Genomic DNA, 117,004 nt, shown 5'->3' with positions numbered 1-117,004 from the left:
CGTGTGAGGGCCCCGGAGCTACAGGTGCAAACTCGTGGGTGCGGGAGCCCTGGCGCACTCTTGGAACCCCGAGGAGTTCTGGATGGCTTAAGGCTGCTGATGTGTGCAAAGAGCCAGACAGAGGTGGGCAGGAAGGGGCCACATCGTGACAACGGTGGAGCCCGTGCGGAAAAGCCGGGATCCCATCGGAGGGCCTCGGGAACCGAGGGAAGGTCTTCAGCAGGAAGTCGGTGTGGAGTGATCTGTCCCTAAGGAAGACCCCTCAGGCAGAGATGAGGCAGGGAAGCGTCTGGGAAGCCAGCTGATCTAGGTTCATCTAGGTAGGAGGTAGTAGAGGGCAGTGGGCCTGTGGGGAAGAGACGGACTCCAGAGAAGTTCAGGGGGGTGACAGGAAAATGGTGGCTGCTGCTGCAGCAGGGTAGGGAACAGAGAGTCCAGAGAAGTCAGCGGCTGCAGAGCCTGGTGGGATGAAGGTGGGGAGACGTCAGGCTGGGAACGGAGCTTGGTGCCTGGTGACTGCTTCAGAAAAGAGAGTGGGAGCAGCCGGAGCCTGCCATCCTCACGTGTGACAAGAGAGAGGAGGGACAGCCAGAGCTGAAGGCCTGTTTCTAAGACATGTAAACACGTTTTATGTGCTAGTGGGAAGGAGCCAGCGAAGAAGGAAAGGTGGCAGATACTGCAAAGACCTAACAATCGCTGGAGCAGGTTCCTGAAGGAGCGGAAAAGATGGGATCCAGGGCCCAGGAGGTGGGTGGAGATGCTCTGAGCTTCCAGACCGTTCTTCCTGCACCCAGCCTCGCGGCCAGCTGAGTGGAGTCAGCCGGGAGCCTTTGTGTGACACCATCTGACCCTGTCCCACCTGGATCTCTTGACCACTCTCCACAGCCTCCCGCATGAAACCGAAACTTCTGAAGAGGACCTCGCAGCGTCTCTCACAAGGCCCGCTTCTAGCCTTTCTGGAACGCCTTCGCCCTGCCCGTCGTCCCCCGGGCCGAGAACCGCTCTCCTCCAGCCCTTGGGGCCCTGCTCAGACGGCTCCTCCTCCCGGCAGCCCGCCCCGCCCTCCTCGCCGGGCTCGGGGGCGCTGCCTCCGCCGGGAGTGACCGCGCGCGGCGCCCCCGTGTGGCCGGGGCTCGTGACGGCGGCGGCGGCGGCGGCGGGGGACCTGGCGGAGGGCCCGGGCACCGCCCCTTCCGCCCGCCGGGCGACGCACGAGGCCGGCTTAAAGGGGAAGTGAGTCAGTGTCCGCGGACTCGGCCGGCCGAGGCTCGCGCCCGCCGCGGCCCCGAGAGGCCCCGGCGGCGCGGCGGCGGCGGCGGCGGCGGCGGCGGCGGCGGCGGCCATGGCCGGGGGGCCGGGCCCGGGAGACCCCGCGGTCCCCGGCGCGCAGCACTTCCTGTACGAGGTGCCGCCCTGGGTCATGTGCCGCTTCTACAAAGTGATGGACGCCCTGGAGCCCGCCGACTGGTGCCAGTTCGGTGGGTGGTGGCGGGCTGGCGGGGTCGGGGCGGGGCGGGGCGGGGCGGGGGGCGCGCGGGGCCCGGGCGCCCCGGCCTGACGCACCCCCGCCCCGCAGCCGCCCTGATCGTACGCGACCAGACCGAGCTGCGGCTGTGCGAGCGCTCCGGGCAGCGCACGGCCAGCGTCCTGTGGCCCTGGATCAACCGCAACGCCCGCGTGGCCGACCTCGTGCGCATCCTCACGCACCTGCAGCTGCTCCGCGCGCGGGACATCATCACGGCATGTGAGCGCGCGGCCCCGGAGCCCCCGGGACCCCCAGAACCCCCAGGACCTCGGGAGGGGGCCGCCCAGGGCCTCCCCTGGAGCTCCTCCCCCCCCCCCCCCCCCCGCCTGGGCCTAACAGCCCTTTCCTTCCTCTGCTTCCCAGGGCACCCTCCCGCCCCCCTTCTGCCCCCCAGCGCCACCGCCCCGAGGCCTACCAGCATCTCTGCGCCTTCTGAGGCCGCGGCCCCCAGCCCCCAGAAGTTGCACTCGTCGGCCTCCACCCTCCTCTCACCAGGTAAGGCGGCTCCCGGGGGTTGGCCTGATGAACCTGAGGAAAGGAGCCCCTTGACACTGGCCACAGCTGTAGATCCGGCCACTGGTCTCTGCCTGCCTCTCACTGGTGTCTTTATGAAGCTTTTCCAGGCTCCCAGGCTCATTCTGACCCCGAGCTCGGCCCTGCCCCAAGCCCTGCTGCCCTCCAGCCACCACTGCCGTCGCCAGCCCCTTCCTGTATCAAGGTAGGTGGGTCCTGCCCCCACCCAGAGGTTTGAGACAAGCAGTGAGAAGGCAGCCTTTGGTACACTGGGGAGCCCCAGCCAGCCCAGCAGGGGTGGGCTAGGCAGAGGGGAGGAGGCGGGACCTCACCTGATCTGGGGTCTCTTCCCACAGCGGAGCCCGGAGAGCCCAGTGTCCCTCCTGCAGGGGGCCCACTCCTCTTCGTTCTGCTGGCCCCTCCATGAGATTTGCCAGGGCACCCATGACTTCTCAGAGGAGCTGAAGATCGGGGAGGGCGGCTTTGGGTGTGTGTACCGGGCCGTGATGAGGAACACGGTATATGCTGTGAAGAGACTGAAGGAGGTGTGTGTAGCGTCCAGGCAAAGGCTCTGGAAGGCTGTTAGCCGACCCTCACTTTTCTGGCCCTCCCCCCACTACCCCACACGGCTCCTTCAGCCCTCTGATTTCCCAGTCCAAGGCCCCCGCCCCTTGCTTGTTCTGGGCCCAAAACAGGAGGCAGACCTGGAGTGGACCACGGTGAAGCAGAGCTTTCGGACCGAAGTGGAGCAGCTGTCGCGGTGAGCCTGTGGCGTCCCTCGTGGTGCGGGCAGCGGGAGAGGCCCACCGGGACCGTGTGTCTCCCAAAGGCTGCCGGGCTCAGGCTAGCTGAGGAACCGGCAGGGACTGTCCCCACGATGGCCAGATGGAAGGCGTGGTAGATGCTGGGGGCCAAAGTGCTCAGACCCCACTTTTTCAAGCAGGTTTCGTCACCCAAACATCGTGGACTTTGCTGGCTACTGTGCTCAGAGTGGCTTCTACTGCCTTGTCTATGGCTTCCTGCCCAACGGCTCCCTGGAAGACCGCCTCCACGTCCAGGTAGCCTTACCTGGCCTGGCACGTTGCATCACACTTGGCACCCGGGCAGAGCGGGACACGGGGCCTGGGCTCTCTGCCTCTGTGACCGGGGCCCCTCCCTGCTGCTCCCGCATGCCCAGAGGCCTGGCTCGTGGTGCCTCTGAAAGGGGGTTCTGGACTCGGAGTAGCTTGACTCGGGCTTCTCCCCTTTGCAAGCAGGGTAGCGGAAGGGTCGCGTCAGCATTGCCCTGAGGGAAGGAGGCGATGGACAGCACCGGGGCCCCATCTAGGGAGGCACCCACAAGACGCAAGGGCTAACCGAACACAGGGCAGGAGCATCTCTAACCTCACGCTGAAGGGCTCAGGATAAGCGTGCTGTGTGTGGGGAGGCGGGGAGAGAGCCTCCGATGACATCCTGATCACCCCAGAGCCAGGACTGCCAGAGTCTGTGAGGGGTCCCCAGGGCATGATCCCGGCCCTGTGCGCTGTGCAGAGAGAGCACCGCAGGAGCTTAGTCTCCACTCTCTTCTGAAGTAGCTCCTGGAGACTTTGCTCCTCATTTTCCAGAAGGGGAAACTGAGGCCCAGAGAGTCAACTGCTCGTCCAGACCCCTTGGTGACAGGTGGAGGGAAGGATGGGGGTCAAAGAACAGTGGCCCGCAGCCTCCCCTCTGCCCCTTTGCTCCTTCTGCACTTCCAGACCCAGGCCTGGTCCCCTCTCTCCTGGCCTCAGCGACTGGACATCCTTCTGGGCACGGCCCGGGCAATTCAGTTTTTACATCAAGACAGCCCCAGCCTCATCCACGGAGATGTCAAGAGGTGAGGAGGGGACACAGCCAGGCCCCCGGGGCCTCTCATAGTAGCAGGAACATAGTCTACGGCAAGGGGTGTTGCTCCCAAACCTTCCGCCAGCAGGGAGCCGTGGTGCCTGCTCGCCACGGCCCGCTGTCTGGGCCCAAGAAGCCTTGCCCTGAGCGCCCCCCATGAGAGTAGGCCTACCCTCTCCCGCTCGAGACTCAGGTGGGGGACGTCAGGGCTGGGGGCTCTGAGTACCCGGCGTGGGACAGGTGTGGAAGCAGAGGCCAAGGACGGGCCCCACTGATGAACAGGGGCTGAGCTGTGTGAGCGTGCTCTGGGGGCCACGTGCTCGGAGCCCCAGGTGGCTGGAACGCGCAGGCGCACCAGCCACTGTCTGTGGGCGAGGTGCAAGTCGGCAGTCTGATTTTGTCACGACCAGGCAGGTGGGGGGGGTCACGGAGTGGGCCAGGGCCAAGGCCAGGCCGACACCACTCCCTTCCCTCCCCAAGTTCCAACGTCCTTCTGGATGAGAGACTGATGCCCAAGCTGGGAGACTTTGGCCTGGCCCGTCTCAGCCGGTTTGCAGGCGCCAACCCCAGCCGGAGCAGCGCTGTGGCCCAGACTCGGACTGTGCGCGGCACCCTGGCGTACCTGCCCGAGGAGTACGTCAAGACGGGGAGGCTGGCCGTGGAGACCGACACCTTCAGTTTCGGCGTGGTGAGCCACTGGGCCCTCTGATGGAGCTTCAGCTCCAGGGCCCCGCCCTCCCCGGTGCGGGCCACTTCCTCAGTCCCGCACCTCGTTTCATGTTTGTAGTTTTGAATCCTTTTGTTTCAAGTGGGCCCTCCAAACCGCCAGAGCTTTAGTCCCACGGCTGCGGCTCTGTCCCTGCTGGGAGTCGGTCATCGTGTGCCTGTCTGAGGGATGTGCTCCTGTCAGCCCCGGTCCGCGCCCAGCAGCCTCTTTGGGGTGGGCACCCCCGTCCACTGTGCACCCCTCGCCACCCAGTGGCCCTGCCTGCCCCGCCCTCCAGCCTGTCCTCTCTCCAGGTGGTGCTGGAGACCCTGGCTGGCCAGAGGGCTGTGAGGATGCACGGTGCCCAGACCAAGTACCTGGTGAGCCTCCCGAGGCAGGGCAGGGAGAGAGGCAGGCGGGGAGGGAGAGAGGGAGGCCGGGAGGTGCTGCTCCTGGCGACAGACAGGTGTAGAGCCGGAGGGCGGAATGATCTGGAACGCAGTGCCCCATGGGAGCCAGCCTCTGCCGCTGCTGACTCAGCCTTGAAAATAGGCAGGACCCCAGACGGCTTCATTTACCTTGCCGAGGAGAAACCTGTCTGTCCTCTTGGATGCAGTGGGCCTTTCCAGACCCTGCCTGGGCTGGGGGTGGGCGAGGAGGGCCCCAGCCACAGTGGAAAACAGAACAGGGCGGGCGCGTGGGGACGGGGGAAGCTGTGGCAGAGAATGGGGCCGCCTCTGAGAAGCCCTCCCGGGTGCTGTGGAGCAGGTCCAAGCTGCCCGGGGCCTGACCAGCTCCTCGCCAGGCCCGTCTCCGCTCGCTCTCCGCTCAGTCGGCGCGTGTGCTTCACGCTTTACAAGCTGGTGTGTTTCCTGGCCTTCTGCTCCGGGCTTGGGGCTATTTCTGTCCGTTGCCGGGTCTTGGTGGGTCTGTGCCAGAGCCGGGCAGCCAAACAGGAGACGTCCTCCACGTGGGCCGCTCCGCCCGGTGTCAGCACCGCCTCGAGCAGCGCACCACACTCCTCGGGCCTGACCGCTGGTTCTCTGTGCCACAGCCAGAGTGATCTTTCGTAACCGTGAGGAGACTGTGGAAGCCCCTTTACCTGCCCGCCACCAGCCCCCTCTCTGTCCTCCAGACTCGGGCCGGCTCCCCGATGCCTGCCCCAGGGCCTTTGTAAGAGCCTTTCCCTCTGCCTGAAAGGCCACCCCCACCCCCAACCCCAGTCTTTCCTCCCAGTCCTTCCCCTGTCAGAACTCAAGGTGGCCTCTGGTCCTGTTCCCACCCCTCTCGGCTCCGCCCTCTCCGGCTAGTTCATCCCTTTAGATCCCCGCTGAAGCGTCTCTTGCTTGGGCCCCAGTTGAAACCCCCGTGGGCCTCCGTGCCGCAGTTTCCATTGGTTAAGAGGCATGTCGGCGCCTCTCCCCTCCCAGGAAGTCAGCTCTGTGAAAGCGGGCCCGGGTGCCGTGTGTGTGGCTGGATCCCTGGGGCCTGGGGCACCACTGGGCACCGGCAACGAGGGTCTGGGGGCCGCAGCAGAAGGCATGGCCCCCGGTGACCACACTCACGTTACGTGTCCCGCAGAAAGACCTGGTCGAAGAGGAAGCCGAGGAGGCTGGGCTGGCCCTGAAAAGCACCCAGACCACACTCCAAGCAGGTCTGGCTGCAGATGCCTGGGCCGCCCCGATCGCCACCCAGATCTACAAGAAGCACCTGGACCCCAGGCCCGGGCCGTGCCCACCAGAGCTGGGCCTGGCCCTGGGCCAGCTGGCTTGCTGCTGCCTGCACCGCCGGGCCAAGAGGAGACCCCCCATGACCCAGGTAGTCCTGTGAGGCAGGGGGAAGGGAAGCAGCTGAGATGCCAGCCACCTGTGGGGGACCGTGGCCTGCTGGAAATGCCACATTCCTGGCACTGCTGTGTAGGGAGCCAAACACAGCAACTCGCAGACCTCTTTCTTGAGGAAGTCTCCAAATGTTCCTTGCCTGCCTGTGCTTCTGCTAGGAGTGGCTGGAGCTCCACTGAACCCTGCCTGGTACACAGAGGGAGGCGAGAGGCTTTACTGCGCCCCCTTCTGGGTGTGCCGCGCCACTGCATCTACCTTTTTGAGTCCCCTCCCCATCACCCACCTCTTTCTCTCTGAGAAGAGGAAGAAGCCCCATTTGAGGGCATCAGGGCAGCGAGGTTCGCTTCCTAGAAGACAGAGAGAAGCCATTCTAAGTCCTTAGCTTTGGTGGCTACAGCTCTCTTCTTCGTCCACGACCCAGAGCCGCTGTGCGGTTTAACTACCTTCTGTGAGGACCGTGACTGGTCTCCGCGGCCAAGCCTGGGCCGCTCGCCCTGAGAGCCCCTCTCCCTCCTCGCAGGTGTACCAGAGGCTGGAGAAGCTGCAGGCGGCAGTGGCAGGGCCGTCTCTGGAGCCAGAGGCCGCCAGCCGCAGCCCCCCTTCCCCTCAGGAGAACTCCTATGTGTCCACCTCTGGCAGTGCCCTGAGCGGTGCCAGCCCATGGCAGCCCCTGGCAGCGCCCTCGGGAGCCCTGGCCCAGGCTACGGAGCGGCTGCAGAAAGGCGCCAACCAGCCCGTGGAGAGCGACGAGAGCATGTCCGGCCTATCTGCTGCCCTGCATTCCTGGCACCTGACCCCGAGCTGCCCCCCGGGCCCGGCCCAGCCAGGCAGCCCTGGCCCAGGGGCCGCCGTGTGGGCGCCAGCACCCCTCGGGCAGCCTGGCTGTACTCAAGGGGATGCCACCCGAGAGTCGAGCTGGGGGAGCGGCCCGGGGCTCCAGCCCACAGCTATGGAAGGTACCTGGGGACACGTGCCCAGAAGAGGGACCAGCGGCCTCCTTTGGTGGCAGTCCCCATCTTCCCCACCCCCGGCCTTCTGGGAGGAGAGAACTGGGGCCTACCGTTAAGCTCCCTGTGTCCTTAGCAAGTTCCAGGCCACTGTCTTGGGGAGGCCCCCCACCTGGCCTTGGAAAGGCCCACCGAGGACGGTCCCGTGCCGTCTCATCTCCCCGGACCGCGGCCCCAGCTGGCTGAGGAGAGGCCAGGAACTTGCTCCCCGGAAGCCGGGGGCAAGGAAGGCCGAGTCCAGGACCAGGCTCCAGGCCCAGCAGCTAGCCAGGGCCCTGGCACGGCCCCTTCCAGGCCCCGCTCTCAGAGAGAGCACTGAGGACCTCTGTCCTTCCGAAGGGCAGGGAGCTGGGCTGGGGACCGGGAAGGCTCATGGGGCCAGAAGTGTCGGCAGGGAATTCCAGGGCCATCGGCCCCTGTGGCTCAGGGGGCCCTCTCTCCACCCCAGGACCGCTCCTGGGCAGCTCCTCGTCGTCACCGCCCCCCCAGATTGTCATCAACCCGGCGCGACAGAAGATGGTGCAGAAGCTGGCCTTGTACGAGGATGGGGTCCTAGACAGCCTGCAGCTGCTGTCGTCTAGCTCCCTCCCAGGTACCCCCAGGACCGTGCTCTGCAGCCGGGCAGCTGGCCTCTGGGCCACTGGGAGCCTTCGTTCTGATGGGGCCCAGGTGGGGCCCCCGCTCCCCGAGCCTGTCACCCCCTCGAACGGCAGCCGGGAGCCCGGCCGGCCCCCACGCCTCCTTTGGGAAGTCGTGTATCCTGGGTACAGCCCTGTCCCAGCTCCCTCTCCTCCTCCTGACGACACGCACCTTCCCTTAGCCTGGGGGTGCCAGCAGCCCCCGCAGCCACGGTCCATTCCAGGTGCTGCTTAGGAACAGAAATCGCTAATTCCAGAGAGCGCCCCGGGACAAGGGGAAAGTGCAGCCCAGCCCTCGAGCGCCTCCTCCTGTTTGCTAACCGACTGGCGTTTCTTCCCCCTCCTCTGCAGACTTGGGCCTGGGGCACCAGAACAGGCAGGGGCCCGAAGAGAGTGATGAGTTTCAGAGCTGAACTGTCCGCCTGGTCAGATCCCTAAACCCGGAAGTCAAAGTTCTCATGCTTGGAAGTTCTCACAGCTCGCGAACCCTCGGCAGCCTTGGGGGCTCCGTCCTCACGGAGGAGGGCAGGTGGTGGCCCTGCTGCTCTTGGGGCATGGGCACAGGCAGGGCTCAGGGCCCCCCGGGCCGGCTGCTGCTGGCTGTCAGTAGGGCAGGACATCTCAACAGCCTGCCTTCAGGCCAGCATTCGCGGGAGAGGAAAGCCGATGTCGTTGGAGGGGCCGGTGGCGGGGAGGAGGGCAGGTCTGAAGGCTGCTGGCTACACAGGCCAAGGAGGAGAGGTGAGTGGTCCAGTGGGACTAGCGGGGCGCCAGCTCCCCTGAGAGTTGGGCGGAGCTTCTGCAGCCCAGGCCTACAGCAGCAGCCCTTAGCCCTTCTTTTCAGACCCTGCTGAAGCCCTGGGAAAAAGCAGCCACTCTGATGACAGGGGCCGATGAGGCCAGGGGCCCTCCCAGCTGCTTGTAATTGGGAAGGGGAAAGTGAGGTGCGGCTGTCCTGTGGTTCAGTCCACTAACTAGAAGCGGGCATCCTGGGAGGCCCCAGCGAGTGCAGCAGCGCCTCCCAGCAGGCCGGCGTCCGCAGGCTTCCCCAGGGAGCCGGGAGCCAGCCTAACGGGCCACCGCGCCAGGTCGGGCTCCAGAGGCCACAGGCTCAGCCTCAGGCCCGGGCACTGCTTGTGACAGAGGGGCCACTACCCCAGGTTTGGCTAGGCCCAAGCCTTGTGTTACCCGGACAGTGAGAAGCCCCGAGACAGCAGGAAGTTGGGAGCAAGACAGAGAGGAAGGAAAATGAAAATGGGACTCATATTTTTAGAAGCAAGTCAGCGTTCGTGTAACTGAATGTCTTTGAAAGTAGCCCAGGGCTGTAGCACAGGCTTCGAATGATTTTGTGTCTGCAATCATGAGTCACACTACATGCCCCACGAAGCTAGGCATTGGTGAAGTCCAAGTTGTCCTGGAGTAATAAAAACTTACACTTTGATCTCTGGCTGTACTTGTAGGCTTTGTGGCACTGAAAGCCTTGAGCTTTTCCAGAGCTTTTCATCCAAGTGTTCTTGACTGTCCAAACCCAGAGCCCAGCCTCCCACCCGCACACCCTCTGGAGGTTCTTGTTTCCACTCCCATTAAGCCACCATGCTGGTGGCAGATCCACAACACTACTACCCAGCAGTACTTTCACAGGTTGTTAAATTTTCCCTATTTTATGGATTTTGACGCTATTGTAAATGGTATTTTAATTTCGTTTCCTAGTTGATCATTAACAGTGTATAGAAACACAACTGAGTTTTGTATATTGGCTTTGCATTCTGTGGCCTTGGCTTCAATTCACACCTTAGCTCTAGTCGTTTTTTGGTGAATACCTTGGGATAGTTTATGCGTACAGTCATCTCATCTGCAAATAAAGACAGTTTCACCTCTTCCTTTCCGTTCTGTATGCCTTTCAGTTCTTTTTCTTTTCTAATTAATTAATTAATTAATTTGGCTGCACCGCGCAGCTTGCGGGACCATGGTTCCCTGACCAGGGATTGAACCCAGGCCCATGGCAGTGAAAGCGTGGAGTCCTAACCACTGGACTGCCAGGGAATTCCCTCATTTCTTTTTCTTGCCTTGTTACACTTGCTAGGGCCTCTGGTCAAATGTTGAATAGAAGCGGTGAAAGTGGACATCCTTGCTTTGTTCTCAACGTTAGGGTGCAAAGTGTTGGCTTTCACCATTAAGTATGATGCTACCTATGGGATTGTCATACATGTACTTTGTCAACGTGGTAAGCCCCATAAATTGATTTTCCAATATTAAACCAACTTTGTATTCCTTAGATAAAAACAGCACTTGGTCATGATGTGTTATCCTTTTATATATTGCTGAATTCCATTTGCTAATATCTCTTGAGAATTTTTGCATCTGTGTTCATGAGGGGTATTGATCTGTAGTTGTCTGGTAATATCTTTATCTGGTTTTGGTGTCAGGGCCTCATAAAATAAGTTGGAAAGTGTCTCCTTCTCCTGTGTTCTTTTTTTTTAAACGTGATGATTCATTTATTTATTTATTTATTTTTGGCTGTGTTGGGTCTTCGTTTCTGTGCTAGGGCTCTCTCTAGTTGCGGCAAGTGGGGGCCACTCTTCATCACGGTGCGCGGGCCTCTCACTATCGCGGCCTCTCTTGTTGCGGAGCACAGGCTCCAGACGCGCAGGCTCAGTAGCTGTGGCTCACGGGCCCAGTTGCTCCACGGCATGTGGGATCTTCCCGGACCAGGGCTCGAACCCGTGTCCCCTGCACTGGCAGGCAGACTCTCAACCACTGCGCCACCAGGGAAGCCCTCCTCCTGTGTTCTTAAAGGGCTTGTGTATCCTTCGTGTTACTTTTTTTTTTTTCAATATTTATTTATTTGGTTGCACCAAGTCTCAGTTGCAGCAGGCAGGCTCCTTAGTTGCGGCATGCAGGTGGGATCTAGTTCCCTGACCAGAGATCGAATCTGGGCCCCCTGCATTGGGAGTTCAGAGTCTTAGCCACTGCGCCACCAGGGAAGTCCCCAGTGCTACTTCTTTAAATGTTTGATGGATTCACCAGTGAAGTCATCTGCACCTGGAGTTTTCTTTGTGGGAAGGTTTTTCATTATAAGTTCAATTTCTTTAACTAGATATGAGGCCCTTCAGATTTTGTTTCTTCATGGGTCAGTTTTTGTAACTTGTGTGTTTCAAGGAATTTGCCCATTTCATCTAAGTTGGTATAAACTTAATAATCCCCCCTTACCCTTTTATGTCTGTGGGATCTATAGCAATAGCCCCTCTTTCATCCCCAATATTGGTAATTTTTGTCTTTCCTTTTTTTTGATCAGCCTAAATAGAGGCTTATCAATTTTATTGATCATTTCAAAGAAGCAAGTTTGGTTTCACTGATTTTTCTCCATTGTTTGCCCATTTTCTGTTTTATTGATTTTCCACTCTTTATCATTTCCTTTCTTTTACTTGTTTTGGAGTAATAAATCTTATTTTGCTCATCTTTTTTCAGCTTCTTAAAGCATAACCTTGAATCACTGATTTTAAACCTTTCTTTTTCTAACATAAGCATTTAAAGCTATAAATTCCCTTTGAGAACACCTTTAGCTGCAGTCTACTCATTTGGATAAGTTCTGTTTTCATTATCATTCAGTTCATAATGTTTTCTAATTTTCCTTGTGATTATTTCTTTAACCAATATCTTACTTAGAAGTGTATTTAGTTTCCAAATATTTGAGAATTTTGCAGATATCTTTTTCTTATGTGTTTTTAATTCTGTTGTGGTCAGAGAATTTACTCCGTATAGTTGCATTTCTTTTACGATTATTGAGACTTGTTTTATGGCTTAATGTATGGTTTAGCTTGGTGAATGTTCCATGTGTATTTGAAAAGAGTATATGTTCAGCAGTCGGGTGGAGTGTTCTGTAAATGTCAGTTAGGTCAAGGTGGTTGATAGTGTTCGAGTCTCTGGCAGACTGAGAGAAAAGGATCGCAACCTCCAACTGTAATTGTGAATTTGTCTTTCTCCTTTCAGTTCTGTCAGATATTGCTGCATGTATTTTGAAGCTATCATTGGGTGCATACACATTTAGGATTGTTGTGTTCTTGATAAATTGGCCCTTTTATTATCATTTAATGCCCCTCTTTATCTCTGGTAATGTGCTTTCTTTTGACGCCTGCTTTATCTGGTATGAATATGAGTGGCTACTCCCAACTTCCTTATGCCTGATTTGTTCCGTGGTATAACTTTTTCGGTTCTGTTCTTTTAACCTATCTGTGTCTTCGTATTTAAAGTGCAGTTATAGATGCATATGGTTTGGTGTTACTTTTTGTTTTGTTTTGGTTTTTGTCTGTTTCTTTTTCAGTCTTACTTTTTTTTTTTTTTTAGAATCAATTTTATTTATTTATTTGTTTTTGGTTGTGTTGGGTCTTCGTTGCTGCATGCAGGCTTTCTCTAGTTGCGGCGAGCAGGGGCTACTCTTCTTTGTGGTGCGTGGGCTTCTCATTGAGGTGGCTTCTCTTGTTGCAGAGCACCGACTCTAGGTGTGCGGGCTTCAGTAGTTGTGGCATGCGGGCTTCAGTAGTTGTGGCATGCGGGCTCAGTAGTTGTGGCTCACGGGCTCTAGAGCACAGGCTCAGTAGTTGTGGCCAACAGGCTTAGTTGCTCCGCAGCATGTGAGATCTTCCCGGACCAGGGCTCGAACCGGTGTCCCCTGCATAGGTAAGTGGATTCTTAACCACTGCGCCACCAGGGAAGTCCCTCAGTCTTACTTTTTTAACCACTCTCATAATCTCTGCCTTTTAATTGGTCTGTTTAATCCATTTACATGTGATGGTTAGGTTTAAGTCTATCATCTTGCTATTTATTTTCTATTTGTCCCATCTGTTCTTTGTTCCTTTTCTCCTCTATTCCTGATTTCTTTTGATTAATCAAATATTTCTGGTATCCTATTTTTTCTCTGCTGTTGGCTTGTGAGCTCTAATAACTGAGACCACTCGTTCTGCTCAGGAGCCCCCTCCTCCTGCACCGTATTCTGGAAAGTACCTCCAGGCGGAAGTGCAGGCTGCACGTAGCGGTCGCCACACGTGTTTGCCTTCTGATCACAGTCTTGCGCTGCCTGTTGGCCGATATCTGAAAATAGTTGTTTCAAATATTTTGACTGGTTTCCTAGTTGTTCACACGACAGGGCTATTCTGGCCAGAATCGGAACTTTCCCCTCTTTTCTGAGGAATTCTTCAGTCCTAAGATCACCCCATCTTTCTCCTGCAGGATCTATTTCTTCCTCCCTCCTGGATCTACTTTCATCAGCTCACTGACTTTGTATAGCTGTAAACAGCCAGGTGACAGCCACTGCTGAGATCTAAGTCGGTACCAGTTATCTGTTGTTCCAAACCACCTCAAAGTTGAGGGGCTGAAACGATAACATTACCTTTGCCTGTGAACTTGCAACCTGGGCAGGGCTCCGATGGGACAGCTCAGTGTCAGCTGCAGTGACCAGAAGGCTGGTTGCTGGCACCATCCGGAGGCTCCCACACGTGTCTGGTGGTTGATGCTGGTGGTTAGGCAGGGACCCTGCTGGGACTAGGACACCTACACATACCTCTTCCTTGTGGCCGTGTGGCTTCTTCCCAGCATGGGGCTGGCTTCTAAGACTGAACCTCTTGAGACAGCCTGCTGGAGGCTGTGTCACCTTTCATGGTCTGCTTTGTGCTGCACCCTCGAGGGGAAAGGAATTACAGTCCAGCTTTTGATGGGAGGAGTGTCAAGATTCATGGACGGGTTGAAAACCAGCCCAAGGGCATTTCCGTCCCCCTGCCAAGGTTCCTCATGCGAGAGGGGCACTAGGCTGGCTGCAAACACATAGATGAGTCCGCTGTGTTCTTGAACTTCCCATAAATGGAACCGTGTAGCACGGGCCCTGTCGTGCCCAGCTGCTTTCGCTCAGCACATAGTTTTGAGATGCAGCCGTGCTATTGCGAGCAGCCGTAGCTGATGGGCTTTCATGCCCAAGGGGTGTTCTGTTGTAGAAACAGACCGATTTCGTCCCTTCTCCCTTTCACGGACATCTGGGTTTTCAGTTTGGTGCTGGTATAAGTAAAGGTTCCCTGGACATTTTCATGCATGTCTTGGTTATGGATGCCCCCCTTCCTCTTGGATGTTACATCCGTTAGGGTTTAGGCCGAGAGGCAGAGCGACTATTGGTAAGAGAATAATCGTTACAGATACGGTTAGACCTGCAAATCTACATGAGGCTGTGGCTTCTGCCTCTGGTGTTGGGCCTCAGGTCAGCAGCCCTGGCCTCTGGAAGGGAGAAACAGCCGTTCGTGGGAGAGCAAACCCGAATGGAGCCTGCATCTTTCTCGCTGTATCCAAATGCTGGCGATGCAGGTGGCCTACAGACAAGCGGGCACCCCACGGCACAAAGTCAGGCGCGCAGCTGGCCTGGAATTTGGACCCATGGGAAATGCTGCTGGGGGTTGCTGCCCCCCACCTGCCAGATCCCAAGCAGATTTCTCCTGTGGCCAACCCTGACCTGGGACCACACAGGGAGTGGGACTCTGGGAAACATCATTTCAGTTTAGCTAGAGTGACGCAGTACCAGAGTAGCCCAAGCATACGTACTGGGAGCAGGACGGCTGGGTCACGCGGGATGCGTGCGGTCAGTTTTAGCAGATTGCTGACAGACGTTTTCCCGCATGGCTGTACCAGTTTACCCCCCTTCCCCAGCAGTTTGTGAGAGTTCCAGTTGCTCCACATCCTCGCCAGCACTTGGTGTTCTCAGCACGTTTTCATTGTAATCATTCTAACAGGGTTTAGACCCGTTGTGGTTTGAGTTTGCATTTCCCCGATGACTAATGATGAACGTCAGAGGCGGATAGGTGGCTGCCTGGGGGGGCGGGGAGGGAGGGGCGGGAGGGAAGGGTCACCAGGGGCGAGAGGAAACTTTTGGAGGTCATGGATATGGCCATTCTCTCAATTGTGGTGACGGTTTCACAGATAGAACTTTCAAAGACTAGGCTTTAAACTACGTGCAGTTGATTTTATGTCAATTTTCCCTCAATATAGCTGTTTTTTCAAAATACAACGTGACTCTTTTAAGCAACGTATTGTCGGGGGTTTTTTTCCATTTAATGCAGCCTGACAATGCCTTCATTGGCATTTTAATGTAATTGCCCATATGGTTGTGTGTGTGTTTGTTGTGGTAAAATACACATGACATAGTATTTATCATGTGAACCATTTGGATCCGATTCAGTAGCACTAGATACATTCACACTGTTGTGTAACCATCACCACTAGCAAAACCCCCAAACTTTTTCATCATCTCCAACATAAACCCTGTGCCCACTAACCAGTGACGCCCCATTCTCCCTCCTGAGATGGCCGTGTTGTCCCATCTGCTCTTTGTTCCTTCCTTTTTCCTTTCTCACCTTCTTTCAGTGTCACTGGTGTCATCCTTCTTGGGTTACCCTGCGGATCGGGTGTGCAGCCCTGCATTTACCCCTCCCCCTTGCCCTGGTGCTGCTGTCTTCACGTTGGCGTGGTTTGACTTCTGCTGTGTTTACCTCATAGAGTCCCCTTCTAACGCTCTGCATGCCTTCCCGCAGCTCTGGTCTTCCACCCTGGATCCCTCCTTCCCTCCCTTGCTCTCTTTCTCAGATGATTTCATTTCTTGACCGAAAATAAGGTCAAGAAAATAATCAGAGGATAACATCACCATAGGGGCCATTAACGAGCATGATCCATCCTCAGATGTTTTCTGACCTTGACTACTGCAAACCACCAAAACCCCTCTATGGGGCCCATGGCCTAGACGTCAGTACTTTTGGAATAACGCTTCATTTTTTAATTTTTTATAAATTTATTTTATTTATTTTTGGCTGCATTGGGTCTTCGTTGCTGCGCGTGGGCTTTCTCTAGTTGCGGCGAGCCGGAGCTACTCTTCGTTGTAGTGCGCGGGCTTCTCGTTACGGTGGCTTCTCCTGTTGCGGAGCACGGGCTGTAGGCACGCAGGCTTCAGTAGTTGTGGCTTGCGGGCTCTAGAGCGCAGGCTCAGTAGTTGTGGCGCACGGGCTTAGTGGCTCTGCGGCATGTGGGATCTTCCCAGACCAGGACTCGAACCCGTGTCCCCTGCGCTGGCAGGCAGATTCTTAACCACTGCACCACCAGTGAAGTCCCAAGACTACATTTTGTTTATCCATTCTTCCATAGATGGAAATGTGGGTTGTTTCCACTTTGGGGCTGCTATGAATAGTGCCGCTATGAACATTTGTGTATAAGTTTTCCTGTGGCTGTGTTTCATTCCTCTGGGAGTGGAGTTGCTAGGTGATGTGGTAACGTATGTGTAACATTTTGAGGACCTGTCTATTTCCACAAGGGCTGCGCCATTTTACAGCCACACCAGCAACCTGTGAGGGCTCTAATTTGTCCATGTCCTCACCAACCCCACGTTACTGTCTGTCCTTTCAATGATAGCCATTCTAGTAGGTGTGAAGGACTAGCTTATTGAAGTTTGGGTTTCTACTTCCTTAGTGACTAATGACGTTGAACATCCTTGCACGTGCAGGGTCATTTTCCTTCAGCCTGAAGAACTACCTGCAATACTTCTTACAGGACAGGTAGGCCGGCGTTGAGTTGCCCCAACGTTTGCCTGAAATGTATTTATTTTGCCTTCATCTTTAAAGGCTATTTTGCTCGGTATAGAACTCCACGTTGGCAGTTTTTCTCTTTCAGCACTTTTAAATATATTATCCCATCACCTTTCATTACTTCTGTTGAAAAGCCATCATCAGTCTTATTACATTGCTTCTGCAGTCAATGTTTTGTTTCCCTCTAGGTGCTTTCAGTAGTTCTTCTCTGTCTTGGATTTTCAACGGTCTGACTGTGTGACGCACTTCGTGCCTAGCTGTGATTTTCTTGGTGTCTCTGTTGCTTAATGTTTGTAACCTCCTTGAACCTGGGGTTTGATGTCTTTCTGTCACTTGTGGAAAATTCCCGACCACTATCTCTGCAAATATTGCTTCTGTCCTCTTTCCTCTGCTGCTTGAGAACCAGCCAGGGTGACTCTTGCCTGCACCCTCATCTCAAGGATTGTAGCCCCTCAAGTCAGGCCTTTGCTGCTTGCTTGTTCTCTGGTGCCTTCAAATGGTTCTTCAAAAATATACATTTTGTCCAGCTTCTCTAGCAGTTTTCAGTGAGAGTTAGTCTGATATACTCTATCAGTCGTGGCCAGAATCAGAAGGTCGCCAGAAGTTTTTCTTGACGCCTCCCATTCCTTCGCTCACACCAGCTAACCAACACATCTTATCTTCTTCCACATTGTAGATTTCTCCCCTCTGCCTCGTTCCATCTCCATGGCCCTGCCTTGGCCAAACCGTCGTCAGCTCTGTCACGGCTGGCTGCAGCTGCCTGCATCGTGCTGTGGGGACCCTGCCCCTGCCTGGCCCTCCAGCCTTCTCTCCTACCAGTCGGGTCTCTTCACAAAACTCAGAGGTTAAACTGTGCTGTCAGTCAAGACAGATCTGTGCCCAGGCAAGCCAGAGCGAAGTCCAAGCAAACCTATGTCCGTTCACTTTTCTCTCCGTTGAAGGTACGAACCGTACTAAGTTCCACCGCTAATGCTAATGCTGGGTGGTTTTTTTGGGTTGCAAATGTGACATCAGAAATACTCCCTCGCTGTTGTTTTTCTAGAAGAGAATGAAAGTCAGCAGGCACAAACAGTGAATGGAGACCTCCCTCCTGGGTTGGGTTTTCTGCTGAGTCACTGCCTTAATGGCTCCCCAAGATAACTGGCTCCCCCTCTCTTAGCCTGTTTCTAAGGCAACCAGTGAGCAGGCTGGGAGCAAAGCCAACCTGGGGTCAGGAGCCCCATTCCCGGCCGCCATGTGGTCATTTTTTCCTAGCCAGAACATTTTTAGAGTCCATTTTTTAAAAAAACAAACACTGCCTTTTAAAAATACCTGCTCTTTGTGAAGAATCCCAAACAGTACATGAGTGTAGTTACAAAGGAAGACAAACCCCTTCTCACTTTCCCCACCTGCGTCTCCTCCCCGAGAGCAGAGGGCAGCCACGCAAGCCTCAGTGGTCCACCTCCTGAGACCCAGACCACGCTCGCCCCCCTGCACCCAGCTGGGCCCCCGAAGGCTGTGCCCCGGTGCGCACACTGTCTGAATATACTATCAAGTGACGTAAGTGGTCCTCTGCGGAGAGTCAGGTTGTTTCCAGTTCTTTCTTCTGTTTGTGCTTTTGCCACCATAAACAATCCTGCATCCTCACATGTGTATTTTTACACACTTAGGCAAGGGTATTTTTTTAGGCAAGGGTATGTTTTTTAGGCAAGGGTATTTTTTAGGTGAGACCCTTGGGAGCTGGATCACTAGGTCATTTTGGTACATGTAGCCCACGTGGCCTCCAAAGCACCAGGTATTGGCAAAAGTTTCACCTTTGCAATCTTTTTGGTTTTTTTAATATTTATTTATTTATTTAGCCTGTGCCAGGTCTTAGTTGTGGCACGCGGGGTCTTCCCTGCCGCGTACAGGATCTTCGTTGCTGTAAGCGGACTCTTAGTTGCGGCATGTGGGCTTCTTAGTTGTGGCATGCGTGTGGGATCTAGTTCCCCGACCAGGGATCGAACCCGGGCCCCCTGCATTGGGAGTGGGGAGTCTTACCCACTGGACCACCAGGGAACTCCCCACCTTTGCAAATCTAACCGGTAGGAAGGCATATCTTGCTTTTTATTTTCATTTCAGTATGAGTGAGGTTGGACGTTCTTCACTGGTTTGCCTGCATTGGCCTTTTGAATTTCTTTTCACGTGAGCTTTCTCGTCATACTCATGGTTAAATTCCACTGGGCTATGGGTCTTTTATTGGTACGGAGAGTTCTTTCCATAATCGGGATCATATGTGTTACAAGTATTCTATCCTCATTTGTGATGTGTCTTTAACTTTGTTCCTGGTACTTTCCATTCAAAAATGTACTAATGTTCACCTGCCAGAATGGCTATTATCAAAAAGACCACAAATAACAAATGTTGGCGAGGATGTGGAGAAAAGGGAACCCTCGTACACTGTTGGTGGGAATGTAAATTGGTGCAGCCACTACGGGAAACAATATGGAGGCTTCTCAAAAAACTAAAAATAGAACTACCATGTGATCCAGCAATCCCACTCCTGGGTTTATATCCAAAGAAAACGAAAACCCTAATTTGAAAGGATTCATACAGCCCAATGTTCGTAGCAGCCAAGATAAGGAAGCTACCTAAGTGTCCACCAGGTGAATGGATAAAAAAAGATGCGGTGTATGTATACAGTGGAATACTACTCATGGACTAAGGAGGAAATTTAAATCTTTTAAAATACTAAATACCAAATGTAACCTTATGCCAGTACATTTGAATAATAGCTTATTTTTTTAACATTTATGTATTTATTTATTTTGGCTGCGCTGGGTCTTAGTTGCGGCACACGGCTCTTCGTTGCGGCATATGGGATCTTTAGCTGCAGCATGCAAACTCTTAGTTGCGGCTTGTGGGATCCAGTTCCCCAAGCAGGGATCAAACCTGGGCCCCCTGCATTGGGAGCACGGAGTCTTACCCACTGGACCACCAGGGAAGTCCCTATGCCGGCGGTACGTTTGAAATTCTAGATTAAATGAATGATTTTCTTTGAAAAATAAAAATCTCCAAAATTGTCTCAGAAAGTAGAAAAACTGAATACAGCAAAAATCACATATGATATGGAATCATATGCAAAGGGCCCGTGTTCAGCAAGTTGTTCTCACCTTTCACAGAGGCATTCCCGCAGTGGGACAAGCCCAGGGACCCCCGAGTGTAAGCAGAAATGGGACTCGGGGACCCTCCCCAGCTGAGGCCTGTTGGGGGCTGAGGCCGCGTCTGCACCCCCTCCCCACACCCCATGTGGCCATCTGGCTTCGGACCATTCTGCATCTTCGGCTAATTAACCCGGGAGCCTACGCTGAGGATGTGTGTGTGGCCACCATTGTTCGTCGTGGGGATAGGGTGGCCTGTTTGTTCCCAGCGCAGCTTCACACAGGACCAGGAAAGGGTACTGGTGTCACATTTCACAAGTAACACCCCCTCGGCCACTGTTGGCTCCCACTCATTCCCCTGTGAGGCCACCAAGATGACTTGTTGGTCAAAAAAGGCCAAGATCATTGCAGCCTGCAGTAAGAGAGACCACGACCTTGACAGAGCCTTAGAGGCTTCTTGGAGGGGCGAGGTCAAGGGTGAGGTGTTTTTAATTAGGTTTTTCCAGTCTGGTGTAAGGCAGGTCTTTCAACCAGGGGTTCTGATTGGGATGGAGCAAACCCAGCTCAGGATTGGCGGATCCTGCCAAGCGGAGGCTTTGCAGGTAACTGGAAGAATAAAGGGCCCTCTGAAAAGCCCCCTGAGCCTGCTGTGGTTCTTGGCTGGAGGCTGTTACCCTGATGAGGGCCGGTTGAATAATCTAATGTTTGGATAAATGGATTTGGAGGAAGCTTCTGAAATCAACAATAGAGTTATTTGCAACTTCCACGTGCTAGACAAGAATGTCCTGGCATAGTACAGGCACCGGGAGCTAAGGGCTGAGCGATCGTGGTTTCAGTTCTCACCTGAGCAGGTCAGGAACTACCCTGGTGGTGGGGGAAGCCACCTCTCCCTGGGGCTGGCTGAGAGGCACCTTCCAGCACAACCGGCCCTCCCACGACCAGGCAACGAGGGGCACCGGTGGCGGCGCTGTAACATTGGAGGGGAACGCGTGGGCAGCTTGCCCTCTGCAAAGCCCAGAGAGGGGTGCCCCCAGAGAACCAACCCTGGAGACCAGAGGCGCTCGAGTCATCCCCATCTCATCTGGAAGTGGCGGAGCTCCTGGTGCTGGGGGACCCGAGTGAGCCAGGGCGGCCTGGCCGCGGGCGGCCTGCCCCGCCACCGTCTGGCATAGCGAGGAGATGGTGCGTTTCAAGTGGGCTGTCTCGCTGACTTCTACCCACAAGGATGTCCTACTGAGGGACCCCCCCAGCAGCAAGAGCCGTGGGGTGGGGAGGGTTGAGAGGCGAGGGAGAAGGCGAGCCCGAGGCGGATGGGCTCCTGGGCAGGGGAGAGACTTGAATCGGGTACAAGGGGGATGTTTGCAAATGAACACCATTGGATTTAAGACCCAGAATGAGACTGACTACAGTGAAAAGTGACGGACTCGGCCTCCCATTTCTTAAGGGGGACTTACTACAACCCAATGGTGGGGGCAATTGCTGGTAAAAATAAAACCATTTTCATGCATATGCTTCCAAGGAGTTGAGACTACCTGCGAAGGCTGGTTAAAGGCATGAAGCCCGATCCTAAAACCAGACAAGCCCAAAGAGAAAACCATGCCCGGTCTCAGATCAGACCCAGCACAGAATGCCAGAATCCGGGCTGGCGAGGCCTGCCTCACATGCCATCTCAGCAGCCCGGACCAGAAACACACCTCCCTGACAGATGCGGGGCCCAGTTGCTGAGAGGAGCAGTGACCCCCAGCAAAGGAGACTCGAGACTGTCAAGTTTTCTCGTTCTTGGTGTGGCTTCAGGAAATGGGGATGGAACGGGATACCCCGCAACGTTTCCTAACTTGTTTTTTCATAGAAACCTGCCCCCTTTTTGGTGTGGTGTTAATTTTGTAACCAGCCAACTGACTGCATTTGCTTATGTTTTAGAATTCTTTTTTCAGTTGATTATCTTGGACCTTTCAGTTGTACAATCATCTTATTTACAAATAATGAGAACTTTGCTTTGTCGTTTCCAACACATATTCCTTGTATCTTTTCCAGTGTGAAATAATAATGGTGATCGATCGTGGGATGTTGTCTTTCACCATGAAGCACAGCAGGGCCTTTTGGCTTGAGAGATAGATATATCAGCTCTGAAGCTACTAGCATCTGTTTACAGATTTCACTGTCCAAAAATGGGTGGAGTAATATTTCCCATCCCACTTGTTCTTCCAGAACGTTTCCACTCCCCCATCAAGAAGTAGAGTCCCCTTGACCATGGAGTCTGGCAGAAGGGACTAGGGACATCCAAGGCTAGGTCTGTCTCTTGAGAGGCTCACCACCCTTGGAACCAGGCGTCGAGCGGTGAGGAAGGTGACCCGGAGGTCACGTGTGCAAAGGAATCAGTGCCCTCTGTCACCCCAGCTGAGCGCCCAGCTACCATCCAGCACCCACTTGCCCTTGGTGGGCTGGCCCCGGCCGACACCACATAGAGCAGAGATGAGCCCTGCCCACGCTGCAGACCCACCAGCAAAACGGACACTTGGCATTGTTTCAAGCCACCGGTTTTTTTGTTTTGTTCTGCTTTTTAATTTTTGGGCCGCACCGCGCGGCATGTGGGATCCTAGTTCCCCGACCAGGGATCTGACCCGCGCCCCCTGCACTGGAAGCGCGGTGTCCTAACCACTGGACCACAGGGAAGTCCCTTAAGCCACCATTTTGGGGTAGTTTGTTGTGCAGCCGTAGTGAACTGGAATGTCATCTATTCCAATTCCTCTCTTATTAAGCGAATTGAATTTTACCAAATACCTTTTTCCCTTCATTTTTTTATTGTGGTAAAAATATGTATCAAATTAACCCTTTTGACCACTTTTAACTGTGAGTTCAGTGGCATTCAAGTTCAGGTGATTCACACTGGTGTGCAGCCGTCACCACCATCCATCCGCAGAACTCTTTTCATCTTCCCAACTGAAACTCTGTCCCCGTTAAACAATAATTCCCCCTCCCATCCCTCAGGCCCTGGCACCCACCATCCTACTTTCTGTCTCTACGAGCTGGGCTACTCTAGGCACCTGATAGAATGGAATCATACACTCTGTGCAATTGTGTCTTGGTTTATTTCACTCAGCACAATGTTTTCAAGGTTTGTCCATGTTGAAACATGTATCAGAATTTCCTTCCTTTTTAAGGCTGAATGACATTCCACTGTGTGTCTCTACCACGCTTTGTCCATTCATCAGTTGATGGACAGTTGGGTTGCTTCCACCTTTTGGCTATTGTAATGCTGCTGTGAACAATGGTGTACAAATATCTGTCCCAGTGCCTGCTTTCAATTCTTTTGGGTGGATACCCACAAGTGGGATTGCTTCAAATACCTTTTGACAACTACTGATGTCATGCTTTCCTCCTTGGACGTATTAATATTACTAATTATAGTAACATCATTCCTAATTGAATCATCTCTGCGCTCTTGGAATGAACTCCACTTGGGTATGGTATATTCATTTCTTAATCTGCTTTTGGATTGTCTGAGCTAATTTTTAATTTTTGAAATATGCATCAGCATTTCAGTGAAAAGGATCTGCAGTTTTCTTTGTGCTGTGTGTGCTGTGTGTGTGTGTTATCTTTGTCAAGTCTGGAAACCAGATCATACAGTTACTCAGGCCAGAAGTGCCCACGGAGCACCAGACACTGGCCTGGACTTGCGGAATGGAGCCGGGACAGACAGCCACAGGGAGTCTGCCTGTGTGCTCCTCTCGTTCTTCTGGGAGAAGGTCCCTTCGGTTTCATTAAACACACTTGGAAGCTTGTCTTTACTTTCTGGGGTCAAGGTCGGCGACGTCGGTTTCCCCGCCTCCCAGCTGCCAAGCCGCAGAGAGAAGCTGGGCGAGGCCGCAGCTCAGAACCAGAAGGCAGCTGGCCTCGGGGTCTAGCGGTTCAGGAATGAGGAGCTGGCCCTGCGGGGCCCCGAGCTCCTCCCTGTGGGGCCCTCCCCCCTCCTCCAACAGCCCCGCCCCGCCTCCTGCTAAGCCTCGTCAGTCGCGGGGAAACGCAAGTGTCGTCAACGGAGTGGAGCCGCGGTGCGAAGTGGGCCAGCCACTTCCGATGACCACTAGCCGGCTTCTTATGAACTTGAACTTCACCTACCCCCAGGAAGCCATTCCGCTCTAGGTGTGTACCAAAAAGAAATGAATGAGCACGTCCATACAAAGGCTTGTACCTGCGTGTCCACAGCAGCTTTCTTTATATGAGCCCCCAACTAAATGCCCATCAACAGACTAACAGATCAATAGAGCTGTCAGATATCCATATCGCACACTACTACTCAGTAATAAAAAGGAATCAATGTGCTGATACGTGTATGAATGTCACACGCTGTAAGCTTCCATTTGTATGAAGTTCTAGAATGTGCAAAACCAATCGGGAATGATAGAGGTCACAGTAACGTTTAGTTTGGGGCTTGGTTTGATGGCGCCTCCGCTGTGTGTATGGAAAGTCCTAGTGATTACACTTAATATGTTTTGGGTCAATAAAAATAATGCGGATACGTGAGCCCCTAAAGCTGTAAATTTTACTTTAAATAACATTTTCAGTATCACCCACCACTTTTATCATTTCGTTCTTTTTATTACTGTAGTTCTAAGTATTTTTAAATTCTCGTTACGATTTTTTTTAAACTTTGCAATGTGTGGCAATTGTGCGTCCGTGTGTGTGCACATGCGTGCACCGACTTCTAACCTAATCACACTGTCTTCAAATACAGTGGTCTGACACCAAGCTTCCAGCTTGCCATCGTCTTCAGACACCGATTGCGGCCATGGGGGCAGAGGGAAGGTGCTCTGACCGAGGAAGCCTCAGTCACGGTGCCCTTAGTTACTGGCTCCTTCACGTTTTCTGAATCTTCACAGAACTGTTGTCTGCTTGACCTAAATACCTTCGAGGAAAGCCCGTGGAAACCTCCCTCTACGGTGCTAGATTTGTCTATTTCTCCCTGGAGTTCTGTCAATTTTTGCTTTATATATTTTGAACCTATTTTAACATTATTCCTAAAATGTTCTTGTTTTGTCTGATATTAATATAGCCACGCCAGCTCCCTCTTGGTTAGTAGGTGCCGAGTATATCTTTTTTTCTCCCTCTTTCACATGTGATCTTTCCGCAGACATATGTTTTAGGTGAGTGTCTAGTAAACAGCATATGCCTGGAGGTTGTGGTTTTGATGCAGCGTGACAATCTCTGTAATCTCTGACAGTTCCCTGATCTGAAGTCCTCTCAGAGGTGACATCTGTTGTTTGTTGTGTCGGCCACCCCAGAAGCCCCACCAGTGGGACTGTCTCAGCTCGTTGTGGGTGTCACAGGCTCAGCTCCACCACCTGTTTGTGTTGTACACTATAAAGCCCATCTGAATGGCAAGGACAAATAGCTTCAAATGGAAAACATTCCCGAATGGCTGCCCGGCAAGGACAGGGCGCTCTCTGGGGAAGCTGAGATGCCCCGTGACACAGCCAGGTGTGTGTGCCAGTGCAGTGCCTATGAGAGGGTTTTGAAAATTAAGAATGTATTTTCAAAGCGTAATGAGATCCCACGTCACGCCCTCTAGGATGCTTATAATCAAAACTCAGTAACAAGGGCTGGTGAGGATGTCAAGAAATCAAAAGCTTTGTGTGCTGCGGTGGGAACGGTGCGGCCGCTCCTTGAACAATTCCGCATGGAATCAGCCCCCGTCCCAGCATGGCCACTCCCAGCTACCGACCCAAGAGAAAGGAAGACACCCTGTCCGCACAGAATCTTAGGCACAAATGTGCAGAGCAGCATTACTCATAAGAGCCAAAGGTACAAACAACCCAAATGTCCATCTGATGACTGGGTAAGCAAAAGGTGGTCTAACCACACCGTGGAGAACTATACGGCCATCAAAGGGAATGCAGTACTGATAGATGCTACGACATGGATGAACCTCGGAAACACGATGCTGGGTGAAAGCAGCCAGACGCAGAAGGCCACATGGTGTATCAGTCCATTTATACGAAAGGCTCAGAAGAGGCAAATCCAGAGCGGCAGAAAGCAGATGAGTGGGTGCCAGGACTGGGTGGCAGTATGGGAAGCGGCTGCTAACAGGCCTGGGGTTTCTTCTGGGGTGATAACAATGTCCTGGAATTCATGGTGACAGTTGCACAGAATATACTGAAAAACACTGGAATGTACACTTTAGAAGCGTGAATTGTATGGTATGTGATTCCTATCGCAATTATTTATTTATTTATTTATTTATTTATTTATTTATTTATTTAGCCTGCACCAAGTCTTAGCTGCGGCATGCGGGATCATTTAGTTGCAGCTTGCATGCGGGATCTAGTTCCCTGACCAGGGATCGAACCCAGGCCCCCTGCATTGGGAGCGCAGAGTCTTACTCACTGGACCACCAGGGAAGTCCCTCAATTTTTAAACATATTTTCAAAATGAAATTTGGCTCCCAAGCCACGGTGGCAAGGGCTCTAATTACAAATCACAACGTAGCAGCCGAGAGCAGGGAGGGAATTCTGAAGCCCCAGGGCCAACCCCACCTTGGCCACTTCCTACCTCCACAAACCTGAAGGTTATTCAACTTCTCTAAACTTACTTTCCTCGACAGTAAGCCCTCAGTAACCGTTAGCTACTCCCAGTATGATTCGTGTTTCCTCATCTACGGTGCAGCCCGAGAGATGCAGCTCCGGGCTGGGAAGAGCGGCCAGGACCCACAGCTGGTTCTGTGCAGACACTTTCCTGAACTGCTTTTATGGGTCACCTCGACCAGTGCTCACAACCAGCCATGCCATATGAGAGGGGAAACTGAGGCACAGAGGGCTGACAAAACGTATTCAAGGTGTCTCAGCTAGTGAACTGCAGAGATCAATGTCGATTTTTAAAGTATAGTTAAATACAGATAACATCGTTTACCACGTTAACCATTTTTCAGCGCCCAGTTGGGCGGCATTAAGTACACTCAGGTTGCTGTGCAGCCATCCCCACCATCCATCTCTAGAACTGTCCATCTTCCCCAAGGGAAACTCTGTCCCCGTTAGACACTAGCCCCCCTCCCCCTCCCCCAGCCCGTCCTCCCTCCCCTTCCCCCAGCCCGTGCCCCCTCGCCCTCCCCCAGCCCGTGCCCTCCCTCCCCCTCCCCCAGCCCATGCCCCCCTACCCCTCCCCCAGCCCGTGCCCCCTAACCCTCCCCCAGCCCGTGCCCCCCCATCCTACTTTCCGTCTCTAGGAATCTGACGACTCTAAGTGGCTCATACAAGTGGAGTCATACAGTATCCGTCCTTTGTGCCTGGCTGATTTCCCTGACCATGATGCCTTGTAGGTCCAGCCATGTTGTAGCAGGTGTGAGAACGACCTTCCTTTTTTTTTTTTTTTTAATGAGGATCTTGAATCAGATGCGTATGTTTGATTGATTGATTGATTGATTGATTTTGGCTGTGTTGGGTCTTCGTTTCTGTGCGAGGGCTTTCTCCAGTTGTGGCAAGCGGGGGCCACTCTTCATCGCGATGCGCGGGCCTCTCTCGTTGCGGAGCACAGGCTCCAGACGCGCAGGCTCAGCAGTTGTGGCTCACGGGCCCAGCCGCTCTGCGGCATGTGGGATCTTCCCAGGCCAGGGCTCGAACCCGTGTCCCCTGCATTAGCAGGCAGATTCTCAACCACTGCGCCACCAGGGAAGCCCGCGACCTTCCTTTTTAAGGCTGAATAACATTCCACTGATTGGATGGACCACATCTTGTTCGTCCATTCATCCACTGATGGACACTTGGGTTGCTTTCATGTTTTAGTTATTGTGAATAACGCTGCTGTGAACACAGGTGTACAAGTATCTCTTCAAGACCCTGCTTTCCCTTCCTTTTTTTTTGAATTTTTGAATTTTATTTTATCTTTTTTATACAGCAAGTTCTTATTAGTTATCCATTTTATACATATTAGTGTACATATGTCAATCCCAATCTCCCAATTCATCACAGCACCACCCCCCCCCCGCCCCCGCCGCTTTCCCCCCTTGGTGTCCATACATTTGTTCTCTACGTCTGTGTCTCTATTTCTGCCCTGCAAACCGGTTCATCTGTACCATTTTTCTAGGTTCCACACATATGCGTTAATAAACGATATTTGTTCTCCTCTTTCTGACTTACTTCACTCCGTATGACAGTCTCTAGATTCATCCACGTCTCTACACATGACCCAATTTCGTTCCTTTTTATGGCTGAGTAATATTCCATTGTGTATATGTAGCACATCTTTTTTTTTCTTTTCTCACATCTTCTTTATCCATTCGTCTGTCGGTCGACGGGCATTTAGGTTACTTCCATGACCTGGCTTTTGTAAATAGTGCTGCATTGAACATTGTGGTATGTGACTCTTTTTGAATTATGGTTTTCTCAGGGCATATGCCCAGTAATGGGATTGCTGGGTCATATGGTTGTTCTATTTTTAGTTTTTTAAGGACCTTCCATACTGTTTTCCATAGTGGCTGTATCAATTTACACTCCCACCAACAGTGCAAGAGGGTTCCCTTTTCTCCACATCCTCTCCAGCATTTGTTGTTTGTAGATTTTCTGCTGATGCCCACTCTAACTGGTGTGAGGTGATACCTCACTGTAGTTTTGATTTGCGTTTCTCTAATAATTAGTGATGTTGGGCAGCTTTTCATGTGCTTCTTAGCCATCTGTATGTCTTCTTTGGTGAAATGTCTATTTAGGTCTTCTGCCCACTTTTGGGTTGGGTTGTTTGTTTTTTTAATATTGAGCTGCATGAGCTGTTTATATATTTGGGAGATTAATCCTTTGTCTGTTGATTCGTTTGCAAATATTTTCTCCCATTCTGAGGGTTGTCTTTTCGTCTTGTTTGTAGTTTCCTTTGCTTTGCAAAAGCTTTTAAATTTCATTAGGTCCCACTTGTTTATTTTTGTTTTTATTTCCATTACTCTAGGAGGTGGGTCAAAAAGGATCTTGCTGTGATTTATGTCATAGAGTGTTCTGCCTATGTTTTCCTCTAAGAGTTTTATCGTGTCCGGTCTTACATTTAGGTCTCTAATCCATTTTGAGTTTATTTTTGTGTATGCTGTTAGGGAGTGTTCTACTTTCATTCTTTTACATGTAGCTGTCCAGTTTTCCCAGCACCAGTTATTGAAGAGACTGTCTTTTCTCCACTGTATATCCTTGCCTCCTTTGTCATAGGTTAGTTGACCATAGGTGCGTGGGTTTATCTCTGGGGTTTCTATCCTGTTCCATTGATCCATATTTCTGTTTTTCTGCTTTCCCTTCTGTTGGGGAGATACCCAGAAGTGGAATTGCTGGATCCTATGTTTGATTTTTCCAGGCAACCTCAGTTTTAAGCTGGGAAAGGCAAACCATAAGGAAATGAAATTCTAGTTCACTGCCATCAGAGCAGCAGACAGTAACTCCTCTCCCAGTACTACGTGCTGGTGAGGCCATGGAGCAACGGGAACTCTGCTGGGCAGTCATTTCAGCAACCACCGTGGCGAGGGATTTGGCAACTTCTAGTTCAGCTGAAGTGCAGATGTGCTGTGCACAGGCAGATCCCCTAGCGACGTGCTCACACTTAGGCAGAGAGGCCCAGACAGCAGCACCAAAGGAGGTACTACCCTGATGGGAAGCCAGGAGACCTGGGGGAAAACACCCACAGATCCAGTCCTGAAGCTGGTGGGAGATGGATCAGGGCCACGTGGTGCATCTAGGGAAGGTTACAGCACGTGCAAGACGGCAGTGCACATTGCTGGTCATCTCCCCCCGCTCCCCTGTAGGAAAGGTCTCAGAACGTGTTGGGGAGTGGGCTACACCCAACTCCGGACGGTGGTTGCCTCTGGGGCGGGAGAGTAGGGTCAGGCCCCCGTGTGATCTGTTAGGCTGCATGAGAAAGAAGAGGCAGAAGTAAAACCAGAAGTCAGCGGTTCTGAAGATCCAAGTGAAAGGCAGGAAACGGAAGAAAAGACTAGAAACACATGAAAATGGTTAGAAGGACCTGCTGGGCAAGCAGGCTTGGGGAGCTTTTCCGGCCCCGGAATTCAGCACTTAGCAGAGAGGCAGCCAGGGCTCGAGGGGCACCTGGCAGCTGAAAACACCGGGAACCCAAGACCCACTTAGGAGGGGAAGAGGCGCTCTCCAATTTCATGGCTATTTGGGGGCTCGCTCGGGAACAGAAATTGCCTAGTTTATATTTACCCAAAGATTTCTACTCATGGAGGCTTTCGGAGGTGAGAGGGAAATGTTTACCTGTGGGACGTGCCCAACTTTAAGTGCCGAGAAACAAAATCTCCTTCGTCCCCCAGGCTGCGATGAGACGTGCTCCACGGGGTTTGGGCATTTCCATAGAACATGATTGTGAAGGGCTCCGGTCAAGAACAGTTCGGTGAACTGTCCTGTTAACAGTGACGACAGCTGCACTGTTTTGTTTCTGAATGTAACTTTCAACTATTTTATGAGTATTAGTCTTAATAATTTTATAATTAACTTTTTATAATGAAAACTACCTGAAGCAGCTATAGGAGATGTTAAGATTTGACAAAGCTACCTGATGTATAGACAAGAAACCCAAAAGCTACAAAGAAAAAGACAGACATTTAGACATCCATGACCGGGGAAACCTTCAACCACGTTCCCTTAAGATGCCCACAAAGGCAAGACAAATGAGATTAAGAAAACGTATGTATCATCTGTATGACAGATGAATGGTTAATGTTTATAATGTAAAACAAGCTCCTGCAAACTTTCGGAAGAAAAAGTCCAATAATGAGGAAAGGATATAAACCAACAACCTACAGAAGAATAAATCCTGACTTCCAACAGACAAGTGCACAAGCACCAGTTGTGCACAAGTGTGCATGCGTGTGTGTGGAGGGGCACGAGTTAAAGTCACAACGAGGTCTTGCTTTGCCCCCATCAGATTGGCACAAAATGGAAAAGCCCCCTGACGCCTTGCCCGGCCTCTCTCATCGCCGTTAGAAACTGAACCATAATGTCAGTGGGAAAGGCAACCCGGGTGCCCTTGAGTCGCCTCCTGACCCTGACCTAGAGGAAGGCAAGCTTCAGGGCGAAGGGGCAGGCACAGGAGGTTGGGGTGAGGGCGGCCGGTATAGATGCCACTGCAGCGGCGCGGGGCCAGGGGCGGCATCGGGGCCCAGCACCGTGAGCGGGAAAGACAGGTGCAGGGGGGGGTGTCCCACGCTGGGGCCACCGCAACCCCGATGGCGCTCTCGGCTGGCTCGTCGTCCCCACCGTGAGCCTGTATACCTGCACAATCAGAGCAAAACCAATACCACTGCTTTCAGGGGGAGCAGATCCCCAGGCCTCGTGTGGGGAAGTGAGAAGAGGCCAGGTGGTGCCGCCACTGTCACTGCTCCCCGGGGAAAGTGGGGCATCACGGCAGAAGGGCCTGGAGGCCGGCCGCCTGCCTTTCGGATGCTCAGCGTTGAAACCTTCAGCAAAGTCGCACATCTATAGTTTCAGTTTCTGCGGAACGAGGGGGCTGCGCAGACGGTTTCTGAGATCCCTCCCAGCTTCGGAGCCTCGAAACCGTTAGGCCAGACGCGGGGGCAGGGCCCATCTGGTCACCATCGGCTTCGCTGCTTTCCGGGGGCAGGTTGCAGAGGAAAGAGCAGAGCCCAGAGGGGGCCCGGCCGCCAGCCTCCGTCCTCTGGCGCCTGACACCGCGGGCGCCCTCGCAGCCTGGGGCAGGGCTGAGGCTGGTTGAGGCCCCGGCCCCGGAAGTCGGGACTCACCAGGGCTGGAGGGGACGCAGGAAGCTGCGTGGCTGAGGCTGGCCACACTTTGAGAAACACTGATCAAAAACGGGGCAGAGAGAGAAGGTTCCAGGCCTCTGGCTTTGGTTGGATGGGTTCAATATAGGGCCGTCTGATTTAGCAAATAAAGACAGAACACGCAGTGAAATCTGAATTTCAGATAAACAATGAACATTTTTTTAGTATAAGCACATCTCATGAGACATTGGGGACACACTGGTACTAAAACATTATTTGATGTCCTGCATTTCATCTGACCACCTTGGGCTTCTGGAGGTTTCTGCCCCATCCGAGGTGTCCCTTCCACACGAGTCTCTCCTTTGGGTGGAGTCCACCCCGCCCAGGGTCTCCCCAGGCCCCAGAGTGGAAAAGACCCCCTGCGGTTCCCCCCCTTTCCCTCCCCCCCCCCCGGCACAGTGGTGTTCGTAGTTCTTCATGAAACAGTCCTGAATCACCCTGATCTCAGCGTGACACCTGTTTCCTGTGGGGACCCAGCCTGACACAGGAGTGGAATGAAACCCAGAAGGTTCCCAGGGTTATTTATTAAATAGGTATTGGTAAAAATAAAATAAAATAAAAACAACAAAATAAGTTATGGGTGCTTGCGGCTCAAAGGTATGGAATGAACGAGGCTATGCAAAGCCCCAATTCTCAGGGGATCCACTCTGTCAAGGAAGGAAACAGCGACTAAGAGAGAGGTAGCCAAGCAGGGGGGGATCAGAGCCCACCCCACATCAGACCCTGGTCCTCCCCCATTCCTCCACACTGCCACCTCCGTCTCTAATTGAGACACCCGAGAAATCACGTCTTTCCCCTCCCTCCCTCTGGCCTCCTCGAGGAGATGCCCATAGGCTTTTTCCTCTTCTAGGACATACAAAGCCTTCGAGATAACTAGTGGAACAAAGCTGCTTCCCGAAGCAAATGCTGGCCCTGCTCTTCAAAGCCGGCAGGCCCCGCCTCGGGCCCCAGTCCTCAGGGGAGGGGCAGAGGCAATGTTCACCGACAGGATTCTTCAGGTAACAACTTGGTTGAGACCCGCCACCCACTGGAGATGTGCCCAGAACAGAACATCCTGCCCAGGTACCCGGTTTCAAAATCACCTTGGTAGTCATGGCAACGGTCCACAGGCCAACCCTCGAGGCTCCAGGGAGAGGGGCCTCAGGGGACACTGAACAGATGCATGTGGGCTGCCCATCCCGAGACGCCATTCGGCAGGGACAGGACATCCTCTCCCTTCTGCCCTCACCTTTGTCTTTAAAGACCAGATGCCTTTCAGGTGACGGGGAGTGAAACAGGTGTCTAAAGAACACGTTACCAAGTGGGAGAAAGAATGCATAGGGAGATGGTCTCTAAAGGGCAACCCAAAGGCAGACCCCTCAGCATCTCTTGGGCCTCAGTGTCCCCCCCCCGAGGGGGGCCCTCTGGTTCAAGCATTAGCATCTGCATGAGAAGCACGCTTTGGGGTTGAAAGATGCCAAGTCCATGGCCCTACGCTGAGACGCCATCAGGGGATCACGGTTCCTAAGGACCTGGGCTTCTCCATGGGTGACAGACACCTGACACTTCAGTAACCCTAGCTGCTGAGGACATCTAAGCTATACCCTGGCTCTGAGGGAAGACCCAGCAAGCAACATTCTGGTGAGGATTCAACTTTTGACATTTCTGGGTGTTTCTTCATCTAGACGCACCCTGCCTTGTTCCACAAAGGATCTGAGGTGACGTGACTTCCATGTGACCTGCTGTCAGCTTGGCAGTCGCAGATGTCACAGTGAGTTAGTGCTCTGGACTTCGGATTTCCCCACCAGTCTGCTAGGCGCATGTGTTTACTATGACTCAGTCTCCCTGAAGCCAGATACCTCTGGGGACGCTCACTGGTAACCCCAGCGCCTGGCCTGGCACACCAGCCAGAAGCTACCCTGCCCCACTGTTGCCAGCCCATGCTTGTAGCCTACATCCTGAAGCAGACAACCATTCTTTGTCCAACCATGAGTCTGATGGATTTCTTGGGGTCATTTCCCCCCAGCATTTTATTTTGAAAAATTTCAAACTACAGAAAAATTACAAGAATACTAAAATGGAACCCCACATCCCGGCCCTTAGATATTTGCTTTAACCCTTTGAAAGTAAGTTGCAGAGAGCATAACATTTCATAATGTTGAATATTCATACTCAGAGTATTGAAGCCCATAAGTTTGAAGGAAGGGGCAGTCTTCTGTCATCATCCTATCTTGTTGCACCCAGGACACTGAACACTGACGACAGGATGCCAGTGGAGAGCGCATTTTGATGTTAGGGTGGGTCAGCGGCCGGAAGCACCTTCCTTCCACACTTCAACGCACCTTCTCCGCAGGAGGGCGTCTTCGGCAGGTGTTTAAGTTGGTCAGGAACAAGAAGGCAAAGTGGAACTGGAGCACATCGCAGACTTTGGACCAGAAGTGGCCCGTGAGCCGCTGGAAGAGGTGCCACTGCGAGAGCTCGTGGTCACACAGCTTGAGGACCACAAAACCCAGGCAGGAGAGCACGCCCAGAGCCAAGTACGTTCCCGAGGAAGCGCTGCCGTGGCGCCCCTGAGTGCGCAGGGCCTGCCCCACAGCTGCTGCGACGTGTACGCCCAGCGCCACCTCAAACCCACAGGGGTGCAGCAGGGCCAGGCTGTAACTGCACAGGGAGAGGCCCTCGACGGCCAGGAGCCGCCAGGGCTTCCAGCCCCCGTCCAGGCAGAGGCACCAGGCCACCGGCCACGCAAAGATGGGCAAGGTGAGCCACTGGTCCAGCACGGCGGTGGGGCGCGTCTGCATCGCAATGCGCAGCCACTGAACCGGGCCATAGACCAGGGCCATGCCCGCAAAGACGTCCTTCAGGTAGCAAGCCTTCCGTGCCTCTGTGGGGCCCCCCGGGGCGCTGGCCTTGCTCTGCAGCCAGTACATCCCCAGGAGCACGTAGGCCACGTTAACGAGCGAGTTGAAGGGCATGGCCAGGAAGGCAGGGAGGCTGGCGACCGGCGCTTCGGCGTAGTGCTCATAGCCCACTTGGACAGAGACACCTGCGAAAACACCGGTGTGGACGGTGGCCGCGCAGAGGCAGCTGACCAGGGCCACGTGGAAGAGGGCCTGCCCCGACTCGGGCTTCATCTGGAGCCCTATGTGTGACCCGGGTCGGAGAGCTTAAGAGAGCAGCCGTCTCCAGTGTTATTTCAGAATTCAGATAAACAGTTTTTTTGCAAAACACTCCTCGGCCTCCCAGCTGAGCCAGCAGGAAGAAGTCCCCGTGATTCCCGACGCAGATGCTGCGACCTTGCCCCGAGTGGAGGCGGTGGCCCAGAGGAAGGCAAGGGTTCCGCTGATTGGTTGGCACCAGTGGAGGATCGTTCTGCCTTTTTCCTCTGTGGTTACAAAAAGAGTGTAGTTAAAGAGTGTGGGTAGAAAGAAAACCATCCAAAACAGAGCCTCCATCTTCCCGATTCTCAGCCTCAGGATCCACCAACAGTTTTCATCAGAAAAAAAAAACACACAGAAATAAAAGTGCAGGAATACCCACAGTCCATTCACCTTCTTATATGTGGCCTCTAGAAGCCTCTAGAACCCTCTTTCACCTAGAGGTTTTGTGCCCCTCTCTCCTGATACCTATGCTGTTTTTCTTTCATCTGTGTACTATAAAAATCCCGCTCCTTGCCCTAGTTCCCTTCGAGCCACTGCATTTAGAGACTTAAATCTTTCCTAGGTCTGCTGTTAAAACTCAGAATGGGCTTTTCCACCTCAGTGGCATTACAAATGTGGATGTTTCCAAGCCAGTCCCAAAGCCCTTTGAACCAAATACCCAGTTAAATGAGAAACCATTAGCTGTGGTCCGAGTTCTGGAATCTAAGGCAAGGATGGTGGGGGTGGGTAGGGGTGGGGGGAGGACTCCCTTCTGCTTCTTAGGTGTGAGGCCAGGTGGCACAGGGAGCCGTCCCCCAGGCCTGCCACCCTGGTTCACCCTCCTGCCTGCCCCTGAAGTGCCGCGCCTTTCAAATTCACCTTCTGTCCTTGGCTCACAAGAAAACCTTCCACTTCCTGCAGTCACAGAAGCAGTCCGATAATTTAAAAACAATGTGGACTTTTCATGGACCATCAACTGCTCTGGGGCCTGCTGCGGTGTGAGTTGGCCTGGTAGCAAGAGATATATTAATATCAACAAGAGAAGAGGTTCAATGCCCTGAAAGTGACTCAAAGCGAAGACAGCAATCAGGCAGGCAAGCATGGGGACGAGAGGGACTGTCCCTGTTCAAACCCCAGCTCCCCCACCTACTAACCGTGTGATCTTGGGCCTTAACCCTTCCGGGCCTCAGTTTGCATACCTGCAGAATGGGGATGCTACCAGTACCTCCCTGCAGAGTCGTGGTGTGAATTAAATGAGTTCTTAGAGATGTAGACCACAGCTCATTTCTGAGGCCCAGTGTCCACCTGCCCTCCTGCAGTTCAGGCCCTGAAAGGGCGGGGCAGGGTCTGATTCTGTGCTCTCCCTCCGCTGCTCAGTTTCTGTTCAAGCACAAAACCAGCACCCCTGCTCTTTTTCCTCGTCCTGTTTGCCATTTCACTTCTCAGACTGGCCCTGGGGCCCACCTGTAAGATCCGGGAAGGGGCCCGCTGGGTCTCTTAGTGAGCCTTCTCGCTCCCATCCTGCCTTGGGGGCCTGTTGTTAAGGGGACCAGCATTTCCACGAAGGAACTGAAGGCCTTGTCCCGACCCTCATCTCAGCATGCAGCACTGTCTCGCACCTCCTCGCTGCAGCTTCCGGTTAAGGAGCCTCTAGGCTGGGGGGCTGGGGGGCTGCCCCTGCCCCGGGGTCCCCACTTCCAGGCTGGCACACAGCAGCCCCCAGCGTCTCCCTCAAGGACCGCCCCTGCTTAGCACCCTTCAGTGGCCGGCTCTCCACTCGCACACAATCACGCCCCGACCTCTTGGCCAGGCACCAAAGTGCCATGCTCACGTAGCCCCGCGGGTGCCCCCTGGCCTGGCCTGCTGACACCGTCAGCTCGGCTGTGGCTTCCGCTCTGGCACCGGCGCTTCCCCATTCCGCTCCCGAGTCTGGCTGGGGCACCAGCTGAGGCCCGGCCTCGTATCTCCAGGTCCTTCCCCGACGCCACCTGGGGCCCGACTCCCTGGTGTGAAGAGCCAGGCCTCCCGGGCCCCACGCAGCCAGCGCTAGCCTGACCCTCTTGTCTGCCAGCCAGCATGGAGGAGAGCTGGGGACCGGATCCCAACACTGTCAGCTTGATAGACAAGGAGGCCCAGGAAGGGCGTGGAAAGTGACTCCTCTCCAGCTGCTGGCCAGAGGCTACCGAGCCCTTGCGCAAGCTGAAAGCGACGTGTAATCAGACGAACTTCCCAAGTCCACCAGGAAGACCAGGCTGGGTACCTTACGGCCTAGCTCCTCCGCACCCCTGAGGTGCTGTGACACTTGTTACGTGACTCTCAAAGTTCTTCCCAGCTTCCCCCGGCACATGAAGGGCCGAGGGCTCCCCAGCAACACCCTCTCGCCTGGTCTGGTGCTGGGCTCTTTGCGGGAAGTCCTGCAAAACGTGACAATCTCCTGGCTAAGGGGTTAAGACGTGTTCCTTAAACTCTCCTGCTTCCTCAGTCTGGATGCATTGAAGCAGGAGCCACTGTCACGTGTCACAGTGGCGGTTTCTTTGGCCTGTATCGTTTATGACAACTGTTTATTGTGCCCGTGACTACCCTGACCACCTTTGTTCCCTTTCTGCAGGTAAGGGGACGCCAGTCTGAGGGCTGTACCATGGGCCGCCAGCAGCAGGAGAGCTCAATCTGGGCCACTTGGATGCCCAAGGAGCCTGGAACTACCGTAGTGATTCTTGAACTCTGAGGACAGAATCACTGAATGTGGCTAAGGCGCCTGGGAACCAGCAGCTTGGCTTCCTTATTTTACAGGGGAAGGAGATGGGGCCAGAGAGGTGACGTGAACGGACAAGGTCACTTAGAGCAGTTGGTGGCACAGAAACACAGGTGAGGGCTCTTGTCCTTTGGCTGTGTCACAGGACTCTTTGGCCTTTTCTCAAACAAATGCTTCCAAATGCATAAACTAAAACAGAGAATTACAACAGAAACTTAATATGTCGAAAGACAGTTATTAAAGTATTTTTGAAAATGCATGATATATGGGCTTCCCTGGTGGTGCAGTGGTTAACAATCCACCCGCCAATGCAGGGGACACGGGTTCGAGCCCTGGTCCGGGAGGATCCCACATGCCGCAGAGCAATTAAGCCCGTGTGCCACAACTACTGAGCCTGCACTCTAAAACCCGCATGCCACAACTACTGAGCCCACGTGCCTAGAGCCCGTGCTCCGCAACAGGAGAAGCCACTGCAATGAGAGGCCCACGCACTGCAACGAAGAGTAGCCCCCGCTCACCACAACTAGAGAAAGCCCATGCGCAGCAACGAAGACCCAACGCAGACAAAAATAAATAACTAAAATAAATAAATTTAAAATGGATTTCTATTTATAAAAAAAAAAAGAAAATGTATGATATAGTAATATACGTGCTTCTTAACTAATAGGTTAAATTACAGGATCTATGGGCAGGTTGAATAACTACAGTAATTTCTTTTTTAAAAATAAATTTATTTATTTTAGTTATTTATTTTTGGCTGCGTTGGGTCCTATTGCTGCGAGCGGGCTCTCTCCAGCTGCGGTGCGTGGGCCTCCCACCGCAGTGGCCCCTCCCGCCACGGAGCACAGGCTCCAGGCGCACGGGCTTCAGTAGTTGTGGCACGCGGGCTCAGTAGTTGTGGCTCACGGGCTCTAGAGCACAGGCTCAGTAGCTGTGGTGCACGGGCTTAGCTGCTCCGCGGCATGTGGGATCTTCCTGGACCAGGGCGCGAACCCGTGTCCCCTGCACTGGCAGGCGGATTCCCAACCACACTGCACCACCAGGGAAGCCCAACTACAGTAATTTCAAAGCAGTTATTCTGTAATAACTTGTAATTTAGTTAATTTCAGGATATCTACAAGAAAAGTTATATGATCTCAAATGATCTGTCATTTCCTTTGGTGACACAGTCACCAGGCTTAACGCTCTGTGCTTTGCTGCCTACACTTGTAATTGCGGGAAAGGCCAAATTTCGGCTGGAGGTTGGTGAATGTGAAGATCAAATAAAGATGAGAGAAACAGGAAAAATCATCTGTTGTCATTCCAAGAGCCCGGACAGCAGCGCATTACACCCTGCGTCTGGCAGTGAGCATGACAGTGCAGCGACCAGACGGTCTCCTGCAAGATTTGGAACATCGGGGTGGTGACAGTACCCACCTCTCAAGATTGTTGTGAGAACTTACAGGATTGGCGCGAAAAGGCCAGCGATCACCATCCGGGTATTTTGCCTCTCTCGCTTTGCTGGGGGAAATTCAAATCTCGAAAAAGGGCGGACCCGAAAGGCGACCGTGCGCCTGCGCGCGGGGCGGGACGCGGGGCCCTGGGAAGCAGGCGGGGCGGGGTGACGCGAGGTGACGCGGGGCGATGCGGACCGCTCCCGCGCCCGCCCGCTCGCCTCAGGCGCCGCCAGCCTGGCTGCCCGCCCGACAGCCGGAGGGGCGGCGGGCGGCTCGGCGCGCGGCAGCCCCGCTCTTTTTCTTGGGGCGCCGGCGGTCGCGGCGGCGCCCCCGCGTGGGGGCGGGACAGCAGGCCTGGGAGCCTGGGAGGGCTCCGCCCCCGGCGTGGCGCGCCAGGCCGCGTTACCGCCCACTCTCACCCCGCCTCCGGCTCCCCTGGAGGCGGGCTTCGGGCCACCTTTCCGGAGGCAGCTGGGCGTGCGGAGCAGGAAAACGTCCGCTCCCCGGTCCGAGGCCTGACTCTAATGTCTCCGTCAGCCACCCTCAGCAACCTGTGTGCCCTGTCCCCACTGCTAGTTAAAGCGATTCCTCTGGCGTGTGTCCCTTCAGCGACCCGGGGGGCAGTTCCCAAGGGGGCGGGGCCAACGGCTTCTGAGGCATTCTCATCCGGGCATTCCCCAGATGCCGCAGCCGCCATCTTTGTTTTGTGCTGAAAGTCGCTAGTGACGCCCGCGGACGGCCGGGCGAGGGGAAGTGGCAAGATGGCGGCTCCCAGGGCGGAGGCGTGGAGGCGCGCTTCGGCGGCCACAGGGCTGGGGACGCCTGTGCCTGACCCGAGCGCGGCCTGACCCCAAGCCAAGCGCGCAGCGGCACCAGTCCCTCGCCGCGAGGCAGCGCGAGGTTCTTTTAAGAGGCCTCGGCCAGGAGGAGAAGCCTGCGAGGGCGGGGTATGGGGGGAAACAGTGACGTCGCCCAACTCCGCCCCCTCGCCCGACCGCCGCCGCCGCCATGTTTAGTTGTTACTTCTTCACACAAGATGGCGGCTCCCAGGGAGGAGGCATGAGCGCCCTGCCGTTACCGCTCCTCCTGCCGTACAGTTGCCACTTCGGGGCCTAACTCTGCCTCTTTGAAGCGGCTCCTGTGGGAAGGAGTCATAAGGAGGGAAGCGAGGATCGGACGCTGCCTTGCGTTTGGTTTGCAGTGGAAGAACTGACCCAAGAGGAAGAGAATAGGGGGGAAGGGGGAGCTAGTCTCAAGATGGCGGCTCCCAGGGCGGCAGGCGCAGCCTGAGCAGCAGAGGCGGACTAAGGGGAGACGCTCGAGACCTCACGAGCCGTACGGCGCGAGCCTCCGAGCAGCCCTCGAGAACTCAAGCTCGTTTCACTGGCCTCCGGCGCGCCTCTATTCTTCACAAGTGTCGAGGCTGTTTAGGGAGCGGCCTCTGCACTAAGCGCTGGGCGGGGAAGCGGGACGGTCTCAAGATGGCGGCTCCCACAATTGTGGTCTGAGCTCCGGCGGGGCTGGGACAACCGCGGCGCTTGTGGCTCATTTCCACCCGCCCCGGAAGCCGGCCAGTGCAGGAGACTTGGGGGGTGTGGGAACCGGGCCGGGGCTCCGCCATTTCCGGCGGGGGAGGGCTACGATTGAGGAAGGGAGGAGAGAGAGGCGGCTCAAGATGGCGGCTCCCACGGCCTCCCGCTCGAGCTTATAAGTGGGAGCTCCCAGGCAAGTAGTCAGGGCGGCGGGACTCGGCGGCCTCCAGCTTCTCGGGTCTAGGCGCTCGACAGCTTCAGGAGGCTCTTAAGGAGACGTGGTGAGCGAGAAGAAGGGGAAGAGTAGAAGAGAAGGAGAATAGTTAAGATGGCGGCCTCCATGGAGCCGTTCACCGCTGTGTGAGGAACCGCTTCTCTGTGAGAGACGCCTTAGACGAAAGGGGGGTGTGTGTGAGTGGAATTGGGGGCCTCCCTTCTCGCTTGGTTACTTTTTTCCACCGCGCCCTTTCCCGGAACTATGGCTTCGGCCGTGTCACCCGCCAACTCGCCAGCAGTGCTCCTGCAGCCCCGCTGGAAGCGAGTGGTGGGCTGGTCGGGTCCAGTGCCCCGGCCCCGCCACGGCCACCGCGCCGTGGCCATCAAGGAGCTCATCGTGGTGTTTGGCGGCGGCAACGAGGGGATAGTGGACGAACTGCACGTGTACAACACGGGTGAGTGCAAAGCCCGCTGGGTTCTCGGATCTTTCCCTCCTCCCTCCATCTCCTCCCTCTCCCTCCTTTTCCCTCCCTCTCTGTCCCCTTCCTTCCCTCGTTCCCTCCTCCCTCTCTCTCCTTCCTCCCTCTCCCGCCTTCTCCTCCCCTCGCCTGCAGCCCTCTCCCCCGCCTCCTATTCCCCCTCTCCGTCCGCACCGGTCTGCTACTTCTCCCCTCCGAGAGCGTTTGCTCTGCCCGGCATCTCTGCTTTCCCCTGCTCCTTTTCCCGTTCTTACACCCCTGATTCCCATGTGTTTGAGAGGCGCTTTTCATTATTGGAGAGGAACCCTGTACCCCGGCTGGTGAGGGAGCGGGGGCGGCGCCCGCGGTGGTGACTTCAGACAGACACCGTTACCCCCGCCAGGCGGGCGGATGCGTCCCTTTGGCGCAGAGTCCCACCCCCTCCCTCCCTCCTCCTGCGCCTGGTCCGCTCTTCCTCATCTCTGGTGCTCTTTCGGGAGAAATGACAACTTGTAGATTACAGATTAGGTCGCCGTCTCGGGAAAAGGGGCCGAGTTGAGCAGCCTAATCCCGGCCTGGGGGAGGGGGGCGGGTTGTGTGCTGCGCTGAGTAACCGTCTCCTGGGGACCCACAGGTCAGACGACATTGCTGCTTCCCTCTTGCAGCGTTGACTTCTCCAGTGTTTCTCTACAGATTTCCTGTTGTCTCGATCTGGGATCCTTTGATGTAAGAGGTGAATTAATTCCAGTGGCCCTGCAGCAGGCTGAGGAGGTGCCCCTGCCCATTCTCACGCCTCCGCCAGACCCCGGGCCTGGGTGGTTGGGAGGAGCAAGGTTTGGTCATAGCTGAAGAGTGCCGTACGCCTCTGTCTCCGGTGTTGCTGCCGTGCCGGCTCGCCTTCGGCCTGTTGCCTGGTGTCCCCGCTAGGTCTCTAGGGCTTAGCCGCATCCTCCTGCGGCCCCCTCCCCCGTGGTGGCCACTTGGCCCGCTTGGCACACCTGGCGCCTCCTTGGGCCCGAGCTGCCTGTTGAATGGACGCTGGCCCGCAGGCCTGCCTGGCCCGGAGGGAGGGGCTCGGCGGGCGTTCTCGCCGGGAGCGGTGGGCCTGCGTGCCTTCCGCTCCGGTCCACAGCCTGAGAGATGAGGCGGGCCTGCGGAAAACCCCCTCCCGGCTCAGACGGCGTGCTGTCAGGAAGCTGCCCTCCGCGGCTCGGGCTCGCGTTCGGGCCAGCCGCGGCCGGGGGCCGCCTTCCAGCTCTCTCCCCCTCGCCATCTCATCTGGCGAGCTCCTTTGGCCCCAGAGCCATCCTGCCCCAGGGTTCTGGCGGTACGGTGTCCTCGGGTCTGGGCACCTCCTTCCAGCTTTAAGGTTGCTCTGGGATAAGGTGTTGGTTGGAGTGCCGAGGGTTGGAGCTGGGCTCTCGGTTGGGTGCTCCCCACCCCCGCCTCCCCCGAGGCACAGAGTTTAGTTTTCTCTGCATCTTGTAGGTTGTTGACGCTACAAAGTTGACTCTCAGAGGCTGGTGGGTTGCCGGTGACCCTTCACATTCTGGGTCTGAGCACCTGTTGCCTCCAGTGAGGCTGGGCTGGCTGGTGGTGCTCTGTGCCAGATCAGACAGCTGCAGCGGCAGCGATTAGCCCAGTAAGGTAAGGTTGAGGGGCAGGGCTGTTTTTAGAGAGGCCGTTGGCCTGAGCAGAACCTCCTAAACTCCTTGGACCAACTTCATTCTCGTAAGGCCTGGAGCAGGCTCCTTGGCAAGGAAAGACAATTTTAGAAAGTAGGGCAGGGGCCTAATTACCATCAGCTCCAAAGTCCACTGCTTCCTGGGGCCTCTGCGTATTCATTAGTTTATTAAAATGAATTGAGCCGTTTGGCGTTAATTCATTCCCCGTCTGCAAGGGCGTGTTGTATAGTAGAGGATAGCCAGCCTACCGAAGGGCTGCAGCCCTGGATTCCTCCAGGGTAGCAGTTTGGAAAGTGCCCGATGAACTCCCTCGGTGACTTGTCAGGAGAGCCGCTAGCTGACCCAGCTCCCTGGTCCTCACCAAGTGTTTGCTATTTGACAGAGCCTCGAGCTCCTGCTGTTCTCAGAGAGACAGGCTTGGTGTTGCCTCTCTCCCACCAGCCGTGGCGCAGTTGCGCAGCATCCTTAGCTGCTGTCTTGACAGCCAGCCTCCCGCTTACCTTGGTTTTGGTTTGTTTATAAATTTATTTATTTATTTTATCTTTGGCTGCGTTGGGTCTTCGTTGCTGCGCGCGGGCTTTCTCTAGTTGCGGTGAGCGGGGGCTACCCTTCGCTGTGGTGCGTGGGCTTCTCATTGTGGTGGCTTCTCGTTGTGGAGCACGGGCTCTAGGCGCGCGGGCTTCAGTAGTTGTGGCTAGTGGGCTCTAGAGCGCAGGCTCAGTAGTTGTGGCGCACGGGCTTAGTTGCTCCGCGGCATGTGGGATCTTCCCACACCAGGGCTCGAACCCGTGTCCCCTGCATTGGTAGGCGGATTCTTAACCACTGCGCCACCAGGGAAGTCCCTTGGTTTTGTTTTAAATGAGGTCAGAGCATACTCTCTAGTGCTTTTCCTTTTGCAAGATGAGTGCTCAGAGTGACTCGCCCTTCGGAGAGAGTTCCCCGTTGCTAAGACAAAGGGCTTCAGGGGGCATGTGCTTGCCACGCTGTCTTGGTCAGCTCAGAGATCGGGGTGGGGGGGGTGACGGGGCTGGGGGTGGCAGGTGTGCACTTGAAGGGTGTGTGTGAGAAAGTGTGTGTCTTTCCTCTTTGGTGGCTGTGGAACACTTCACAGGCCTTTGGGAGATCTTAGGGTAACAACTGTCCTTGACCTTGGGGAATTTTATTTCAACAGCAAAGCGGATTACCCAGAGGACCCGGCCCTGACACAGTGGGGTGCGCCCTGGTGAGGGGAGGGTGTGGCTGGTTGCCAAACCAGTGGCCCAAGGCTTGTCTGCCTCAGTGGTTCTCGAATGTCTGCAACTGATACCGCCGGAAGGAGCCTTGGAAAACATCTAGTGGAACTTCCTTGTTTTTGCACATGAGGAAATTGGGGTCTGAGAGGGGAAGTGACAGGTCCAGGGTCACCCTGCCGGCTGGCAGTGGAGTCAGGCAGAGTACAGGCCGTCACCGAGACTGTCGGGCTGTCTCGCCCTTCAATTAAGGGGTGCGGGCCACCACCTTGGAGACACCTCCCTGTTCCTCTGTCCCTGGAGCTAATTGGTCGCTAAATTGAGCTTATCTCAAACCCGTTTCCCCTCCGTTCCGGGTCCTTCTTGCTCTCACAGTCACTTCCTGCTCGGCCCGGCTGGTTTCACTTGTCGGGAAGTCCTGTTCAACCTTCAAGGCCCCACTCCCATGTCACCTCTTCTGAGAAGCCCCCCCCCCACCCCCGCTTCGAGCCTCAGCCAAGCAGGAAGGCAGCTGCGGGGGGGGGGGGGGCTCGGCCACCTCCCGCCTCCTGGGTACAGGCCTCCCTTCCTCGGCCCCCCTCCCAGCCGAGAGTGGCGACAAGCCCAAGCCTAGGGAGAAGGAGGGACCCGGAGGTCGGGTCATGCGCCGCCCGCCCCGCTAGATGAGCGAGAGATGATATGATTGGGGGCAGCTGCCATCTCAGGGTAGAACTGGGACTGTAGGTGACATGAAGAGCGGCAGGTTCTGGCTTCAGACCAGAAACTGCGCCGCCTGACAGACTGCTCCTGATGGCGGTGCAGAGGGCCCCTGCCCAGCCTGGAGTGTTCTAGAATGAGATCAGCCCCTCTTGGGTGCTGTAGAGTGAGCTGTCAGGACATCACAGGTCCCTCTAGCCCAGCCCGCTGAGTCAGTGGTGGCAAGTGACGAGAGAGCTGCCGTTTCCCGTGTAGCCTCCTCCCGGCCCTCAGGTGGGCACCTAGCAGTCACTTTAAGTTGGTGACAAGGTTCTCATCTCTGTGTGTGTGCTTGGCTCTGTGACCTCAGGTAAGTTACTTCCCCTCCTGGTCTCTGTTCCTTTGTCCACGGAGGGAGGCTCAGAGGTCTGTGTCGGCTTCTATCCGGGGAACTTGGATGAAGCTCCTTCTGGGCACCGCGGGAGGCCATCTCCCCCAGTTCGGGCAGGGCTGATGGCTCCAGCCTGGAAAGCTGCTGCTCTTCTCGGTTTGTCTTTGCGCTGCGTGGGAGGACGAGGCGGAGCGCAGGGGTCTGGGTCCTGGGCGTGCGGAGCAGGCAGGGGACCTGGAGAGGGGCGCTGGGCGTCCCGGAGACCCGCTGACTGCTGAACTGAGGACAGGACCCACAGCCCACCGCAAACTGACGTGTACACTTGGGAAGCGCGAGCCGGGCACCTTTACCTTGGGAGGTGTGGTGTGCTTTGGGTGGTGGGGGGGGGCAGGCCTCTCTGCCCAGCTGCAGGTGGAGTCGGGTTACCCAGCCCGGACCGGGTCAGGGTCAGGGACCGGGTGTGCAGTGCTGTCACGCCCCGGCAGGGGCTCTGTTCGCTCCCAGATCCTTGCCCTGCCCACCGGCCCCTCAGTCCCAATTCGCTTGCCTACGTTTGACCAAAAGTGATCGAGGGGCGTGGAATCAGATTTGCAGTCGGCTGCCGGTTTGGGGTTTTCGGAGAGAGTGTGGTGTATGTTTTAGGGGATGGCCCTTCAAATAACATAGGACAGAAAGCATCCCTCACAAGAGGGCAGCGTTTGCCCCCAGACTTTTCCGGGAAGACCTGGCATGGCAGGCGTGGGGGCAGTGGCCCAGGAGGGGCAAGGATGCCAGGCAGAGCAGGGGGCAGGTTGGGAGCCCCAGCCCGGCTAGAGGCGATGGGCTTTGGGCAGCTTAGCTTGCACTGACTGCTGCCACCTCTGCCTGTGTTCTGGAGCGGGGAGCGGGGAGCGGGGTGGGCCCGGGGGAGGGCTGTTCCGGACCGTCACCCGGGAAACAGCAGTAGAGATTGATTCGTACCCCCATGGCTCTCCCCGGCCTGTACCGCGGGCTGCTCCTCCCGGCCTGCACCGCTAGCTCTTTTGGCCACTTAAGGTGCAACCATGGGCCCCTGGATGGTATTTTGGGTGTTAGACGTTTTTTCCGCTGACCTGTAGAGTGGCGGGAGGTGGCCACATTGCCAGAAGCTGATGAATTTTCTCGGTCACTGACTTCCTGCTTATTAAGACGACTGTGACGAGAAGCAAGGTGACCACAGGCTGTTTTGAGGTGGCCTCTGAGGCCAGGGGGTTTGGAAGATGGCTTGGATAGAGGGCTAGCCCTTGGATGGTAAAAGGAGAAAGTCCCCCATCCTTGGGAAGAGAGGCACTGCCTCAGCTCCTCCTTTCTTGGACCGTATTTTGAAGGCTGGTGGATATGAGGAGGAAGAGGGGTGGAGGTCCTGGTTCTAGGGGCTCCCGAGGCGTTCTGACTTCTGCTAACTTTCGTTCTCCAGCGACCAACCAGTGGTTCATCCCGGCCGTGAGAGGGGACATCCCTCCTGGATGTGCAGCCTATGGCTTCGTGTGCGATGGGACTCGCCTGCTGGTATTTGGCGGGATGGTGGAGTACGGCAAATATAGCAACGACCTCTACGAGCTCCAGGTAAGGCCCTGGTTGTTGGGGCGGGGGCGGGGGCAGGCCCCATGCCACCCAGGACCTTCTCACTCCCTTCAGGTCCCTCCCTCATCACCACCGGCCCTTCCCTGTGCGGCCAATGGCCCGGCTCATCCCCGATTTAATCACTGAGTCTTGATTTTGCAGGCAAGCCGGTGGGAGTGGAAGAGACTCAAAGCAAAGACGCCCAAAAACGGGCCCCCTCCGTGTCCTCGGCTCGGGCACAGCTTCTCCCTTGTGGGCAACAAATGTTACCTGTTTGGGGGTCTGGCCAATGATAGCGAGGACCCCAAGAACAACATTCCGAGGTGAGGCTTTGTCCTGTTCACGTGGAATCCCATGAAGGCGGGTGCTCGCCCACACACCAGCCAAGCCTGCCGTACCAAGTCCCTTTCCTTTGTGAAACAAGAGGGTGGCACTGGATGCCCTGTAAGGAGCTTTCCAGCACTGAGGTTTCTAACCCCGAGGAAGCCTCGTGGAGGAGGGCTAGGCCAGGAGGTAGAAACCCACCTTGCCTTGGGCTGGTTCCTGCTCCTCAGACCCAGTTTAGAGCTGGCGCTTTGCTTCTCAGCATCTGCTGCCTGCAGCCTTCGTGATGGGTGTTGTCCTTTCTAAAGTTTGGAGATCGTCCTGAGATGGTGCCCCCTTTTCATCCGGGAGGCCCTCATATCACGCCCAGCTTCGTGTGCAGGGCAGACTGGCACACCCCATCCGGCTCTTCCTCTTCTCGCTCTCCTCCTCTGGAGCTTCTGGTAGCCCCTCCTTCGGGGCGAAGGTAGAAGATCTTGGCGTTCGTGCAGCCTCAGCCGCCTTTGTCTCCCCAGGAGTCCACTGTTCACCCACCGAAGCCGGTGGCCTGCCGTAACTGACTGTACTTCTCCAGGTACCTGAATGACTTATACATCCTGGAACTGCGGCCAGGCTCCGGAGTGGTAGCCTGGGACATTCCCATCACTTACGGCGTCCTTCCCCCACCCCGGGAGTCTCACACTGCAGTGGTCTACACCGAGAAAGACAACAAGAAGTCCAAGCTGGTGATCTATGGAGGGATGAGTGGCTGCAGGCTGGGGGACCTCTGGACCCTGGATATTGGTAAGATGTGGGTGTGGCGGCTCCGGTAGTGTCGGAGCGAAGCTGGTCTGCTGGGCGGCTGGCGTGGGGTGTTGAGTTGGGGCTCACGGGGAGGGGAGTGTCCCGCCTAGCCCCATACTTGCTGCAGGGTCAGGATAGGACCCATTTGGGGCTGTCATCTTTGCCCCGAGCTTGTGGCGTTGCTTGAAGAAAGAGCAAGGCTCGGTTGGCTGAGTTGGTCTGCTGTCTTCCAGGAGAGTGAGGGGAGAGGGAAAGGCCTTTCTAGAATGGAACTGTGTAGATGAGGTAGCCCCCGTCCCTGTCGACTTGTCAGTGGTCAGGCTGTGCCAGGAGTGGAGCCCCCTGGTCTGTCACAGTCAGAGGGAATGTGGAGATGCCCTTAGAGCCGTGGGGACTCCTCGGGCTGGTCGGCAGGTGGGGAAGCGGGAGCGGTTGAAAGGAGTTCAGGCTTTCGACCTGAAGAAGGCTGAGGGGAGAAGGTGGCCGACCACACATCTCTGGAGGGTTGGGTGGTCCTGTGGGGCGGCATCGGCGCTCGAAAGAAACAGTGTATCGGGAGCAGCACCCCCAGCAGCAGCGGCTCTGGAGGTGGCGGAGGTGGCGTGGGGGAGAGAGCGTCTCACGGGGAGTTGGAAGGTGCGCCCCCCGCTCCTACCCCAGCCCCAGGCGCGGTGCTGGCTCGTAGAGGGTGCTCAGTGAACGCTCCGAGGACGGTAGACACAGCTTGGGAAACGCCAGAGCCTGGTGATCGGAGGGCCTCCCATGGGCTGTGGGGAGGCCAGGTGTGGAATTCTTGTGCTGGGTCAGCACCTGCCTCCCTGCGCCTTCCCCGTGTCCGGGGCACATCCTGTGGGTCAGAGGGCCCGTGTCCGACCCGGTGTGGGTAACCTTCCCTTCCCATTGCTCTGCACAGAGACGCTGACGTGGAATAAGCCCAGCCTCAGCGGGGTGGCACCTCTTCCTCGAAGTCTCCACTCGGCTACAACCATAGGAAACAAGTGAGCAGCCAGCCACGGCTTTTCCCTTCCTCGCCCGCCCCACCCCTACCCCCACCCCTGTGGGCTCGCAGTTTCCTTCCAGCAACCCTTAAGGCCTGAGGAGACCTCTTTCTGGCTGGGCTGGCGTTTGGCAGCCCCGTCTTTCCATTATGACCCTGGGGGACTGAGAAAAGACAGAGGGTAGAGGGGCACAGACCGTCCTCTCCACCAGCAGCTGAGTGTTTTTGTCAATGCCAAGGTCCCAAAGTGAATATAAGAACGATGGGGACTGAGGTGAGCTTTAGGTGAGCTAAACCGAGGCTCCGCATACTGGAGGTGACACGGTTCTTGTGAGGGCTGAGCCACCAAGTAGGAGAGGGCCACGTCCAGAGCTGCGTGCGTCTTGGGGAGAGCTAGAGGACCAAGCGTGTTCAGAACTTTCTGGATGGAAGAGGTGGCCTCTAGCTTGACACCTCCTCTACAATCCTCTCCTACTCTTCCCTCCCTCGTCCCAGAATGTACGTGTTTGGTGGCTGGGTGCCTCTCGTCATGGATGACGTCAAAGTGGCCACACACGAGAAGGAGTGGAAGTGTACCAACACACTGGCTTGTCTCAACCTGGGTATGGCCTCCTTGGGCTTGGGCTCAGAGCGGCCTCCTCGGCCTGAAAGCTGTGTGGGGAGCACAGGGAGCCGAGCTGCTTCTAGGCCATGCCTCCAGAATCCGCAAGGAGTAGCCACTGGTCCAAGCGCTCTGAGGGACGCTCCTCCTTTGCGTCTTTTGAATAGGCTCTTCCTACCCGGCGTAACCACGCAGGGCACCCCTCCTGTCTCCTGTTGGTGGTTTCTCACCCACCCTGCAGGGACTTTGCTATATACACGAGCGTTGCCTATAGGTTTCTTTAAAACCGAGGAAACAGGACAGTGGCCTGCTCTACGCAGCGCAGCGCCTGACCCTTGTGTTTACTCTGTCCTGGAGACCATCCCATCCCTGCAGGGCGAGTGGCCTCATTCTTTTGAATTGCTCTCGTGGTGTCAAAACTTGCACCGACGCTGCTCCGTGAGTATCCTTGCACCATTCTCGCCAAGTGCAATTGTATTCAAAGAGGAAGACCTAGAGGTAGACTTGCTTTCAGAGGGATGTTGCCGTACACACAGATGCCCCTGGCAGTGTTCGCCAGGCCGGCAAACAGTTCGCTCTTCGCGGAGCCCAGTAGGCACTTGACTCTCCCCATGGGCCAGCCCCCATTCCCTCCCCTGGCTCACCCTGAGCCCTGGCTGCACCAGCACGAACATCAAACTGCCAGGCACCTTCTGGGTTAAGTTTGCCTTAATCGGGAGTGAGGGTATGTATTTTTCCTCGGATCCTCTTGTCACCTTTTCTGTAACTTGCGTTCCTCTTCACCCATCTCTTTCTAGAGGCTCTTGTGTTGCTTGATGTGTGAGAAGGGAAACCTTTGGCTGTGTGTTTCACATAGTTTTCCCAGTTTGTAGTTCGTGGTTTATCATTTTTTACGGTCTTTTTGCTATATGGAGTTGTGGTTTTTGTTTTTGTTTTTGTCTTAATTCAGTAATCTTTGATGACTTCCTGGTTTTAATTCCCCATCCCTGACAGCAAAAGGCCAAAGAGCCCTTGGGGGTTGTCTGTTCTTCTGCCCCCTGCTGACCTCCACGTCCTGCCCTCCCCAGATACCATGGCCTGGGAGACGATCCTGATGGATACGCTGGAGGACAATATTCCCCGGGCCCGCGCCGGCCACTGTGCTGTAGCCATCAACACCCGCCTGTACATTTGGAGTGGGCGTGACGGCTACCGAAAGGCCTGGAACAACCAGGTCTGCTGCAAGGACCTCTGGTACCTGGAAACGGGTAAGGCCAACTGGAGGAGAGCTGCCATGCCCGCCCTTGAAGTCTCTGCCGCCGCCTTCTCACCAGCGATGCTCTCTTACAGAAAAGCCACCGCCCCCGGCCCGGGTACAGCTGGTACGAGCCAACACCAACTCCCTGGAGGTGAGCTGGGGGGCTGTGGCAACAGCCGACAGTTATCTTCTGCAGCTCCAGAAATATGACATTCCTGCCACGGCTGCTACTGCCACCTCCCCTACACCCAATCCAGTCCCATCTGTACCTGCCAACCCTCCCAAGAGCCCTGCCCCGGCAGCAGCCGCGCCTGCTGTGCAGCCACTGACCCAAGTAGGCATCACACTCCTGCCCCAAGCCGCCGCCGCACCCCCGACCACCACCACCACCATCCAGGTTTTGCCGACGGTGCCTGGTAGCTCGATCTCCGTGCCTGCCGCAACCAGGACTCCAGGTGAGCCAGGGGCCGGGCTCTCAAGGGCAGGATCCAGCCCGCCAGGGGGTCACGTGCCTGAGTGAGGACCGCTAGACAGACGGCACACCTGGTGGCCATTAGTGCAGGCTTGTGGCCAAGTGGTGGCGGGGGACCCCGGTCCCGACCTTGGAGGCTGTCCCTGAGGGTGTGTGGAAGGGCCAGATGTGAAGTACAAGCAGGTCACGGAAGCTGTTCACCTCTGCGCCTTCTCTTGCCAGGTGTCCCCGCTGTTCTCAAAGTGACCGGTCCTCAGGCTACAACAGGAACCCCGTTAGTCACCATGCGACCTGCCAGCCAGGCTGGGAAAGCCCCCGTCACCGTGACCTCTCTTCCCGCAGGCGTGCGAATGGTCGTGCCTACGCAGAGCACCCAGGGGACGGTGAGGAGCCGGGGCGGGGTGGGACTTTCCTGGTGGTCGGTGGCGCGCTGACGGGGTTCGAGCCCTGTTCATCCTGGACCCGTAAAGCGCTGATGGGGCGACCGCTCATCACTAACTTAAGGATTAATAAGTTCACGCCTCATGACGACCTCCCTGCCATCTGATCTCAAGGGCCTTTTAAATGTGTGTTTTCTTGTCCTGGAGCCTGAGGGGAGAATCTAGCCAGCTGGGGCTTGACTCAGCCCCACGAGGAGAGAGCTGTATTTGTCTCCGAGGTCTTTAGGAAAGATCCAGAACTACTGGCAGCTCTTGCCGGCGGGTTGCTGTGCCTCGTCGGTGGTAGGCGTCCACGTCTGGGGTCAGTAGAGCAGGGCCCGGCAGTCCTGACGCCGAGAGGTGCCGCTTCAGGGCGAGCCGGCCGGGTGCTGCTGAAGGCCGTGGAGCATGGAGTGCGGTGGCCTCGGGCCTGGCACCCCCTGCGGGCTCACGCTCCCTGCGCCCGCTGCAGGTCATCGGCAGTAGCCCGCAGATGAGTGGCATGGCGGCGTTGGCAGCCGCGGCTGCCGCCACCCAGAAGATCCCTCCTTCCTCGGCACCCACGGTGCTGAGCGTCCCGGCCGGCACCACCATCGTCAAAACTGTGGCCGTGACGCCTGGCACCACCACCCTCCCAGCTACTGTGAAGGTGGCCTCCTCGCCAGTCATGGTGAGCACCCCTTGGGCCTGGTTCTCAGCCTTGGGGCCGGGGGCTTCTGGGCGTGGTGATCAGACAGCGGTCACTCCTTCCGGGCTTTGGACCAACCCACAGAGGCTGTAGGTCCGTAACTGGTGTTTGCTGTGGGCTGTGGAATAAGCTGGCAGCCATAGGGGTGTGGCAGCCTTAGGCTAGACTTGCCGGCCCAGCGTCCCTTGCTTTGCTAGAAGAAAGGTAAACCAAACTGAGCTGGGGACGCACGCACGCACGCATGGGGCAGGGCAGGCTAGAGTTTTGCTGTGCACCTCCGCCCCGCCATTCCAGGCAGAGGCTGGTGCACTCTCTGCCCCCACCCACCACTCTTCTCTGCTCCCTCCAGGTGAGCAACCCAGCCACTCGAATGCTGAAGACTGCAGCCGCCCAGGTGGGGACGTCTGTCTCCTCTGCCGCCAACACGTCCACCCGCCCCATCATCACAGTACACAAGTCGGGGACTGTGACAGTGGCCCAGCAAGCACAGGTGGTGACCACAGTGGTGGGTGGGGTCACCAAGACCATCACCCTTGTGAAGAGCCCCATCTCTGTCCCAGGAGGCAGTGCTCTGGTGAGTGATGGGTGCCAGGAGAGCCCAGCCCAGGCCGTGCCCTTGACTGGTCTCTGGATCACTCTTTATGCTCTCTCTCTTCCTTTTCAGATTTCCAATTTAGGCAAAGTGATGTCAGTGGTCCAGACCAAACCAGTTCAGACTTCTGCAGTCACAGGGCAGGCGTCTACAGGCCCGGTGACTCAGATCATCCAGGTGAGTTCGTGGGCCCCAGACTGTGACACAAGCAAGAGTGGGCGCTGGCCTGGGGTTAGAACTTGCGTCCCTGCCTAGACATGATCCCATGAGCACAGATGGCACAGAAGGTCCTGCTGCTTGGTCCTGTCACCCTCGGTCTTCAGAATGTTCTGAGTTGCTTGGGCTGCCAGGGGAGACTAGCCAGACCAGAGTCACCGTTAAACTTGCCATTCTTCTAAAAAAGGATGGATAGATAAAAAGGGTATAACTGAATCACTTAGCTGTACACCTGAAACTAACACAACATTGTAGATCAGCTGTGTTTCAATTAAAATTTTTTAAAAAAAACATTTCCCATCTTGACAATGATGCCGGTTCACCTCACCCCCCCCCCCCTTTGCGTGTTTTCCCCTTACAGACCAAAGGGCCCCTGCCAGCCGGGACTATCCTGAAGCTGGTGACATCAGCAGATGGGAAGCCCACCACCATCATCACTACCACGCAGGCCAGCGGGGCAGGGACTAAGCCCACCATCCTGGGCATCAGCAGCGTGTCCCCCAGCACCACCAAGCCCGGCACGACCACTATCATCAAGACCATCCCCATGTCGGCCATCATCACGCAGGCGGGCGCCACGGGTAGGGGCCTCCTCCAGCGTGCTGGTGAGGGACCATGTCAGGAGGGAAAAGGCAGGCAGATGGAGGGCGGGCTGCGACGTGTTTCCATTCTGGTTTTCCCCTCTTTTTCACCCTCTCCCTGCCTTTTCCTTAAGATATGTCGGGAGGTAGCAGGGGTACGGCTACAGTTGGTACTTCTTTGTTTTAATCAAGGGGCAGCAGGAGTAACTGCTTGAAAGGGGGCCCAAGAGAAACGGGACCCGGCAGCAGGCCCGGGTGGGAGGCCGGCGCTGTCCCTCGTGGCCCGGCCTGAAGGCAGGCTGCCTCCCTCTCCTCCAGGTGTGACCAGCAGTCCCGGCATCAAGTCCCCCATCACCATTATCACCACCAAGGTTATGACTTCCGGAACTGGAGCCCCCGCCAAAATCATCACTGCGGTTCCCAAAATCGCCACTGGCCACGGGCAGCAAGGAGTGACCCAGGTATGGTGTGCCTGGCCGTCTCCTCACCCCAGGGTCCAGTCCGGGAGCCCAGCAGGCCACGTGGGTCTTCCCGTGGGGCCTGGGAGGGCCAGCGCAGGGTCTGGCCAGCCCGCACGTGACATGGGGCTGCTTTCCTCTGGCATCCCAGGTGGTGCTGAAGGGCGCCCCTGGCCAGCCGGGCACCATCCTCCGCACCGTGCCCATGGGCGGCGTCCGCCTGGTCACCCCCGTTACCGTCTCCGCTGTCAAGCCGGCTGTCACCACGTTGGTCGTGAAGGGCACAACAGGTGTGTAGGCCGCCGGGGGAGTGGGGCAGAGTCGGGCTGCGCCCCGGCCCCGCGTGCCCAGGGAGAAAAGCTGCCGGGAAGGCGGCACCAACAGCAGGCTTCCTCCCACATCCCACCCCCGCCTCCCTCCCTGCCTTCAGGCGTCACGACCCTAGGCACCGTGACAGGCACCGTGTCCACCAGCCTCGCCGGGGCCGGGGGCCACAGCACCAGCGCCTCCCTGGCCACACCCATCACCACCTTGGGCACCATCGCCACCCTCTCGAGCCAGGTGATCAACCCCACTGCCATCACCGTGTCGGCGGCGCAGACCACGCTGACGGCGGCCGGCGGGCTCACCACCCCCACCATCACCATGCAGGTAGAGCGGCCGGGAGAGCACGTGAAAGCGCGGGCCCAGCCTGAGGGTTCCGGTCTCCACGTTGGGGCCATCCTCTCCAGGCTTCCTTCTGCTGCCATGTGCAGCTGGGTCCTTTTTTTCCCTCCCGTGTGTGGCACCCGTAGGACGGTTTCCCTGTAGCCACGTAATCGCGATTCTTCAGTCCCCGTCTGATAGCGTGTTGTGCTGAGAAAATATATTTCAGCCATTTTTAGTTTTTGAGCGCTAGACTTTTTCTTTCGTGATACTGTAGAGGGTATGACAATTCATTTTGGGGTGCATATAGCATCTTTCTCTTCGTACATTGTAAGCTGAATTCCTGGTGAAGTGGTGAGGCGTCTGTGCCTGGCCTTGGTACAGCCTGGGGTCAGCAGGGTTCCCAGCCCGGGCCTTGCCCCCGCCCAGCCCCTTCCCAGTCCCTGTGGCCCTTGAGGTGACGCAGTACCTCCTTCTTGGTCCCTGAGAGAGTCAGTGTCTTGGGGTCAGAGGGTGAGCAGGTCCCGGATTTGCCAGCTTTGCTGCTTCAGGAGCCAAGTTCGTGGTCCCGGCCAGCATAGGGGATGCTGCACTAATTCCCCATCTGGCCTGTCGCCCAGCCTGTCTCCCAGCCTACCCAGGTGACTCTGATCACAGCGCCCAGCGGGGTCGAGGCCCAGCCTGTGCACGACCTCCCCGTGTCCATTCTGGCCTCGCCTACTACAGAACAGCCCACGGCCACGGTCACCATCGCTGACTCAGGCCAGGGTGACGTGCAGCCCGGCACTGTGACACTGGTGTGCTCCAACCCGCCCTGCGAGACCCACGAGACGGGCACCACCAACACGGCCACCACCACTGTCGTGGCTAATCTTGGGGGGCACCCGCAGCCCACCCAAGTGCAGTTTGTCTGCGACAGACAAGAGGCAGCTGCTTCTCTCGTGAGCTCCACAGTGGGCCAGCAGAACGGCAGCGTGGTTCGCGTCTGTTCCAACCCGCCGTGCGAGACCCACGACACGGGCACCACCAACACGGCCACCACCGCCACCTCCAACATGGCTGGGCAGCGCGGCTGCTCCAACCCGCCGTGCGAGACCCACGAGACGGGCACCACCAGCACAGCCACCACTGCCGTGTCGGGCATCGGAGCCGGGCAGCGGCGAGACGTCCGGTACACCTGTGTGGCAAGCACCGTGCCCGCCGTGGTCCGGGTCAGCATGGCTGCCGGGGCGTCAGAGGGAGCTCAGGGCTCTGTCAAGCCCTCGTGCCAAACCCGCCAGACCAGCGCGACCAGCACGACCATGACTGTGATGGCCACCGGGGCCCCGTGCTCAGCTGGCCCACTCTTCAGACCAAGCCTGGCCCTGGAGGCTGGCGGCCGTGGCGCCACGCTCGTGCAGTTGGGCCCTGTGAGCACCCAGGTCAGGCCTGGCGGTGAGGGTGGCCCCCTAGCTGGCCTGGGCCCGCTGGTGTCCGCGGGGCGCCAGCCGGAGGTGCATCACGCCCACATGACGTACACCGCCACCACAGCCCGCTCTGCCGTGGGTGCCGGGGAACCCAGTGAGGTGCAGGGGATGCCCACGCTTGGGTACGAGAGCTCGCCCGGCGCCGCTGTGACTGCGAAGGCCCTGGAGGCGCTGCTGTGCTCCTCGGCCACCGTGACGCAGGTCTGCTCCAACCCCCCGTGCGAGACCCACGAGACGGGCACCACCCCTACGCCCACCACCGCCACGTCCACCGGGGGTGCGGGCCAGCCAGAGGGTGGGCAGCAGCCCCCCGCCGGCCGCCCCTGTGAAATGCACCAGACGGCTTCCACCGGTACCACCATGTCAGTCAGCATGGGCGCCCTGCTCCCCGACGCCGCGCCCTCCCACAGAACCCTGGAGTCCGCCTTGGAGGGGGCGGCACCGCCCACAGTTACCCCCCAGGCTGGAGCTTCATTGCTGGCTCCTTTCCCGACGCAGAGGGTGTGCTCCAACCCGCCCTGTGAGACCCACGAGACAGGCACCACGCACACGGCCACCACTGTCACCTCCAACATGAGTTCCAACCAAGGTAGGTGGACGCAGCCAGCCTGGCACCCGTGCCCGCCGGGGCCCAGGCCCCAGTGAGAGGCCCTCGGTTTGATTCCGCGGAGCTCGGTTTACTAGCCTGGGCGGGTCCTCTGGGCGATGGTGTCCCCTGCTGGCAGAGCTGGGTGGAAACCCTGCTGGAGAGGGGCCTGTCACCCCGCTTTCCGCTTGCCCCCCGCAGACCCCCCGCCGCCTGCCAGCGACCAGGGAGAGGTGGAGAACACCCAGGGCGACGGCGTGAACATCCCCAGTTCCAGTCCCATCACGACAACGGTGTCCTCCACGCTGACACGGGCCGTGACCACTGTGACACAGTCCACACCGGTCCCTGGCCCTTCGGTGCCGGTAAGAGCCCCCGGAGGGCCCCCCTCTGCCTGCCTCCCTGCCACCCGCCGCACTTCGGGCCCGCGCTGTTCCAGGATTGGACACCAGGTGTCGCTCTCGCTCCAGGCACACGCCACTCCTGGTTCCTTTTCCAGACCATAGAAGGGCAGCCTCGTGCCTGACAAGGCAGGGCGCAGGAGGCCCCCAGGCTTGGTGGGTGTCTCGTGGGCGCTTTTCTTTCTGTAGCTGTTTCCTATGGCTTGTTACTTGGCTGTCGCCTGTAAGAGTGGCACAGCGGGAGTCTGAGGGCCCCTTTGGCGAGGCCGGGAGACCTCTGTGAGGACGGGGTAAAATTGGCCGGCAGGTCGAGGGTCTCTACTCCTCTTGCCACGCCCCCCGCTGCTCAGTGACCTACCGCCCCTGCTCATCGGATGGGGGTCGTGGCGGCCCCTGGGGAATGCAGATCCTGGCCCACAGGGAAAAGAGGAAGGTCTGCCTGGTTCTGGCCTCCCACTCCTCCCCTCTGACAGGGGCTTCTCTCCCTTTCTAGAAGATCTCATCAGTGACCGAGACTACCCCAGGGGCTCTGACCACCGAAGTCCCCATCCCGGCCACGATAACAGTGACCATAGCCAACACAGAAACTTCTGACATGCCCTTCTCTGCTGTTGACATCCTGCAGCCCCCAGAGGAGCTCCAGGCCTCACCAGGGCCTCGCCAGCAGCTTCCGCCACGGCAACTCCTGCAGCCTGCCTCCGCACCCCTGATGGGGGAGTCCGCCGAGGTCCTGTCAGCCTCCCAGGCCCCCGAGCTCCAGGCCGCCGTGGATCTGAGCAGTACAGGGGATCCGTCTTCAGGCCAGGAGCCTGCCAGCTCAGCCATGGTAGCCACTGTGGTGGTCCAGCCGCCCCCGCCCACGCAGTCCGAAGTAGACCAGTTGTCACTTCCCCAAGAGCTGATGGCCGAGGCCCAGGCGGGCACCACCACCCTCATGGTAACGGGGCTCACACCCGAGGAGCTGGCGGTGACTGCCGCCGCTGAAGCGGCCGCCCAGGCCGCGGCCACAGAGGAAGCCCAGGCCCTGGCCATCCAGGCCGTGCTCCAGGCCGCGCAGCAGGCCGTCATGGGTAGGTGCTGGGGGCACGGTAGGTGGGTCACCCCACTGTCTTTGGTTTAAGTGTAGGTGGGAGCCCCGAGGGGAAGACGGACTCCTCGGGAGGAGTGAGGACCGGGGTTCCGGAGCCTCTCTGCTGGCAGCCCTGGCTGGCGGGCTCCGGTGACAGGCAGCCTGGGAAGAGGAGGCTTGTCTCCCGCCAGGGCAACGGGGCGGGCAGGCTGACTTGGGCGCCCAGGAAGGAAGCGGGGCTTCTCGGGTGGGGGAGGGCAGGGGAGATGAGGGCTGAGAGACAGGCTCTGAGGTCCGGGGGCTGCCCCTAGCTCCGGGAGGGCGGTGACCGTGGGCAGCCGGGGCTGGGCTCTCCCGCCTGCCGCTCCTCCTAAGTAGAAGTTGTCTCCACCTGGAGCAGGCACCGGGGAGCCCATGGACACGTCGGAGGCGGCGGCCGCTGTGACGCAGGCGGAGCTGAGCCACCTGTCGGCCGAGGGCCAGGAGGGCCAGGCTACCACCATCCCCATCGTGCTGACACAGCAGGAGCTGGCCGCCCTGGTGCAGCAGCAGCAGCTGCAGGAGGCGCAGGCCCAGCAGCAGCAGCACCACCTCCCCACGGAGGCGCTGGCCCCTGCCGACAGCCTCAACGACCCGGCCATCGAGAGCAACTGCCTCAACGAGCTGGCCGGGGCTGCGCCCAGCACCGTGGCCCTGCTGCCCTCCACGGCCACTGAGAGTGAGTGGGGCCCTGCTCCCCGGGGAACTCGGTTGGTTGTGGAAGAAAGTCTCGGGGCGGTGGGGGGGGGGGCTGGTCCCGGGCCCCTCCGTGCAGAGGCGGGCGTGTCCTCTAGCCTGAGGGAAGGGCTCCCACGCAAAAGCCAGGTCTCCGGGGCCTTTCCTGTTGATGCCGTCTTTACTCCCAGGCCTGGCTCCGTCCAACACGTTTGTGGCCCCCCAGCCAGTCGTGGTCGCCAGTCCCGCGAAGCTGCAGGCCGCGGCTACCCTGACGGAAGTGGCCAATGGCATCGAGTCCCTGGGCGTAGTGAGTCTGGAGTGACGGGGACTCGGGGGTGGGGTGCAGCATCTGGGCCCCGAGGGTGGAGGGCCTGATCTCTTCTCCCCTCTCTGACTTCCAGAAGCCAGACCTACCACCCCCGCCCAGCAAAGCCCCCGTGAAGAAAGAGAACCAGTGGTTTGATGTGGGGGTCATTAAAGGCACCAACGTGATGGTAACACACTATTTCCTGCCACCCGATGACGCTGCCCCGTCGGATGTAAGTGTCCCCGCGAGCTGAGACCCCCGGGTGGGTAGGGATTTATGAAGCTCCCCGGGGGCATGCCTGTCTTAGGGCTGCCCCCTCTCTCTCCCTGCGACCCTTGAAGCGGCAGTGAAGCCCAGCCCTGGCCCACCTTACCCTGTCCCCCGCCTTGTCGTGAAGGGGCTGCCGTGGCTGCCCTTTCCCCGGCCCACCCACCCCGCCGTGTGGACCTGCATCGTCCCCAGGGTAGAAAACTCCTCTGCTGGCCCCAGAGCCACGCTCCAGCAGCCCTCTCACGTCACTACCGTCCCTCCCTTCCCGTTCGCCTGGCCTCTTCCCGCAGGACGACTCGGGCACAGTGCCCGACTACAACCAGCTGAAGAAGCAGGAGCTGCAGCCTGGCACTGCCTACAAGTTCCGCGTCGCCGGGATCAACGCCTGCGGCCGGGGGCCCTTCAGCGAGATCTCAGCCTTTAAGACGTGTCTGCCTGGCTTCCCGGGGGCCCCCTGTGCCATTAAAATCAGCAAAGTGAGTCTCGCCGTTGGATCAGCCTCTGTCCTCGGCTAAGTCCGTGCACTCGGCGCCCTCTTCTGTGCTGGCCCGGGCGGGGGTGACTCGGGAGGGGGCCCCAAGGTGTGGGCAGAGCCAGCTGGCTCTGGGGTGAGGCTTCTGGTCCTGGCTGTCAGCGACTGCCAGGGAGACAAGGGCAAGTCCCTCCCCGGGCCCCAGCCGCCGCCTCCCCCTTTTGACACACCGTGTGCTGTGCCCCACGTGCTCTTTCATCTAATCCTTAAGCCCCCAGTGAGGAGACTGAGGCACCAAGATGCTGAACGACGAGCCATACGTTAGGTGGCAGAGCAGGGCTAGGACGGCTGTTCGGAGTCCCGTTCGTTTTATTGTGCCGTTGCGTCTGGCTGCCTTCCAGGTGGGGGCAGAAGAAGCCATCTCTTTGGAGCTCCTCGAACTCTGCTCTGAAGTAGCTTTGTTGTGTTAGGAGGAGGGGTGAAGTATGAGCGCTCAGTTCCGGAGGAGGCTTCGAAGCATTCTAGGCCCTCTGTACCCGGGCGGGTGGGGTGGGAGTAAGTCACGAAGGCCGAAGATGGCCCAGCTTGGTCTCTGCCCCCTTGGTTCCAGAGTCCAGACGGTGCTCACCTCACCTGGGAGCCGCCCTCTGTGACCTCCGGCAAGATCATCGAGTACTCGGTGTACCTGGCCATCCAGAGCTCGCAGGCTGGGGGCGAGCCCAAGAGCTCCACCCCGGCACAGCTGGCCTTCATGCGGGTGTACTGTGGACCCAGCCCCTCCTGCCTCGTGCAGTCCTCCAGCCTCTCCAACGCCCACATCGACTACACCACCAAGCCCGCCATCATCTTCCGCATCGCTGCCCGCAACGAGAAGGGCTACGGCCCAGCCACCCAAGTCAGGTGGTTGCAAGGTGGGTGTTGTTCACTGGGCTCCTTCGGGCAGCTCCAGGGAGAGGTTGCGGGGAGGCGAGGGAAAGCCCCACGAGTGTCGCCGGGACCACCCGGCTCCAAGCTGGACTTGGGGGCTTTATGTTCTGGGGCGGGTGATGGCCTAGGGCCCTGGGGCGGTGTCTCGGAGTGGAGGGCTACTCGCCTCCTCTGCGGGTGCAGAGAGCTGCTCGGGGCGGGAAGGGCTGCCGGGGCCTGCAGCAGGAGGGGGCCTGCAGCAGGAGGCACGGGCTGGGGAGCCGAGGCCTCGGGCTGCTTCGTCAGAGTTTGCGCGGGGTTGGGGGGGCCACGGGCGTCGTCCCCGCTCTCGTCCCCTCAGCTGCACCACTGGAGTCGTCTCACCTCCCTTGCTGAGCTGCTCGCTCACTGTCGCCTCTTTCCTTTAAGAAACCAGTAAAGACAGCTCTGGCGCCAAGCCGGCCAGCAAGCGGCCCATGTCCTCTCCAGAAATGTAAGCGGGGAGTGCCTTTCAGGAGCCTTCTGAGGCCAGGGGTAGGCGGATCCCGGGAGGAAGGAGCGGTGGGGACGGTAGGGCCCGGCTTCTCCTTAAGCGAGGGCGGCTGCTTTACCGGGCACGACGCCCCGCTAGGGCCCAGCCGGAGCCCCCATGAGTCCCGCTCGCTTCGCCGTCGGGACCCACGCTGACGCTTTTGCTTTGCCTTTGCCTCCCGTCTCCCAAGGAAATCTGCTCCAAAGAAATCGAAGGCAGACGGTCAGTGAGAGGCAGCTGCCCTGCGCCTGGCTGCTTCTCCAGACCCCCCTCTGCTTCAGGACCGCCACCCGCCCGGGCCTGCCCGCCCCACCCACCCGGCGCTCACTTCGCCCTCACGAGCCGCCAGCGGCTGCCGTTCTCTCTCCCTCTCTCTCTCTCTCTCTCTGTTTTAAAAATAATCTTGAGAAAGCACATTTTACCATTGCTGTGGGGAGGAAGCAGAAGGCAGATGTGGAAGAGCCCCCCTTCCTCTCCCCGCCCAGCGCCTGCCAGGGGACCAAGGCCCCAGGAGTGGGGGGGTGGGCGTGGAAGCCGAGGAGAGGTGCCCCCCGGGCCCCTTCCCCCGCCTCCGCACCCTGAATTGGGTGTGTGTCTGGTTCTGTTGCATCTTCTTCCGTTAGTGTTGCCCGCCACCTAACGTGCGCCTGCCCCTCCGCTTCCCCCACCCCGCCCTGCCTGGCAGTCCCCCGGGAAGCTGACACGTTTTCTCAGAGGCCTTCGTACACCCACCTCTTTCTCCCTTCCCTTTTCTTTCCCATTTGAAAACAGAGAAGAAAGAAAGAAAAAGAAAGAGGTGGAGAAGGAACCCGTGGTGGCCCGAGCAGTGCTCTGTGAAAACCTCCCGACTCCCAATTGGGGCGCAGAGTAGCCGCCCACGGACCTGGCTTCGGCCTCTCTGGGGCTGGAGCTAGGGGCCACACCACCGACTGCTGCATTTGTTGTATTTTTTTTAAGTTGAAATTGACGGAGTTAACATTTTTATTGTAATTTTAGCCTTAGCGTGTGGGGTTTTGTCCCTTTTTTTTGTTGTTGTTGTTAGATGTGTACAGAATGTGTATCTTTTTTTTTTCCCCCTTTTTTTTAAACTCTTTTTCTCCTTGGCTAAGCCTTGGCAGGGATCTTTCTGGAGGAGAAGCTGGGGCAGCTAGGGTAGGAGAGGCATGGAATCTCCCCTGTGGGCCTGGTGTTTGCTGCCCAGCCAGGTTTCCTCTTTCTGGCCCCTGCCCTCTGCCCCTCTGCCTGTCCCCAGGCCTCTGGGACAAAGGAGGGTGAGCTGTCAAACCTCCCTCCCCATGGGCAGTTGCTCCACACCTAGAGGCTTGAGCTTGAGAGTCCGCTAGAGCCCGAGGTCAGTCAGGTTGCTGAGGAGGATGGTGTGGGGGTGGGGGCCACAGCCTGACACCCAGCCCTGGGTTCACAGCACTCTCTACGACCCCCAGGCTCGCTCCCTGGCATGACCGCTTAGAGCATTCAACACCCACAACTGCCGCTTCCTGCAGCCGCCCTCTCTCGGCAAAGCTGGTGCATGATGGAGGGGAACTTGGCCTCAGAGGCAGCCTGGGAGGGCAAGTTGTGTGGTGCCACCGATTCTGTGAATTTGGGGACAGTGCAGTCCCCAAGCTGGGCCCATCCTCCTAGGGCCAGGCTTAGTGGGCTTGGGGCTCTGCTTGGAATGGCTAGTGACAGCTTGCTGCCCCATGCCCAAGCTTTAGGCAACGAGTGAGACTTGTAGGCGGGTCGCACAGAAGGATTTGAAATGACCAGCCAGTCTCTTCAAAACCCCTTTGCCCTGGAGACGCAGCTGTGGCCGGGGGGACCCCAGCCTCTGCAAACCCCCGCCCCTGGCCCACGCCCTCTGGGGCCTATGATTTTTTTGTTGTATTATAGTATATTTCGCTGTGGAAAACGTCATGTTTAGTCACCTTGGAGCCCACCGCCTGGTCCCATTGTTTCCCCCATCCCTATTCCCGAGCACCCGTCGATCTCTCGTTTCTGGAAACAGTAAGCTCGTTCACCTATTGTAGAGTAACCCCCGTGACTCAATATTACCATAGTGCGATGTCGTTTTGTGCTATTTTGAACAATTAAAAGACCTTTTTTGAAATAACCACCTGCCGTCTTGCTGTGTCTGCGGCTCCCGCAGGAGGATGCCTGAGGTGGGAAGTTGGGCCCCACAGGGCTCGCCAAAACCCTCAGGGAGCCTCTTATTCACAGGGCCTGCCGCGAGCGGGATTCTGCTTCCCCATTGGCTCCTGTGTCTCAGAGTTCCGTGGGCTGTGGCCTTGGCACTGAGCTGGACTAGGGCCAGGTTGCCCACAGAAGACCCCATGATGGCCAGAGCGCAGGCCACAGGCCAAGGGGCTCCCTGGGCACCTGTTGCCGACTCCCTGTGTGGAGACCAGGTCACCTTCCTCCCCAACCAGCGGACAGGGGACCGGGTCAAAGGCCTGGCAGGTCGCCAGCCGCTACCCTCCTTGGACGGTTGGCCAGGGCTGAGCACCTACCCCTGAGCGCTCGCAGAGCCCGGAGAGCCCCCAGGATGTCAACCCCGCAGGAGAGCCCGGCGTCACCCAAGGGGCGGCTCCTCCGTCTGGTGCTCAGCGGGCGCTGCCCGAGTGACTCCTTGTCTGCCCTTCCTGCACACGGGCCGGGGCCCCCGAGGGGGAGCAGCAGAGCTTCCGCTGAGCCAACTGTGACGGCTGCACTGTTGGGGTGGGCTGCTGTCGCTAGGGTGGCGCTGCACCCAGGGCTAGACGGGCAGAGTTCGTCCTCAGCGCCGACCGGACGGGAGCTCCACAGAGCGCGGGGTGAGGCGGCCGAGGCTCAGCGCGGCCTCGGTGCCACGTGGGGCAGAGGGGGGCCCCTCGCTGCAGGCCCCGTACTCCGACAGGGGTCGGGCGCCCCGCCTCACTCCCCGCTCTTGGCAAGTCGCTCTGGTACCAAAAGCCACCTCCCCCGTCTCTACCCCGCGGATGCGCCAGGGCACCTCATCCAAGAGGCCTCCCCGGGCGCGCTCCTGCTCCTGGTACTCCCTCCGCTGGAAGCGCGGGGTCTCATGAGTGTGGTGGGGTCCCGTCGGGCCTCCACCACACCGACTCTGACCTGACTCAGAGCTCAGGCGCCTCACACCTCATGGGGGTAGGTGGGGACAGAGGCCCCGGGAGAATGGCGGGCACGTGTCCTTCAGGCTAGAGCAGGAGAAGCAACGTCCAGGGGTGGGAGGATGCGGGCAAGCCGGGGTGGGGGGTGTCCACCTGGAGGACTCCGGAAAGAAGGGGCCTGTGCAGATCTGCCGGACACGTGGTACGTGGCTCTGTAGATGCTCACAGCGTGGGGGGGAGGCGCCCACCCGCCATCCCTCTGCTCACTTGCACGGCTCTCCGGATGGCCAGGGCCACGCTGCTGGTGTCTTCAGCACCGGTCTCAAAATACCGGGCTGCAGCCCCGCACAGGGACGGGAACGCCACCGGCTCTCACCTTGGGATTGGGACCCAGGGTCGGGGGCCACCCGTAAGAACCTCAGAACCCTCCCCATAGCAGGGCTCCTCCTTGCCTAGGCGTGAGGGAGACAGAGTGCCTGGAAGGCAGGGGATCCGCAGGCAGGCGGCTGACACCAGCCCAGCTGGGCCCACGGCTGGGACCCCCCTACGCAGGCACAAGGGAAGGCGGACGGTGGAGGGGCACAGCAGCTGCCGGCCCCCCGTGCTGTCGGGACCAGCGCACAGCTGCGGGAGCCGCAGGGGCGCCAGGCCCCTGTCCCAGGGCTGTAGGACACTCCTGGGCTGCTGTCCCTCCTTCCGGAAGACGGGGCGACGCGCCCTGAAGGCCAAGCTTCCCTGAGCCCCACTAGGAGCCCAGGGTCCCTGGAATGCCCCCTCCACATAATTCTTCCGCTGGCTGGGCAAGTAGGCGACAGTTCGGCCAGCCTTCCTCAGAGCACCTGACCTAATCAGACAGTCACAGAGCCGTGAAGTGAAAACCAGATGCGGGTGCTGGAAGATATGCCTGGGGAACTCGGGAGTCTGACGGCGGAGAGGGCCCAGGATGCCCACTCTTGCCTGGCCTTGAGCTGCCGTCACTGGGGCGAAGGGGTCAGGTGCTGAGGAGCTGATTCATCAGAGAGGACTTGCCCACCCGGTGGGGGCCCAGGTCAGAGGGGCCCAGGAGTTCAGCCACTTCCAGCTGCACCCGGGCCCACGCCCCGCCCTGTCCAGCCCCCTGCCGGCCCCCCCACCCCCCGTCCCAGACCGTCCTCCTGCCAGCTCACCCAGCACTTCCCACCGGAGGATCTTGAACGGAGGGTGCCCAGCAGAGGGGCTCCGTGGGACTCTGCCGCCCAAAGGTGGGGTGGGTGGGCCAAGAGTCGGGGCGCAGCCGGAGGGCGGGGTGGAGTCGCAAGCCAGCCAAGCCGCACCCCCCCCCCCCACTGCGGGCTCTGCCCCCAGGCCCGGGCGGAACCCCAGGGAGGAGGGGTGGGTGGGGCTAGGCTGGGTCAGCTGAGTGACAGTCACGCGACTGCGACCAGCTCGGCTCCGAGCGGCTTCCTGGAGGAGAGGGGGGCATGAGCCGGAGTCTCCGAGTGTGGCAGGCCAGTGGCGTGGGGCCCGGGAGGGGGTGGGAGGAGGGTTTGTCCTGGAGGCTCCCCAGGGTGGCGGGGTCAGTCCTGGGGCTGGTCTGGGTCTGGAGGGCAGACCGGCACAGGGGTGGGTCCCGAGGCCTGGGGGCCTGGGGGACCCAGCCCTGGGGTCCACTCGAGCCTGGGGTGAGCTGGGGCACCAAGGGGCCCACTGAGGAGGCTGGGACCCGGAAAGATGGGGAGGTCTGAGGGGGAGCTGTGCCTCCAAGTCCAAGTTTCCCCAGGACATGGAGAAGGAGAGAGAGACCCTGCAGTCCTGGAAGGAGCGTGTGGGGCACGAGCTGGACGTCGTGGTGGCTTTCTGGTTGGAGCACTCCCACGACCAGGAGCACGGGTGCGCCTCGCCCTGCTCGGGCCCTGGGCGCAGTCCCTGCCCCTCCTGAGTCCCCACCTCACTCAGCTGACTCCGGCCTGCTGGGCTCCTCGCCCCGCTCGGCTAACCCTGTGCATGTCCCACAGGGGCTTCTTCACGTGCCTTGGCCGTGACGGGCAGGTGTATGACGACCTCAAGTACGTCTGGCTGCAGGGGAGGCAGGTACGACAGGGGCACCCGAGACTCGCCGTCATCCCGGCCCTGAGGACTGGGCCGCTCCCCACTTAAGCCATGTTTCCTCCACTCCCCCACAGGTGTGGATGTATTGTCGCCTGTACCGCAAGCTTGAGCGCTTCCGCCGCCCTGAGCTTCTGAATGCAGCTAAAGCAGGTGCCCCCTCCGTGTCCCCATCTCCCCAGAGGCCGCTCCAAGTCACTCTGTAGCACACGTGCTCCTAGGTGCCTAGTTCCTAGAGGGGTCTAGAAGCAGCAAAGGGCCCGGTATGCTCGCAGGTAGGGAGGAAGGGGGAGGCGGTGGCATCCTCACCCAAGTTCTAGCAGGCCACCTTCCTGACCAGCAGGTGGCGAATTTTTGCTGCGTTATGCCCGAGTGGCACCTCCTGCAAAGAAGTGTGCCTTTGTGCTGACGAGGGACGGCCGCCCGGTCAAGGTGCAGCGGACCATCTTCAGCGAGTGTTTCTACACCATGGCCATGAATGAGCTGTGGAGGGTGACAGGGGACGCGCAGTACCAGGTGCATGGGAGGAAGGCTGCCCTGCGTGTCTCCGTGCCCTCGCCTGCCCTGGGCATGGCTGCCGGAGCATTCCCATTCAGCGTGCGAACCCCTCCCCGGGTCCTGTGTGCAGGGCTGGGTCTGTCGTCACCGTCAGTCCTTCCTCTGGGCCCCCACAGCCCGGGGCTGCTGGTAACACCCCCCCTGGTTGCGCTGTACTGTCACTGTGCGTCTACAGGTGAAGGAAAGTGCAGGGTTTATTGCAAGCCTCCAAGCAAGGAGAACGGGCAGGTCTTGCTCAAAAGACCCGAACTGCCCGATGGCTTCTGGGGAAGGGCTTTTAAAGGCAAGGTGAGGGAGGGGGTGGCGGGATACCTGATCAGCTCATGGACGTTCTTCTGATTGGTTGGTGGTGAGGTAACCAGGTGGTATTTCGGGAGGGAGTCAACATCATCAACCTTCTGGTTCCAGTGGTCTGGGGTCTACACGCCGGTGGTCAGCATGCCCTTACCTTCTTCCACCTGGTGGGGGTCTTAGTATCTGCAAAACAACTCAGGGATATGACTCAGGATATGATCTATAGCCCTTGAGGAGCAACTAAAGGTCCATGACTTTCTTTTACGGCTAAACTATTATTATTTTGTGTTGCTTATCTGTTTTCCTTTGCTTCTGCATTTTCTCACTTCTATGATTATATTTGCTCTTTGGAACTCGGGGAAGGCCTAGGAGGCTAAAGCTTTTCTACAGACAAGAGGCAAGGGATACAGGGGGTCTACCCCCCCAGAAGGCTCTGCAGGGTCCTGCTCAGTTTCACAGGGATCAATCCGTGCCCTGCCCTGGCCGGGAGAGGGCCGCTCCCTCCTCCCTGGGCCCCCTCTTGCTTTCAAACCTGAGCTCACTGTCTGGGAATGGTCTACGCCCCCAGCCCGGGGCCAGGCCCAGAGCAGGCCTTGGTGAAGGTGTCCTGTGAGTGGCTGGGGGGACATGGTTCTCCCACCCCAGGGCTGGGGACCCAGCAGGTCAGGACCCGGGGGACCAGACTGGATGGGATGCAGCCTCAGCCTGGGCCTCCCCTCACGCCTCTGCAGAGCGAAGCGGTGGAGATGATGGATCAGATCGTGCACTGGGTGCGGGAGGACCCCTCTGGGCTGGGCCGGCCCCAGCTGCCCGGGGCCCCGGCCTCGGAGTCCATGGCGGTGCCCATGGTGCTGCTCAGCCTGGTGGAGCAGCTCGGGGAGGCCGACGAGGAGCTGGCGGGCAGCTACGCGGAGCTGGGGGACTGGTGCGCCGGGAGGATTCTGCGGCATGTCCAGGTGGGGGCAGGGCAGGAGGCGGGCGGCGGCTACCAGACAGGGCCTGGGGGGCTGGGGGGCAGGGCGACGCCCTACTCCCCGCCCCCGGGGCGCCTCCTCCGCCCGCACCCGCCCCCCTCGGAGCTGGGCCCCGATGGCTCCCTTTACAGACGGGGAGATGGGGCGAGGTGCGGCCCAGAACCCTCGGGAAGGGAAGGAGGGCCCCGGGGGAGCCGGGGTGGGTGCCAGAGCCCCAGGCGCGTCAGGCAGCAGGAAGCCTGGCCGGACGCAACTTCGTCCCAGGCCTCTGGACAGCCCAGTCCTCCCGGTCTCAGCCTCTGTTCAGTGTCTTACCCTCCCCACATCAGGGGCCCAGGCCCAAAGCAAGGCTTAGGACAGGCCCAGACCCTTGGGAGTGAATCGGCTCCTCCTCCAAAGCCCCTCTGAGCCAGGCCACCCAAGCCTGCAGATCGGGAGGGAGGGAGGGTGGGAGGGGGCGTCTTTCTTGTTGGATGATGGGGCGGGGGTCAGGGGGTGCTGAAGGCCAAGCTACCTTCTACTCCTCCCTCGGCAGAGGGGTGGGCAGGCTGTGCTGGAGAATGTGTCAGAGGATGGCGAGGAGCTTTCCGGCTGCTTGGGGAGACACCAGAACCCAGGTGAGGGGGGCGCTCAGCCTTGGTTCTGGACTTCAGATGCGGGGAGTGCCCTCCTCCCTCCACCCTCAGCGCACAGAGGACCAGACAGAGGAGGAGGGACGGGCCTCCCACGCTGGAGCTTCAGCAGCAGGAGAGTGGCTCTGGGGCAGACCGGCAGGGCTGGGGACTCAAAGCGGGCCCCACAGTGAGGAAGAGAGGAAGGGAGTCAGCGGTCGGCACAGCGCTTGGGCCCCCCGCCTGGGGGAGGACACGCTGCCTGCCTTACCCCGAGCCCTCACCAGGCCACGCGCTGGAAGCTGGCTGGTTCCTGCTCCGTCACACCATCCGGAGAGGTGACCCCAAACTTCGAGCCCACGTTATCGACAAGTTCCTATTGTTGCCTTTCCGCTCTGGATGGGATCCTGACCATGGAGGTCTCTTCTACTTCCAGGATGCTGACGGCCTATGCCCCACCCAGGTGGGAATGTACCCAGGGCTACATGGTACTAGCCTGTTGAAGGCTTTCTGCCCAGGGAGGTGCGTGCTGTCATCACCCATTACAGAGAGGGGGACCTGGGGCTCGGAGGAGTGAACCTGCCCAGTGTGACCCCAGTGGGAAGCTCGACTCCCGTGCCGGTGGTCCTCAACCTCACATGCACAGGGAGGCCGTGAGGGAGCGCAGACCATGCCCACGCGGAGACACATGGCCCTTCATCTTGGAAAGGCTCTCTGAGTGACCCTAAGGCATCAGCAGTGGGAGCAGATTTGCTCCCTTAGGTCTGTGGCCTGACTGTGCCTTGATCCTGCTGAGCTCTGCAGAGGGTGGCTGAGTCTGCCACCAGCAGGAGCTGAGTGTCCGAGGGGCTTTAGACAGACTGACAACACAGCCAGGGTTTCGATTCCAGGGCTCAAGGGGCACCCGCCCCAGCCCTGCCCTTTGGGAGGGGCTACTTGGGCTGCATCTGGCTCAGGAAGCTAGTCGTGATCTGACGGGCGGTTAAGACCCCCAGAGACGTTCGTCCCGCGTTTGAGCTCCAAGAGCTTGGGCCAGATGGAGTCTGAGACAGGGCCCGAAAGATGGGGGTGACTCTCCTGCTGAGAGGGGTGGTGGAGTGGGGTCCAGGGCTCTCAGATGCCTGCCTCCGCTCTGCTCTCAGCTGGAGTGGGCCATGAAGCTCTGGTGGCCGCACAGCGAAGCCATGATCGCCTTCCTCATGGGCTACAGTGAGAGCGGGGACTCCGCCTTGCTGAAGATCTTCTACCAGGTGGCCGAGTACACTTTCCGCCGGGTAAGTGCTGCTTCCTGGTCTCAGCGGCGGTGTGGAGGAGACCGCAGGCGGGGCACACCCCCTCCTTCCCGCCCTCGCCGGACGTGGTCCCTCAGTAGGTCTGAGAGTTCCTGGAAGTCCCGGCCCTGGTGCCCTCTGTTCAGTCAAGAGAGTGGCCCCTGCCCCACTGGAGCTCACATTTCGGTGCTGGTGGGACTGACCATAAACAAGTAAACCAGCAAACATAGATGGTGATGAGAGCTCTGGGAAATAAAGCAAGGTCAGGGGACTGGGGGTTAGTGGGAAGGAGAAAAGCTGGGGCTTCAGGAGGGGAGGCCATAGGGCACCAGGCAAAGGCAGGGAGACCGGGCTGTGGCTGTCATCCTGGCTAGTGAGTGGGGGCCTGGCCCGGGGTGGGAGCTGCAGCGGCTCAGGGGTCAGAGTGTGATCGAGTGGGAGAGGTGTGGGCTGGCCACGAGGGTTTGGGTGTCATAAGGATACAGATGATACTGGAAGCCGTGAGGCAAGGTAAGCTTGGAGTACAGAAGGAAAGGAGAGAGGGAATAGGCAGGCCCAGCAAGGGAGACAAGAATCAGCTGTGAGGTAGGAAGGAAACCAGGCCCCCCGCCCCCCAGAGGCCCGAGCGCTGTGAGCAGAGTAATGCGCTGTGCCAGCTGCTGCCCAGGGGCACCTCGGGTGCTGAGCCTGATGGGGAATGAAGGAAGATTCCCGATGTGCTTCTAAGGCCACGACTCACTCCATTAGTAAACCCCAGTATGGGAGGGATTACACCAGGGGGGTCTTATTCTGAGGTCTGTGGGCTTTGAAACCTGAGAGAAAATTCCATCTTTATTTGCACTAACCTCTAACTGAAATCCAGCATTCACGTCCATCATGAATGAAAGCAGTGAACCACAGTATTAGCAGTGTCCGACTTTGTCACCAGTAGAAATTCCAAATGTGTTCGTATTATGTTGCAGTTAGAGAGGCATCTCCAAGTACTGCACATGCTCATCGCTGCTTCCAAACACGGGAGCCACAAGACCAGAGGCGATATATGTTAATATTGAATGCATTCATAGAGAACATGTGTTCGAGGTGATCGGTCTTAACTGCATAAAGTGAAATTTAAGGAATACATTTTCAAGAAAGAGAGATTGCATTGAACAATCACAAAAGTTATAAACAACAGGTAATTCACTATGCACTAATCGTCATAACAATACAGAAAGCAAAAATTCAGACATCCATGGAAAGGCTGGACAGGAAAACAGTCAAATCCTTTGTTATCTTCCCGTGTCATATCCAGTAGTCGAATAATAAGTAAGGACATGAGTAACGTCACTGGAAAGATAGAATGAACAGATACAGAACTAGTTTTACGGGCTTCCCTGGTGGCACAGTGGTTGAGAATCTGCCTGCCAATGCAGGGGACACGGGTTCGAGCCCTGGTGTGGGAAGATCCCACATGCCGCGGAGCAACTAGGCCCGTGAGCCACAACTACTGAGCCTGCGCGTCTGGAGCCTGTGCTCCCAACAAGAGAGGCCGCGATAGTGAGAGGCCCGCGCACCGCAATGAAGAGTGGCCCTCACTTGCCACAACTAGAGAAAGCCCTCGCACAGAAACAAAGACCCAACACAGCCATAAATAAATAAATAAATAAATAAACCCAAAGGTTAAAAAAAAAAAAACCTGTCATCTTTAAAAAAAAAAAATAGCTTTAAAAAAAAAAAAAAGAACTAGTTTTACCCCCTATGAAGAAGAATACACCTACTCATAGGTCCCCATTTAAAAAGACATTTTTGATAGTGGACTTCAATGTCATTGATTTCTTCTATGGTCCTTCTGAGAAGGGGCTCCACTCAGGTCTCTATCTGGAGAGGAAGGGCCTAGGCCAGGGCTCTGAGGTCTGTCCTGGAGCATCTGGAAGGAACTGGGCAGGAGAGAAGCGAGGAATTTGGAGAGGGTCAACAGAGCTGCTGGGCAGGGGCAGGCTTCAGGTGGCTCCGAGGGAGGGGGAGATGTGTTTGGGACCTGTGGTGAGCCAGGCAGAAGTCAGACCTCTGTGCGGGATATCTACAATGGGTATCTACAATCTCCTCCACTGGAAGACAGTCCTCTGAAGCAGGGAACAGGAGCTCCAAAGGAATAACTTGTTACAAAGTTACATGGCAGGTCAGCACCTCCTCAGGATTCTGTTTCTTTTTTCATTGTTACTTTTTAAAATTATATGTAGTTATTTATTTACTTTTCGCTGCGCTTTTCTTAGTGGCTGCGCGCGGGCTTCTCACTGCGGTCGGTGGCTTCTCTTGCGGAGCACGGGCTCTAGGCGCGCGGGCTTCAGTATTTGTGGTGCACGGGCTCTAGAGCGCAAGCTCAGTAGTCCCAAGCAGGGTTTTTGTTTTTGTTTTTGTTTTTTTAAATTCCATCTTGCAAGGTTTCATCTCACAGCCTGCGGCCCCTTCCCCAAGTGGGGTAACTAGCTGCAGACTCACAACTCCACCCCCCCCCTGAAGAAAAAGGAAAAGGAAAAGCCCCTTGCTTTCATATTTGTCCAGGAGGCGGGACCTCATTTAAGAGCACTGATTCTGGAGCCGGGGGTCAGCCCGGGCTCTGACCCCGAGGTAGCGGTTTAGTGGAACCGGTGAACACCCCTTTCCCAGGCCTGTGGCATCTGGGCGGTTCCTGCAGGCGCTGCCTGTCACTGCCTCATTGTTATTGCAGTTTCGCGATCCCGAGTACGGGGAATGGTTTGGCTACCTGAACCGAGAGGGGAAGGTCGCCCTCACCATCAAGGGGGGTCCTTTCAAAGGTGAGTGGGGGAAAGGGCGGGGCCCAGGGGCTCGGGGCACTCGGCTGCCCACGGCCCTCCCAACCCGCCGTCCCGCCTCTCCCCGCAGGCTGCTTCCACGTGCCGCGGTGCCTCGCCATGTGCGAGGAAATGCTGAGTGACCTGCTGAGCCGCCTCGCCCCGGCCGCGGCCCTCAGCGCCCGGTCTCCGCCCGCCGACCCCGCCCGCCGAGGCGCAGAATAAAGCCAAGCCTGTTCCACTGCCCGTGTGTGTGAGCGTCTGTGGGGTGTCGGGTGGGGGACCGACCGCCGCCTTTGGCTGGAGGGCACCTGCTCGCCCAGCCAGTGACCCGCCCCGCGCGCTGGACCCTCCCACCCTGCCAACAGGCCCGCCCCGCGCCGGGGCCCGCCCGGCCATTGGCCCGGCCCGCCCCGCGGAGAGGCCCTACCCCGCCCTTGGCCCTCCCTGCGCATGGCCCAGCGGCCGGGAGGGCGGGCCCGGCGGGCGGGCTCGGCAGCGCGCACTTCCGGCCGGTGGCCGGGTCCGGCGCGCGCCGCCTCTTCCGCCGCCGTCCCCGCGATCTGGGACCCAGATCTAGCTCTAGCTCCAGTCCCAGCCCCAGCCCCAGCCCCAGCCCCAGCCCCAGCCCCAGCCCCAGCCCCAGGCCTGGCAGCCCCGGCATCGCTTCGGAGCGCGGCGGCAGCTGACTGCGCGTTCACGACCCGCTGGGAGCCGCGAGCCCCGCCGCCGTTATGAACATCCGCAATGCGAGGGTGAGGGGCCGGGGCCGGAGGCTGTCCGCGCCGCGTGGGAGCGGGGCCCGGTGGCCGCGTGCGCATACTCCCGAGGGGCCCGGCCGAGCACCGGGCCAGCCGCCCTGCGCGGAGAAGTGAAGGCCACCGTCCCCGTGGGGCTGGATCTACCCGAAGAGGAGGCCGGGGGAGCCAGGGGCGCAGGGCCGGGGATGCGAACCCCTTCTTTCCGGATGTCGGGGTTCCGTTGGATGGTGTCGGGGAGCTTCCTGGCGCTCAACGTTCATTCCTGGAACAGTCAGTTTTTGCACAGCGGCTGTGGGCCAGGCCTGTGCAGAGACAGATAGTCCCAGCGCCCGCCCAGCCCTGTGGGGGGGGGGGCGGGTGTCGTTGAGTAGACAGAGCAGGGTTCTAACACGACAGAGGCCTACTTAGTCACCGCAGCCCCCTGCCTGACTGCATTCCACTGCCCTCCTCCCCTGCAGCCAGAGGACCTGATGAACATGCAGCACTGCAACCTCCTGTGCCTGCCCGAGAACTACCAGATGAAATATTATTTCTACCATGGCCTTTCCTGGCCCCAGGTGGGCAGCTGTTGAATTTGGGGATGAGGGAAACCAGGCCAAGGAAATTCCACCCTGGGTCGGCTTGAGACAAGCCGGCGAGGTCACGCGAGGTCGTGAAGAGTCCGGAGGGCGCATGGGTCGATGAGGCCCTGAGTGTTTCCGGCTGGGGTGGCGGGAGATGGATAGGAGGTGCCTTGAAGAGGGGCGAAGAACAGGGCCAAGGTAGGGGCCGTGTTCCCACCTGTGTCTGTCCACTTCTTCTGGGTTAAGGACGGCGCACGGTGTGATGTGGGAAAACCAAGCCACTTGGCCTGGAGGTCAGGAGCTGTCACTGAACTCGCTGCCGGATCGGCTTCTGTCTCTCACGCACACAGCGACAGGCAGGCGCTGGGGCCAGGTGTCCGATAAGGGCGCCTCCAGCTCTGACAGGAACTTGTTTTCCGCCTTCTCTTTCCTCCCTGTCACCCAGCTCTCTTACATCGCTGAGGATGAGAATGGAAAGATTGTGGGGTATGTCCTGGCCAAAATGTGAGTCACCAAGGACGGAGGGACAAGCCTGGCGCCTGACCTGGGGGCGGGGGGAGGAGGGACACCGACACTGCACGCCTCTGATGCATGCTGCCTGGGCTGGGTCGGGTTTTTTTGTTTCTTGTTAATAGACTATTTCTTTAGTTCAGTTTCCTCTCATTAACATGTCGTGGCACATCTGTTACAATGGGTGAACCGATATTACTACCTTATTACAAAAGTCCATAGTTAACATTGTTTCACTCTTTGAGTTCTACCTTCCACGGACAAAGGTATAGCAACAGTATCCAATACTATAGTATCAAACAGAGTAGTTTCACTGCCCTCCCTCCCTCCCCTCTCCCCGGGAACCACTGATCTCTTTACTGTCTCCATAGTTTCACCTTCTCCAGAAGGTCATATGATTAGAATCATACAGTGTGTAGCCATTTCAGACCACCTTTCACTTAGTCATATGCATTGAAGTCTCCCCCTTGTCTTTTCATGGCTTGAGAGCTCCTTTCCTTTTAGCACTGAACAGTCTTCCATTGACACTGCAAGTGTCTTTTGGCTGCTGCCTGGGGTTTGGAGAGTCCTGGCTCTCCCCCGTCCCGGGACTGGACGCACTTTGGGGTTCACGCCTAGCCCCTCTCCTCTCTTCTTGCTCTAGGGAAGAGGACCCGGATGACGTGCCCCATGGACACATCACCTCGCTGGTGCGTAGGGCCCGCCCAGGCTCTGGTGGGGGCGGGGGCGGAAGTTAGTTGGAGCCACCCTGAGGTCCCACCTTTCTCCCACCAGGCTGTGAAGCGTTCCCACCGGCGCCTCGGCCTGGCTCAGAAGCTGATGGACCAGGCCTCCCGAGCCATGATCGAGAACTTCAACGCCAAATATGTCTCCCTGCATGTCAGGAAGAGGTGGAAGCCAGGGCCGAGGGAAGGGGTGGGGGGGTGAGGTGGGGGATACTGTCTGTTTTTTTTTTTGAATTTTATTTTATCTATTTTTATACAGCAGGTTCTTATCAGTTATCTATTTTATACATATTCGTGTATATATGTCGATCCCAGTCTCCCAATTCATCCCACCACCACCAGCGGGGATACTGCCTCGATGTGGGTCCTGGGCTGCCTTGGCTTTTGGAGAAGATCGGGAAGTGGGATTAGTGGGGAGGGGGACCGGGAGGAGGGGCAGGACCTGGACGGGACGTGCTGTCCCTGCCTGGCCTAGTCTGTACCGCTCAGCAGTGCCTTATTCCCCTGCAGTAACCGGGCCGCCCTGCACCTCTATTCCAACACCCTCAACTTTCAGTAAGTAGATCTAGATTTTTCTAATGGAGTGGGATGGTCCCCAGGTCTGGCTTATCCAGGTGGCTGAGATGGGCTGAACTACCTTCTAGGCAGGGGCGTGGGGATGGCTAGGGTTAGCTGAGATGGGGAGCGGGCCGTGGACAGCACTCCTGGGGGCAAGAGCACCTACCTGCCTGCCGCAGTCTGCTTGAGGCATGTCGTGCTTCCGGAGGACGCTCGGTGTTTCTTGCTTGATGCTGGTGGCGGCTACGCTGGAAGGGCAGCGCGGTGAGGATGTTGGGAAGCAGAGACAAGGGCCCAGGACAGGAACAGAAGCCGAGGAGCAGAACTGAGAGTGACCAGGCACCCAGAAGCATCTAAGCGGGACCAGAAGAAAGCATAAACCTGAGCACGTCCGCGCAGGAAGGGCCAGTGGCAAGAGCAGTGGAGGGATCTAGAGCCCTGGGTGTCCTAGCGGATGAGGGTGGGTCCACTCAGGGATGTGGCAGTCTCTGTGTGCCCAGCACAGGACAGAGAGAGCCTAGCAGGGAACTGCCCTGCCCAGTACGTTGTGGTGAAAGCCGCTGGAAAGCGAGGCTGAGGTGGGCTGTCCATGGAGGGCCCACTGAGACAGCGTCAGCTTCAGGTTGGTGGGGGATGAGGAGGGACTGTTGGGAAGGGAAGTGGCCTCCGGGCTGGGCATCTGAGGCAGGATCTTTGGCCTGGATGCAAATGCCTCTGGTGGTTGACAGTTCTAGGGTCTTAAGGCTGGCAGGGCCTTTCTGGGCCATCCAGACTGGCTCCCTTCTCAGTGGCAGGGTGCCCAGGTCTGCACACACACCTCCCAGTGCAGGCTTGGCCCCTGAGCTGCTCGGGCTAGGGGCCACGCTGCCTGGTAAAGACCACCAAGAACAGGGGCCGCAGCACCCCTCCCCGGTTCCAACTGTTAGGCATACGAGCCAGCCATGCATGCCCAGGAAGTGACAGGGAGCAGGGCGGGGAGGGGAGGGGAGGGGACTGCCCAATTCAGGGCTTCAGTTCACAGGAAACCACGGACACAGATCCTTGGTGGCCAGGTTAGGGACGAGGGGCAGTGGCAGGACGCCAGGGGTGGGGGGGAATAAAGGAGCTGGGTGCTACTTACTGTTGGAGAAAGCAGAGGGAAGGCCATGTTGGAAATGTCTCCCAAAGGGTCCTTGGGGGGGGGGCAATGACACCCTGCCCCACTAGCAGATGGTGCCAGAAGGCTGAGGAGAATTGCCCCCGATGTGGGCTGCCATCCTTCTCTCCACCTGCTGCCCCCAGGATCAGCGAAGTGGAGCCCAAATACTACGCAGATGGGGAAGACGCGTATGCGATGAAGCGGGATCTCACCCAGATGGCCGACGAGGTAAGCGTCCCGCGGGGCCAGGGCCGCAGTCCCCAGGCAAGGCGAGCAGGGGCGGCCTGGGACAGTTGGAGGCTGCGTCGCCGGGAGTCCTGGCCCTCTTCACCTCAGCTTCCGTAGCTGGCAGGCGGGGAGCCGGACCTTGGTAGGGCTTTAACGAAGGCCATCGGCCCAAGATTCCATTCTCCGAGGAAGAAGCCCGTCCTGCCCAGAGGCTGCTGTGAGAGGAGAGGGAGGAGGCCCCTGGACATGCTGAGACGCGGGGCCTGGGGACGGCTGTGGCTGGCTCCAAGGCTCAGGGGCCAGACAGAACCGGGCTGAAGAGAAAGTCAGGGTTCTGCCCAAGGCTCCTCGGCGGCCAGGGCCGTTCAGAGGGCTCCACAGCAGCCTCGTGAGGGAGCCGTGAGCACCTCCACTTTATTTTATTTTATTTTTTTTATTTTTGCCTGTGTTGGGTCTTCATTTCTGTGCGAGGGCTTTCTCTAGTTGCGGCGAGCAGGGGCCACTCTTCATCGCGGTGCGCGGGCCTCTCACCATCGCGGCCTCTCTTGTTGCGGAGCACAGGCTCCAGATGCGCAGGCTCAGTAGTTGTGGCTCACGGGCCCAGTTGCTCCGCGGCATGTGGGATCTTCCCAGACCAGGGCTTGAGCCCATGTCCCCTGCATTGGCAGGCAGATTCTCAACCACTGCGCCACCAGGGAAGCCCCAGCACCTCCACTTTACAGGAGAGGAAACAGGCCCAGAGGGGACAGTGCCAGGGCTCCCCCCCGGGAGTCGGGCTCAGTCCTGTTTCCTGCCCTGGCTCCGCTGCCTCTCATCCTGCCCCCCGCCGCCAGCAAGGGACAAGGCACGGGCGGCGGGAGAGGGCCTTCGTGGTCTAGAGACTTAGGTGCTGTCTCCTTACTCCCGTTTCTCCCCGGGCTCCTGGGGGCAGCTGAGGCGGCACCTGGAGCTGAAGGAGAAGGCCAGGCACGTGGTGCTGGGCTCCATCGAGAACAAGGTGGAGGGCAAGGGCAACTCGCTTCCGAGCTCGGGAGAGGCCTGTCGGGAGGAAAAGGGCCTGGCTGCGGAGGATAGCGGTGGAGACAGCAAAGACCTCAGTGAGGTCAGCGAGACCACAGAGAGCACCGATGTCAAGGACAGCTCAGAGGCCTCTGACTCAGCCTCCTAGAGCCTGCACATGCTCCTCTCCCTGCCCTGGCCTGCCCATCCCATCCTCACCCCGAGAGGTTTCACAATAAACTTCACCCAGTGGCCTTGGGGAGTTTACCTGTGCGAGCGTGCACATTTTTGGGGGTGTGTGTATGCCCCTCTCTGGCTCTTCTGCATCCCTGTGGATGTGGACCTCACATCCTTTTGGCACAGTGCTTCCTGCCAAGCCCAAGTAGAAGGGAAGAGCTTTGTCAGGGCTTTGGAGATGTCTGATAGCTTGGAGCCATCTTTGGGTCCCGGGGGAAGGAAACCCTGGAGTTCTGGGAGCCTTCCGAGCCCTGCTCTGCTGCTGCCTTGCCAGGCTCCGGATGCCTGAGTCCAGCTGCCCGCTGAGCTTCTCTACCAATGTCCTATCTCGGTAATGGCCCAAGCAGCTACCAAGTTGCTCGAGCCCTGGCAACTGTCCTTGATTCCTCCCTCCCCTGCAAACCAAAAGGTCAGCGAGTCCTGTCTGTTCGATCACCGTGATACCCCTTGAATCTACTTCCTAACCCAAGCCTTCATTTGAAAATAATCAGTGGGCTTGCTTTCTAGCATGGTTTTACATTTACAGAAGTGAGCAGATAGTACAGAGTTCCCGTGGACCCGCCCCCGTCCCCCGCCGTTTCCCCTATTAATATTTTGTATCAAGTGTTACAGTTGTTTGAGACAAGATTGATACATTGTTAACTACAGTCCACAGTTACATTTCCCTCTGCGTTGTACACTCCGTGAGTTTTGACAAATGCGTAATGTCATTTCATGCAGCCTGTAAGCCCTCTGTTTTTCATAGCTTCAACTCTAACCCTAAAATTGGCTCCTGTGCCTTTCATCCCTGCCATTCCCTCTGGCTGCAGCGCCATTGTTTGCTGCTCCTCATCCCTGGGCGGGCCGCCTGGGCCGCCCACCTCCCAGCGGAGCTCAGCACTCCTTAGCTGTCACTGTACCTTGTGCGCCTGCTGCCGCAGAAGGCACACTGCTCCTCTGCTACGCAGAATAATTTGCTACGGAGCTCGATTCGCTCTCTGGCTGGCGCCTGCCACGTGACCAACTGGCAGCCCGGTACGCTCGTGAGCGGGCCGGGAACAGGAAGATGCGCCTGCGCGCGCCCGCTAACGCGCGGGCTGGCGGGGGGAGGGAGGCTGTGTTCTGATAGGCTCAAATCGCGGGCTTGCTGTCGGAGGCGGGGCCTCGCGCCGCCCTCCGCGCCTGGCTTCAGTCCCTTTCGGTTTGCAAGCCGCGCCGGGCTTCGTTCCCAGGCTCTGATTGGTCCGGCGGCGGCGAGGCTGGGCTCCGCGCGGCGGGCGGGGCGGGCGAGGGGGAGAGCATGCGCGCTACCTCGGCCGCGCCCCAGCGCTGGCGGGAGGGAGCCCGCGGAGGCTCCCACGGTGCTCTGCGGCACACTCCTTCCTCCCTCGTCGGGCCTGCCCTCTGCCCTCTGCCCTCTGCGTCCAGCGTCCCAGGAGGGCCCGTTGACGCTCGGCCGCCCCCAGGCGGTTGGGTTTCCTGGGCGGAGGCGGGAGCTGAGGCGAGGGCGGAGGGCAGAGAGGGGAAGCCGCAGACCCGAGTGACCTTTGGGGCCCAGCACTTCCTCCTTCTCTGCAGGACCCGCCTCTGGGAGGGGCCGCTTCAGTAGCTAGGTGCCGAACGGAGGCTGGAAGGCTGAGGGTGGGAAAAGCAGGAACTCCTGTTCCCTAGCCGTGTGACTGGGGGTGGGCTCTGGGGACGTCTCCCCAGGGGATGAACCTATACACAGAGGTGCACAACCTGGACCCCCATTGTGAAACTTCTCCTGGAAAGCTCATTTGTGGGAAAATGGGAGGGGCCTCACTGTCCAGTTCATGCTCTCGTCTGACGTGGCCATCTGTTAACAACCTCCCCGTTGATCTCATCTCCCTCTGGTCCATTCTTCACCCAGCAGACCTGACCACGTCAGCCCTACGGTCACCCCTCAGGACCAAGTGTTCACTCCACTTGTCAACAGGCTTAGCAAGGTCCCGCAGATCTGGTCCTGCCCTTCTGCACCATTTAGATTCTTTGAAGGGGAACAATAGAGCTGAGGACAGAGCAAGCAGTATGGCCTTAAATGCCAAAAAAGCGTCCTAAAAGCCAGGGCTAGTTACTCAAGTTTTTTTTTTTTTTAAATTAATTAATTGATTTACTTATTTTTGGCTGTGTCGGGTCTTCGTTTCTGTGCGAGGGCTTTCTCTAGTTGCGGAGAGCGGGGGCCACTCTTCATCGCGGTGCGCGGGCCTCTCACTATCGCGGCCTCTCTTGTTGGGAGCACAGGCTCCAGACGCGCAGGCTCAGTAGTTGTGGCTCACGGGCCTAGTTGCTCCGCGGCATGTGGGATCCTCCCAGACCAGGGCTCGAACCCGTGTCCCCTGCATTGGCAGGCAGATTCTCAACCACTGCGCCACCAGGGAAGCCCCGTTACCCAAGTTTTGACACCAGTGGCTGAATGGGGCTTCACGTGAGTATTTCTGGAGTCCTAAAGTAAAAGGACGAAGGAGAGCATTTGAACGTAGGCGCCGACACCAGTTCAGCCGCAGTTTCCTGCGGGCTTGAGCCCTGTGCCTGGCTCTGTTGAATGGGGGAGGAACTTTGGGCGACCAGTCAGGGCTCAGATACAGGGTAGGGGGCTAGGTTTGTTGTGTTGGGTTTCGCCGATGAGGGGCATGCCTTACCGCTGGGGTCCGGCCTGCTCCCAGTCCGAAAAGCCCCAGTGCCCCGTGCACACACTGCACCTGAGAGAAGGGCCTTGGTACTGGGGGTGGGGGGCAGGGAGCTGAGGACGTATGTTTTCCCCTTCTGGGCGAGCGAGATGCTCACAGTTGAAAGCCAGGAAGTACCTGCGCAGACTCCCCTCCCTCCCAGAGCTGCAGGTCCGGGTCACGTGGGCCCACATTTGCACAGAGCCTGACTTGGACATCCACGCACACACATGCCCGGACCCCTTACACTAGCGCCTACAGGCCCGCCTCCCCTGGGCATGAGCCCAGAGCCTAACTGCCTTCGCCCCTGTCCCCACCATCTATACCCCAGGGATTTCCCTCCCACCCAACTGAAGACAGTTGTCCAGTCTGGCTGGTCACTTGCTACCTGCATCCTGCCTTCTCAGTATACTGGAGAAAAACCTGTTGGCCTGGCCTGTGACTTCCAGTTGGTAGAGAGGGGTGAAGGGAAACTCCAGCACTCCTGTCTAAGAGAGGCCCCAAGACGCCCCCAGGCTCAGTAAGGCCTTGCTCTGAGGGTGCAGGAAGAGGGCTGCCCCCCCCAGCCCCCCAGGCCTAGGACAGCAGGTGCAAGCTGCCGGGAAAGGAGGCAGAAGAGTCTCTTCCGGCAGCAGGAAGTGGTAACCGCTTATGGGGCAACAAGGCTTGTTCCTCCCCGCAGGGCTGAGCAAGGGGAACCTCAGCCCGAGCCTTCTCTCTGCCCTCCGCCCCCACCCGTTCCCCATGAGGGGGCCTGGAGGGAGCAAAGGCATGTTCTGTTCTCTGGTGCTGACCTCCCTTGCCACCTGGCTCTCCAGGCTCCTTGTGCTTGGGAAGGGTGGGCCCCATCTGATGTCCTGGGGATCTGGGGGAGGCAGGTGACCCAAGGGAGCCCAGGGTCTGGAGCAGCTATGGTGTCACTGCGCACTGGCATTGAGGGCCAATGGCCAGATTGTGCAGTCTGGCAGTGGTGACCAGGCAGCCTTCTGGAGGCTGGGGGGGAATGGCAGCCAGAGGATGCCAGCTTGCCGGGCACCTTGGGGCTCCCACACCGGCCCTGGCAGCCGAACCTTGGGCACAAGGCTGCCCGGGTGCATGCCCAGTGCCTGGGGTGAGGCGACGGCAAGGCCCGGCCCCAGGGGGCACCCCCCACCCCCACCCCTCCCCCCATCACCACCCCTCCCCTCCCCCACCCCTCCCCCATCCCCCACCCCCACCCCTCCCCTCCTATTCCCCACCCCCTCCCCTCCTATTCCCCACCCCTCCCCCCCTATCCCCCACACCCCCACCCCCACCCCAGACCCTCGCGAGCAGTGCCGGGCCGCCCCCGCCCCGCCCCGGTAGCCGCGCTGGGGGCGGGGCGGGGCGGGGCGGGGCCGGCGCAGGGTGCTGGCTGCGGGCCCCCGGTCCCAGCGCCCGGCCGGCTCGCGGCCGCGTGGGAGCAGCGGAGCTCGACGGCGCGGCCGCCCAGCGGCCATGGCCACGCACGGGAAGCTGCGCCGGGAGCGAGGGCCGCAGGCGGACCATGAGGCGCAAGTCAAAGGTGAGAGGGCGCTGGGCGCTCCCGGCCCAGTTCCCTACGGAGACACCCGAAGGTCGTGGGGGAGCCCGAAAAGTCCTGGCCGCTGGCCCAGGGCCCGCCTTTCTCCCCCAGTGACCTCCGGAGGGTGCTGAGGGAGGGAACCCGCGCCCCCTGCCCGCCTCTCCACGCCCCTTTGGCCTCAACCGCCGCTGTTCCCCCTTCCTTCCACTCTCCCTCCCTCCTTCCCTCCCTCCCTCCCTTTGGTAGTTCTGTCCTGGGTTCTCCCTGCACCTCACCTAAGGACTCCGAGGAGGGAAGGGGGGCACCGAGTGCCCCCCAAAAAGTGGCATTCTAGCCACAGTGAAATGGAGCGCTTTGACTTTGCTGACGGGGCCTGGGTAGGGGGGTCCGAGAGCTTCGGTGGATGGATCAAGCGATGGCTTTACCCTAAAACCACTCCAGTCCCTGCAGCCCAGTCCCCGTCCCCTCCCTTGGGCACTGAGGTGGCTCAGAGTTGAAGGCCACTGCCTCTGGGTCAAACCGGCACAGTGAATCTTGGCCTGAGGGATCTTGCGCCCTCTGCAAGAGTAGACCTCTTTGGGTTCTGATAAACACTCTGTGCAAATCATATGCAAATCAGCTTAGCAGACTCTTAGTCGACAGCTTTTGTGGGTCTTATTCAGGGCGTGGTAACTCTTGCAAAGGGAAGAAGGCAGCGTCCAAGTGCCAGCAGTTTGAGGCTGTAAAATTTTCTGGTGTCTTCAGATGTGCGACCCCGTATATCGCTCTCAATAGCTCAATTTTACCGATGAAGGAAACCGAAACTCAGAGAGGAGCAGTGACTTGCTCATGGCCACTCCTATAGGTCCTAGGAGGTGTAATGAAATGAACCTCGAATGTCCTTCCAATCCAGAGATGGAGATTCCAACGTAATTATCCAATACAAGCAATTTACACCAAAGTATGCTCGAGTCCTCCCCGTCTGGGAAGGGTGGCCTGCTGCCCAGAGCCAGCTTGAGGTGACCGTGCAGGGCCAGCCAGCTCTCCAAGCCTCGCCTGCAACATTCCTCAGATGGAGAGAATGACCCGCAGCCGCATCCCCCAAATGTCATGAGGCTGAAGGACTTTGGAAACTCTTCAGTCAGCAGATATGGGTCAGTTCATTAACACTCAAAAAAAATGGGGGTTTCGAGCAAGGCTGTCTTTAAGATGTTCCTTGCCTGCTCTGGGTCTCTAATGATTTTAGCTTCTGTTCCCCGTACCCCCCGCCCCGTGCCCCCACCCCTCCTGCCCAAAGAAACTTCCTACTATGCTAGTAAAACAGGATCACTGTCTTGACACCCGAAATTCTGAAAGGTCAGCATAATCGTGGTTTGGGAGGCCATCTTTTCTGCTTTGCTTGTCAGCAGAAGTGAGACCGAATGCCTCGCTCACAGGAAGTGTTGTTGAGGCCCAGTCCTGGCTCTGCAATTCAAGCATACGTGGATTCCATCCTTCCTTTTGATAGATGTTTTGTATGCATCTGTTCTGTGCCAGGCCCTGAACATACAATGCTGAGCACAGGAGAAGCAATCCCTGCTGTCATATGGCTCACAGGTCTAGTGGGGGAGACATATAGTAAACAACCTATCACACAATTAATTTCAATTATGATGAAAACCACTATAAAGGGAGAGCGCGGATGTCAAGAAAGGGGACAGGAAGAGGGCCAGACCTGGTCTGGGGGGAGGTTGGGAAGGGTTCCCTGGTGAGCGCATCCCAGCTGAGATCTGAGAGCCTGGGAAGCCTGGGGAGCTAGGTAGGCAGCGGCTCACCGTGCTCAGACTCTGCCGACTCACCGTCTGCCTGACACCAGGTCCGAATCCCAGCCAAGGCTTGGCTGCACCGAACAGAAGAAACGAAACAGTTTGGTGTGCTGGCCCGTTGAGCACTGTTCACTTGTAATAGGTCCCCAGGGAACTGTTGCTCCACGAGGAAGGGGCAGACGCCAGAGGACAATGAGGCAAGCCGGGACATCTCAGATCTTTCTTGGAATGAAATGAAATTTACTTTTATCCCCAAACTGTTACCCTGATTTAATGAAGACTCTCCTGATATCAAGTGGCTTGGCCTCGGACGGTGTAAGGAGACTCTGCATTGGTTTCACCTTCAGGAAGCAGTCCTCGCCCAGGCTTCCATTTACCCAGCTTGACCCCTCGGTGGAAAGAGAGCGCTCTCGTTCAGTCGCTGCGGTGCAAGCGCGGGGAGGGGATGGTGACCTCTGGGCCTGTCACTGAGCTAGTCCCAGCGGTGGAGGAGGGTGGAGGGGCCGAGGGATGGGTTATGCAAGGGCCACACCTGGGGCACCTGGAGTCAGGGAGCGGGACCCAGGGCCTGAGAGTAGGAAGGGGACATTCTCCAAAGGGAAATCAGAGGAGGAGATGGGGATGCTGAACAGGCAGGACCCATGGAGGCTGCCACATGCCCCACAGCCCGTGGGACGTCACTGGCGGGACAGAAATCCACATGGTACCAGTACCGAGCTGTTCACCGCAGAGTTCTTTCCGACAGCCACCCTGGGTCCTGCCACTTCCCACCTCCTCCCAGGCTGGCTGCCTGGTCCAAGCCCCTGACTGTCTTTTGCCTGGACTGGTGCAGTAGCTGCCACCTGGGCTGGGCACGTTTCCTCCGTCACCTGACCTCTGCCCTGGCTCCCCACGGCAGCCCGAGGGGCCCTGAGTGTGAGGCCGGACCCCCATGGCTCCGCTGCTCTGGCTTCCCTCTCCCTCGGCATCCAGCGGGGGGTCCTCCCCAACCACGGGCCGTGGCCATCCCCCCCGCCCCTCGCCTGCGCAGCTCTCTCCAGCCACGCTGGCTCCACGGCCCCTCTGTTGCTTCCTTCGGCTCTCTGTTCCAGTGTCGCTTGTTCCTGACCACCCTCCTCTCAAAGAGCGCCTCCTGTCCGCACCTCGTGCTCTGTGCTGTCTTCTCAGTGCCACCTGTTCCGACACGTTCTAGTGCATGCCTGTCCCCAGGAGGGTGGGCACCGTGTCCCCATGTCTAGACTGACTGGGTGCATAATCAACATTATGCTGAATGAAGGAGTCACTTAACGTCCCTTTTTTGGACAGCGATTAGTAAGTGGTGACCCGCTTGCCAGAAGCCGAGACAGTGCGTTATGTCCCCGGGATGCCCAGGGCTCGCCAGTGGGCTGCTTAAGCTCCTCATTCAGGCGGTTCTTTGCTTTAGGTCTGTGTGGGGAAAGTTGCCAAATCAAGTCAGCGATAAGGTGTCAAGCCAGCAGCGTGGGGAGCGGGGTGTGGCTCTCTCTGCCGGGAGGTGGGTAGTTAGGAGTCGGTACTGGGAACAGAGAACAGACCAGTTGCCTCAGTCCCGTCACTGGTCAGCCTCCTCCAGCTGGTCTGGCCCTCCCGCTGGGGCTGCCCTTTCTCCGTGGGGCTGAGGGCAGCGTTTCCAGCCAGCGAGGCCGCAAGTTCACTGCAGGTTTGGCAGAGCGCCGTGGCCACCCCGCGCCTGCGCAGCCCCGTGTGTCTCTGTGTTTGTGGGGGCGGCCACCCTGTCTGGGGTCCTGGGCACCCAAAGGTCAGGAAGTGGCAGGGGAACCGGGGAGTCATGGGAAGCCCAAGTGCCGGGTGCTCCCGCCATCCCAACCTGCTCCGAGCCTCCGGGACCCTCCACACTCCCTCTTGCCCCTGGCCCTTTGCAGGGCTCTGCCCTCTCCCTGGAAGGGCCTTTCCGTTCTTCCTTCCCGGCTGGTTCCCTTCAGCCTCAGCTCAGAGGTCCCCTTCCTCAGGCCCGCCCCGAGCCGGCTGGACGGCAGACCTCCCAGGGGGCCCGGCGCTCACTCCACTCTGCGGCGGCGGGTCCACTGCCCCAGCCTGAGCCGCGTCGTCCCCCACCCCACCCCCCGCCCCTACAGAGATGCGCTGGCAGCTGGGCGAGCAGCTGCGCTGCCTGGAGCTGCAGGGCGAGCTGCGGCGGGAGCTGCTGCAGGAGCTGGCCGAGTTCATGCGGCGCCGCGCCGAGCTGGAGCTGGAGTACTCGCGGGGCCTGGACAAGCTCGTCGAGCGCTTCTCCGGCCGCGCAGGCCGCCTAGGGGGCGGCAGCCGGGAGCACCAGAGCTTCCGGTGGGTCCTGGGGACCAGCCGGTGGGGCGACTGCAGCAGGGCCTGAGGCCCCGCTCCCCGTCGGTCTGAGTGCCTGTCTCCCCCAGGAAGGAGCCGTCCCTCCTGTCGCCCTTACACTGCTGGGCCGTGTTGCTGCAGCAGACGCGGCAGCAGAGCCGCGAGAGCGCGGCCCTCAGCGACGTGCTGGGTGGGCCCCTGGCCCAGCGCCTGAGTCACATCGCGGAGGATGTTGGGCGCATAGTCAAGAAGGCAAGGCCCCTGCCCTGGGCACGGGACGCTGGATGGCCTCAGGATCTAGCGAGGGCAGCCCGTGGGTGCCCGATGCAGAGGTGTCGTGGCTGGGAGGGCCCAGGAGGCCGGGGGGCGTCGGGCAGAGGGGAGCCGGTGGGAGCCTTGAGTGCCGAGCTGAGGGCTGGCCGCCGCTGCAGGATGGAGGTGGGTGGTGCACTGGGGCGGGGCTGTGCTCAACTCCCCTCCTCCCCAGAGTAAGGATCTGGAGCAACGGCTGCAGGAGGAGCTCCTGGAGGTGGTGTCAGAGCTTCAGACGGTGAGAGCGCCGCGGGGCCTGCCCGAATCGGAGGGAGACCATCACCTCACATCTCCCCGAGCCAGGCTCAAAGAGAGGCCTGGGTTTCGAGGACCGCAAGCTCGGCCCTCTCTCCCTGCTCTGGCCGCTGGGTGGTTGGGCAGAGTGCTCAGGTCCGAGTCCCGGACGGGCTGGGAGGGGGAGGGGGAGGGCTGGCTGCGGCCGTGGCCTTGAGCAGGGCTGCCTGGCCTTGGGCCTCCTTGCAGGCCAAGAAGACATACCAGGTGTACCACATGGAGAGCATGAATGCCGAGGCCAAGCTCCGGGAAGCCGAGCGGCAGGAGGAGAAACGGGCATGCCGAAGTGCCGGCACCGAGGCAGGGCCCCTCCGCAAGGGCTCCCTCAAGAAGGGAGGGCGGCTGGTGGAGAAGGTGGGCCTGGGGGGCAGCCGTCTGTGTCCAGAGGCTCTGGCTCCTGGTCTTTGTCCTTCCGAGTCCTGGCCCTGGCAGGGAGGTGGCGTGGAGCAGGAAGGCAGGGCTGGCTCTGGAGGGCTCCCCAAGCTGGGGTGGTAGACAGAGGGGGCAGGAGAAGAGTCACTAGGCCCGGGACACCCCTAGGTGGTGCTAGCTCCTAGCTGGTCTCCCCCACCAAGCCCCGCTGGGCAAAGAGAGATCTGGTGCCCCGAAGCCTGGGGGCCCTTCCACCCACCCGTCCTTGCCTCACGCAGTGCTGTGAGATTGCAGACAAGCGAGCGGACACGTCGAATGGGTGACTGAGTGACAGGAGGGGAGGAGGAGTGTTTGAGGCGGTCCCTGAAGAAAGGATGGGGACGCTGAGGCTGGCAGGGTCGCGGAGGAAGGACATCATGACTTCGGGGCCAAGTTGTTTGAGGGACCTGGTGGGACGGTGGGTGTAGCTGTCCGCGTGGGGAAGGGAGGGGAGAGAGCGTGTGTCGCGGGTGAGGATTACATGGGAGGCGGAGCTGGGGCCGCGTGGGTGACCCTGGGGCTTGTGTGGTCCTGAGCAGCGTCACGCCAAGTTCTTGGAGCACAAACTTAAGTGCACAAAGGCGCGCAACGAGTACCTGCTCAGCCTGGCCAGCGTCAACGCGGCTGTCAACAACTACTACCTGCGTGACGTCCTGGACCTCATGGACGTGAGTGCTGGCGGGGCAGGCGGGGCCGGGCGCCGGTGCGCCGAGCCCGCCCGAGCCGTGTCCTCGCTTGTCCCCCAGTGCTGTGACACGGGATTCCACCTGGCCCTGGGGCAGGTGCTCCGGAGCTACACGGCCGCCGAGAGCCGCACCCAAGCCTCCCAGATGCAGGGCCTGGGCAGCCTGGAGGAGGTGGTGGAAGCCCTAGACCCTCCAGGGGACAAGGCCAAGGTGCTGGAGGTGCACGCAGCCGCCTTCTGTCCCCCGCTGCGTTTCGACTACCAGCCCCATGAAGGGGATGAGGTGAGGGTCTCTGCCCGCCCCTTCAGGCAAACGGCTTTGTGTTTTCTGGTCTTCATTGTGATGGTAGGTAAGTGGAATGAATTACCTTACATTTGCTAAGGAGTCGAAACTCCTGAATGCAGCTTATTTCTCAGATCCTCCTTCAGTGGCCTCAAGGCAAATGAGGCTCTGAAGGTTTCCGGACTTGCGTTTGAAGCCAGCAGACCTCCGCAGCTCACTTCTGCGGTTCAGCCAAAGAACGCACAGCCCCCCCCCCACCGCAAGGGCAAACACAGCCAGGATGCCACTGGTTTTGAGGCCAGCTGGTGGGTGGTATATAGCTGTCCGTATACTTTTCTTTCCAAGGTTCTGTGTACCTTAGACATTTCCTAATGCAAACTTGCGGGGAAAGAAACCATACAAACAGTAACATATAACTAGGCATCTTTTTTTTTTTTCTTTTGGGCCGCACGGCACGGCTTGTGGGATCTGAGTTCCCCGACCAGGGATCAAACCAGTGCCCCCTGCAGTGGAAGCTCAGCGCCCTAACCACTGGACCGCCAGGGAAGCCCCCACTAGGCATTTTTTTAATGCACCTCCGAGCTATTCTTTTGTTTACCGGTTTATCCTCATGAATGTTGTGCATGGACTGGGGTTACACTGAGCTTTTACTTATTTAATTTGCATTTTGACCAAAGTTGTATCTGAAAAAGTGAAACGTTACTCAAGGCGTCCAATGGCACACAGCCCTCCTCTGACTCACCCGTTCTGTTCCTGATTCCCACTCCCCAGACACAGCCCCTTCCCAGTCTTCTAGCTGCTGCCTCTGCTGCAAGCAACGCGGCAGGTGCTGCTAGTGCTTTTCAGCTTTCCAGAGGCCCTACGACCTCCTTCCGTGGATGATTAGGGCTCCTCCCCACATCACCATTTCCCAGCGCTAGTCCTCTCCGTCTTTTCCCTCACACCAGGCCATCTCTTCAGAGCCCTGCCCTGGAGCCGTCCAGTCCCGGCTTGTACGCCTGTGAAGTCCAGGACCTCCCTTCCCCATGGTCCTGAGCATTCCTGCCATTCTCTCCTGCGTTGGGCCGTCTGTGTCCCAGATCCTGTGTCTTCCTCTTTCTTGGTTTATTACCCTTGTTTGTGTGGACATCTTCCCCCATACTTTCCTGACTTCAAATGTCTGAAAAAATGTCTGTATTCTATCCTTGAAATTGATTGGTAGTGTAGTTGGGTATAGAATTCAAGGTTGAAAATCATTTTCCTTTTGGAATGTTAAAGGTATCACTTCAAGCTTTCAGTATCGTAGGTGAGAAGTCCAATGCCATTCTGATTTCTGGACTGTTGCACGTGACCTGTAATTTGTCTCCCTGAGCTTTTAGTATAGTCTCTTTCCCTCGTGTAAAATTGTATGATGATATGCCTTGGGGATCCTTTTTCCTTCATGGTGCTGGGCAACCAGTGGGCCTTGTCAGTATGGAAACTTGTGTCTTAAGGTTTTGAGCTCATATATTCCTTTGGTAATTTCCTTCCCTTAATTTTCTTTTCTCTTGCTTTCACGAATTCTTGTAATTTGATGTTGAACATCATGGGTTGACAGTCTAAGTTCCTTATCCTTTTTTTTTTTTAAATAAATTTATTTATTTATTTTTGGCTGTGTTGGGTCTTCGTTGCTGCATGCGGGCTTTCTCTAGTTGTGGAGAGCGGGGGCTACTCTTCGTTGCGGTGCGCGGGCTTCTCATTGCGGTGGCTTTTCTTGCCGTGGAGCACGGGCTCTAGGCGTGCAGGCTTCAGTAGTTGCGGCACGCGGGCTCAGTAGTTGTGGCTCACGGGTTCTAGAGCGCAGGCTCAGTAGTTGTGGTGCACGGGCTTAGTTGCTCCGCGGCATGTGGGTTCTTCCTGGACCAGGGCTCGAACCCGTGTCCCCTGCATTGGCAGGCAGATTCTCAACCACTGCGCCACCAGGGAAGCCCTAATTTCCTTATCTTTTATCTTTCCTATTTCTCATCACTATACCTTTTAATTCTGCTTTCTTAGATATTTTTTCAACTATTTCTTCCCGCCCCTTGTTGAATTTTTTTTTTAATTTACTTTCATTTTTTTTTGTTTTTAAGAGTTTTGGTTTGTTTTCCAAATTCCTATTTAAAATAGCCCTTTCTTCTTGTTTCATGGATACAATATCTTCTCAAATCTTTCTGAAATGTTCATTCTTTTTCTCAACATTTCCCCCGGTTCCCTGCATTTTCTCTGTTTTCTTGCTTTGATCTATGTCTTCCACTTTAGAGCTCTCCCTCAAATGGCTGCCAGTTCTTGGCTGTCAATTCATATTTCAGAGGAGGCACTGAAGAGAGGTGCATTACGTATTTGATGTGTGTGAACAGAGCTTGTCAGCAGTGGGTTTCCCCACAGGGTGGCTGGGCAGGGACTCAGATCATTGCTGCGAGGGACCCCCACATCACGGGGAACTGGGGGTGTCTCGGTAAGAGGGTGCTAGAAAGGACTCAGAGGACTTGGGCAAGGGTTAGGGGACTTGGGGGAGGGGCTTGGCTCTGGCTTGGATGCTGTCAGGAAACAGGGGTAAGTCTGACAGGGTGTCTTAATAAATCTTATTGAGAAGACGGGGCAGGGGTGGGTAAAGGGAGGCTAGAGCCGTCACCAGTGAGGAAGGAACCGTCCCTCACACTAGCTGGGACACAGGGAGGTTTGCTCATTTTTGTGGCTTGGCCAAAGTTCTTGCTTTGGTCTGTGGTCAGACGCGCTGATGACTTGATCTCGTTTTTATCTTCAGCCGTCATGGCCACAGTGGCTTTGTCTGATGCTGACGCTTTGTGACATTCCTTATGTCCAGCAGGCCCACACTGAGGCGCAGCTCTGAGCTCCTGGCCAGCCCCAGATGGCGGCGGCTGCTGTGTTCTCGCTCATCAGTAGGGACTTTTGTCCCCTTCCTCAGCAGTGACTGGTGTCCCTGAGTCCAGAATCCCTCTGATTTACCCTTTCCACAGAGTCAATTTCTAGTTTTCTGCCCATTATGTGGGCTTGAGGGGGTGGGTCTTCTAATGTCAGTGTTTTCTAGGGCCTGGATAGACATTTTATAATTGTGGTAAAATATGCATAAGATTTACCATTTTGTCCGTTTTAAGTGCACAGTTCAGTGGCATGAAACACCTTCACATTGTTGTGCAACCATCACCACCGTCCATTCCCCAGAACTTTTTCATCTTCCCCAATGGAAACTCTGTCCCCATTAGACACTAACTCCCCCTCCCCCTCCCCCAGCCCATGGCCCCCAGCATCTACTTTCTGTCTCTAGGAATCTGGCTACTCCAGGCACCTCATACAAGTAGAATCATATCCTATTGGTCCTTTTGTGACAAAAGGCTTATTTCACTGAGGATAATGTCCTCAGGGTTCACCCATGTTGAAGCATGCATGAGAATTTCCTCCCTTTTTATGGCTGAATAACATTCCATTGTATGGAGAGACCACACTTGGCTTGTCCTTTCGTCAGCTGCTAGACACTTGGGTTGCTTCTTCCTTTGGGCTGTCAGGAGTAGCGCTGCCGGGGACGTCCATGCACAAGTCTCTATGCGTGGGGGTGTGCGCCTTCCCCTTGGGAAGGTGTCCTTGCCATGCTTCAGATCTGGCTGTACGCAGCGTCAAGGCTGGTGATCCTGTGCATCGGCCACCAAGGCAGCGAAAATGGGCCCCAGAGACCTCGGTGCCTGCTGCCCAGCCCCACCCTGCGTCTCAGGCGTGGCCCTCAGCCCCCTGGATGCTGCCCTCTGCAGGTGGCTGAGATCCGGGTTGAGATGGAGCTGCGGGACGAGATTCTGCCCAGAGCCCAGAATATCCAGAGCCGCCTGGACCGACAAACCATCGAGACAGAGGAGGTATGGGTGACCTGGCGCTGGGTAGGGACAAGGACCTGGAGACATGGAGCCGGGTGGCCATGGCCTGCCCTCCCCCTTCCTTCCGACTTGGACTCCCTGTCCCTCACCTGTCTCCCACTTCCTCCTGTCCTGGTGCTGTCCCCTCCCCCAGGTGAACAAGACACTGAAGGCCACCCTGCAGGCCCTGCTGGAGGTGGTGGCGTCGGAAGATGGGGACATGCTTGACTCCTTCCAGGCCAGCCCCTCCACCGAGTCCCTCAAATCCACCAGCTCGGACCCAGGGGTTCGGCAGGCCGGCCGGAGGCGGGGGCAGCAGCAGGAGACTGAGACCTTCTACGTCACGGTGGGGAGGCGGGGCCAGGAGGGCGGGGGGGGGGCGGGGAGGCCCAGAGCTAGGACTAAAGCCTTGGACTCTCCCTGGGGCTTCATAGAAACTCCAGGAGTACCTGAGTGGACGGAGCGTCCTCACCAAGCTGCAGGCCAAGCATGAGAAGCTGCAGGAGGCCATTCAGCGAGGTGGGCCCCGCTCCTGGCCCCCTGAGCCCCTGCCTCGCCACTCCCAGGGCCGGTAGCGGCCACAGCTTGGCTCTCCTCCTGGGTCCTCGACCCGGCCCACGTCCTCTCCACCCAGAGAGGGTGCTTGGCACACAGGGAATAAGCCAGCGAGGATCCCGGCCCCTATCCCGCCTTTTGTCCTGTGACTGCCCTCGGCCTTCAGGCTGCCCTCTCCCTCTGCGGTGTGTTGAGGACCCTCCCGGCCCGAGAGACACACCACCGTTTTCTCCTCCCCAGGTGACAAGGAGGAGCGGGAGGTGTCTTGGTGAGTCCTTCGTGAGGGACCAGCTTGTCCCGAGGAGCTGTGAGGTCCCCATCTCCCCTCTCTTTGGGAGCCGGCTCTGTTGCTCGTTCTTCGGTGGCCTGTTTCCCACTTTGCCCAGTGGGTTCTGGAATAACTCGCGAGCTCCAGCTGTTTGGCTGGGCCAGGGTGTCGGGGCAGCCTAGTCTCCACGCCCACTCCCCTCAGAGCCAGCTCCTGTTCACGACAGGACCCAGTACACACAGAGAAAACTCCAGAAGAGCCGCCTTCCCCGCCCCAGCTCCCAGTATAACCAGAAGCTCTTTGGGGGAGACATGGAGAAGTTTATCCAGGTACTTGCTTTGCGTCACCAACCGAGTACGGGCCCCTCCCCGCTTCTGCTCTCCCTCCAGCCCCGGGGGCCGCCTGTGAGCCCAGTATCCTCCGCCCCGGCCACTGGTCTCCTGGGTGGGCCTTTGTCGGGCCTGCACTGATCAAAGGGCCCGTCCCTAACTAGTAACGGAAAGCCTCGGGTGGTAGCGATTTTAGGGCTGAGGAGTTGAGTTAACAGAAGCAAGGGTGTCCGTGGGCCCCACTTCGGGGGTACTAGAGAGGGAAGTAAGGGAAGCAAGAAAGATCAGAAAAGAAAAAATAACACTGTTATTTGCAGGATGTGATTCTGTATGTAATGGTTCAAAAGAATCAACAGATTATTTAAGTGAACAAATTTGGGTTTCACGACATTACTTGATTCGAGGTCGACATACGGAGTTCGATGGCATTTCCACATGCCAGCAATAAACAGTTAGCAGGTAAAACGTAAGGCATGGCCCGAGATTTAGCAGGTAAAACGTAAGGCATGGCCCGAGATTTAGCAGGTAAAACGTAAGGCATGGCCCGAGATTTAGCAGGTAAAACGTAAGGCATGGCCCGAGATTTAGCAGGTAAAACGTAAGGCATGGCCCGAGATTTAGCAGGTAAAACGTAAGGCATGGCCCGAGATGGCACCAGGGATGTCGGACACCTGGGCATGCATCTCGCAGGCCTTATTGCTGACCGCATAACGCATTAAGAGAGAATAAAAGCGAGTGAGTGACGAGGCAGGACGTGCTGTGTCCACAGTGGCGGGAACACCCTCTCTGTCCCTGTCCCCAGAGCTCAGGCCAGTCTGTGCCCCTGGTGGTGGAGAGCTGCGTCCGCTTCATTAACCTCAACGGTGAGTAAGACCTGGGCCCTCCTGCCGCTGGCCTGGCGCCCGATCCTGCGGGGAGGGGTGGGGAGGAGACTCGGCACCCACTGGCTCTCCGTCCTCCCGCAGGCCTGCAGCACGAGGGCATCTTCCGAGTGTCGGGCGCCCAGCCCCGGGTCTCGGAGATCCGTGACGCTTTTGAGAGAGGTGGGGACCGGCGGGGCCGGGGGTGAGGGTGGGGGTGGGTGGAAGAGCCGGTGTAATCCGCCTTCTCGCCCCCTGCGCCACCGTGTCGCCCTCAGGAGAGGACCCCCTGGTGGAGGGCTGCACCGCCCATGACCTGGACTCAGTGGCAGGCGTGCTGAAGCTCTACTTCCGGTGCCTGCAGCCCCCGATATTCCCCCCAGAGCTGTTCAGAGAGCTGCTGGCTTCTGCGGGTGAGGCGGGGGTCCGAGGCGGGCCCTGGGGGGGCCCCTCCCCGCTGGCCTCCACGGCTGCGCTCACGGCTTCTCTCTGGGCTGCCGGCCTCGGCCGCAGAAGCGGAGGCTGCGGCGGAGCGGGTGGAGCGCGTGAGCAGCCTCCTGGCCCGGCTGCCTGGACCGGTGCTGGTGGTCCTGCGCTACCTCTTCACCTTCCTCAACCAGTGAGTACCTCTTGGGGCGGGGGCAGGGGCGAGGGCGGTCGGGGGGGCCCCAGCCAGCCGCTCGCGGGGGTGAGGGGACACCGGGCCGAGAGCCCCCTGCCTGTGACCCACGCGTACCCCCAGCCTGGCCCAGTACAGCGATGAGAACATGATGGACGCCTACAACCTGGCCGTGTGCTTCGGGCCGACGCTGCTGCCCGTGCCCGCCGGGCAGGACCCGGTGGCCTTGCAGGGCCGGGTGAACCAGCTGGTGCGCACGCTCATCGTGCAGCCCTCGCGGGCCTTCCCGCCCCCGGCCCTGCTGCCCGGCCCCGTGTACGAGAAGTGCATGGCGCCGCCTTCTGCCGGCTGCCTGGGGTAGGCTCTTCGCGCTGCCGGGAGGGAGGGAGGGGGGAGGTCCGGCAGACGGGAGATGCCTTGTCCGCTCATCCACCTCGCTCTGCTCTGGACTGCAGGGACGCCCAGCTGGAGGGCCCGGCGGGGGAGAACGAGCCGGAGCCGGAGGCTGGGAGCCTGGCCCAGGAGGATGGTGAGGGGGGCGGGAAGGAGGGCCCCACCCTGTGCCCGCCCTGGACGCCCACTCCACCCCTCCCCCACACTGGGGTCCCCTCTTCTCCCTAGACCCGGAGGGGGTTGTGGAGGCCGTGGCCTGCTTTGCCTACACGGGCCGCACGGCCCAGGAGCTGACCTTCCAGCGGGGGGACGTGCTGCGGCTGCACGAGCGGGCCTCAGGCGACTGGTGGCGGGGCGAGCACGCCGGGGCCCGGGGACTCATCCCCCATAAGTACATCACATTGCCGGCGGGGTGAGTGAGTGAAGTTGGGGCCCTTCCTGGGAGGCTCTCCTTTCACCCGGGCTTCTAGCCCTTGCCCCGCCCCGAGTCCCAGCTTCCATAGGCCCGGGGTGGCCCAGAGTGTGCCTTTCTGACTGCTTCTGGCCAGCACTGAGCCCTCTGGCCCCCAGACCCCAAGCCCAGAATGAGCGTTCTAACAGGCAGTCTTGTCTTTCTGGCGCCAGGGCAGAGAAGCTTGCTGTGGGCCAGGGGCTGCCGGCCGCCGGGGAGCTGGTGAGCAGCCCAGAGGCCCTCCTGGCCATGGAGCTTGTCCAGAGGTGAGCAAGGAGAAGACCCCTTCCGGGAGCCCTGCCCACCCACCCCAGGCTGGAGGAGGGTGGGGTCAGACCTCAGCCGCGTGGAGAGGGACCGACCTCACTGTTCCCTTTCCCTTGGCCGCGCCCCGGGCTGGGAGAAGCCACTGCCAGGCAGCGCAGGGGCTCCCCAGGGCCCCCGCCAGGCCCACTGTCTGTGCCCTGCAGGCCAGAGCCGTGCACTCAACCCGAGGCCCCTCTCGGCACACCCGGGGGCCCCTCTGGGCACAGACGGCGCTGCTTGGTCCCAGCATCCCCGGAGCGACATGTGGAGGTGGATAAGGTGAGAGCTGGGAATGGCCATGTGGCAAGTGGGGGGCACCTCTCGGGGTCGGGTCTCTGCTTCCCCTTATGAACCGGACTCTTCCGTCCCAAGGTTCAAGTCTGACCTTCCTGACCTCAGACAAGCCGGTGGAGCCCAGCCTAGGGAGGGGCAGGCCGGCAAGGGTGTGAGTGCAGTGGGGAGGGACGGGCCTGGAGGCAGGGTAGAAGGGAAGGGAACCCGGGGCTCTCACATTTGGGCTTCATATTCGGTTCCTGAGTGGGACGCGGTGAGTGGGACAGGCTTCAAGGCTGGCATCTAGAGCCAGGCTAGGTGAAAGGTGGTGACATGGCAGGCGCTTGGCGAGCCAGGGAGGATGGAAGGGGCAGATGGAAAAGAGACTGAGGGAGGTGGCTGACTGGGGAGCCAGGCGGGGTCGTAGTTCTTGTAGGGGGACAGAGCGGGTGCCGGATGCGGCCCCGGCCAGGGGTGCAGCCTGGGGACAGCCGGCTCCCTGCTGTGTCCGCTGGGCCCAGCACACCGCACTGTGGGCTCCCAGTGGGCACCGCCGGGCTGAGCCCCAGGAACCGTGTGAGCACTTATCACTACATCTGGGGTCTGCCCAGATAACCCAGGATCGTCTCCCCATCTCAAGATCCTGAACTTACATCTGCAAAGGCCCTATTTCCACACACGGTCCCAGCCCAGTGCAGGGTGCGGGGCGGGGGGGGGGGGTGGCTAGGATGTGCACGTCTCTCCAGGGGCATTTCAGCCCCTCCTCCCTGGGCTGCAGGGGACCACTGGCCCTGGAGGTCCGGGCACGCTGGTGGCCCCCGAAGCCATGGGGTGGTGGTTGTGATCTCAGCCAGGGAGAGAGTGGGAAGAGGAGGGGGACCCGGGGCCCAGCCAGAGGGGCTCCCATTTCAGGGCTGGGCTGAGGATTGCTGTCCCCGGAGGAGACGGTGACCGCCACACCAAAAGTGGCAGGAGCGAAACCGGGCAAGGGAGGGGCACCAGCTGCGGGGCCCACGGAGGGGAGGGGCCTGGGGACAGGTGGTGGCCAAGGACTTTGTTTCAGGGGGTGGAGGAGTTTGGGCAGCGGAGGGTAGGAGGGCCTCACTCCTGGGTCAGCTGGCAGCACTGATCTGGGGGCGGGGGACTGCCTGGCCAGGTGGGGGCCGCTCACACCGATGCCCTGCCTTTCTCTCCTCTCTGCCAGGCCGTGGCGCAGACCATGGACTCTGTGTTTAAGGAGCTCTTGGGGAAGACCGCCGTCCGTCAGGGCCTCGGGCCGGCGTCCACCGTATCCCCTGGCCCTGCGCCCCGCAGCCCAAAGCCCATGGCCTGCGGCCGCCTTGGCAAGAACAAAGGCTTCCCCCATGGCCCTGGGGCCCCAGCCTCACTCTTGGCCTCCCATCCCCAGGGCCTGGACTCACCCCTCAAGCCGCACTGAGGTGCTACCGGTTCCTCTGCAGGCCCCGCCCCGCCCCAGGCGGCCACGGGCGAGACCGGCCGGGCTCCCCAGGCCCCTTGCTTCTCCCTGGTCCTGTGCAGCATGCCTGCTCGTGACTGTCTGCAGAGAGGAGGACGAGGCCACCCCAGCCCACCCCTGCCTCCCCCGCCCTGGCTCAGGCCCCTCTGGGAGGCAGCCGAGGAGGGAGGCTGGGGGCAGGCCCCTCCTGGGCTGGCCGTGAGGGCTTGTCACTGGTTGTCGGGTGCTCGGTGCCCTTGCTCAGCCGAGGGTGCCAGCCTGGTGTTGGCGGCCATTCATAAAGTCCTGGGCATTGACTCCCTGACGCGAGCCAGTTCTCTGTCTCGGTGGGGCTGGGCAGGTGGGTACAGGGCCAGCCCCCCGGCACCCCAAAGATGGCAGGTTGGGAACAGCTTCTGCAGGGGGTTCCTTGGCACAGGGCTGCCTTTGAAGGCCTGCGTGGTGGGTTCCAGAGCTGCTCACGTGTCTGTGGTTGCGGGAGGGCTCAGAATCTTTCCGTGCTGCCCCCGCGCCCACTGTTACCCTGATCCAAGGAGACTCGCCAGGTGGAAAATGAGCTGGAAGTTTTATGACGGGGAGAGTCAGAAGGGAGGGCAGAGGGGGACTAGAGAGGCGGGGAAAGGAAGGCCCCCGGCCCCACCCCTTTCCTTTCTCCTGGGCCCCCCCTCCCCCCGCCGGGACCTCCATCAGCCGGCAGGGCAGGCGCTGGTTGGGGTGGAAGCCATGCGCCAGCCCCGGACCCTGCAGCCCACCGCCGCAGCCGCTCCCCACACTCGGCGCCAAGGAGCTGACTGCCGGACTCCCGCGCGATCGCGGAGCCCGTCCCCAGGCAGGTGGCTGAGCTTCGTGGAGCCTCTGGAAGGAAGGCGCCCCTCGTTTCTCAGGAGGAGGTGTCCCTGGCCAGGAAGGAGCTGGCCGTGGCACAGGACTCCTCGTGGGGCCCCAGGCCAGGCGGGGCACGCGTCCAGGCGCAGCAGAGCAGGCTTCGCAGCTCGGAGGAGACGCTGCGGCTGAAGGAAGCGTAGATCCAGGGGTTGGTGCAGCTGTTGAGGCTGGCCAGCAACATGAGCAGCACGAAGGGGGGCCCTGTGAGGTGCAGGGGTCTGGGCTGGGGGTGAGGGTGCCCAGGGCAGGCCGCGACCCATGTGCCACCCAGCGGCCAGCAGTGCGCATCAGCCCGCGTCCGCTCAGGAGCCCGTGGCTGGGGAGGGGAGGGGCCGAGGTGTGTGTGCAGCCAAGCCTGAGCGGCCCCCACGGCTCGAGCCACGGCCACACACCTTCCCGAGGCGCCTCCGGGTCCCACGCTGCCCACAGCTGCACGAGGAAGAAGGGCGCCCAGCACAGCACGTACACTATCACGATCACCAGCGTCATCCTCACGGTCTTGGCCATGGCCGCCGACACCCGGGCTCCCTCGCTGGGACTGCCCGTCCGGCGCCCTCCGCGGCGCCCCCCGGCCCTCTCTGCCGGCCCCGGCACCAGGCTGGCGTGAATCTCCCGAAAGATGAGCACCTGGCAGGCGGCAATGCCCAGGGCAGGTGCCACGAACACCATCAGGGCGATCCAGGTGACGTAGGCACGGAGGCCCCAGGGCTCGGCAAAGCGGGCCCAGCAGTCGAGGACACCGCTGCCGTCTCCCACGTCGCGCTGGGCGAAGATGAAGAGCTGGGGCAGGCTGAGGAGAAGCGAGAAGGCCCAGGCCACCAGCACCGGCCGGTTCCAGCGAGCTCCGCCTCCATGGCGGTGTGCCAGCATGGGGCGGCAGATGGCGCGGTGGCGGTCCAGCGTCATGGCCAGGATCATGTAGGAGGAGGCATACATGCCCACCATCTGCAGGTACTTGACAGCCCGGCACAGGGCATCGGGCCCACGGAAGCGGTCGGTGGCGTCCCAGGCCAGCTGGGGCAGCACTTGGAACAGAGCCACGGCCAGGTCGGCCAGGCACAAATGGCCAATGAAGACGTGCATGGGCGCCCAGCGGCCCCGCCGGCCCCGCCGCACTAGGGCACCCAGCACCAAGCCGTTGCTCAGGGCCACAGCCACAAAGACTGTGGAGAGCAGGGCCAGCTCCGCCTGGGCTAGCAGCGGGTCCCGGGCGTCCAGCGGCTCCTCCTCGCTGCCGTTGCCGGGCGGCGTAGGTTGGGAGAGGGGCTGGGGCACAGCTGGGCAGGGGTGGGGGGAGAGGCCCGAGTTAGGGAGCGTGCTCTGCGGGGGAACCGAGCCCAGGGAGCTTCCAGCTGGTCAGGCAGAGCCGGTGGCCTGGGCAGCAGAACACAGGTTGTCCCCCCCTAACCGCATGTGGTGGGGAGGGAAGGGCAGCCCCAGCCCAAGTGAACACATAGGGCCATGCGCTCCCCTCCCCGCACTAGCAGCCCGGAGAAGAGGGTGAAGGAGGTCTCTGAAAGGGACCCCCCCGGCCCACCTGGCTCATCCCAGTGGAGGGAAGGGTGGGGGGATGGGTAGGGACAGTGGCTGGAGCCTTACCCGACGTGGTGGACGCCGTGACCATGGTGGGGCGGGCAGGAGTCCTGAGCGCCTGGAGGAGATGGGGTGGCGAGCTCAGCCTCCCACCAGAGGGGCCAGCCCGGCTGCCCAGAGTCTCTGGATAGGGGTCCTTAGAGAGCTGCTGGGGTGGGGGGGGGTGGGGGGGTGGGGGTGGGGGTGTGCACGCGCATGCGTGCGTGTGTGTGTTCCAGTGATCAGGCACTAGGGGTACATTCTTAGCCTAATCAAGGTTGGTGAAGTCTGGCCCCTGAGACAGACATCGACCTTGGAGCCCTGCTACAGTCCTCCCAGGACTAGGCGGGGGAAGCTGGAGAGAGGGACAGTCAGACAGATGGACGAACCAAGCCTATGACCTACCTAGGCAGCCCACAAGAAGCGAGGCAGACAGATAGACCCCCCTGCCCTGACAGAGGCCAAGAGAGGTGGCCATCGGAGGGCTGGGGACATGGTGGGAGGACTGGTATGCCCCCGTGTAGCCCCTTACCTGGCCGGGCTCCCGGGCTCCTGGGCAGCTGGGCGGCAGCGGGCGCAAAGGTGGCCCAGGAGCTCAGATCGGCGCTCCATCGCCTGCCCCGCCCCAACCAGGCCTCTGGGAGTGACCTGCTCAGGAGGGGACTTCCTCCCCCTCCCCCATGAGCCTCCCGCCTCTGGCACGGGGAAGTAGGCTCCTGGCCTCCTCTGCTTCGCTTCCTGGCCGCAGCCATCCCTGGACTCCCATCTCCCTGCCGAGAGGGACCCGAGCCCTCCAGAGCTTGGCCTAGCTGCAGCCGGCTATCCGCTACCACCCCCGCCTGCCCCACCTCCGCAGGGCCCCCTTTATTAACATGTGGGGCTGCGGAGCTCTGGGAGATGACTTAGTTCAGCGTGTCTATTTTATAAGTGGGGAAACTGCGACCAGAGATGGGTGGGCCTGGCTCAGCATCACACAGCTTTCTCGTGGCAAGGCTTGACTCCCCTTTCCCAAGCCAGGCTCCTTCTGCCCCTCTCCGGGCCTGGGCGAGGCTCTCCCGAGGTCCCCACTAGGCAGAAGGAGGGCTTCTCCCCAGCCTGCGAAGGCCCCTCCCGCTCCTCAATTAGGCCGCAGGAGGTGAGGGACAGGAAGAAGGGGGGCGGGGTCAAGCTGGGGCTGAAGGTGCCCCCGAGAGATCCAGCTTCCTCCCCAGACTCTGTGGGAGCCAGGGACACCTCCACGCTTTTCCTCCTCCCACACCTGTCCTAGGAGAAGGGGGCTCAGAGCTTCTGCACTCACGCATATTCCAGCTCCCTCTCTCCCCTCCCCTCACATACACCGCGCGCCGGCAAACACACGCACACGCCCGCACACGCCCACACACGCCCGCGCGCGCTCCTGTGCCCTCCCTCCCTCCTCTCCCCTCCAGCCCATCCTTTTCCCCATCCCAGGCCCTCCCCACCCCCACCCCAGCCCCTGCCACCGGCCCTGGCCTCCCTCAGCCCAGGCCGGCCCAGCTCAACCCAGCCCAAGGCAGTGGCCTGCATGCGGCCCAGAGCCCGGCTCCAGGCTGAGATTGGCCCTTTCTTCCTGTTTGTCCGTCCTCTCTGTTGACCTGTGAGGCTAGGGACCAAAGCAGCCTCTCACAGACCAGGGGCTCAAGTACAGCCCAGGCCAGGCGTCCTCTTCGCGGCCAGAGTCTGGCGGCGCCAGTAGGGGTCATCAGGGCGGGGTCCACCCAGCCCCCCTATGCCCCGCACCCACACAGCGCACACGCACACACACTGCACCACACGCGCCCCACGTCCAGCACCCACACGGCGTGCAGTACACACACACACACACACACACACACACACACTGCTCATAAGCACGCTCCGCACCACACCCCCATGGTACATATGCGTACTTGTAATGCTTTTTGCTGAACGATTTGGAAGTTGGCTGTAGAGTACCAACACCCTGCATCCGAACACGCCAGCCACACCTGCTGAGAACCAGAGCGCCCTCACTCTCTCCCTGTAACCACACGGCCGTCACTAACTCACTAACCCAGGAGCGTAGAAAGGGCTTTTCTGCTGCCATCCAGATCAGCGAAAAGGGTAGGAAGTGGAGTTCCTGGGCACTTCTTTCCTTGTGCCCCCCTCCCCGTGTGCCTCCCGGGGCCCCGGTCCCCAAGACCCTCCCACCCTTGCCGGTGAGATGACACCTCCCTCCTCTGCCCCGGGGAACTGAGGCGCCTGCAGAGGAGCGCATGTCCCCACTTGGCCACTCCCCCGCTGTGGGACCTTGGACAGGCTGTGGCCAGCTCTCTGTGACTCAGCTTCCCCCTCTGTAAAATGGGAATCCAACGATTGAAAGTTGAGCCACACGGGCTTCCCTGGTGGCGCAGTGGTTGAGAATCCGCCTGCCAATGCAGGGGACACGGGTTCGAGCCCTGGTCCGGGAAGATCCCACATGCCGCGGGGCAACTAAGCCCGTGCGTCACAACTACTGAGCCTGCGCTCTAGAGCTCGTGAGCCACAACTACTGAAGCCCGCATGCCTAGAGATCGTGCTCTGCAACAAGAGAAGCCACTGCAATGAGAAGCCTGCACACCACAACGAAGTGTAGCCCCCGCTCGCCACAGCTAGAGTAAGCCCGCGCACAGCAACAAAGACCCAACACAGCCAAAAATAAATAAATAAATTTATAAAAAAAAAAAAGAAAGTTGAGCCACGGCGATAGGATGGGCAGAGACTTAAGCCGGCAGGTGTGGAAGCACCTTTTTTCACTCACTGCATCTCGGGCAGCTCTGGAAGCAGTGCCAGCCTTCTGGGGTGAACGGGCCATCACCTCCCTATGGGGTTCTCTGCCCAGACCCGAACGAGGTCATGCAGGCCTGTATCCTGGCGGAGAGCTGGCGCAGGGCTCGGGGCCATCTCTGCTCCCTTTGCGCCTTATTTCCTGCTGTCGAGTCCAGGGAAAAGTCTGGGGGAAGGCCCTTCCCTGTGGCTTTCTCTCGGCTCCAAGAAGGAACGGGAGGGGTTTGTGTCCACACCAAGGCCTGGATGTAAAGGGAAACAAGTGCTGGGACCTCTGGGAGGAACGAAGAGCCCCTGAGGCCAGCCGGCGTGCCCGGAGAGTCTGGCTACCTGGCTGACAGCCCGACTCAGGAGCCCCTGGTGCACCTGCCTGCGCCGTGCCAGCTGAGAGGCTGGGCCGAGTCCCGCTGCCTGCGGCAAAGAGCTGATCAGACGGAGAGACCCCAGGCCGCCCCAGCCCCAGCCACCAAGGAGGACTTGGCCGTGGAGCAGCCGGTTAGCCTCAGGTGGCCTCAGGCCCCGGGCAGAACTGAACAGACACCCTCCTCCGCCTCCCCCGGCGCAGCCCCCTCTGCCCTGCCCAGTACCATCTCCCTGTAGGGCTGCATTTGCAGAAAGGTTCTGTGGGTGGCCGAGGAGTGGGCCCCGAGCTCCCCCAGCCCAGTGTCTGAGCAGAGGGGGTGGGGGCACTGACCATCCCAGGTGCCAGGCTCCAGGGCAGCGGATCAGAACTGTGGGACCTGGGTCTGTCTGTCTTGCTCTGTCACTGGCTCTCAGGAACCAGGACCATTTGCTCAACAAGTGCAGCGGCCCTACCCCCCAGGGGTGCGTGTCTGGGGGGTGGAGGGGGAAGGCACAGGCCTTGGAGGGGACACTTGAAGGCTATTTCAGGGATGAAAGAGAAAGAGGAGCCAGCCAGGGACACGAAGCAAGAGTGACGAAAAAGCCAGGAGAAAACCAGGAGAGCAGAGGTTCCCGAGGTTGGGAGGGGAGACAGGTGCCCTACAGGAAGGAAGGACGCGAGCAAAGCCGCTGGAAGGCCATGCCTGGTGTCAACTGGAAAAAAATGCACACCTGAGGGACTTCCCCAGTGGTCCAGTGGTTAAGAATCCGCCTTCCAATGCAGGGGACACGGGTTCAAGCCCTGGTCCGGGAAGATCCCACATGCCGTGGAGCAACTAAGCCCGTGCGCCACAACTACTGAGCCTGTGCTCTGGAGCCTGTGTGCCGCAACAAAGATCCCACGTGCCACAACTAAGACCCAATGCAGCCAAATAAATAAATAAAATAAATATAAAAAAAGAAAAAGAAAAAAAAATGCACTCCCGAAAAGTTGAGGATTATGTATTATTCGGTGGACTTTCTGAGGATTCCAGTCCGGGGGACAACCTCTCAGAGAGCTCTGAGGAACAGCTCCAAAGAGGTAAGGGGGGAGCCAGGGTAGTGAGAACATCAGAAGATTACTGTCAGTTAAAGAAAACTAGACATTTCAAGTGACTGAATCCAGCGCTTTTCTAGGTGTGGGAAGAGGCAAGAGTCTGACGCTCACCGAGATCATTCCTCTGATCCGGGCCTCAGCTCTCTGGGGCCTCAGCATCCTGTTTTCTCCATCCTGAATCCCCTCAGAGTGCACAACATGGGGCTTACCGACGTGGCAGGCAACTTTCCTTGCACACAAGGATGGAGACGTGCCCTAACCGGGCATCCCACCTGTGGGGTGGGCTTTGCAGACGGTGGCAGAGGGAGGGCTGAGTGAGCTCACAGCGAGTGAAATGAAATGGCAGGGAAGGGCAGGGCGAGGAGGCGAGGCCTGGGAGGTGAGAGATCACTGGCGTAGAGGATGCCTCCACGGGGGCAAGGAGGCATTGAATCAATACACGCGTGTGTGCCTTCATGCGAGCGTGTACTGGGAGTCAAGTGGACCAAAGACGACAGAAAGACAGCATGGCGACTCACCTGAGGTCTGAATTAAAGTGAACAGTAATTTCAAAAATGGGACAAGGCCTGTTTGCATGCTGGGGGAGGCACGAGAGTGGTACTTGATGGATTAGGAGCCCTGCAGGCTGTGACTTCTCTCCTTGTCCTGAATGACTTTTTAAAAAATTAATTAATTAATTAATTTTTGGCTGCACTGGGTCTTTGTTGCTGCACGCAGGCTTTCTCTAGTTGCGGCGAGCAGGGGCTACTCTTCGTTGCAGTGCGCGGGCTTCTCATCGCGGTGGCTTCTCTTGTTGCGGAGCACGGGCTCTAGGCATGCAGGCTTCAGTAGTTGTGGTTCGCAGGCTTAGTTGCTCCGCGGCATGTGGGATCTTCCGGGACCAGGGCTCGAACCCGGGTCCCCTGCACTGGCAGGCGGATTCTCAACCACTGCGCCACCAGGGAAGTCCCCTGAATGACTTTCGTTTTTGTTTATTTATTTATTTATTTAGGCCACGCCTCAGTTTGCAGGATCTTAGTTCCCCAACCAGTGATCGAACCCACGCCCTTGGCAGTGAAAGCGCCGAGTTCTAACCACTGGACCACCAGGGAATTCCCCAGGAATGACTTTGTAAAATGTGTTTTATTGAGGGATGAGTAGCGTACAGTAAAATTCACAACTTGTTTCATGAGATTTGACACACACAGTAGTGTAAGCACCACCATAATCATGATATAGAACGTTTGCATCACTCCAGAAAGTTCCCTCATGGCCCTTTGCAATCTCCCCCCACCTGGAGCCTGACAACCATGATTTTCCTTTCGCTATAGATTTCTCTTCCCTCAAATTTTATATAAATAGCATTGTAGAGTGTGCAGTATTTCGTACCTGGCTTGTTTCACTCAGCAGGATGACTTTGAGTTCATCTCTTTGGTTGTTTGTATCAGGACTTTGTTCCTTTTTCTTGCTAAGCAGCATTCCGTTGTCTGGATGGCCCACAGACAGTTTATTCCATTACCAGCCGATGGACACGTGGGTTGTTTCCAGTTTGGGGCTCTCATGAATAAGGCGACTCCGAACCCTTGAGTGCAAGCTTTTGTGTGCTTTAACTTCTCTAGTGGGCATCCTATGATAAATATGTTTCAGGTGATAAGAAACCGGCAGGTTGTTTTCCACACTCCTCGGATTGCTTTGCCTTCCCAGCAGCACAGCTCCATTTGCTCTGCATCTTCTCCGGCACTTGCTATGATCAGTCTGTCTTTTTTTTTTTTTTATAATACATTTTACTATTTTTTAAACAAATTTAAAACGAAACAAGAAGGAAGAAAGAGATGGAGGGGGGAAGGAAAATAGAAAAGAGAGAGAAAACAAGCTAGTAACAAAACCAGTCTCATATGAGAATCAATAGTTTGCTTTCTGTACAAGTACAAAGAACACATTAAAATGAATCCAGAAAATACCATTCAGTTTCCTTGTATCACAAGATTTACCGTATTGCAGGCTTCTGATTAAATAACTCCTAAGGAAATGAACTATAAAGTACTCTTAGAAATGAAAGACAAACAGCTCAGATCTTATTGTCTTATTTGTAAAGAAGTATTTATATTTTAAAAAATTAAAAAATGCATTTTACCCAGAAGATACTAATGGTCACAAAAGAAAAAGACTTACTCTTTCCAGATCATTGAAACTACAAATATTTAACTAGGTTTCTCATTTGACATTTATTTGTACATGGTACTTTGACCTTTTGAAATTTTGATTTTTTTTCTTCTTTTTTTTCTTATCTGTCATTTTTTTTTAAGCCCCTTTCATTTTAACCTTTTTAGTGGTATTTTATTTGGGTTTTATTTTGCATTTTCTTTTGACTGATGATATACTTATTTGCCAGTTGTCTATATTCTTCGGTGAAGTATCTAGTCCAATCTTGGGCAATTTTTTAAAGTTTTCTCAATTATTGAGTTGTAAGAGTTTTTTTCTTTTTTTCATTTTGATTATATTTTAGATACACGTCCTCAAACAGAATGGTTTTGCAAATATTTTCTCCCACCCTGTGGCAAATGTTTTAAGTTTTGACAAAGTCTAATTTTATCCATTTTTTTCTCTCATGGTTTTGTGTTTTTTTGTGCCCTATCTAAAAAGTCTTTGCCTAATGCACTGTCACAAAGATATTCTCCTATGATTTCTTCTAGAAGGTTTATATTTCTAGCTCTTACATTTAGGTCTGTGATTCATTTCGAGTTAAATCTTGTGCATAGTATGAGGTAAAAGTCTGGGTTCCTTCTTTTGTGTGTGGATACCAGTTGTTCCAGAACCATTGGTTGAGAAGACTGTCCTTTTCACCTTGAATTACCTTGCACCTTTCCTGAAAATTGATCATATGTGTGTGGGTCTATTTCTGGACTCTCAATTTTGTTCCTTTGATCTCTATGCCTGTCCTTATACCTTATACCAAGGCTACACTGTCTTGCTTACTCTAGAGTTATGGTAAGTTTTTTTTTTTTGGCTGCACCTCGCGGCTTGTGGGATCTTAGTTCCCCGACCAGGGATCAAACACAGGCCCCCTGCAGTGAAAGCGTGGAGTCCTAGCCACTGGGCCGCCAGGAAATTCCCTATAGTAAGTCTTGAAATCAGATAGCATAAATCCTTCAACTTTGTTCTTTCTCAAAATCATTTTGGCTAGTCTAGGTAATTTGCATTTCCACATAAATTTTAAAATCAGCTTGTCTGTTTCTACAAAAAAAAAAAAAAAGCCTGCCAGGATTTTAATTGCTATTACATTGAATCTGTAGATAAATATGGGGAGAATTGCCATCGTAACAATAATGAGTCTTTCAACACATGACTGTGGTATTTCTTTCCATTTATTTAAGTTTCTTTAATTTCTCTCAGCAATATTTTGTCATTTTTGGTATACAGGTTTTGCACATATGTTACTAAGTTATCCCTAAGTATTGATATTTTTGATGCTATTGTAAATGGTACTTTTTAAATATTTATTTATTTATTTGTTTGTTTTTATTTTTTTATTTTTGGCTGCGTCAGGTTGCATGCAGGATCTTTCGTTGTGGTGCACGGGCTTCTCTCTAGTTGTGGTGTACCGGTTTTCTTTCTCTAGTTGTGGTGCACGGGCTCCAGGGTGCATGGGCTCTGTACTTTGCGGCATGTGGGCTCTCTAGTTGAGGCGCGCAGGCTCAGTAATTGTGGTGTGCGGGCTTAGTTGCCCCGAGGCATGCGGGATCTTAATTCTGCGACCAGGGATGGAACCCGCGTCCCCTGCATTGGAAGGCGGATTCTTTACCACTGGACCACCGGGGAAGTCCTGTAAATGGTACTTTTAAATGTCAATTTCTGATTGTTGCTAGTATATAGAAATACTATTGATTTTTGCATATTGACTGTTTATCCTGCAACCTTGCTAAACACTTATTAGTTCTACTGGTTTTTGCAGATTTCTTAGAATTTTTTCTTACATAGACAATCATGTCATTTCTGAATCAAGACATTTACCTTTTTCTTTCTAATCTATATGCCTTTTATTCCTTTTTCTTGCCTTACCGCACTTGCTAGGACCTCCAGTGCAATGATGAGTGAAAGTGATGAAAGCAGACGGCCTTGCCGTGTTCCTGATCATAAGGGAAAAGCAGTCAGTCTGTCACCATTAAATATGATAGTAACTGTGGGCTTTTCATAGACGCCCTTTATGAAGCTGAGGCAGTTTTCCTCTATTCCCTGTCTACTGAGAGCTTTTATCACGAGTGGGTGTTCAATTTTATCAAATGTTTTTCTGCATCTATGGAGATGATCACGTGATTTTCTTTTTTTGTTGTTGCTCTGTTAATATGGTTAATTACACTGATTTTCAACTGTCAAATCAAACTGAAACCTTATTTGGTCATGATGTGCTATCTTTTTATATATTGCTAGATTTGATTTGCTATTTTATTTTTTTTTAATTTGGCCGTGCCGCACAGCTTGTGGGATCTTAGTTCCCTGACCAGGGATTGAACCCAGCCCTCAGCAGTAAAAGCACAGAGTCCTAACCACTGGACCACCAGTGAATTCCCTGATTTGCTAAAATTTTGGTTAGTACTTTTACTTCATGTGTATTCATGAGCGATACTGGTCTGTAGTTTCCTCTTCATGTAATGTCTTTGGTTTTGGTATAGGGATAATTCTTACCTTACAAAATGAGTTGGGAAGTGTTCCCTCCTCTTCTATTTTCTGGAAGAGTTTGTGTAGAATTGGTGTTATTTCTTCCATAACGTTTGGTAGAATTCACCAGTGAAGCTATGTAAGCCTGGAGTTTTCTTTGTGAGAATGTTTTTAGCTACAAACTCAACTCCTTTTATAACTATAGGGTTTATTCAGGTTATTTATTTCTTCCTGAATGAACTTTGATAGTATGTATCTTTCACAGAATTCGTCCATTTCACCTGTATTGCCATATGTTTTTCACAATATTCCCTTAATACCCTTTTATTTTTTAAAATTAATTAATTAATTAATTAATTTTTGGCTGCGTTGGGTCTTTGTTGCTGCGCACGGGCTTTCTCTAGTTGCGGCGAGCGGGGGCTACTCTTCGTTGCAGTGCTTGGGCTTCTCATTGCGGTGGCTTCTGTTGTTGTGGAGCATGGGCTCTAGGTGTGCGGGCTTCAGTAGTTGTGGCATGTGGGCTCAGTAGTTGTGGCTCACAGGCTCTAGAGCACAGGCTCAGTAGTTGTAGCACACGGGCTTAGCTGCTCCGTGGCATGTGGGATCTTCCCAGACCAGGGCTTGAACCCGTGTCCCTTGCATTAGCAGGCGGATTCTTAACCACTGCGCCACCAGGGAAGCCCCCTTACATCCTTTTAATGTTTGTAAGATCTGTATTGATTGCCCCTCTTTCATTTTTGACATTGGTAATTTGTATCTTCTCTCCATTTTTTCTGCTCAGACAGGCTAGAGGTTTATCAATTTCATTAATCTAGTCGCCAGATGGGATGCTGCCCAATTCATGAATCGCCTAATAAAGCCAATTATATCCTCAAATTCACTTGCTTGAATTTTGTTTTTTAACAGTACACAGATCAATGAAACAAAATTAGAAACCTAGAAACATATATATGTGAAATGTTATATATGATTTTATTTATTTATTTATTTATTTATTTATTTATGGCTGTGTTGGGTCTTTTGTTTCTGTGCTAGGGCTTTCTCTAGTTGTGGCAAGCGGAGGCCGCTCTTCATCGAGGTGCGCGGGCCTCTCACTATTGCGGCCTCTCTTGTTGTGGAGCACAGGCTCCAGACGCACAAGCTCAGTAGTTGTGGCGCACGGGCTTCGTTGCTCCGCGGCATGTGGGATCTTCCCAGACCAGGGCTCGAACCCGTGTCCCCTGCATTGGCAGGCAGATTCTCAACCACTGCGCCACCAGGGAAGCCCCTATATATGATTTATATATATAAATTTATTATAAAGATGGTATTATAAATCAGTTGGGAAAAGATGGATTATTCAATAAAAGGTATTGGGGAAACTGGAAAGACATCTGGAAAAAAAATAAAATTGGATCACTACTACCTCACACTTTATAGCAAAAGAAATTCCAGAGGGAGAAAAGGTTGGAATGTGAGGAGTGAAAGAACAAAGCTGCTAGAAGAAAACACAGGAGAATTTCTCTATTTTGCTGGCGACAAGCCATCTTCAGTATAGTAAAACAAACACGCAGATAGATAAAACAGGAAACTATAAAAGGAAAAACAAATAAATTCCAGGTTTCTTCCCCAGCTTTATTGACCTATGATCAGAAATTGAAACTGTATATATTTAGGGTATATGATGTGATATTTTGATATACATATTCATCACCCCATCTAGTTACCTTTTTTTTTTTTTTTTTGGTGGTGGTGGTGGTGGTGAGAACCTTGAGATCTACTCTCTTAGCTGAGTTCAAATATACATTATTATTAACTCTAGTCATCATGCTATATATTAGGTCTCCAGAACTTATTGATCTTATAACTGAAAATTTGTACCCTTTGACCAACATCTTCCCATTTCCCCTGGCCCGCAGCCTTTAGTAATCACCATTCTATTCTCTGTTACTATGTGTTCCACTTTTTTGGATTCTACCTATCAGTGAGATCATGTGGTATTTGTCTTTCTGTGTCTGTATTATTTCACTTAAATTCATTAAATTCAACTATTTTTTGTTGTATTTGTTAAAATTTATTTTATTTATTTATTTTTGGCTGTGTTGGGTCTTCGTTGCTGCGTGCGGGCTTTCTCTAGTTGCAGTGAGCGGGGGCTACTCTTCGTTGCGGTGAGCGGGCTTCTCATTGCGGTGGATTCTCTTGTTGCAGAGCACGGGCTCTAGGAGCGCGGGCTTCAGTAGTTGTCGCTCACTGGCTCTAGAGCGCAGGCTCAGTAGTTGTGGCGCACGGGCTTAGCTGCTCCGCGGCATGTGGGATCTTCCCGGACCAGGGCTCAAACCTGTGTCCCCTGCATTGGCAGGCGGATTCCACTGCACCACCAGGGAAGCCCCTAAATTCAACTATTAAAAAATTCTTTTAATTCCTGTACAGAAAAAAAAAGTCTAAGACAAATAACAAACTGCAAAACAAAACAAAACAAAACAAAACTGATTTGGGACCTTTCTCCTTTTCTTATATAAGTAGTTAATGTTATACATTTTCCTTGAGTCACTTGTTTAGTTGAATCCCCAATTTATGATATTTTATGTCTTTAGTTTTATTCAATTAAAAATATTTTCTAATTCAACTTGTGATTTCTCTTTTGATCCATGTGTCACTTAGAAGCATGTATTTTTTCATTTCCAAGTAGTCAAATTTCCTAGATGTTGTTTCGTTATTGATTTCTAATTCAACTACATTGTGATCAGAAATCCTGCTTTGTATGATTTCTGTCCTTTGTAATTTATTGAGGCTTGTTCTATTGTCCAGCATGTTGTCTATGTTGGTGAATGTTACATCTGCACTTGAGAAGAATGTGTATTCTCTTGTTGGTTGTAGTAGTCTATAAATTAGGTCACTTTGGTTGATAGTGTTGTTCAAATCTTCCATATCTTAATGATTTTTTTTTCCTATTTATTTTGTCAATTACTGAGAAAGGAATGGGAAAGTCTCCAACTATGTTTGTAGATTTGTGTATTTCTACAACCCTTTGGCACTGTCAATTTTTCTTTCATGATTTGGGAGCTTCGTTATTGGGTGCTTACATATTTAAAATGATTATATCTTCTTGATTATTTGTCCTTTTTCCATTATGAAATATTCCTCTTTACCTCAGGTAATATTCTTTGTCTTGAATTCTACTCTATCTAGCATTAATGTAGCTATACCAGCTTTTTTATGTTCAGTGTTGGCATGGTGTATTTTTTTCCGTCCTTTTACTTTCAGCTTTTCTGTGTCTTTATGCTTGTAAATAACATATAGCTATTTTATCTAGCCTGACTGTCTCTGCCTTTTAACTGGTGTGTGTGGCAGATTGTGTTTTTCAAAGGTAGCCCCAACAATATCTCCCGTCCCACATGCTCTTCTGGAACCTTGCCATTTTCCCATCAAGAGGTGGGATTTAACTCTCCCTCTATAATCTGGGCAGGCTTGTGACTTGCTTGTAATCAACATGATATGGTAAAAGTGATGCCACTTGATTTCTGAGGCTAGATCAGGAAAGGCAATGCAGCTCCTGCCTCGTTAGCAAGGGTACTCACTCTTCCAGCCTTTAGCTACCACCTGACCAGTCCAACTGCCCTGAGGCTGCCATGGTATGAAGAGGCCCAAACTAGCCCTTACAGAGAGACCACATGAAAAGGCTCTGAGACGACATGAAGATGGAGAGATGCCCGACCAGCTCTAAGCTGCTCCAGCTCCAGCCACTGTCTGATGACAACCGCATAAAAGCCCTTCAGCCAGAGCTGCCCAGTTGAGTCCTTCCCAAATCCTTTTTTTTTATAAAAACTGTGGAATCACTGGATCATATGGTCATTCTATGTTTAGCTCTTTGAAGAATGCCTTTCCCATATACTTGACTCACAGAAACCATGAGCAATAAGAAAATGATTGTAACTACTTAAAAACACTAAATTTTGGAGCAATTTGTTATGCAGCAACAGTAACAGGAATGGAGTTTTAGTCCATTGATACTTACTAAAATTATTGATAATTTTGGGTCTAAATATATCATCTCAATGTTTAATTTCTATTTGTTCCATCCATTTTCCTTCTTTTTCTCCTTTTCTGCCTTTTTGGGGGGGGACAAATTGGATCTTTTCAGTATTTCATCTTCTTTATTGACTTTTTGGTTACAAATCTTTTTGTGTTATTTTAAAAATTGTTGCTCTAGAGATTACCGTTTGTTTCTTTGGCTTAGCACATTCTACCTTCAGAAAAAAATTCCACTACTTTATAAACAATGTAAGAATGTTACAACAGTATTCCGATTGCTACAGTTCCAACTTTGTGTTCTGGTTGTCATATAATTATTTTTACACACAATATACAAAAAGATAACTCCACATTCCATTGTTATTATTTTTACTTTAAAGAGTAAATAGTCATATATTTATTCTTTCTGGTGTTTTTCATTCCTTTCTTCAGTCTGCTATAATTGATCTTCTGTCTAAATAATTTATTTTAGCATTTCTCTCATTGCAAGTCTGCTGGAGATGAATTATTCATTCTCATCTGGGGATGCAACTTTATTTTGTCTTAATTTTTGTTGGATATTTTCACTGGATATAGAATTCCAGATTGAAATTTTTTCTTTTCCTTTCAGCATTTGAAGGTGTTGTTTCATTATCTTCTGGACTCTATTGGTTTTAGATTGGGAGTCTGCTGTCACTCTTATTGTTCCCCTGGATGTAGCATGTCTTTTTTTCTCTGACTGCTTTCAAGGTTTTTTTAAAAAAACTGTTTTTCAGCAGTTTGACAATGAAGTGCCTAGGGGATGCTGGAATTATGATAAATATGTTATTATTTTAAAGTCTCTGATAATTCTGACATCTGGGCCATCTATGAGTCTGGTTTTATTGATACTTTTCTTTTGATGATGGGTCATATTTCCTTGCTTTCCCACATGTATCTTTTTTTTTTTATTGAATGCCAGACATTGATTGTAATAGAACAGTAGGGAATATAATAAATAACATTTATGCCCCACAAAGGACATGCCTCTTCTTCTGTTAGGCTACTTGTGTGTGTGTGTTGTGTGTCTAAGGCCCCTAGGGATTCAAACTGTCACATCATCCCATACTCGACATGTAAAAATTTTATTAAAAGTTCCTCCTTCTGCCAAGGATAAAAGCAGCAATGGGTCTTTTTCCTGGGAAGGACTTGCCATTTTTCAGACTTTGGCCCACTTTTGTTGTTGTTGTTGCAACTTCAGCTCCCTGATAGGCTTCAAAGAAAAAGAACCTATGATTTTGTAGGGATGTTGTCTTGCAACTTTCTGTGTCCTAGGCAGAAGCAAAATAGCCAGCTACTGACTTTTGAATCTCTGCTACTGCAGAAGTTCTTGTTTGTTCTCTGAATGTTCTTTTTTATGGCACCCGTTCTTCTCTCATGGATATTCATCCTATTATCTCCTAATTAAGGAGTTCTTTTGTTTGTTTGTTTGTTTGTTTATAAATTTAATTATTTATTTATTTTTTGGCTGCGTTGGGTCTTTGTTGCTGCGCGCGGGCTTTCTCTAGTTGCGGTGAGCGGGGGCTACTCTTCATTGCGGCGCGCGGGCTTCTCATTACGGTGGCTTCTGTTGTTGTGGAGCACGGGCTCTAGGCACAAGGGCTTCAGTAGTTGTGGCTCACGGGCTCTAGAGCGCAGGCTCAGTAGCTGTGGCACACAGGCTTAGTCGCTCCTTAGCATGTGAGATCTTCCTGGACCAGGGCTCAAACCTGTGTCCCCTGCATTGGCAGGTGGATTCTTAACTACTGCGCCAACAGGGAAGCCCCCCAATTCCTTTTTTTTAAAGTACTTTTTATTGGAGTATAGCTGATTTACAATGTTGTGTTAGTTTCTGCTGTACAGCAAAGTGAATCAGTTATACATATACATATATCCACTCTTTTAATTTCTAGCCCCATATAGGTTATTACAGAGTATTGAGCAGAGTTCCCTGTGCTATAGAGTAGGTTCTTGTTGTTTATCTATCTTATATACGGTAGTGTGTCAGTCCCACCTTCTTTTAATGTGCCTTCGTCCTTACTGTCCAGGTGGGGCGGTTCCCAGACTGTGTGCAGCCGGGCTGTGGAAAGCAGATTGGGCTTTCTCAGTTAGGTGCACCCACATGAGATTTGGAAAGCTGAAGGAAAGGGTGTCTGTCTTTCTGCTGTGCGGAATTGTTTTGCTGCTGGATGTCAAGGCCAGGAGGTGTGGGGCTTTGGCAGCAGAGGCCCTGTGCCTGGCCTATGTTTCTTGTGGCAACAATCCCCAGGTCATGACCATGGTGACGTGTTCTTGAACTCAGCAGGTAGACCATGGCTGCCTGTGCCCCCACCTTGCTGCTGGGGGCAGAGGCAGCAGCCCCTCTGGGGAGCGAGTGCTGTGGTGGTGTCCTGGGAAGCCCGCCCAGAGCATTCTCCGCAGCCCCTCCAAAGGCTGTGCTCACTTCCAGCTCCCCGCACAAGATCTCTTTTTGTGTAAGACGGTTGGACTGCTTCCTGCCCCTAACCTTCACTGATAGAAAGTGGGAGTGGAGGGAGAGAAGTTTGGAAAGCAGGGCAAGTAGAAAGGACTTAATAAGTGGACAAAGATAAATCCAAACATACAGCAACCACCACCAGTGTAATCAACTAAACCCTACAGGTAAAGGACAAAACAGGGAGACAAATTCACCATACGATGCAGTGATCCCACTCCTCAATGGTTGCCTTACAGAAACGAAAGCACACTCAACCAAAAACCTGTATGTTAATGTTTAGAGCAGCTCTGTTCATCGTTCCCCGAAGCTGGAAACAACCCAGATGTACTTCAACGGGTGCACAGCTAAACAAACTATGCTATATCCAAACAATGCCATACTACTCAGTAATCAAAAGGAACAAACTGCTGACACATACACACACACAGCAACATGGGGGAAGAGTCCACACTGGACGATTCCATTTGCAATACAGTCCAACAAAGACAGAAAGCAGAGCAGGGGGCTCCAGGGGTCAGGGGCTGGGCTGGAGGGAGTGGCTGACTGCAAAGGGACATGAGGGAATTTGGGGAGGTGATGGAAATGTTTTCAATCTTGATTTTGGTGGTGGTTACACGACATTTATCAAAACTCATTGAACTGTACACCTCAAAAGGGCGAATTTTACTGTCTGTAAATCATACTT

At 56.9% G+C, this 117,004-nt stretch overlaps 7 protein-coding genes across 27 annotated transcripts; 5 read left to right on the top strand and 2 right to left on the bottom strand.

Moving 5' to 3' along the window:
* The first annotated feature begins 1,241 nt into the window (after nt 1–1,241).
* IRAK1 (interleukin 1 receptor associated kinase 1) lies at nt 1,242–10,545 on the top strand. Of its 5 annotated transcripts, none has more exons than XM_057538650.1 (14): nt 1,242–1,478; nt 1,577–1,744; nt 1,889–2,020; nt 2,140–2,243; nt 2,395–2,583; nt 2,734–2,798; nt 2,982–3,096; nt 3,775–3,893; nt 4,382–4,589; nt 4,922–4,987; nt 6,189–6,425; nt 6,969–7,404; nt 7,904–8,047; nt 8,445–10,545. In XM_057538650.1, exons 1-14 carry the CDS (start codon nt 1,343–1,345, stop codon nt 8,504–8,506), a joined length of 2,181 nt encoding a protein of 726 aa, XP_057394633.1. In that variant the 5' UTR covers nt 1,242–1,342; the 3' UTR covers nt 8,507–10,545. The 5 variants fall into 5 exon arrangements, with proteins under 5 accessions (XP_057394633.1, XP_057394632.1, XP_057394634.1 ...); XM_057538649.1 differs by having other exon boundaries at nt 7,883–8,047; XM_057538651.1 differs by lacking the exon at nt 2,395–2,583 and having other exon boundaries at nt 7,883–8,047.
* Nucleotides 10,546–33,587: 23,042 nt separating this feature from the next.
* TMEM187 (transmembrane protein 187) lies at nt 33,588–38,987 on the bottom strand. 4 transcript variants are annotated; one of them, XM_057538478.1, is made up of 3 exons: nt 38,879–38,983; nt 35,590–35,718; nt 33,588–34,955 (listed from the first exon to the last, which is right to left on the bottom strand). In XM_057538478.1, the coding sequence occupies exon 3, from the start codon at nt 34,702–34,704 to the stop codon at nt 33,904–33,906; it is 801 nt and encodes a 266-aa protein (XP_057394461.1). In that variant the 5' UTR covers nt 34,705–34,955; nt 35,590–35,718; nt 38,879–38,983; the 3' UTR covers nt 33,588–33,903. The 4 variants fall into 4 exon arrangements, with proteins under 4 accessions (XP_057394461.1, XP_057394464.1, XP_057394462.1 ...); XM_057538481.1 differs by having other exon boundaries at nt 38,905–38,948; XM_057538479.1 differs by lacking the exon at nt 35,590–35,718 and having other exon boundaries at nt 38,905–38,987.
* A 644-nt stretch (nt 38,988–39,631) lies between these two features.
* HCFC1 (host cell factor C1) lies at nt 39,632–63,514 on the top strand. 6 transcript variants are annotated; one of them, XM_057537984.1, is made up of 27 exons: nt 39,632–41,101; nt 46,520–46,668; nt 46,828–46,988; nt 47,564–47,772; nt 48,686–48,770; nt 49,265–49,371; nt 50,438–50,617; nt 50,700–50,758; nt 51,005–51,062; nt 51,302–51,462; nt 51,971–52,168; nt 52,536–52,760; nt 52,851–52,955; nt 53,356–53,575; nt 53,894–54,036; nt 54,185–54,323; nt 54,464–54,684; nt 55,299–56,733; nt 56,932–57,095; nt 57,625–58,201; nt 58,598–58,918; nt 59,106–59,224; nt 59,319–59,456; nt 59,785–59,970; nt 60,577–60,877; nt 61,302–61,365; nt 61,595–63,514. In XM_057537984.1, the coding sequence occupies exons 1-27, from the start codon at nt 40,909–40,911 to the stop codon at nt 61,632–61,634; spliced, it is 5,958 nt and encodes a 1,985-aa protein (XP_057393967.1). In that variant the 5' UTR covers nt 39,632–40,908; the 3' UTR covers nt 61,635–63,514. The 6 variants fall into 6 exon arrangements, with proteins under 6 accessions (XP_057393967.1, XP_057393966.1, XP_057393965.1 ...); XM_057537983.1 differs by having other exon boundaries at nt 50,700–51,062; nt 57,757–58,201; nt 58,601–58,918; XM_057537982.1 differs by having other exon boundaries at nt 50,700–51,062; nt 57,757–58,201.
* Nucleotides 63,515–65,650: 2,136 nt separating this feature from the next.
* On the top strand, nt 65,651–73,333 carry RENBP (renin binding protein). 3 transcript variants are annotated; one of them, XM_057538406.1, is made up of 11 exons: nt 65,651–65,749; nt 66,268–66,377; nt 66,503–66,578; nt 66,671–66,746; nt 66,934–67,109; nt 68,177–68,401; nt 68,955–69,036; nt 69,318–69,493; nt 70,173–70,304; nt 73,009–73,096; nt 73,185–73,333. In XM_057538406.1, exons 2-11 carry the CDS (start codon nt 66,271–66,273, stop codon nt 73,316–73,318), a joined length of 1,272 nt encoding a protein of 423 aa, XP_057394389.1. In that variant the 5' UTR covers nt 65,651–65,749; nt 66,268–66,270; the 3' UTR covers nt 73,319–73,333. The 3 variants fall into 3 exon arrangements, with proteins under 3 accessions (XP_057394389.1, XP_057394388.1, XP_057394387.1); XM_057538405.1 differs by lacking the exon at nt 65,651–65,749 and adding an exon at nt 65,916–65,995 and having other exon boundaries at nt 66,937–67,109; XM_057538404.1 differs by lacking the exon at nt 65,651–65,749 and adding an exon at nt 65,916–65,995.
* A 268-nt stretch (nt 73,334–73,601) lies between these two features.
* Nucleotides 73,602–78,842, top strand: NAA10 (N-alpha-acetyltransferase 10, NatA catalytic subunit). Of its 2 annotated transcripts, none has more exons than XM_057538408.1 (8): nt 73,602–73,848; nt 74,313–74,411; nt 74,863–74,903; nt 75,571–75,616; nt 75,702–75,817; nt 76,163–76,207; nt 77,492–77,576; nt 78,508–78,842. In XM_057538408.1, exons 1-8 carry the CDS (start codon nt 73,828–73,830, stop codon nt 78,742–78,744), a joined length of 690 nt encoding a protein of 229 aa, XP_057394391.1. In that variant the 5' UTR covers nt 73,602–73,827; the 3' UTR covers nt 78,745–78,842. The 2 variants fall into 2 exon arrangements, with proteins under 2 accessions (XP_057394391.1, XP_057394390.1); XM_057538407.1 differs by having other exon boundaries at nt 73,604–73,848; nt 74,863–74,921.
* Nucleotides 78,843–82,886: 4,044 nt separating this feature from the next.
* ARHGAP4 (Rho GTPase activating protein 4) lies at nt 82,887–98,798 on the top strand. 6 transcript variants are annotated; one of them, XM_057539011.1, is made up of 22 exons: nt 82,887–83,021; nt 86,920–87,127; nt 87,214–87,376; nt 87,612–87,674; nt 87,920–88,084; nt 88,681–88,809; nt 88,888–89,109; nt 92,874–92,975; nt 93,127–93,318; nt 93,407–93,491; nt 93,768–93,795; nt 94,022–94,124; nt 94,927–94,987; nt 95,090–95,167; nt 95,263–95,397; nt 95,498–95,603; nt 95,727–95,960; nt 96,059–96,132; nt 96,225–96,408; nt 96,621–96,713; nt 96,918–97,032; nt 98,231–98,599. In XM_057539011.1, the coding sequence occupies exons 1-22, from the start codon at nt 82,955–82,957 to the stop codon at nt 98,462–98,464; spliced, it is 2,841 nt and encodes a 946-aa protein (XP_057394994.1). In that variant the 5' UTR covers nt 82,887–82,954; the 3' UTR covers nt 98,465–98,599. The 6 variants fall into 6 exon arrangements, with proteins under 6 accessions (XP_057394994.1, XP_057394993.1, XP_057394996.1 ...); XM_057539010.1 differs by having other exon boundaries at nt 94,894–94,987; XM_057539012.1 differs by lacking the exon at nt 82,887–83,021 and adding an exon at nt 83,300–84,154 and having other exon boundaries at nt 84,948–87,127; nt 94,894–94,987.
* A 501-nt stretch (nt 98,799–99,299) lies between these two features.
* On the bottom strand, nt 99,300–101,012 carry AVPR2 (arginine vasopressin receptor 2). Its single transcript, XM_057538623.1, has 3 exons — nt 100,988–101,012; nt 99,781–100,665; nt 99,300–99,589 (listed from the first exon to the last, which is right to left on the bottom strand). The coding sequence occupies exons 1-3, from the start codon at nt 101,010–101,012 to the stop codon at nt 99,384–99,386; spliced, it is 1,116 nt and encodes a 371-aa protein (XP_057394606.1). The 3' UTR covers nt 99,300–99,383.
* Between the last annotated feature and the right edge of the window lie 15,992 nt (nt 101,013–117,004).

This window comes from Balaenoptera acutorostrata, chromosome X (genome assembly GCF_949987535.1).
Source record: "Balaenoptera acutorostrata chromosome X, mBalAcu1.1, whole genome shotgun sequence".
In the NCBI taxonomy this organism is placed as follows: domain Eukaryota; kingdom Metazoa; phylum Chordata; class Mammalia; order Artiodactyla; family Balaenopteridae; genus Balaenoptera; species Balaenoptera acutorostrata.
Note: the sequence above shows the minus strand (reverse complement) of the source record. Positions and strands in the feature narration are given on the sequence as shown.

Coding starts and splice junctions, on each gene's coding strand:
- IRAK1 (XM_057538647.1), top strand. CDS start 1,343: ATGGCCGGGGGGCCGGGCCCGGGAGACCCCGCGGTCCCCGGCGCGCAG. Junction 2,021..2,139: donor CTCCACCCTCCTCTCACCAG/GTAAGGCGGCTC, acceptor GTCTTTATGAAG/CTTTTCCAGGCTCCCAGGCT. Junction 6,426..6,968: donor GGAGACCCCCCATGACCCAG/GTAGTCCTGTGA, acceptor CCCTCCTCGCAG/GTGTACCAGAGGCTGGAGAA.
- TMEM187 (XM_057538479.1), bottom strand. CDS start 34,704: ATGAAGCCCGAGTCGGGGCAGGCCCTCTTCCACGTGGCCCTGGTCAGC.
- HCFC1 (XM_057537979.1), top strand. CDS start 40,909: ATGGCTTCGGCCGTGTCACCCGCCAACTCGCCAGCAGTGCTCCTGCAG. Junction 47,773..48,685: donor CCTCTGGACCCTGGATATTG/GTAAGATGTGGG, acceptor TGCTCTGCACAG/AGACGCTGACGTGGAATAAG. Junction 59,971..60,576: donor GTGCCATTAAAATCAGCAAA/GTGAGTCTCGCC, acceptor CCTTGGTTCCAG/AGTCCAGACGGTGCTCACCT.
- RENBP (XM_057538404.1), top strand. CDS start 65,969: ATGAGCCGGAGTCTCCGAGTGTGGCAG. Junction 66,747..66,933: donor TCTGAATGCAGCTAAAGCAG/GTGCCCCCTCCG, acceptor CTTCCTGACCAG/CAGGTGGCGAATTTTTGCTG. Junction 67,110..68,176: donor CAGGGGACGCGCAGTACCAG/GTGCATGGGAGG, acceptor ACGCCTCTGCAG/AGCGAAGCGGTGGAGATGAT.
- NAA10 (XM_057538407.1), top strand. CDS start 73,828: ATGAACATCCGCAATGCGAGG. Junction 73,849..74,312: donor TGAACATCCGCAATGCGAGG/GTGAGGGGCCGG, acceptor CCTCCCCTGCAG/CCAGAGGACCTGATGAACAT. Junction 75,818..76,162: donor TCCCTGCATGTCAGGAAGAG/GTGGAAGCCAGG, acceptor ATTCCCCTGCAG/TAACCGGGCCGCCCTGCACC.
- ARHGAP4 (XM_057539010.1), top strand. CDS start 82,955: ATGGCCACGCACGGGAAGCTGCGCCGGGAGCGAGGGCCGCAGGCGGAC. Junction 87,128..87,213: donor CGGGAGCACCAGAGCTTCCG/GTGGGTCCTGGG, acceptor TGTCTCCCCCAG/GAAGGAGCCGTCCCTCCTGT. Junction 94,988..95,089: donor CCGCTTCATTAACCTCAACG/GTGAGTAAGACC, acceptor GTCCTCCCGCAG/GCCTGCAGCACGAGGGCATC.
- AVPR2 (XM_057538623.1), bottom strand. CDS start 101,012: ATGGTCACGGCGTCCACCACGTCGG. Junction 100,666..100,987: donor CACGGCGTCCACCACGTCGG/GTAAGGCTCCAG, acceptor ACCCCTGCCCAG/CTGTGCCCCAGCCCCTCTCC. Junction 99,590..99,780: donor CCCGGAGGCGCCTCGGGAAG/GTGTGTGGCCGT, acceptor TGCACCTCACAG/GGCCCCCCTTCGTGCTGCTC.